The sequence below is a fragment of the Myiozetetes cayanensis genome, unplaced genomic scaffold, assembly GCF_022539395.1.
Source record: "Myiozetetes cayanensis isolate MyiCay16 unplaced genomic scaffold, myiCay2020 scf15, whole genome shotgun sequence".
Classification (NCBI taxonomy): Eukaryota; Metazoa; Chordata; class Aves; order Passeriformes; family Tyrannidae; genus Myiozetetes; species Myiozetetes cayanensis.
This window is the reverse complement of record NW_026087159.1, coordinates 16,290,025-16,410,467: the sequence shown is the minus strand read 5'-3', so window position 1 is coordinate 16,410,467 and position 120,443 is coordinate 16,290,025. Positions and strand designations below refer to the sequence as shown.

At 47.4% G+C, this 120,443-nt stretch overlaps 5 protein-coding genes across 12 annotated transcripts; 2 read left to right on the top strand and 3 right to left on the bottom strand.

Annotated features, from left to right (window-relative positions):
* Positions 1-29,378: 29,378 nt before the first annotated feature.
* On the bottom strand, positions 29,379-36,125 carry LOC126637308 (V-set and immunoglobulin domain-containing protein 4-like). Its single transcript, XM_050310474.1, has 7 exons — positions 35,823-36,125; positions 34,101-34,457; positions 33,176-33,457; positions 32,420-32,488; positions 31,747-31,854; positions 31,444-31,465; positions 29,379-30,638 (listed from the first exon to the last, which is right to left on the bottom strand). The coding sequence occupies exons 1-7, from the start codon at positions 35,875-35,877 to the stop codon at positions 30,455-30,457; spliced, it is 1,077 nt and encodes a 358-aa protein (XP_050166431.1). The 5' UTR covers positions 35,878-36,125; the 3' UTR covers positions 29,379-30,454.
* Positions 36,126-40,428: 4,303 nt separating this feature from the next.
* On the bottom strand, positions 40,429-50,003 carry LOC126637307 (V-set and immunoglobulin domain-containing protein 4-like). 3 transcript variants are annotated; one of them, XM_050310472.1, is made up of 9 exons: positions 49,915-50,003; positions 48,599-48,955; positions 47,718-47,999; positions 46,767-46,835; positions 46,026-46,103; positions 45,645-45,719; positions 44,814-44,927; positions 43,575-43,596; positions 40,429-42,451 (listed from the first exon to the last, which is right to left on the bottom strand). In XM_050310472.1, the coding sequence occupies exons 1-9, from the start codon at positions 49,967-49,969 to the stop codon at positions 42,259-42,261; spliced, it is 1,245 nt and encodes a 414-aa protein (XP_050166429.1). In that variant the 5' UTR covers positions 49,970-50,003; the 3' UTR covers positions 40,429-42,258. The 3 variants fall into 3 exon arrangements, with proteins under 3 accessions (XP_050166429.1, XP_050166428.1, XP_050166430.1); XM_050310471.1 differs by lacking the exon at positions 49,915-50,003 and having other exon boundaries at positions 48,599-49,057; XM_050310473.1 differs by lacking the exons at positions 40,429-42,451; positions 43,575-43,596; positions 49,915-50,003 and adding an exon at positions 44,098-44,245 and having other exon boundaries at positions 48,599-49,057.
* A 4,055-nt stretch (positions 50,004-54,058) lies between these two features.
* LOC126637356 (heat shock factor protein 3-like) lies at positions 54,059-69,767 on the bottom strand. Of its 2 annotated transcripts, XM_050310540.1 has the most exons (13): positions 69,606-69,767; positions 68,483-68,591; positions 66,714-66,841; positions 63,757-63,881; positions 62,820-62,895; positions 62,096-62,157; positions 61,569-61,650; positions 61,152-61,285; positions 60,096-60,341; positions 58,706-58,811; positions 58,096-58,161; positions 57,198-57,264; positions 54,059-56,501 (listed from the first exon to the last, which is right to left on the bottom strand). In XM_050310540.1, exons 1-13 carry the CDS (start codon positions 69,738-69,740, stop codon positions 56,170-56,172), a joined length of 1,668 nt encoding a protein of 555 aa, XP_050166497.1. In that variant the 5' UTR covers positions 69,741-69,767; the 3' UTR covers positions 54,059-56,169. The 2 variants fall into 2 exon arrangements, with proteins under 2 accessions (XP_050166497.1, XP_050166498.1); XM_050310541.1 differs by lacking the exons at positions 62,820-62,895; positions 63,757-63,881.
* Positions 69,768-70,504: 737 nt separating this feature from the next.
* HEPH (hephaestin) lies at positions 70,505-100,871 on the top strand. 5 transcript variants are annotated; one of them, XM_050310384.1, is made up of 21 exons: positions 70,505-70,625; positions 73,361-73,557; positions 75,635-75,879; positions 76,428-76,640; positions 77,191-77,370; positions 77,696-77,950; positions 78,502-78,670; positions 79,863-80,002; positions 80,850-80,981; positions 81,147-81,358; positions 82,737-82,887; positions 83,201-83,413; positions 83,744-83,954; positions 84,210-84,349; positions 85,149-85,280; positions 86,206-86,312; positions 87,059-87,284; positions 89,298-89,437; positions 89,810-89,972; positions 90,710-90,742; positions 91,484-100,868. In XM_050310384.1, exons 2-21 carry the CDS (start codon positions 73,397-73,399, stop codon positions 91,720-91,722), a joined length of 3,462 nt encoding a protein of 1,153 aa, XP_050166341.1. In that variant the 5' UTR covers positions 70,505-70,625; positions 73,361-73,396; the 3' UTR covers positions 91,723-100,868. The 5 variants fall into 5 exon arrangements, with proteins under 5 accessions (XP_050166341.1, XP_050166340.1, XP_050166345.1 ...); XM_050310383.1 differs by lacking the exon at positions 70,505-70,625 and adding an exon at positions 70,633-72,552 and having other exon boundaries at positions 91,484-100,867; XM_050310388.1 differs by lacking the exons at positions 70,505-70,625; positions 89,810-89,972; positions 90,710-90,742; positions 91,484-100,868 and adding exons at positions 70,633-72,552; positions 88,980-89,022.
* Positions 100,872-103,385: 2,514 nt separating this feature from the next.
* Positions 103,386-109,950, top strand: LOC126637525 (G-protein coupled receptor 83-like). Its single transcript, XM_050310871.1, has 4 exons — positions 103,386-104,266; positions 105,865-105,990; positions 106,149-106,282; positions 106,796-109,950. Exons 1-4 carry the CDS (start codon positions 103,889-103,891, stop codon positions 107,418-107,420), a joined length of 1,263 nt encoding a protein of 420 aa, XP_050166828.1. The 5' UTR covers positions 103,386-103,888; the 3' UTR covers positions 107,421-109,950.
* The last annotated feature ends 10,493 nt before the right edge of the window (positions 109,951-120,443 follow it).

The window sequence follows — 120,443 nt, the reverse complement described above, 5'->3', positions numbered from 1 at the left end:
GACAAAAGCAGACAATATAAAGACCTTTTAAAGCCACCTCTAGAATGGGGTTGTGCTCCTATTTGCAGTACAAACACACAGCATCTTGCTATGCTGTTCATCAAGCAAGCAGGATTACAAAAATACCTCACTCATGCTATTTGGCCAAGGTATTACTGCTTTTGGAATCTCATCTTTTGCATTTCCATGCACACTAGACCAGATAGTTCCAGTGGTGTCAAACCTTCATATAGTTGTAAGAGTAGCTGTAAATACCCACGCAAATATCCACAACCCCCAGAAATTGGTGAGATAGCTCCTTGGTCGACCCCTGTTCCTCTCTCTCAATAAAACTTTAATCACATAAGTTAACCCAGTGAGATTGGGCCATGATTTTAATTAATGTGATAATTCATTTTTGCCTTCCTTCTGTTTCATATTTAGAGTCTTACAGACTCAGAGGAGAAAGCCACTGGATTATCAGAGCTATATTTTGTAAACAGTTTTTCAGAGATGTGAGAGAGACTGTAAAGGGAAAGAGCTGAAGAATAGGTCTTTAGAACCTTAATAGTGATGGCATGAGGAAGGCTTTCTTCCTGTGCCTGTTCTTGTCATTCTCTATCTGGAAAGAGCTCAATACAAATCTGCTTTGAAAGGGCAGGAATGTCTATTTACATTGGGAAGGTTTTATCTCAGGTAGCATAAAAGATTAGAACTCAAGGCTTGACTCCCAGCTGCAAAGAGCACCTCCCCAGCATTCTGCTCTCACACACTGGGTCTCATTGAGGCAGGTGAAAGGCAGGACTTCCCTGGATGCTGGGAGACCTGTGACTTCCTTTTTTTCCTGAAAAAGGCCAGGTCTTTTGAAGATTCTGCTCTGTGAAGCTGACGAAGTTGAAGTCGTCTTCATTCAAACTACCCCAGCAGAAACACTGAAGTAGAAATGACTCATCCCACACAGTGGAGGAGAGTAAGCCTTGGTAAGTTCCATTACAAAACTCTAACAGAGGCCCCAGAGCACACTCAGGGAAAACTTTCAAGCACAATCTCCCTCCAGGTTCCACCCTCCTCCTGTCTCTCTGCGATGTAATATCATTGCAGCCAGAGATTTAGTGGCCTTGGATTAAGTCCTGCTTCCAGACCTGGTCCTGAGCTCTGTCTTTCAACTCTCCTTGATGGAGGCCGTTGAAAAAAGTACAGCCTTGGTATTTGTACTGAGGGGAAGATTGAACACTGGGAGCTCAAGTTTGTTTCTTTTCACTTTCCTTGAACTTGAAAATACTTACTGGGATTCTATTCCCAGTTTTGAAACAAAACAACCTCTCTTAAGAGAGACCAAGCATGGGAAATTTGAGGTCAAATACTCAATGGAAGCAAATTCAGGATGACAGTGGATGTTGCTATGTAACCTGACCTTGGTGGTGTCTAGTATCTGCTGTAACAGTAAACTGAAACAGCATCATTTCAAGGGAAAATACTCTGAATGTTGGCAGGTTCAGGGAGCCTTTTCAATGGGCACTATGTGCCAGAGCTTTTGAAAAATAGTTTAAACAGGTGATTAAAGCTGTACATTTTCTAAAATAGTTTAGCAAGGAGTTGCTGTTGTTGTTAGAGTAGGCTGGTACATTCTATCTCCTCAGAGGTGGACTGTTTAGCTCAGGGGATCCCATCAGATGCTGTTGGTGCCCAAGAGAGGTTGGAGTCAGAGGTGTGCACTACTCAGTCTGGACATTCAGGAGCTGGTGAAAACCTGTATGTGCTAAAAATGGTCTTTTGTTGCTCTGTGTCCTTCAAGGAGGGGGGGCAGGTGCAAGTCCCAAGCCCTGCATGCTGGCTGTGGGCCTGAAGCACCATTGGTGTGCATTGCAGTGGCTGGGAAGTTACCCACAATTTTATTCTGCAGTCCAAGCATGTCATAGAACTGCTCCCTCATCATTAATGAACATTAGAGCTCCTGCCTATGCCTGTATCAGCTTGTGATTGCTGGTTCTTAGTGACTGGCCATTTATGGGAAAATATGTGCTTTTGAGAGTGTGAGTTTTTGCCATGGCAGCAATCTGCCTACGCAGACAGAGCTGTTCTCGTCAGCTTCCAGCCTTGATCCTGAGTATGTGATTTAGCCTTTGGAAAAGCAGGTGATCAGTGCATCCTGTGTGTTTGGAGAAGAATGCACAACAGCTTGTGAAAAGGGTTCTGTGCATGTGTTGAGCACCAAGTATGTTGGGCAGGGAGAGCACTGAGGGCTTCATATGGGAGCAACCTGTGTGCTCCTGGCAGTCATTGCTGGGAGCAGTTCTGAGCAACAACCATCAAACAGCCATGGCTGCACAATGTTCATCCTGGAAAACTGGACCCCCATGAGCACCTTCCTCCCATTTTAAGTGGATTCATTATGCATTATGCACAACAAAGTTCAGATGGCTTACACAAAACTGATTTTAACTTGAAATAAGAGAAATAAAACCTTGGAATAGTCCCTCATCTGGAATACAGGACCTCCACAGGAGACAGTTGTATTGCACTGCACAGGTTACAACTGATGGGCTTGTCTACACTGAGCTCATTCATTTGTGAGCTGGGGCTTGGGGCACCTGAGCTGTCTGATAAATAGCAACGACAAGCTGACCTTGGCTGCAGACCCCATATTTCCCATGAGGAGCATATATGAGTTGATGTCAGACATATCATGTGTATTTGTGACTGTATGAGTGCAGCATGTGTTTTTGGATGGGTGTGTTTACAGATGTTTTTGGCCAGCTTAAAATATCCGTGGCAAGAGGCAGTTCTGTGGAATTCAACCAAGCCAAACACACCTCTGAGGTCATTACTGCCATGAGATCACCACCCAGGCACAGTGCTCAGGACCTTTGAAGGCTTGTTTTGTCTTTTTTTACCTTTTTCCCTCCTATTTGAAGCTGATCCAGGGCAATTACAATCCACCAAAGGAACAAACTGAAACCCTTTGCAAACCAGAGTCATAACAGCAGGGCATGGAAATCCCATGCAGGCTAAGACAAAGTATGTGTTGCTATGGTCTGATTTTTCAGAAAGACTGCAAACTCATGAAGCCAGTCTACATTTCAGATTACCATGATCTTCTGGAATTTTGAGGACAGCTTCACACTAAGGTCACTATTTCTATGTTACCACTTTCTGAAGGATATTTATGAACAAGCTTGATTTTTTCTCTATTTTGTCTTCAAATGGGTTAATTTTATTTATCAGTCTCTTTGACCTATGCCTACTGCTTTTCGGGAAGCTGTCTTGGAGTGAGGTCCAATCTCAAATGTCAGGGTATTACAGGTCAGCTGGATCTTGGTCTAACCCTTTTTTTTTTTTTTTTTTTTTTTTTAATCAGAAGAAAAAAAGCCTTGAACTGCAAAGTGTCAAACTTGTAGGGCACAATATGGTTGGAAGACTGCTGCAGTGAAGGAGGTGAAGGAGGAAGCTTTTGTTTTGCCTGTAGTATCACTGATGTGTGTGAATACATTTGGTAAGAAGAAGATGGCTCATTGATTCAAAAATCAGGAAAAACATTTCTGACGATGTTATTCTCTAATGACCCTCAAGTCCAGCACTACAGCAACTCTGAAGCCTCTCTGTGTGCCCAAGGGAGCTTTGAAAAGATGCAGTGTGTATTTGTTTGAAGGAATGGACAGCTCTTGCTGAAACGTGGCACCCTACCTAGACTCTAATACCACAAATATTCTGCTTCAGAAAAGGACATTGGCATAAAGTGTTAACAATGTAAAATAAGGGTGTAGTCGATGGGGTTGGAAAGGTGGTTGGAGCATCTGGAATGGGATGTTCTGTTTGACAGCATGGGGCAGGCACTGCATCCTTCTCCATGCCACCCACAGGCACTGTGCCTCACATCTCCTCTTTGCAATCCTCTCCCACATGGTCATACACAGTCTCTTTTGTTCCATTCCCACTCCTTTGACAACACCCACCCACGCACCCACCCTCTCTCAAACACTTTCTTCTGCTCTGGTTTTCATGCAGACGCCTGCCCTCCAGACCTTGTCTCGCACAACATCCCCTCCCTGGCACACAGACACCCTCCCTCTCCAGAGCATATGCAGAGCAGAGGCATTTCCTTTTATTGTCCATGCAGCCCCTGCAGCCCCACCCAGCTCCCGTCTATTCCCTGCAATAACACATTTGGAGTGGAAGTAGTCCTGCTGGGAGCAGGCACACAGACAAGGCAGGAGAGCCAAGTCTTCACCCAAAACTGCTCCTACTTGTAGACTACTGCTTCCTGCCTGTGATCCCAGAGGAAGAGGCACGCTTGGGCTTGGAAGATGTGGTGGCAAGATGCCCTTTGCTGCTCAAGGGTTGTGAAAATATTTGCAAAACCCCTCTCTGCTTTGCTCTGCCAGAACAAATCAAGCACAGCAGGTTCAACAAGGAGTATTCCAACACATGCTTTCCTGTGACATGCATCTTGTCTGAAAAAATGCATGAGAATGATGGGGATCAGAGTGACGTGGGAATGTCTTCATGGGTGGTAATGCTCTTGATCCTCTTGTTCAGGGTGATGGCAAAAGGGCTGGAGAGGACCAGTGGTGACCATTTGAGACTATCAACTTGTGTTTGGTCATAAGCAGAACAGTTCCAGAGTAATCAGAGAAATAACGCCAGCTTATGCAAGTCAAGGAACAGATCCCCAAAAAGTAAATATTAGGAGGGGTTTATGACAAAAGAAAATCCATGAGAAATAAGATCACAAGCAGGCCCATGTAGTCCATTTCTTCCTTAGAAAAGCAAATTTGGAGGCACAGAGCATTTCTGTACTGTGATAAGCTGCACCCTACAGGACCACATTGGACTAGAGGAGATTTCCAGCAGTGTCTCAGCTGTTTCCTCAGGACTTCACCATGAGGAGCTCCTGTGCCAGTCATAATCTGGGAACACTTTGGCTTTCCACCACTGTCCACTCATAAACCAAACACAAATTAGGGTCCACTATTTAAAACAGACCTCTTCAGCCCTCTTGCAGCAAATTTGCATTTTCCCTTACTCCTCCTCATCCCCCAGACCTGGATACTGCATTGCCAGTTAATTATTTTTGGGTTATATATTGAAAGAAACCCTATAAGCAAGGACTTTTGCCACAGCGACAGATGAGAGGCCAACATTTTTCCAGCCAAAACTAACAAATCTGATGAAAATTTGATGAAATTTTGTCAAGTTCTCAAATGTAAAACCTTCTAGTGCCTAGACCTCATTTCAGCTCATGGCTTTCCAGACAGTTCACAATACTTTCTTTCCCACTCTCTTATTTGTGGTGTTAATAAATGTGACCCTGAACAAGGAAAGTGTTAAGAAAAGTTGCTCTTGCAGCATTTCCAGCCATGGGAACAGCACGAAAATTTGAAGAGTTCTCAGCAGAACTTTTGACTGTCAAGCTTTTTTGCCCTGTTCTTCACACTCAATCTTTGTGAAAGTCTGGAGCTGACTGTGGAGTAGCTCCAACTTCACATAAGGGTCTCTCTGACCCTGGGACTCAACTCTTCAGAAGCCCCCTTAGGTCTATTGGTTTGTCCCTTGTCTTGCAGGACCTCTCAGCTTTGCTGAGCACTGTTCCACTTGGAATAAGTAATGGAACGCTTATTAAAGCAGGGACTCTTGTGTCCATTGTTTTATATCATCTTTACTATTAAAAATGTAGCTACAAAAGGTCACAAGAAAACTATTTCTAAGTGTGAAGACATGCAAGTCCACTGGCCTTGTCATCTCACTGGGTATAATTCAATTAAAATTCATTAAAAACACCATTTCCAGGTGAATTAGAGCCTTCTGTTTTGTGTTTTTATGGAATTATGTGTTTTTCATGCTCAAAATAAGCAAACTTACCTGTTTACAGCCTCTCCCATCTCACACAAAGATATATTTAGGTTTAATCATAAAGTACTTCACAATTCTTGGGTGAAAATTTCAAAGCACCAAGTACCACGCTGCTGCTGTTATCAGTTTGGTACCATAATAAGGAAGCTGTGATGTGCACATTGGAGATGGGACCCTTATCATAAGAATGAACTGGTGTCAATCTTTTCTTTTAGTGTGTTGGACTCCAGACTTCCCTTCTGCATCTGACATATGGGTTTTATTTTGTTCAATTGACTTTCTTCTTGCACAAATATCCTGGCTGAAGCACATGGAAAGGGAGGAAGGGAGACATTCCTCTCTGTATGTGTTTGAGTTTTTCTGTCTTTTTGCCATGTGAACCCAGGAGCACAGGGAGGTCCCTGCATATTCATAAGCTCTTTTTTCCCAGTTTCCAAGGCCAGATGGCACATTCTGATGTCTTGTGGCTCTTTTCTCTCTAGGCACTGAACTTGTTACAAACTGGGCTGAGGTGTCTTCACCATGGCACTGTGCAGCTAAGGAATGTCTTCCTGGTAACCACTGCGGTAATAGAGCAAGCTGCAGCACAAACAAAGACGGAAGAGATTCTGGCAAGGCGCTTTTTTGTACTAAGCTGTCACAGGATGCTTTCTCATCATCTGTGCACAAGATCTGGTAAATGCATCTTGGCTACCATCATGGCACAGCTGATGGATTCGCTGATTACGGCCAAGTTCACTGCACTGCATCTATATGCATGGGTGTCTTCCACTGGGCTTTGGGCTTGGGCCTTAGTGTCCTTGTTAACTAAACAAATTTTCAGATGATCCCACCTGGTCTTGGCATCACCTTTTTTATTAATCAGTTCATTACTGACTGGATTGTTGTAATACCACAGTGTTTATTTTACATAAGCACAAACCATGAGGTGGTCCCTCATAATCTCATGCAAGATAAAGGAGAGGAGTAGAAGAGGCAGAGTTCATTCAGTTCACAGACAAGCTTTTTCTCATTCTTTTTGAAAAAAATGCTGCAAACTGTATATGATCAAGAAGGTGAGTTTGTCTGTAGATATATATGTGGATTAGATTTCTGCTAATGTGAAGGAAGTAGAAGAAGGTATCCACTTGTCAGCACAAGGTCTTGTCTGAGATTGCAAAGTTATAAATACTTTTTTTTTTTTTTAAGAGGACAATAAGATCCATGATCCATGGGGTAGAAAATTATTTTTTCTCTTTCAGTCACAATATGCAATGTATTCTATTTTGTCAGACAAGGAAGGAACTAGGTTATATGCTTTTCTGAAATGAAAATGGCATTAAGATTTCCCTTTTCAAGCCAGGTCCACATCATGTTTTTAATACCTCTAGAAACTTAATTGCCTTAAAGTGACAAAACTCCAGAAAAGGTAGGCTGAAACTTTTCCAAAGCTCATAAAAAAATTAGCATATTTGGGTTTACAGCAAAAGCTTTGTTTTACTACAAAACAGAGCTAAGAATACATTTGAGGTCTCTAAGGAACAATGGACTAGATCCCCTTTACCTTTAAAAAAAGATGAACTGTGGGGAGTCTGTTAGATGTCTCTGCATGAATCAGTTCTCTGCTGCTTTCTTTCACCTGGATCTTATTGAAGTTTACCTAGAGTAAACTCTCACCATGGAGAGACAATATCCAATTAATAGTTTTTGGCCATGTTTTATGATATGCTACAATTATAAAGCATTTAATATCCTTGAGACGCCAGATCAGCTTTACTGCCCGAGTGCTTCAAGGCCAGAAACTCTCCGGCTGTTCTGCAGTGTACTGCTGGTGTGATGAAACTGGGGCATCTTTGGACGTGTGATTGGTTCCACAGCTGTTGCTGATGTAGCTCTGTCAGTCAGGGTCTGTATTTGTGCCCATCACATCTGGGTTGTCACAAAAAGTCCACGCACAGGAACTGAAAACCACTGGTTTCTCTGCTGGAAAGTGGGCACGTGCAGGTCTCCTTCCTCCTCATGCTGCTTCCTGGAAACACAGGGCTATGTGAAGTGACAAGGTACAGGAATTGCTGTCCACCCTTCACAGAGAAGGATGCCTGAGGCCCAGGGAGATGAAATGCTGGGGAGTGGGAGCAAAGGGAACTGGGACACACTCCTGGGGCAGCACTGCTCCCCCTGGGCTGCAGGGAGGGCACCCCAGGCACACATGTGCGTGTAGGTGCACATGCATGCACACACTGCCCTTCCTGCATGCACTGCTGGCCAGTGACTCTAACGCCCAGTCCTCCCTGAAAGAGCTTAGTTATCATCCACACAGGAGAGCACAGAGGAGGCATGGGAGTAAACACAGCAAAGCCAGGCTTTCAGCTTTCCACCTTTTAAAGGATGAAAACATAAGGGGAGGTGTCAGAAGCCAATTTGCTTTGGCAGAGAGCGGGGGAAAGAAACCCTGTGGCCTGGCTGGGGACCAGAGGACTTGTACCATCCACAGCCAGGGTGATGTTGTGCCCAGGAACAGAGCAAGATCTGTGGTGGGGCCAGCTCTGTGTGCTGGGGAGGGCTGAAGGTGCTGCCAGAGGGGCAAGGACACACCAGCTCCCTGTGTCACTGGAGGTCCGGTCCTGTGTCCTGACACCCTGCAGGGAGTTCTTTTCCTCCTGCTTCGGGATCTGTGTGTGCCAGACCCTGTGTTTGTGTGTGTGGTAGAAGGGGTTGAAGGAAAAAAAAAAGCCACCATTCAGCTAAATAACCTCCTTGGCATTAACCCTCACCTTCCTGGAATTTTCTGCCCAGCTGGACAAAGGAGCTCTCTGAGGAATGGGCAAAGGAAGATCTCTTTCCTCTGCGGAGGATCGCACACAGACCTCTTCTCAGGGAGCTCTTAGTTTATTTCTGCCTCTTGGTTTCACTCTGTTTATGATTTTCCACATTCTGGACAGTCCTGAAGGAGCCTGAACACCAAACTTGCCAACCTGGAGAAAACAGTCAAGGTTTTCATCTAAACTAGAAGTTAAAAGTGTATCTGTCTAGGTCCCTTAATCAGTAAAATATTAACATGGTGTTGAGAGTTCAGTCTCTGTCAAATACCTCCCCCTTCCCCAAACCTCTAGCAAAAATTCCAGCTCTGCTCACTGACTGTCTGTAGCTGCTTTTATTTTGGTGGGGTGATGGAAACTGGAATAGAAAACAAGACAGATCTTATTTTAAAAGACATGGAAATCCTGCTCTCATCTAATAAGCTGGAGGAGGCGTCTCCTGACCTGTAGTTCTTGTTTTTGAGTCCTACATATGGAAATTGTTACTCCGAGTAATTACTTCGTGACACTGGAATTCCTGGGCAGGGTATCACACCCATGTTAGTGCTTCCTCAGACACGCTGCACTGAGCTGCCTGTGCTGAGGACATCATCAGGGCAGGACCAGGCTGCTGTGTGTAGCCTGTGATTGCTATTCTGAGGAAATGTGCTATATGCAGGACAGTTAGTCACAGAGCTCTGAATTGGGTGGAGGAGTTTTATAAAACTGTCTCACCGTTAGAAGCATCACTGGGACTGGATCGGTCAAAGTGTGATTAAAGTGTTTCCCTCAACTGGCTCCTGCCTTGGACAGTCGCTTACCGGGGAGGTAAAAATCCCTTGTAGGAAAATGACAGGTGTTTAGAAACAGTCCCAATCTCCTTGTAACAACCTGCTAATTTGCCTGTGACCTCACTCCCTCTGTAAAAGAGTTCAGAAGTGTTCCAAGATTTTATCTTCTCCTTCTAACACCATTGTCCTGTGCTTCCAAAGGCGGAGTAGCTTAGAGAGCTCTCCAGGAAACCAGAAATCCCCCCATACTACCGTTTGCCATCATCCTTGCTTGAACATCGAGGCCTGTCACACTACGGGGAGATATAAACCTATCCCTGAGCCAGTCCTGGGGCACTGTGAGGCACAAGTTGTGCACGGTGGGGGTGAGGGTAGTGGGGCTCGTGAAGCCACGTCGCTGAGTGGGTGGTGAGATGGCCGTGTGACATCCTCCCTCATCACACTGGCATTTGGACAGAATAAGCTGCTCTTCTGCTCTGCGTATTCCCAAGGATTTTATCGGTTCATTATGGGACACTCTAAAGTTAATAGACATTACTTAAAACATCAACATTTTTGTTTTCTTACTTTTTTGCACCAAGGCCAAATCATTTCAGAAATGAAGCAAAATGAAACCACTCCAAACAGTTAAAAAGAAGCAAAACCTATTGTACGTTTTTGTTTGCTTTTGTTTTTGTTTTGGGTTTCGGTTTGTTTGTTTTGTTTTTTGTGGTTTTTTTTCAAATTAACATTTGGTAGCTTGAAATTAAACTATTAAAACATAAAGTGACTGTCTTGACTTCTCATGATTTTTGGTTTTTCGGGTTTTCAGGGCAAATAAATTGGATACAGGTAGCTTTGGTTGCTGGAAATATTGGGTGCACTTGGTCTGAACAAGTGTTCCTAGTTTGGTCAGGATTGCTGTTTCTTTCTGCCCATCTTCACCAGCCAACCGCTGTTTGCTGAAAAAGGAGGAAAACAGGAAAAAAGAGAAATAAACTCCAAGAACTTTGGTTTCCATTTGGCCTCAAGGATTTTGGCTGGAGATGTTCAGCACCTTGGCAAAGAGGGCTCCCATGGAATGCTTGGGAGGACTTGGCGAGGAGGGGACAGCAGAGCCCGGAAGCTCTGTCAGGAGTGATATTTGCCCAAGGGACAAGGTGATGAGTGTCTCTCTGAAACCCTCCATCCCTGAGTCAATGGACATCAGAGGAAAGACATGTGATGGAAGCAAGTGCATGGGTGTGGGGGCACTGGGGAAGGAGAAACTGCTGAGGAGAAGCAATTTTTATTCTGTTCTGTTGTTTAAAGCTCATCAATTGGTTCACCCTGGGCAGCCAAGACTGGGAAGGGACAGTATTGCCCAAGAAGTTGCTGGGGAACAGTGGAAGGAAACACTGATGGGAGAATGACATGAACAGGGGGTGGTGGTGAGAAGGTGTAAGTAGGACAGTGTCGGTGGAGTCAATGTGAGGAACTGCACAACACTGCTGGACCCATTTTTTACTTTTTGGTCTTGCTCTCGACAACCTCTAGGACTGTGAGGGCAGTGTTGGAAGGACCAAGATTTCCTGATGCCATGGGATGTCCCAGTTGGCAAAGCAGTGTATAAACTACATACCTTCAAGATCGCATCCCTCCAGCTTCCATTGATTTCCAGGTTATGGCTACATTGCTGAACAAAACATTCCCATCTTAAGAGCTTCAGCACTGGGCCGGTGCTTTTCTGTCCTGCCTAATTATTAGCTCACACCCTGGCACTATTTTAGCCTTTGCTAATAATACTCTCCAAAATGATGCCTGAGCATTGTTCAGACAGTATCATAAATCAGAAACCAATAGGCATCATGAGCAAGAATACAGTTTCATGCTATGCAAACACTGCTTGAAGGAACTGCAGCACGGGATGTGTTTTTTTTTCATGTGCTTCAAACTGAAAAAAAAAAAAAAAGACATGAAAAATTAAGTCATACTTTAGAACCACAAAGGTTCCACATGCTGGAGACAAGGGCTTTGTGGACACAACCATGCTATTTGGCCCCAAGGCTCAGGGATGGCCTGTTCTGTTCAGAGAACAGCAGAGCTGGGTGTTCCCCACAGGACCTGAGTTCGGTCCTGGAGAGCTGTGGGATGAGGAAGGGCTATGTCCAGCTCTGTGTAGGCAGCCCCATGCAACAGATAAGTCTGAGGCTGGATGGAGCTGCTGCCCTCCTCTCCTCTTTTCCAGCTGCTGGGCGGGATGGAGGCACATCACCTCCCACCCATTCATGCTGGGCAGCACCAGATGGACTGTGGCCAACTGTGGGCACCAGGCTGTCCAGCCGACTCTGCAACCCAGGTTCCTCAGGGCACTGCTCTGCTGTGCTACGGGCTGCAGGTTAGGTAGGAAGAAGCTTTTCTTTTGGAAGAAAAACCATCCTTTAAAGCCAGGAAAGAAAGAAAATGGGAAGCAGTCCCACTGTACCACTTCACCCTTTACTGGACCATCTCAGACTGTTGCTAATACATTTAAATTGGGCACACAGCTGAAATGCAGAAGGTTTTAGGAGTGTCTGTCTTTCAAGTTCTCCCTGCTAGAAAGAGTATTCATTGCAGTGGTCCCCAGGACCTCTCTTCTGCCAAACAGGCACCTTGCTAGCAGCAGCAACAGGTTGGGCTCTAGCCAGGGCTAGCAGGGCTGCCCACTCAGCCTGGCAGGAGCTTCCAGGGCTGCCATGATTCTGCTCCGTGCCTGGCCTCAGGGCTGAAGGACTCCAATCCCTTTCAGACATGCTGTCTTCCTCAGCCCCTGCATCTCTCTGCTGCACGGCATGAAAGAAGGGAGAGGAGAGCTGTGTGCCAGCACTGAGGCTGATGGCCAGGGCTGCTGAGCAGGTGCCCACCTGAAGTGGCAGGTCTGGGACAGGCACAGTCTAACCCGCCAAAATCTGTCAGCGTGTGGCAAGCTCAAGAGAGGCTAAAGCCAGGACTCTATCAGAAGTGAAATCCTCCCAATCTTTTTTATGTGATCTAAAAAACCAGGAGAAGATAAGCTTTCTTTCAAGCTATGGTCACACTGTACATGTGGAGAAATGTGTGTGTGTGTAAAGTGAGAAAAGGTTTAAAAGGCAAAGAACCCCAAACTGTCAGGTCACATGAAGTGAGAAATATTGTGAATCTTTCTCATGGGAACATGATGCAAAAGGCTAAGAACCAAGAGCTGAAAGAAAAAAGTATCTGAAATATGCATTTATTTTATTATTCCCATGTTTTTGCAAGTGAAAAATGTTACATATGGAAAGAAACTGAAGAAGCCTTTCACTTTATCAAATAAATGAAAGGAAATGTGAGCAGGACCATGCCCCACTCAGTACGCATATATACTTTTATTTATCTCCCAAAAACTGATTAAAGTGAAAAAACGTGTCCCTGAATAGAGAAACAAAATGTTTCAGTCCCTGAAAAAATGACATTGCAAACCACATTTTCATGGGCAAATTGCACTAGTAACAGCATGACTTGGGGGCTGCTCAAAGGGGATGAGCAACATCTGGGTAGCTGTAAGCAGCAAAGCTTGTGGGACCCCAGAATGGGAACCAGAGCCCCACACAGCTGCAGGGAGCTCCAGGTCTGCTGCAGGAGTGAGGCGCACTGGCACAGCCATGCAGCTACAGAGCAGGCACTGCCATTTTGTCTGCACTGGCCTTGGCTCTACCCACCAGCCACTCACAGGAACTCCAATTCCCACTGCACAGGTGCTCTTGATTCAGCTAAGGTGCCCTTGAAGAGTAATAATACCTCTTTTTTTGCCCCTGCTCCACTGGGATTTGCAGCTGCCATTGCTCTTCCCAGTTCAGTCAAACCCACCTCTCTGCACTTTTTATAGAGCCAAGCACTAGGGGCTGGTTCCCCTCTCTCAGGATGTGAGCTGCTCATGGGTCAGCTCAGTTCCTCATCTCATTTCGCATCCTCTGAGCCCTGGCATAGGCCCCTTTCCTGTGGGACATTCCAGTGGTGACTACTCACTCACACCATGACTGATGCCACATCTGCACGCCCAGTGCTGGCTGTGTAGCGTGGTCTGTCCCTCACCCGTTCCTTTTGTTCGTCCAGTTTCCCCCGTCTCAAGGCGTTAGTAGCACAAGACTCGTTATAGCACTCATCCCAACTGGAAACACCTGCAAAACCTGAGCGACTGCAACTGCTAGATAGCCAGGAGGAACTTTGTGAGGATCAGGCTGGAAGATGCAAAGTTATGCCGGTGGGGGAAAGCCTGTCACTGCAATCCTGCGCACACACATGAGGTAGCCTGTGCCCGGGCATCCGGCCCATGGTGGGCAGCTGCCAAGCTGTGTGCACACAGCCCCCGGGAATGCTGCGGTGACGGCCCCTGACCACATGCTGTGCTCAGGGAGCAGTGCTGGGACAAGGATGGAGGCACCAGGCAGCGAGGGGTGGGTTTGGGTGCTGACAAGAACCAGGTTCTTTCCATTTCTGACATTGTTAGGCCCTGCGAGGTTTTCTTTTCTTAACCGTGACCCGGCAGAACGCTGAGGCTGTCACAGCGATACCGAGTCAAAGCAGGGTTGGCACGACGGCAATTCCTTCGAAAATAAAAATTGGGACCCTGCCTGAAAGTCGTCCTTGTCTGCCTCTGACCAGCAGCCCTCTCCCTGGAGACGCCGCGAGCCCAGGACCGCAAAGAATGTTCCCACGCAGCTTCCGCGGCACCACCCGCCGCGCAACGCGGGGCTCAGCCGGCCGCCCGCCCCGGCGGGGCGGAGATCCCTCGGGGCTCAGCCGGCCGCCCGCCCCGGCGGGGCGGAGATCCCTCGGGGCTCAGCCGGCCGCCCGCCCCGGCGGGGCGGAGATCCCTCGGGGCTCAGCCGGCCGCCCGCCCCGGCGGGGCGGAGATCCCCCGGGGCACTGCCGGGGCCGGGCCGGAGGCGGGGCCGGGCCGGAGGCGGAGGCGGAGCCGGGGCCGGGCCGGGCGGGGAGCGGCGCGGCAGCGACACCCGGCGGCCGCGGGGGAGGGCGGGCAGCAGGGCCACTCCTCCCCTCCCTGCTTCCCGCTCCCGGCCCGGCCCGGCCCTGGGCGAGAGCCGAGCTGTGTCCGCCGGCTCGGCCCCGACAAGGGCGTCTGCGCGGCCCGGGGCGGCTCGTTGTCCCCTGCAGGCTTCAGAGCCCGCGTTGCTCTCCTTGGTGTGCTGGTGACTTGGGGAGCGCAACATTTCTCCCGCTCGTGTCTTTCTGTCCTTCCTTGCATCAGTCACTGTAAATTTGGCTTTGTATCCACTAAAATGTTGCAAATCCTTGGGCAAAACCCTAATATACAGGAGTGATACACAGTAGAACAGTTTTTAAAGGACGCTCATCTCTGGGCCCTGCAGAATTCCAGGGTGAGGCTGGAGCAGCAGTGTCCCTGCTGGAACACAGCACCTGTGCACAGCCTGACCACCGGGCTGGGGATTTACCTGCTTTGAGAAGTGACTCGGCCTCGTGTTACCCTGTCTGCTCCAGGTTTAAGATTCGACATTCACATTTGCTCAACCTTTGGCAGGAAGCCACAGGAAGGGCTGTGACTGTGCCAGCCCTCTGGATCAGCCCTGCAGGCAGATGGATGGCCTAACCGCTTGCCTGTGGTCATTTTGGCCTGCTCAGCAGGTAATTGGTGCTCTGACACTAACACCTTCCTTGGGCTGTGTGCTCTGATGGGCAGTTTCTTGTCTCTCTTGGTGCCAAGTGTAAATTCACCATCTGGGTAAGGCTGGGGTGCTACTTAAAATAGACTTTATACACCTTCTTGAATTTGTGCAATGATCCATAAGCTGCTTTGGAAAGAGACATTTGTTTATGCATTTGAACTCTTCAGTCTGAGGGTTTTCAATGCTCATTCACATCCTGGGATGAGATTAAGCCATCAGGGTCAATAAAATCTCTCCCCTTCCTTATTTTTCCATAGTCTGGCCTGAAGGAATTTCTGCTTCATACCTGACTGAGTAAAGGATGTCAAGCGATTCAGCTACTTTGGGAAGGGTTGGAGAAATCCCCAGTTTCTACATGCTGGTCTTTCAGCCTGCATTGCTGCTCTAGGCAGTGTCACGTGAGGCACTGCAGAGGGAAGAGGCATGCTGATGGAATTTCACTGGAGTGAAAATGTCTTAAGAGCTCCAATACAAGAGGAAAGATGTGCTGGAAATGGACACTGGGTATTGGAGAGATTCTGGTCTGTTTGGTGGGTCTGTCCCAGTCAGTTCACCTATAGTGTGGAGGCATAGGATTCAATGAATAGTCTCTTAATAGTCTAGAAGAAGAGAAAAGGCTGCCCAGGCTGTGAGGACTATGGTCTTCTTTCAAAGTACAGTTTTCCTCCTGGGAAGGGTGAGAAACCTTGCAGCAGCCAAGGCAATGCTTACAAAAAACAGGGCTCCCACTTTTGCAAACTTGCTGGCAATTGTACCAACCCACATAATTCTGTTTGGGCTTTTCTTGTGCTGCTGTGTAAGGGTCTGATGAAGCAGGTGATCCTGCTATGGTAGGTGTTTTTTGGGAACAATGTCTGTGAAGATCTTCTGAGTCCAAACAGGAGAGGTTTGTTGCAATGGTTACAGGGTGGCCCAGCATTGAGATGCCTCACAGACCAAGAGACAGAGGTGTGTTGTACAGCAAACCCTTTTGTTCTGTTACAATGGCCTTGGGGAAACACTTCATTGCCACAGAGGAGGGTGGCTGATGTAAATCCAACTGTCACTGTTGAGCAACAGAGCAGAAGAGCTGTGAGCCAGAACCCCCAGAACGCCGCGGTCATGTACTTCCCTTCAACAGTGACTCTGCAAGCAGAGGCAGTGGTGTTGAAATGCCCTCTGTGTGCTAAAAGGGGGGTGAGTGATAACTGCACATCTGCCTCCTCCGAGAATGCCGAAGCAAAGTGCCTGAGAGCAGCCAATGCTCAAGGCACCTCTCTGCACTGTGGCGGCTGCCTGTGGAGTGATAAACACACTGACTTGGTGTTTAGGTGTTCCTGGTAGTGTTGGTCCCATGTTGTTTATGCAGTTGTTCCTGAGGCTTAACCAAAGAGCAGAACATCTGCCCAGGGTCAGACAAGGGGCTGGCTGACCCAGCTCGCTGTCACTTGGGGATCACCGGCAGCAGATGCTGAGGGAAGAATGGAAGAACTGGGCAACTGGTATCTCTCTAGTGCAGTCCCAGTTTCCAGTTATCTGTGACTCAGGAGCCTTCAGAAGTGGCATCTCTGAACATGAAAAGCCTGATGTGGTTTTCTTCTCTGACTGCCAATTGCTTTTGACAGCGCTGGCCCCTTGGGCAATGGGAGGGCAGCACCACTGCAAAGATGCTTTTACTGCTGGATTCCCATGCAGTAGAGAGCTTGGCTCAGCACAGGGACTGAAGTCGCAGAGCCAGGAATGTGTGAGTTCCCCACAGGCCTTTGGCTGCTATGTCATGTAGTGATCAGCAGCACTTTGTACCCAGGATATTAATTTGGTAAGATTTCCAGAAAGTGACAGCAGAGAATCATGGCTAATACAGGGTTTCTGAAAGTAATATACAGAGAAAAGAAATGTAGCATGTTCAGTAAAAGACAGTGATGGGAATCACTAGCACTATTGCTCTCTGCCTTCATTGTCTGTGAAAAAGAATTGGCACAATCCTCTTTTTGACAACTTAAATGCTTGTTAATTTTTTTAACGTTAAAAAAAAAAAAAAAAAAAAAAAAGGTATCAATCCAGGTTTGGATTCTGTTCTCAGGGATAATGGGTGTGGATTAACTGCATTGATACCAGCAGTGAATAAAGCAACTCCATGGCTCCTGATTTCTTTAAGAGATAGAGTCTATCAATCTTTCACACCCCAAGTAAGATTTACATGCTTAGAGGTAACTCTTTGTCTAGCCATGTAACAAGATTACTGTAAGACAAAAGATAGTCCTTTACGGGAAAAAAATATGGGAAAATATGGCTTTATTTTTCAGTCATCTGCTGGAATTAAGGAGATAGGTGACTGCAATACAACCTTATTTTGAGGTAAAACTTCTAGGCAAGGTTACTTACTCAGCACCTGTGAACAGAGAACTGGTCTTGACTGAAAAGCGATGGCAGACTTGGGCGAAAAAGCAAGTCTGGTTTTCCTCCACTCATATAAAAATCTAGATGTACTCATGAAAATTAAAAAAGAAGAAATCTAATCTCCCTGAAGCTGCTTGACCTTTGGCTGGTGCTATTTTGCTGCTTCTTTAGGTATCAACACTACTACTGTTCCCTGTATGTTGTTATTAATAGTGAGTTCTGTACAGGATGTCTTTGGGGTCACTCAGTGACTGTGACAGTTAGTGGGGTTTTCTTATCTCTCACTGTCCATCTGAAAAACAGCTTTGAACCTCCTGGTTGGTGCCACTCTTTTTTTTTCTCTGTCTGTCTCTCTTCTTTTTTTTTAACCAGAGGTCTAAAATAAAAGTGACAAATGCATAATCAGCCATGAACAGAACAGCTCTGTTCACTGGAGCCCAGCTCTGACTGTTGCTGCTGTATCCACCTGAAAAGGGGGCAAGAAGGGAGGAGGGCACTGACAGCAAAAGCGGGAGGTCCATGTGATGTGTTGATTTGTATTTTCTTTTCTGAATGAGGTAAAGAATGGAAATGGGAACAAGATGTTCACACAACTCAAATCCCAAGTTGGCCAGTGAGGCAGGGTTCAGCTGAGTGCGTTTTGCTGACAGACCTGTCAAGTAGCAGACTAGTGGTGAAGTCTTGTGCCCAGACGCAGGCTGGCGGTGGGGATGAAATGTCTCCAACCTTGCTGGCTGAAGAGATTGCTGCCCAGTGTCCACCTGCAGGGGTAAAAGACCAGGGTGGTGGGAGGATCTCCCCACTGTATTCCTCCATCATGCATAGCTCGGCCTTCAAGGAATAGTTGTAATTTTTTCCTGCATTATTGCAGGTTGTTTTAGTGCCTAGAGCTAAGCTGTGGCTTCATCAGCCATCTTCTGGTGGGAAGGAACTGCGACAGTTCTCAACCCATCTTGCTCCTTGGAGAATCCAGCACCATGAGAGCTTCCAGAGGCACTGGGAAGCACTGCAGTGGCAGTTCAGGGCTGCTCCTGGTTTCCCCTTTCCTCCTCTTCTCACTCTGCTGTGGTCACTCATGTGAACGCCCTTCTTTGTATTGTTTTCCCCTGTGTGTATTTATGCTGGGCTCATACTGGACCCCTCAGCTTAGCCCAAGCAGTACCTGTAAAGCTGAGAAGTGTCAGAACTCAGTCACACCTGGATAAACTGCCAAGGGTAATGTTAGAGCTGACTGCTGGAGGGGTCGCTGCTGGCATTGTTAGAGCCCCGGTTGTTAATACCGTGCTGCAGGGCAAGACAGTGACTGCTGTTCAGACAGCTCAGGAGAAACTTTGGTTGCAATTGGCTCTCTGAGATTTAATCTGAAAGCTCTCCAAGGCCTCCAAGGATGGAGGAAAACAATTTGAACAGTTAGCCAGTGCAGGAATAAATAATAGTGTTCTTCATCTGGAAGGAGAAACTCCAGGAGAGTGGTTTGGTATTTTTTAATTTGATGTATGAATAATTTGTCTTTCCATCCCTCCATATGGTGGCTTCAAAACCGATGGCCTAGATTCTGGGTGCTACACGACAGCCAGACTGAATTGGCTGAACAAACTGAAATGGAAGATAGCCACTGATGACTGGAGTTGGGCCTGACTGGGTAGCATATTGCTTTAATTCCTTTGTCAAGGGGAGCACGTTGGCTTTGAATGTATTTGTGCAAGGAGTTGTCCCAAGGTGAAGTCTCCTGTGAAGGCATGCTGCCCAAGGGCCAGACTCTGTGATCACCTGGCCTTGGCTAAGCCAGTTTGGATCATAGAATCATAGAATGTTATGAGTTGGAAGGGACCTTAAAGATCACCTAGTCCCAAATCCTCCTGCCACGGGCAGGGACACCTTCCACTAGACCAGGTCGTTCAAGGCCTTATCCAATCTGGCCTTGAACACTGCCAGAGCTGGGGCATCCACAACCTCCCTGGGCAACTTGTTCCATTATCTCAGCACCCTCATAAAAGAATTTCTTCCTGATACCTAGCCTAAATTTCCTCTCTTTCTGTACCTATAACTCCTTGTCCTATCACTACAGTTCCTGGTGAAGAGTCCCTCTCCAGCTTCCCTGTATACCCTTGAGATATTGGAAGGTGCTATGAGGTCTCCATGCAACCTTATCTTCTCCAGGCTGAAGAGCCCCAACTTTCTCAGCCTGTCTTTGTAGGGGAGGTGCTCCAGTTCTCTTACCAACTTTGTAGCCCTGCTCTGGTCTTGCTCTAACAGTTCCATGCCCTTCTTTGTTCCACGTCTGTGCAGATTAATCTGCACAGAGCAGCAGTTTTTCTGTGTTCAGTACAAACCTGTTAATCCTTTGTGCCTTACTTCATGGGAAGTAATAAGTACAAGATTTTGAAACTACAGTATGAGAGAATTTGATGCATGTTAATCAAATGGACTATGTGACTCATTTTAGCCAGTATTTTCAAATTATTTTCCAAGAAAATTTCATGGTTTGGGAAACAGTACACAGAAGCCTCTGACACAGTATTTGATTGCAGTCTGTGACCCCTACAGCTTCTCTACCTCCCTTCTTCCTCTTACCAGAGCAAGTTACAGAGCTGTGTCCTGCAAGTGCTAAAAACACTTGCTTCATTAGGAAAAGTGGAGTGTGATTTCAAGGCTGTTGCACAGAGTGGGGCAATGTGGTGACATCTGCAAAGTGGAGAAAAAATCACCTTCACTGTGAAACATCCACCTTGGACATCACTATGGGCCCACAGGACTGGGCCACGGTTGGGTGTGGGCACAGTGGAGTGTCCTGGCTGGGGAGGACACTTGATCTCCCACTGCCCCAGCTGATGAGTCTCAGGTTTCTGGTGGCATGCTGGCTAGAAAGCCTTCATGGACTGAAGCTTTTGTGATGGAATACATAAAAAAATACAGACTACAAGAACAGACCTATTTCTTTCCTCCAATAAAAAACAAAGTAAAAAAAAGCAAAACCATCCAGACCTTTCTATTCCTCTTTTATTGTATATTTTAAAACATGGGCACATGAAAGAGGAACTGGATAATAATTGTATTCCTCATTATCTAACTCTCTCTCAGGCACCGGAGATGGGTTTGACTGTTAGCAGGATGGCTGATCTCACTGTGTCTGCATGCAGGCTTGGGAGCACCTTGTGAGTGCTCCGAGAGAGCTCAGTGGGCACAGTTACTTGGAGAAATAAGTAAATATTTTCCAGATTGGGTGTTTGGACAGAGCTGCAGGATCATAAAGTCTGTGGTTGCAGCCCTGGCATGCTGATAACGTAACTGAAAGTTGCTGGACTGGGGCAGGCCCCAGCTGTCAGCACTTGGGGTTCTCCATGAGTTTTGGCTGCAGAGCCAGACAGCAGTGGGGAGGTAAAGCTGGAAAGGAAGGGCAGCAGCTGAGTGTTGGGAGTGGAAAAACCAATCCTACAAGAAGTATTCACAAGTGCCTGTCACACTGCATGGCTAGCTGATGGCGATCATCTGATGGCTTAGGATAGTGCAGTGATATATTTTTAATGAGTCCTGGCCTTACAAAATATACTGTGTAACGTACTGGCCTAGAGAGATGAGAAATGTCTCTCTAAAATTCCTGTGTTTGCTTGACTCAGTTCGGCTCTTGCATGGCCAGCTGTGCTGCTGGCCTGGCACAGGCAGCTTGCTTGCCTCTGTTCCCAGAGCTGTGCTGGCCAGTTGGGCTCCCAGCCAGGCTGGATGGAAACAACGCTGAGATGCTGGGTGCTACTTGAGAATGCCTCATACTGTGGGCTGTCCAGGGGGAGACAGGAGGGAACAAACAGTGGGACTTGCTTTGGTTACAACTCTAAACTGAACACTGTGTTTACTTTTCTGTGCAGGCACTCTGGATGCCAAGCTACTCCAGAGACAGGGATGGGGACCTTGGCCAGTGGGTGTGTGGAAGAACTGGCAGGGGCACGGGACCAGTGATGCCTCCTTGGTCAGGGACTGGGAAATCAAAGCCTCTCTGTCCATGCACGTGCCACGGAACAGAGGCATGACCATTTGCACCTGTGACTTTAAAAGGGAGGTGAGCCTTGCAGGGAAGCTTTTGGAGCAAAAACTGTCTGCAATGGCTGGGGCATCATCCCATCCTTGCACACAGAGCCCTGCTTCCCTGCCCCTCAGACAGAAGAGTAAGAGATTCACTCCTCTGTGCACAGCATAGGCAAGAGCCTGTCTCCTGACAGAGCCCTTCTGGCCATTCCTGCTTTCCCATCCCTCCGCATGGCTCCTCAGCAGCTGGGGCAGCAGGGCCTGACCACTGTGGGATGGGTGGCCTGAGGTGGTCGGACTTGGGACAGCTGGTATGGCTCCTCACAGCTTCCCCAGTGACCTGCCCTGTGCTGTCACTGGCTGGGGTGGCTGCTGGCCCTCCGTGCCCGGCCCGCTGAGGCGTCGTGGCTGCACAGGGCAAAGGCTGAGGTGCTCGCCCTCCTGCAGCCATGTCCCACCCAGCTCCTCTGTGAGCCTCGTGCCCCACAGCAGGATGGAGAGGGCTGCTTTCACAACCTGGATGTGTTGTCACTCACATCCAGACATTTCCTGTTATCTAACCTCAGCCTTATCTTCCCCATTTGCAGCTTCCTCTTGAAGGAGGAGCAGCCCCTTCAAAACCGAGCTGTGTGCCTGGGCTGTGTCCCCACTGCGCTCCTGCACGACCCCCGGTGCCTGCCCACTGAGGGTCAGGATGGCCCACTATGGTAGGTGCCAGCTCCTTGTCCTGTCCACAGAAGGGGTGGCTGGGGACAGGGGAGGATCTGTCCTTCAGGGGTGACCTCCTGTTTCTCTGTCAGGAGGTCCCTAAGGACCATGGGTGTTGGGACACAGAAACCCGCGGGGTGTCCATTTTCCTGGCAATGCAGAAAGCTTCACTGCCACTCCATGCTACACCTTGAGCTTCAGGGGGTCTGAATCCCACTCAGGTTGGGCTGCCTCCCTTCATGGGAGGCATGCTGGGCATGCACCTACCTGAGCCAGAAGAGCTTTTTGGTGCCTCCTTTCAGGGATGCAGTGGTGTTTGACTGGGTGCACTTTGGGTAGGGTAGGCTCAGGGATGGAATGCCACTGGTCCCAGCCAGGGAGCACTGTGCTCTGGACTGCAATTCCTTGATGAGGATGAATTACTATTAGCAGTGATATGTAGCTCTACTGGGTACCAGGTTGCATGTGTGTGTGTTCCCCTCCCTCCATGCATGCTGCCTGTGAGCTGCTGGCAGTGGGAGATTTTGATCTAAATTAGTCATAGATGAGGCAGTGCACAAAGAACAGAGGAAGGTGTGGGATGGAGGTGGGTGTAACCAGGGAGAGATCCTGTTCCAGCCAGGTGCAAGCATGCTCTTTAGCTCCATTTCTCACTGTTCCAATGGCTCCAGTACAGCAGATGAATGTTTACCACACACCCCTCTTCCCCTCCTTGGGTGTCTGTGGCAGGAGCAGCCATGGGGGCAGAGTCCAGGGTGCTCAGGCGGGGGGCCACAGGGCTCAGGTGAGTGGAGGGGCTGTTGCAGCGTGTGCAGTTGGTGGCCCCTGGTAGTGGGGTTTATCAGGCCCTTCCTGGGGCCTTTGGTGTGAGTCGTGAAGTGCTGGTTGCAATGTTTCTGATTCCTGGCCTTGCAAGACATTCCCACAAAGGTCCCTAAAACCCAGAGGCCTTTCGCTGACGTGTTCGCTGGCTGTTGGAACAGCAACCCCTTGGGTGTGCAATGGGCTCTGTGCTCCCAATGCAGGGCAGCTGGGACCACAGCCAGTGTCTCTGCTCCTGACAGCAGCTGAGGCCTGGAGTCTGGATCTGTCCTTGGAAAGTCCCAAGCCTCATGAGCTTGTCTGCTTCTGGGGTGGGTCCAGCTCCTCCCAGAGGAGTGCCAAGCAGGGCTGGTCTGTTTCCCGGCCCTCCCGAGGGGACGGTTTGCTCCTGGACACTTCAGGAAAACTTCCGCAGAACTGGGGAGGGAGGTGGATAGCTCTGCAAATGGGAACCATCTGCCTCTGGAGACCACGCCGAGTGAGGGCACTTGCATGGTGTTGGCATTCCTTGTGGTGCAGGGCAGAGGGGAGGGAGCACTTGGCTGCTCTGGGATCTGGGTGCAGGGCTGTGCAATTGGGGATCAGTGGTGCTGGGGGAGCCACCAGTGATGCTCAGGGATCACTGGAGCCAGGGGAGCTCACCAGCGACTCCAAGGGATCAGTGGTGCCAGGGCAGCCACCAGCAGCAGGAGGGCTGGGGTAGTTGTCAAGGTACGAGTTATCAAAGTGCATGTTTATTTGTTAGAAGGGGGCATATTTCTCTGAGAGGAAAAGTGCTGAATTATGTTTTTCACTTTTTGGAGCAAATAGATGAGATTGACCTTACTGAGCCAAATATTCCAACATGTCTCTAGCAAAGCTCCCTGCAGTGTCTACTGCAGGGCTGGGGGCATAGGAAGTTCCTATATGGAGCAGGAGAGCACACAGTGGAAGCCTGCCATGAGCAAAGCACTGTTCGACTCTGTTACGATGAAGGCTTCCAGCTCCTAGGAGAAGCACATCCCGAGGTTTCAGCTGACATGGGATTCAGCAGATCCTGTTGCCCACAGATCCATGGGGATTCTTGCTTTCAATTCAGGCTGTGATTTGGGTTTCACCAAGTGGAAAATGGAGATGAGCTTGATTCCAGTTCAAATCCTGTATAATAAATGTACGCCTTGAAATGGCTGCAGCCTGCATGCTGGGCTCTGTTACTCAGCATGTGAAAACCACACAGCCACACTTTGATGCATGCTGTTACTAGGTTTAGCATTGAATCTATCCAATAATTTTACTTTTCATTTATTTTCATCACAAGTTGCAGAGCAGTCTGACAGCCCTGAGTGAAAATGTGAAGCCTGGAGGGGACTTTTTCTGACTTCGGTAAGGGACTGACTGAAGAATGGAGGAAGAAAAACTCTTTCTGTTTTCCCCTCAGAGTATACTGTAGATTGTTCAGGTTTATAACACTGAGCTTTTACTTAGAAATACCCACTTCAGCTTGAAACCAGAAGCTCTACAATGACAAATTCATTCAGATCAGATATGATCTCTACGGGTAGAGTAGCAAGTTCCATTCCCATCTGCTGATAGAATTATCTCCACTGTGTCCCCTGCCCTTATCTGTCCCTCATAGCAGCATTTCAAGTGGCTGCTTTTCCCTTCAGAAGGCCACAACTGGGGATTATTTTAAGCTGCAATTGCAGAAGCAGTGCTGTCTTCTTTTCTTCTTCCCCCTCCAAGGCCAGATCTGCCCCTATTAGACATCAGAACTGTAGCTGAGGCTAGTCAGGTCACTGATACCTGCTGAAGAGCCTGCTCAGTCTTTCTTGGGCGGCCTCCCCACACTTGGGTATGGCTGAGAGTCCTTTTGGGGATGACAGGGTCACTTGTACTCTGGTAGGCTGATTTTAAATCAGGTTATTAACACTGTTTTCTTATGTTCATGAAATGCACATCCTCCTTTTATCCGTTACAATATACTTTTATCTATCGTGGCTGAATTCCATTTGGAAGGAGGAGCCAGAACAAAGAACTGGTCACTATCTACATCCCACCCAGGGTGAAGGTGGAGACAGGGGGAATGCAAGAATTGCAAAGCCTGGGTAGTGACCCAGGTTAGAAACTGATTTTATCTTTAAAGCTGTAGCTGTTACCTTGCTCTTAAACCTTATTCCACTCTCTTCTGGGTTTGGAGAATATGCATTTGATGTTTCTGTTTTTTATTTTTTGCTTTCACCTGAAAAAAATCTTTACCTTTCCAGGTACGTTTCTGTGTGTGATCTTAGATGGTCATCTGTGTAAAATAGAATCAGAGAAGCTAGAGATAGAAATGGTTGATGAATTTCCCACTGTATGATGCTGTTAATATACTTAATCCAATTCTACTTTTGTGTCTTTAATGATCTACCTTCAGAAATATAATTATTAACATTTTAGTTTTTATTTTGATACTGAAAATAGTGTGACTATTCTCACAAACTGGTGCTGCCGGTCATGTGAAACTAAAATCTGGGGACTGGTAAGGAGGCTAAAAACATCTTGCTTAAACAGCTACATCTGGGCATGTCCATGAAGAGTATGAAGAACATAAACAGTGTTGTGCAGAAAGGGTGTGTGGCTTAGGAGCCAGGATGACTTTCTCTGAGAGAGTTGTATCAGAATTTAAAATCTGTTCTTAGATTGAAATTCTGAAGAGTCAACATCTGAGAAGGACAGAGCACAGTATATACCGTGCACTACTCTTGTGTATGTTTTTTATTTATTTTTCTTTAAGTGCATTTCTGCATTTCCTGCACACTCTTGTTAAAAGAACAAGGGAACAACAGCATCTATGGTCTTTGTTCAAGAGGGGGGTGTGTGTGGGATGTGATGTTCACCCTTAAAGGCTGGATTCTGCCAGTGTATAGGGGTGGAAAGCTCCACTTATTGCAGGAGAGGCTTCTTCTGTCTGCTGGAAATGAAGCAGAAGGGGCATAGTTAGTCAACAGAAGAGAAAGCTTCCCCTCACTCCCAAAGAAGTTTATTGTTTCCCTGTGTGGACCTTGGTTTTCTTTTAGCATCAAAATCCTTACAGTATTCTGCCAAATGGAGAAGTCCTCCAACAGAGTCAGCGATGAAACCCTCTGTGCATGCCCAGGGACAGATCTGTACCCCTTTTTCAGACCTTTGAATTAACGTAGTGGATATTTTCCTCAGCAGAAGGCAGTGTCTGCTGGTGTGGTTCTTTCTCACTAAAAGAAGAGTATAGGAGGGGGAAATATGAGAGGGTTAATGATGTTTTTTTGCTAACTGGAAAAAGCCTCTGAAGTTAACATCAGCTCTTCTTGTGCTTCTTTTCTTTCTCTGTGACCCCAGTTTGGCATCCAGTGAAGACACTGTGACCCCCTGGGAGCTGCAGTGTGGCACTGCGTGTATTTGACAAGCTGAGTCCGACACTCAGTGTGCAGAGTGTCAGTTTGTCAAATACCCCAAGTGAGGCATTGCTGAGCAACACGGTGCACGCCAAGGGTCCAGCCCCTCCCTCCTGCTCTGGCACGAGTCTTCCTCTCCAGGCTCTGCGCCTCTTCAGAAACCCACCGAGGTACTGAATGGCCTGTGCCACTGTTACAGAACACCTGACTGATCCTGTGCTGCCACGTTTCCCTTCAACCCGTTTTGGAAGTGTCTACCGGGGTATCCCTCCCAACAGTACATCTGAGCAGCAGTGCTGCTGGTGCAGCTCCTCTGCACTGTGAAGGCAAAGAATTGGGCCCAGGGTCCTTGTTCTTTGCATCCAAAGACAATGCTCTGCTTTTCTATACAGCATTAACTAGCCAGCTGCTAATTAATCATCCTGGTCAGTTAATCAGGATTCTGGCAACCATAATCACAACATCATGGGTAAGGGCAGTATTATCCATAATACAAAATCTTTTCTTTGCACATGTAGGAATCTTTTTTTCATTCAGAGTACAAACTAATGAGGCTGCTGATTAACTTATCTCTGGTCCATTAGCCAGTGAAAAATGCATGTTTGCTCAATCTGTTTTAAATTAGACCATGAAGTCCATTGCTTCTCCCGGCAGCCTTGCTGTTTGGAGAAGACTCTCTGTCTTTGGATGGTCATTCCTAGTCAGCCCTTGCAGCAGGGTTGCCTGTTTCTGCTATTTAATGAAAGTAATTCCCTCTAAATCTTCCTGCTTGAAGATGTCACAATTGGTAAGCATTTTTAATGACTGGCTTGTGGTATATCAGATCTGCAGCTTCAGATATGTCAGAGTGGGGGCAGCATCCAGCCCAGTTTGACAAATCAAACTCTCTGAAAGCCTTTGACATGGAAAACTCAGAAATGAATAAAAATTCCCTAGACCCTACTGACTTGTTTTAGCACAGTACCACCAGCAAAATGTGCAATATTTGAGAATACTAATAAACTTGAATACTAAGCTTTTTGGGCTTTTTGTTTCAACTATTTCTTAGTAAATATTTTGAAGAAGCTGGAGTTCATATGAAGCTGGGCCCCATGAATTTGTATCATTGCCTAAGCAAATTGTGTTTTGCTTTTTGAATAGCTTGTGCACTTCTGGACACAGTCCCACTCCTTATGACTGACACTCCCATGGTGTTTCTCCAGCACTTACTCTACTCATGACTCACAGGCATCACCCTGATCTTTATCACTGAGGTCAGCTTCAAAAGAGAACAAGGTCTATGATTTCAGGCTTGGCTTTGTGGATCCTTAACGTAGCAGACAACTCTGTCAGCCCCAACCCTGCCATCTCCCAGATCTCAAGGTTTCAACAGACCTAACCTCCTCTGCATCACAGGTGGCCAAGTGTTCATTTATGTCCTTCATTCTTGTTTTATGGTGCATTTCCAGTTTTTGCTTTCTGTAGAATTTGTCCCTCTGCTTTTTTGGTAACTCTCCCCTCCACCCCCTAGTTCCTTCTAGATGACTGGAGGGAGGGGTAAGAAAGTTAACCTTTTCCTCTCTTACAAGAACAAACACCAAATTAGAGTGGGACAAATTTCTCTGGGAATTCATGTCTCATGTCCCTGCTCTGAAGTAGGGGGCAAACCCAGCAGGTGTAAAAGCCTCCATGTGACGGGCACTGCAGTTGCTCTGAGGCAAGGGGAACTGTTGAGTCTCATGACACTGCGCTGGCCACTTAAGATAGTGTGTTCTTTGGAAGCAGTGTCGTTTCAGAGCAGAAGCTGAGGTTTTCCTTCTGTGCTGGAGCAGCGCTGGGACTCAGCAGATGAGTCACATCACTGGGTGAGTGACCAGTGCAAGGGAAGGAGAAGTTCTCCGATTTGATGGTGATGCAATATAGCAAAATCCTCTGTGACTTCCAGAAGAAAAATGCTCTGTTTCCAACAGGTTTTACTACCAAACATGCAAAAAATATAAATTAAAAAATAATCACACTCTTGCTGCACAGGGAAAAACAACCACCTCAGCACTGGAGACAGATTTTTGTGTTTCTGCTGTTCTGCTGCTTGTGACCAAAACCCTTTTGCTGCCCAAACTGGAGGCAGTGACAACATGGAGTACATGGGGGACTGCTCCAACTGGAGCATCTGCTCCCTTTTTCTTAACTCCTGTTGCGTTCTTCCTCTGCAGCTTCTCTCAGGTTTTGGGTCTTCTGAGGAAGGTGTCCAGACCTCCTCAGGGCAGATCAGTGCTGGGAGAATCACAAGTGGGAAAAACCATGTCAGTGAGTGAACCCGGAGCTCAGAGTTTATAACAGCAAGAAAATTTGCACAAAACACCAGGCTAATTGAAAGTTAATGAGGATGGCACTTGGTGGGTGGAGAGAGTGCTATATCATGTGTTTTGGGCCTGGATACACTGAGGTGAGCATGGGGAAGCTGGGAAGTTTCAGTTCCCTTTCCACACAGCGTTCACTTTGCACCACATGCTTCTGCCCTGCATGAGTGTGGCTGTAGCTTCCCATTCCCCTCGTTCCTCTGTTCCACACCACCCCTGAATCGCTGATGCCAGCAGTTTCTCCAGCGCAGGGTCTCCAGGACCTGCTTGTGGGGGTGTACATGAGGCCACAGCAAACACACCCTGCGAGGGGTGACTTACCTCAGCCCAGGGGCAAAGCATCCTCTAGAGACCCACATGCATTCCAAATGGTCCCCACACTGCTTACCCTCACTAAGGGCTCAGCTCTCCTCCTGTCCAGCTGCGGCAGGGGAGCTGGTGGGTCTGAGAGAGCAGCACCCACACGTGAGCAAAGGAACCAGTACATGGAGGGCGCCTGGTGCTGCTGTGGTCCAACAGGGACAGGCTGGCTCCTGCTTGCCTCATGGGAGTGCAGCAGCCTCACACAAACAAGCAGGAGGGTGTGCATGACCTGAGCTCAGCTGCTTCCCTGTGCTCCCCCTGCTGCATCCACTGATTTAATAAAAGCCAGTCACTCTTCTTATACATTTGCTTTGTTAAGGACAGGTGGCATCCCCCCTCCCTGACAAGCCTGGAGGACAGAAGGATGCTGGATGAAGGGACAGACAGGGAGGACAGACCTCTGCCAGCAGCATCTTAGTACAGGCAAGGTACAAATGATTAACAATGAAGAGGTAAACCAGGCTGCTAAGTGACAACGTAGTGTAGGGAATGTGCTGCAGCTAAAGGGAGGAGCAGCATTTTACAATCATAAGCACCCACAGCATCCCTGTAACATAGGTCAGCAGTAATAATCACACAGACTGACTTGTGTCCCACAGAGTAAATCAGTGTCAGCCTGTTAAATCTAGAGAGATCCCTTAATCATTATTCAAACGCTTCAGATTTCTATTTTGTTATGCCTCTGGCCCCCACACTGTAAAAACTAAATGCCACCATTTCGTTCAACATCAGTTCTGGTTTTCCAGGAGAAAACCAATGGTGGCAGTTTGGAGACTCATTCCCTCTCCCTCTGTGCACTGAGCTCCAGTCTGATAGCAAAATTCCTGGGACATTCCTGGGACATCAACTCCCCCTCTTTGGTCCCTTTATTATGCTCTAACAAAAAAAGACTCATGGACAAGCAGGACGGACAAACCAGTATTTCTGAACTACGAAAGCCAGAAGATGTCCATTTACAGCACAATCCCTGGTTCTTTGCAGCCTGGCATGTCCTAACAGGAACATGCACTGAAAAGTACCCCTTGCTGATGTTACTGGCTGCCAGCATTGCACCCAGCTACTCATGGATTTGCAGGCTAAAGACGTTCAAGTTCCAAGTCCCTCAGATCCTCTCTTCCTGACCTCAGTCCTTCAGGCTGCTCAGAAATTACTCACTCTGTAGAAGTGAGTAGACAAATGCTCAGCTGAGAGTTTCTGCTCCAGCAGGCAAGGCCTCGTTTCCCAAAGTCCAAGAAGATTATGCAGTTCCTCTGGGTTAAAGCAAGCAGTGAAACATTTATCAAAGTAGAAGACAAACAGAAGGAAGGGTTTCCTCCTGTTAAGTTCACTATCTGGTATCATGGCTGCTCATGCAGAAGAGCTAGTACTCTGCTAAATTCCCTCTGTTTCATATTCTGATTCCATTGCAGTCACAAGGTTCTCATACTCAGGACTCTTCCTGTCTTTCACGGTGAAAGTATCATTGGATGCTTCAGCATTACATGTCTCCTTGTGAAGACACTTAACAGGGACTTCCACCTCAGCCTCCAGCGCCGTGACACCTGCAGTGCTGTGGCTGGGACAGGACAGACACGAGTGAGTGGGACGACTAAAGCAGACAGCAGGCACTTCATCTACATGTTAGTCAGAGACAAGATCTACCACATAATATGCAGAACAGCAAAATTCATAGTACTCTAGAGAGGCCCTGTGAGGCTCTGAAAGACACTAGAAAGTGATGTTAAAAGAATTACATACACAAAAAGAAGCACTGAATAGTTAACCCTGGTACTACAAATTCTCATGGCATTATCATGTTATATTCTAAAGTTACTAGCAGACACTCTAGCCTTTGGAAAGTAATACCAAGAGTAACTGGGAAAAATGGCTATGGATGGCTAGGGTGTGCCTCTGAGTAGGAAAGCGGTATGAAGGGTTAGAAGGTTGAGATGAGGACAGGGCAGAAGGTTCATATAATCATAAGCAAATAGGAACTGCACAAAGTAATACTTGGGCAAGCACTGAGACATATTTCTTAGGGAGAAAGGCATGTACAGAGGAAACTTATCTCTAGGGAAGAGAGGAGAACTCTTGTCCTTTGCTTTGTTAAATAATAGTGGAAATTTCCTAAAGAGAACAGTTTTCCTATGGCATGAGATAAGCAGAGCAAAGGACCCAGAGTATCCTGTTTTTCTACCACGTTAAAGAGTCTGGCTATCTCCTGTGCTCAAGTGTTAATGCCCTCCTGCTGCTAACTAAACTGCTAAGATGTTCAGATCCTCCCTCCTCCCTGGGTTTTCACTGAGTCGAGAGGCTTTTCGGGAGCAGACACCAGTACAATGTCCTTAGTCTTAATGTGCCAGGTAGGCAATTACACTCACAAAGAAACTTCATAGAGAGGATCTGGAAAAAAAAAAAAAGGATCCAAGATGTGCATCGACTTGGCTTCCAGGTGTTCCCACATTCAGGAATAACTCTCCCACAGGCCTCTCTCTCCCTGTAAGGGACAAGCTGGGAGTGGGGGCAATGGGGCCGTCCTGACTACCCGCCCGTTCCCTCGGTCCGGGGCCGATCCCGCCTCCCGCCCATTCCCTCGGGCCGGGGCTGACCCCCACCGCCCGCCCCTTCGGTCCGGGGCCGATCCTCCCGCCGCCCGTGCCCCGGGTGTGTTTCCCGCTGCTCACCCTCCTTCCTGCGCCGCCTCCAGCGCAGCGCCATCGCCACCGCCCCGAGCGCGGCCAGCGCGGCCCCGCCCAGCGCCGGCCCGTAGAGCAGCGGGGCGGGGGCTCCACCTGCGGGGGAGAGCGCTGTGTCCGCGGCCGGGGGGACACGGGCCGAGCCCCCGCCGCAGCGCCGGGAGCTGGCAGTGCCCGGGCCTGCTTCGGACCGGCTTTAAACCCGAAAAAAACCTGCGGCGGCGCCAGAGGTGGGGCCCTGGCCATTTTGGGGTTCAGTCACTTCCTAGTGGAGTCACAGAATCCCAGGATGGTTTTGGTTGGAAGAGAACTTAAAGCCCACCTGGGTCCACCCCCAACCGTGGGCAGAACACCTTCCACTAGACCAGGTTGCTTCAAGTCCCGTCCAACCTGTCTTTGAATACTTCCAGGGATGGGGTGTCTCTGAATAGTAACACAAGCAAACTCCAGGCAGCAAACGCCCCTCAACACGCCTGTGGGTGGGAACCAGAATGGCATCTCCTGCCTGGACGGTGCCCGGGGTTTGGCATGGCAGGGGTTTGTTCCCTTCGGCTGGATCTGCCATAACCACAGCAGCCAGATTTTGAGCTGGTCTGGGATGGTGTTTGTCAGCCCACACTTGCCTTTGCAAATCTGTTTTCTGGCATGAGACTCCACTCACCTGTGTCTGGGACAGGCCCTTCCGGAGCAGTATCCATCCTGGAGACCAGTGTTGTCGGGAGCAGATCTGCTAATGGAGAATGGTGGATGCATCACAACCCCGTCAGGAGCTTACCTGGATATTGGGAGATCAGGGTCTGCTCTACCAGCACTAGACTCACCCGTCATCCTTCGTGTGTTCTGCCAACCAGCCTGGAGCAGCCTGTGGCACTTGGGTCCCTGCTCCCTAACCCTTGGTCCAGGGTTTCCTGGCAGTACTGGCTGACATGGTGCATCATGCCTGGCTACAGCACAGCCTGGGAGCCCTTTGGCTTTGTCCTGCTGGCACTCATCCAGATTTTCACAGGAATCTTTTGCTCCCTCTCTCCTGTGGTGACTTCCTGGCTGGCCTGAGAGGAGTTTGTTCCCCCACTGAATTGTTCCCCCACTCACTTGTTCCTCCTGACTCCTTGTCTAAATTTGCTGAACTGCAGTGGGCAGCATTACAGAGCCAGTGAGAACTTCAAAAAACCCACAGAGGAATCAAGAAGTGCTTGAAATACAAAACCTCTTTTGCATCAGGAAAGAGCAGTTCCTCAAAGAGGAGGAGGAAATCAAATACAGGAAATAAAGAAGGACACAAGCTGGAGCCAGCAACAAGGAGTAGTAAAGGTGCTTGACATTTCCTTCTTTCAGGGCAGGGAAGTAGGACGCTGTTCCTTTCCACTGCTTAAGGGCCCCAGAAGTTCTCTTCCGTGCTGTGGCTCTGGGCACTCACCTGTCACTGTCAGCTCCACAGCATCGCTCTGTTGGGCCACTCCGGCCCCAGCCCTGTTTGCTGCCTCACAGAAATACATCCCGCTGTCAGAGGGCTGCAGGTTGTCCCACACCAGCTCGGCCCCGCTGCTCTGGAGTGGGACTTTGCCGCCCGGGATGCTGCGGAACCAGCGGTAGCTGATGGGGGGGGACCCGCTGGCCTCGCATGTCAGGCTGGTGCTGGCTCCGGCCGGGACTGTCAGCCCCAACTCGCCAGCCCTGATGATGGGCTTGGTGGCTGCCACTGGAAGACAAAGCAGAGAGGCCCAGGTCACGCTGCCCTGGCTGTGGTGGGGATGGTCCCTCCACCACGGCAGTTCTTGCTCTGGCCGTCAGTGCCTTCTCAGGATGAAGTGATTCTCGCATCACCTCCCTGCATAGGCTGAGCTCAGGTCATCTGTTTCTTAAAACAGGTTACACTAGCTGTGCCGCTGTTGCTGCAGCCCTATCACAAAGTCCTGCTCTGTTGGGGGGCTATCCCCTTGCAGAAAGACAGTTATTTCTAGCACACACCAAGGACACTTGGGAAGGGGAGAAAGCGAACTTGGCTCATACATCACCCACTTGCTACAAGAACCAGAAAGACAGTGGCTGGCTATCTGCAGGGAACCCAAATCAGACTTGGGTGTTATTTCAGGCACCATGGGTTCAAGTGGCTCATCGGTTGATCCAGATTGGGCTGTACACGAACTGACCCCCTTACCCAGTCCATTTCTACAGCTCCATGAGTGGAGAAGTGCTAACTAACACATCAAAGAAGGCAGATGCCTCAACCCCCAGCCTGGATGGGGAAGACAGTTTGGTGTGAAAGATTATTCCCACCAACACTGCTTCTCCTATCAGGAATAACTGACTCCACAAGAGCAGGGGTTTGTTGTGGGATTTACCTTTGACAATTTTAACTATAGTGGTAACCTCCCTTGTTATCAAGGTGTTATTTGTAGACCTCCAGATGACTTTACAAGTGTAGTGTCCACTGTCAGGCATTTCAAGCTTCTCAATTATGAGTGAGACATTCCCTGGGCTGTGCTTTGGGATGCTGACTCGATCTCGGAAGTTAGACAGGAAGATGTGGTCACCAGAATCATCCCTCCGAAAGATGGTAGAGGTGCTAGAGTCCCGCTCCACACTCCAACTGAGTGCTTGCTCTGTGAAACCTTCTGAAGGCATGTAGGTACATGGTAAAGTGGTGGATCCCATCCATGTGCCCTTGACCTGGTGGACACCAGACAGATCCAGAAGGGCTGAAGGGAAAAACAGTGGAAGGGAAGAAATCAGAATGCAGCAGAAGAGGGGAACATCCTCAGGACAGATGGGACTCACCGGTGGTGCAAGCCAGTCTGCAGCTGTGTCTCAGATGTGCTGGACACAACAGCCACTAAGCTAGCCCACAGCGCCAAACACGGAGAAGTGAACGGCTGCCTTGACCTCATGGCTGTTTTTATTGTGTCTCTCTCTGGACACTTATCAGTTCTCAATTCCTTCTTGGTACAGAGGGGCTCCTTGCAGGCAGGAGCATTTAGGGATATTTGCTGCAGTACTGGGCCTGGAATGGGAATTAGGGATATTCCCTGCAGTACTGGGCCTGGAATGGGAATGGTGGACTGAAGCTAATCCTTTTGCTTTAGCCTTGGAAAACTTCCTGACTGGATCAGCACCCTGCCAAGTACTCAAGTAGGTACAGGAGAAGAGGGGGCAGATTTTCTCTGCTCATTCTTGCAATCTTTTCAGCTATCTGCCCATGGATCCCACAGCTCCTCTGGGAAGTGCCTCTTATAAGTAGCAAATCAAGTGAATTTCATTGGACTTGGCTCACTTCTCCCCGCACCCCTCATCCCTCTCACCTTTCACCTCCCCAAAAAGGCACTGGTTATGTTCACACAAGCAGTCACTTGTGAGGCAGACCCCAGAAATCTACAAAACTGTTTTTTTATGATGAAATGGGGAGTGTACTTCAACTCATTTTTCTAAATGTCAGGAGCAATCCTGTGCTTCTGTATACAACTTGTTAAAGCACCTTTCTCCTGTTTCCCAAAGCCTTCCTCTGCTGCTGCCGGTGTCATACATGCCCTGAGAGAGGTTATATTTAGTCATAAGCTTAGGAACTGAAGCCAAGGCTGCTTTCTAAGCTCTCCTGGTGCAACCAGGGAGTCAGCAGATAGGAGAGACAAAGGGGAATCTCATGTGCCTGCATCTGGTCTCACAATTACAGCTCTTCTTCTTCCCAGGGCCATGCAAGCATAATGATGGGAATGCGTTATTAAATTTTAGTAGAATGCATATTCCAGCTTCACCAGGGCTGTTTTGAAAGCAAGCACACCAGAGAGGGTCCTCTCCAAGAGTCCCAAACAATTGTGTTCTGGTCTTGACTTGGGGCAGGGAAGCTGACTTGCCCAATACTGGTCTGTTTGCTCCACTTTTAAAAGCACCTCGCTGTATCCAATACCAAAGGAAATCCTTGTGAATTCTCAGGTGCTATTGGTAATGCAATAAACTAAAGACTTTCCACACTTGCCAGTTTAAAAAAATTAAGACAATATAATTCAAAAACTTTCCCTACTCTCTTAATACTCTGATTTTTGTTCTTATCCATAGAAATATTTACTCACCATTGCAGCTGATGAAAGTCATCACAAACACCACTATTCGCCCAACTTCTCCCATTCTCTCAGAACTGCAGGTCTGTCTTCGTTTCCCTGAGACCCCCACCCTCCCGGGACCAGACTGCAAGTGAAGAGCACTTCCCTTTCTTCTGTCCTTTATCGTCTAGGATCCTCTTTCTGAAACATCACGAGTCCATTTCACTGCTGAGTTAGGTGATGGAAAAATGAAGGAGAAAAGCTGTATGGATCTCTCCAGTCCCATTCCCTGTCCCCATCCACTTCTCTTGAGGTAGCCCAGGTCACAGTTGGCTTTCTGGGCTGCAAGTGCCCATTGCCGGGTCATGTTGAACATCACAGACTACCTAAGCACACATACCTACTGCAATAGTCCAGTTCATGGGCAAAACTCATCATGTTTCATGCTCTGCAAGCTCACGTCATGTTTGCCGAGGGGGTGACTTTTGACTGACGGCCAAGGGACTTTAATCCAGGGGCCATTCTGTGTGTGCTCTGTAGAGTATGTTTAAAAGTACTCCAGGATTTGCCAATAGGTGTGATGCACAGGATTAATCTCGGCTTGCTAATTACTACCAAAAGGAGAAGGACTTACAGTTGATAAGAATCATGTATAAAAGCAAATCTACTGACCTAGTGAATTCTGTTATAGGTGTTTAATCAGTCATTAGAGCAACTTCTGGAATTTTATTCAATAGCCATGACTTACCATGAGGTTCTGACAACTGCACCAGGAGAACAGTGTCTTTGAGCAGGAGGTAAATGTGTCTAAAGGACAGAGAGACATTTTCTGCCAGAGCTGGGAAGGAAAGGTAAACGGGGTAGTTTTGCCACATCCTTGTCCCATCACAACAGATACCTGTTTGCTTGGGCTGAAGCATTTACCTTGCATCTGAGCTCAGCCCCATCTCTGGAAGTGCTGCTGTATGTCAGTGATGGCTTGTTCCCTCTCTGTTAGGGCAATGAGAGCTGGAGGTTATCTTCATTTTCCCAAACTCAGTAAGCTGATGAGAACTGTACGGATCTCATTTCAGTCCCAGGTGGAGGCATACCCACCCAGGGGGCACTTGCCCAGTGACTGGGGCTGAGCCCTGCTGATTGCTGCAGTGGAACTTGCCTGGGGTGAGCAGAGGCCACTTGGAGCAAAAAGCTGAATGTGGTGTGGCAAGACCTGGTGCAATAAATTCATCCAAAGCTCCAGGCTGAGAATCACCACCTGCTACCATCCAGCCAAGGAAGACAACAGAGGCAGCAGCACCTATTCTTGTAGAGCAAGTCTATGTAAGACATTGAAACTTGATTTTTGCTGACTTTTCCTGACACCTTTGCTGCAACTAGTGTGGCTTCTATCTGTCTGCCCATGCTGGTCCTGAGGAGCCTTTAGTGATGTTTGAGTCCTGCCTAAAAGCAAACAAGCAGACAAAAAAGTACTTGTTAAAATTAAAGCTATATCAGTCAAAGAGAGAATATGAATCCATTTTCATAGAGATGATTTAAAATGAACCTTTTCCACGTGCTGGTTGGGACAGAGAAACAGTCTTCTACACAAAAGACTTTAAAAGAAACTGGATTTTGGGGAACATGCCCTGGAACAAGTTGAAAACCCAAGCTAAAACTGCTGATAGGACTAATTTCTGAACCAGACATGCAAGACTTCCTGAGGCTGTAATTATGCAGGATAAAAAAAAAAAAAAGACTACTTAACTATACTAGAAATGAAGTATTGCAGTTCCTCAAATGTGATGAACATGACATCTTTCTCTCCCTGGACAGAGATGTAGCTGCTTGTCTTCCCCCTGAGTCACACAGTCAGCCCATTTCTTCCTTACAGGAGGGACTCCTTATAATTTTGAATCTGAACATATGAAGAAAAAGCCTTCAATGTCTCAGACATTATGGCCAGCTACCTGGTTTATTAAAATGCAGTATTTTCTTTCAGTGTGTCTGTTCTGGGTTGAACCTGCTGCTCTCTCGCACACAGTGCCACGGATAAGGCACCCTGTCCCCCAGGCATCCACCTTACTCCCAACACACAGGAGGACAGAACACTCTTCCAAGCATCATTTCTTCAAGTATCACAGTTCAGGCACTCTTTGTTTGTAATTTTTGCTACTTTGTCTCAGACTAATTAGAGGTGACACAGTAAGGTCCTTGTGTCTCCAAACTTGAGCACAGATGGGCTCTCAGACTCTGCTTGTAGGGACCAGCTCTGGTGAGCCTGCATCTTACTCTCAGGTTCTGACAAAGTCTGCCAGAAGCTAGAGGAGTTTGCTACCATTTTTCCAGTGATGAAATAAGATTCTTAGCATGTAAGGGGATGAAATTCAGTACCTGGCTTTGAGCAAATCACCAAAAGTAGGTAACTGATAGAGAAAGATCTGAAAGTGCTCTTTTTCAACCATATGTACTCAAAAAAAGAAGAAATTTTTACCTGAGGCATTCTTGTTTGGTCCAGCCATAGCCAAATCACAGATCTGACACAACAGACTGTGGTTTGCTAAGTACTTTTTAGACGTCCTACAGAGGCTGATTGTGTGAGCACCCCCAGCCATACACACCACAGCTCTCATACACACCAGGCAATTGGACATTCAGTCATGAAAACATACCCTTGTTCCACCTAAAGGAACAGAAATTAGTGTAAATGAGCATTTCCCCTCGAGGCCTGCATGACAGAAACATGATGTACGAATAATGGCCAGTCTTCGCGAGCGAAGATCCGGGGAAGGTCTTTACACCTTCCAGCCTGCGCATTGGATTTTTTAGGTGAGACACAGTGTGCGCGGAACTGAGCCCACCCTTTAATCCTAAGGTTCATCTGCCGGGGCCAAGCGAGCTTGGACGGTGGCAGTGAGGTCCTCAGGACGTAGATGGATTGTCTTTTTACAGGGTTAATGAGCTCCATCAGCCCAGGGAGTGTCCCTGACCGGGAATCGAACCCGGGCCTCGGCGGTGACAGCGCCGCGCCCTTAAACCACTAGACCATACTCCCTCTGAAAAAATTCCCTTCCCTTCCTAGAAATTGCCAGGTCAATGACATCAGTTCTGGGTTACCCATTAGCTTGGCCAAATCTTTGTAAACACCTCCTGACACCAGAAAGGGACCCATATATATGATGTCCTTTGAGTACTGATTTCCTACCTTGTGCCGCAGGTGGGCTGCATGCACTCAGCTGTCAGAGCAATACAGATGTGCCTGTACCTGCAGTTGCCACATGCACCAGCTGCTGGTGCTCTCTATAGTCTCATCACTATAGTGATGCTGGCTCCTTGCAGGCTGTCCAGCTCCTCCTGCTGGGGCTCCGTGGAGGCAGGTTGAGCTCTAGGTTTGGTAAACACAAGTGCTAGTCTGGGACGATCTGGTGTGACCTCAGCTCGTCCTCTGGCTGTTGAGGTGCTGCCCAGGGACACCCCATGCCAAATCAGGATCTGAACCTTGTCCAGCTGTCCCACAGTGCGTGCAGACACAAAACATGTAGAGATCATGTTTCATGGATTTCTTTTCAGTTTCATGAGCTTGCCCTACAACAGTTGTATTTAACATCATCAGCCCCTGGTGCTGGCTCTCCAGCCAGGATAACACTGCTGTTTATCCACATTGGTAGGGTTGCACTGCCCATGGCTTTGCAGTGCAGCTGGAATGGAGTGATTTTGTGGCAAGCTGTGGGACTCCTGACAGTCATCACCTATGGAGTGTCAGTGGTGAGAGTGCCCCCTGTGTGAAAATCACAGTGTGACCACCCTGTCCCTTGGGGGGAGCTCTTTGTCTCCGCACCTGTACCTTACCTCAGTGCTCCCTTCTCCTCAGGTTGGAGCTCTGGCCACGTCATGACACCTCAGACAAAGAATATTGCAGGTCATTTCAGGTGGCCACAGCAGTGAGGTTGAACTCAGATGGGTGTGCTGTGCTCTAGCACCAGCCACACACCCTTCCCACCTCCTCTGACCAAACACATGCACAAACACACTCACACCTATTTTAGAAACCTTTTTTAAAAGAAAGAGAACATTACTGCAGGGGTCCAAAGCCTACAGCTTCACCTCCAGTTAAAGGAAAACCAGACAATTTACCAAAGACTTTCAACACTGTTGATTTACCATTACATTAATGCTGGCCCAGGTGTGATTTTTTTGCTGTTTTCTGGAAAACCCTTTCACTGAAAATTCTGTACCTTGCAATACTATTGCAACAATTTTCTTCTCCTCACCTTCCTGCTGAGAAAGAGACTGCCAGTCTCCGTAGGCTTTTTACATCCTCCGTAACAGAACTCATTTGCTTTCACACTCCAAACATTCCATTTCATTAGCTCAGAACCGTAGACTGGACTTATCAGCAGCTCTCCCGTTCCTTGAACTGCAGCTGACTACAGGCTACAAACCGCAGATGATACAACATGGAGAACATAGCCCAAACTCCAGCAGATTCTTTGGAATTCCTCTGTAGAGGGACCTCACACTCCTGGGAGCATCATTCCTGGACATACACAGATGCTCACACACCCCTTGACCCCTTTCCCACCACCTTTATAGGCAAAACAAAGAGAAGTTTAACAAAATCTACAAACTTTGCAATCCTGAAATTTATTGATTTGCATTTGCTTCTCTACATCTGCAGTAAGCTGCAGATAACACGTTGGCAGTTTTCTCCATGACACCAACAGCACCTGCTGTGTGTTCCTCTTTCTCTGTTTGGAAATCGGGGTTTTCTAGCACTTGATTTTTAAGTACATTCTTAACAAAGAGAAATAAAACTTGTGGTGCAAGAAATGTAGGGAGAAAGTATAAGGCCACTGATAAGTGCCTGGAATGTGTTTGTGGCAGTGAGTGCATTTTTGTGAACTTTTATATCATTCATTTGTCTAATTTTCCATTGGACCACTGGCTCTCTCAGCCTGGAGCAAGCAGCACCGTGTTCCACACTTATTTCTGTGTTGCATACAAGAAGCACTTTTCCTTACCTTTTAAAAGTGCTACCAGACAGTTTGCACTAATTTCTGCATCCTTTTCAGAGAAGCCGTAACCAAACATCTCCTCACCTTCTCAGCACTGGTCACCATGAGCACACTTGGCTCATTTGTTCCTTTTTCTCTTTTTTCCAAGCTGACCAAGAGACTGCATTTGTGCAGCTGTGGTTTTGTGCCAATAATTATCCTTTATAATCTTTTTCAGTAACGTTTCTTGCTCTGATAAGCCACTCCAAGATGAAACCAATATGCATACATAAGGTGGCAGCATTCCATGGTGGTTTTTACAGTATTGCAAGCCTGGTTTTTGACTGGAATGCCTTTCCAGTTTTCAAACGATGCTTACAGAGACCTGCAGGTGCAGGTCCCAAGTGTGAGCAGCACATGTGGGACCCCACTCATCCTGTGCCTCTGCCACCAGTGTTCCCCTTACATCACTCCTTCTGTTTTACACATGTCCACATGACTTTTAATAGAATTTGAGATTGCCCTGTTCATTATAAAAAGGTTCTTCCAGAATTGCAGTACCCACATTATAGATTTACTCAGGGCAATAAAAATTATTCATAGCTTACCCTTCAGGCTCTTTAAGGTGGAAGAAAAGTGCTTCCTGAGTATCTACTGAGGAGCTGTGAGTGCTTGCTGGGGTTTAAAGATGAGCTGGTTGTGCAGAATTACACACAACAAAATATGTGAGGCATGTGTAAACAATCCGATCCCAAATTTACGGAGAAGTATCTAATTTCTTTCAAATAACAAACATGCATTTAAGGAGAGACCAGAGAAGGTGAGCTCAGGAAGAATGTGTTGGTTGCAGTATCAGAACTGCCCAGAGCTATGGCCAGTGTGTTTGTACCTCTGTGCTGTGGAGGGAGATCGAGGGCAGCACAGGAGCTGAGCAGGTGCGTTCCTACTTCTTGCACTGCTGCTCCTGGTGCGGCAGGTTCTTGGTTTTCTCCTAGCTTTAATCTGCATTTCAGTGTTTCTCTAAGGGCTCTCTCACATGAAAAGGACATTCTACCACCTGTGCAGCATCCGGTGGGCAGGAGGAGAACCATCAATTCCCAGGCCAGCTGCATCCTGCCCTGCTCACCCACAGGGATGGGGATGCTGAGCAGTCCTTGGTGCTGGTTCTGCCACCACCACATGAAGACTAGGAATGCTGGTCCTTTGGGCCATATAAAGCAGTAAGTTTAGCACAGTGCTCCCAGCCTCGGACTTGCATTCCAGGTCCTCGGACAGATGTGATGAAAGGGAACCAAGGAAAGCAAAATCAGAAGTTCTCTACAGCAGTCTGTAACTGAAGATCCTGAAGAGGTGTGCATTTTCACTGCAGGGATTGTGAAGGAAGAGCAACCACTGCTTGTCCAACCTATTTTTCAGAGGCAAAGGTAAAAGAAAGATAAATTTTGCCTGAGTGAAGGTGCTCTTCGGGACTGGTACCTGCAGAGCACTGCTGGTTCTTAGGAAGTGTCCCCTACTTCATACTCATATTCCTGGGGGTTTTCAACACAGTCAGATGCATTCTTATTTACTTCTTCAACACTTTTGTTTTCCATGGGCTCCATCACATAGTTGTTTTCAGTGAAGGAGATGGGTTCCTCATAGTGCCCTGTGTTTTCATGCCTTGAAGAAGCTGCTGCTCTTGAGTTATGGCTGAAATCAAAATGCAGTATGAAAGAAGAATAGCAATCAGAGTAGACAAAGCATCTCCCAGCCATCAGGATTTTGAGCAAGACTGACTCAAACCCAGGTAAACCTGAGCCATTGGATTATGGCAGTATTCTGAAGGACAGAATTTTGTCCTTTGCTTTCATGTGGCAGGAGAACTTTGATCATTGTAGCAGCACTGCTTCCAATCCAGAGAGAGTTTCCAGAAGGAGGCAGCAAAAGGTGTGTAAACAACGCAAGGGTTACCACTATTTCATGGAATGCCATAACCAGACAACTGCTCTTTGCAAGAAAAATATACGTGTATATATATATATAATTATAAAAAGTTTTGGAGGAATAGTAAATTGAGAACTGAAAGCAGCCCACATCCACTGTGTGGCTTATGATATCTAATATTTTTGAAATGAAGATAAATCCTCTGAGGAGAAATACCATCACAGCATTTGTTCAGTTGCTCAGGGTTCAGCTGTTACTTAAGTGCTACCTTAAACACTGCTGAGGAAGCCCAGCACCAGGGCAGATGCTGCTGGCACATCCCACTGTGGCACTCAAGTCATCAGCACTTTAATTTGTATCTAGGCAAGTGGTTCGCCTTGTGTGTTTTGACTGGATTATCAGGTTTTTCAGTATAGCTCTCAAAGGTACAAGTAGATCAGGATGTGAAACCTGAATTTAGAAATAGCCATAGCTTCCTGCCACAGATATGGTTAAGAAGAAGCAAGTTCAGCCAAGGATACTTTGGGGATAAATCAGGGCATAAGTATTGCACTAGGAGCCTCTGCTCTCTAGCTCCTGTTCTTTGCATTTGAAAAAACACTGGGAATTTATCCTTGGCAATCATCTTCAGTAGTCCTCGTTGGGCTGAGGAGTTAATAAATAGCTCTTGCTCACTTTTACAATTCTGATATTGCTAAGAAAAAGATCTTTCTTCCCACATTCTGTGTTGCTGTGGAAAGCCTGCAGGTCATCCTATGTGGGATGGAACCTCTTCACCCTAGCTGCTTAAGGGGCTTTTCATTCTGACAGCTAATAGCAGTGCTTTTTGTTTCTGCTTTGATACAGCCCCCAGGACTCATTAATGTGTCAGATAAAGAGTTATACTCACAATTTTACGTCATAGGCTTGAGCTGGAAAAGAATAATCGAATTTGTGTCAATAATTTGCATTCACATTCTTTAAAAAGAATTTCTACATTTATCTTCTTGATGTAAGAAAATGACCTCCTAAGGCAGAATAAAAATAACAACTTTGGAGATCATGTCAAGTGGATGATGACTCTAATTCTCAGGAATCAGTCCAAGAAAATGAAAACAACCCATATCCCAGCTGTCACACAACTGGGTCAAAGTAACTGGCCCAAGGTTAAAGGTGAAGTTGAGTTTAGAAACTAGAAGTTCCCAGTTACCCCCAGTTTCCCTGTTCACTAGAAGTTCAATAAAGGACAGTTTTGAAAGAGTTTTATTCTGATTCCTTAAAAAAAAAAAAAAAAAAAAAAGATAAAAATAAGAAAAAAGCAAAATGAATATTTGACAAGTATTAATTGGTAGAATGGAGTAATAGAAGCCATTAAAGAAACAAAGGGACAAGGAGAAAATTAAGTCTGTGGGATCTAAAACCACAAAGCCCTCGTGTGCTCTCTGCACACATCTGAACACAGCTCCTGAGGAGGGGGCTCCAAGAACATTTGGTTGGGGGCATTTCTGGTGTCAGTGCAGGAGAGACAGCCATTCAGTGAATGCATCCTGTGTGTGAGGGCCAGAGAGGAAACAAATTAATCTGGAATAGAGAGAATGAACAGTGACCTCTTTCCTGTGGATACCAACTAAGGAAACTATTGATGAGCAGCTGGTGCCAAAGGCATTTCCAAGCAGTAGGATGGGATGAACCCATTGCCAGAGATTTTAAAGGTTTGGAATGATGAGCTTGGCTGAGCAGGCAAGTCTGAGCTGTGGGATGTCTGTGAGGAACAGCGAGAAACAGTCATCCCAAGTCACTGTGGCAAAACAGCCGCACACTGCGGGTTGAGCCCTGGGGCAGGGACCGAGCTGCCCCAGAGCCAGTTAGGGATGGGGGAAGCCACTCAGGAGCACCAGGGCAACTGCTGCCCTGACCCCTGTGGCCAGTGCCTGGCAGACCCTCCTGAATGTGGGGACTTCTCTGCCTCTTTGGATCTTCCACCACCTATGTCAATCCATTCATGTTGTCATCCACTGTCTGTACAATGCAGATGCCACAGTTGCAGCTGGTGGCTGTGAGCACAGCCCTAGCCCCCCAAAAACCCTCAAAGGTAAAACCATGCTGGACATCCACAAAACATTCAGGTTTTCCAGAACATTCTACTCACCATCTTTGGGCTTTCTAATGCAAGTGATAAGAAAGATGACAAGGAAAACCACAGCACCGCACACCACAGCAATCAGGATGACCAGGTGCAGGGACAGACCGGTCCTCTGGAAATCTAAAGCAACACAACAGAGGACTTTCAGGCAGAGGAGCCCTTCTGAGTGACAGCAGCAGCAGCTACATGGCACTGAGCACGTCCCCGAGGACAGCAGCAGGCAGCCCTGCCTGGGCACACAGGGCTGTGTCCCCACGGCCCCTGCCTCTGGTGGCTCTGGGCGGGTGCTGGATGTAACCCAGCACTGTGTACACCTCGCCAAGGGACAATGGCTGTACACACAGTGTCCATCTCCTAACGCTGAGGCGACCAGTGGTGCAAGCAGGGCAGAACGATTGCACTGCACATTGTGAAATAAAGGGTCTCAGCTTTCCTTTCAAGGGTGCTGCTCATTTGTATCTGGGAAGTGTTTAAACCTGTCACAATGCTGAAAAGCTGGCCAAAGTGCAGGAGATCTGCTTGAGGTGCACACTGAGGCTTTTCTGCTATTCCAGCTTTGACACTCAAAGATAAAAACAGACCAGCTGCTCAGGAACACAGGAACAACTTTGTGTTCCCTACCTATGAGCATTTTTTTCTTTTAATTTCTCCATAAAAACCATTCAAAGTCTTTCAAAGAGTCAACATGAATCATCTAGATCCCTTGAGAACAGCTGTTAATACAATTTGCAGCCAGGCAAAAGGCAGAACACAAATTTTGATGCTGAAGCTGCTGACTGCAGAGCATCTGTTTTGGGTCCCTAATCTTCTTCTCAGCTTGGTTTTACTCTCGCTTACCCTGCGTTGTGTAATTCTTCTCTGGATATCTCACACCACTCTCAGAAGTCACTGCAGTCACTGTTATGGGCAGATCTGCAAAACAAGTGGGAGTTAAAGGCTAACAGTGCATTTCCAACCCTCATTTTAGCACCAGGAGTTCTGGGATTAGAGCTGTGGGATCAGAAGAGGATGCCTCCATCCCCTTCACAAGGCAGTGAAAATAGGCAAACTGCAGAAATGAGTACTATGGATATACTATATTATAGAGAGAGTAAATTTAGTATACGCTGAAGAGATACTATATACAGTGTATATATACTATATATACTACGTATACACAAACTACATACATACACACACTAGGTGTGTATCTGTATTTGTATGCCTGTACACACACACCTGTGGTAGTGGTGGAGTCCCATGGAGTCCAGGAGATTCCTGAGGTACCTCTGAACACCAGCTCTGTTTGGGTTTTTTCTGCAAAAACAGTCAACACCTGTCAGCATCTTCCCTCAGTGACCAACGCCGGTTCTACAGCTCCCATGTGATTGCTTGAACATCGTAAGTCCAAATGAAACATAACCCAAGCATAGAAAGAGTCCACAAGTAGACCTACTCCAGCCCAGGTCTGAATTCCCACATCGCACAAAAACAAACTGGAAATCACAAGCCCTCCTCAGAACTGCTGTGCTTGGTTAGGTAAATGCTATCAGTCAGGTCTGAAGCAGCTTTTGCATCCCTTGTGTCTGCCACTGGAGACACCAGCTCTGCCTACCCTCAGTGCTTCCGTTCAAGAAACAAGTAAAAAAAGCCCTTTAGAAAAGAACTGCACCCAAAATATCCGTATACTGTGCAAGTTAGGAAATGGCATTTCCAGCAGCACTAAGACAGGCAGTCTCTCCTACAGAGACCCAACCACCCTGCAAGCAAGCAAGCAAGCAGACCTCTTCAGACTGGAGACTGAAAGAAGGAAGATGTTCGACCTTCAGAAACATCAGGATTAAAAACTGAGGCATTTGGTCTAAAGACCGGTATTGTCAAGATTGTTTGCCAGCAATAAAACCCAATGCCAACTGTTGGTGCCACACCCCGCCCCAACACCCATTCCTTGCCATCGGCTGTCACCGCTCTCACCCTGACCTGTGATTAGGTGGTGTCTCCCTGGGGTTCCCACATCCTTCCACAAGGCCGCTGTTGTTGTGGGTAGATCTGCAAGGGGAGGGGGAAGGAGAGGCTTACACAGGGGTTTGACCATGATGGTGAAGCTGGTGTGGCACAGATCTCTCCACAGGTGGGACAGGAGCAGGAGGAACCAGCCCCATCCAGTGGGACAGGAGGGGGATGCTGTGCCAGCAGTGTCAGCTGGTGTGGCCAGCATTCATCCCTGTTCCCATGCTGTTTGCTCCAATGTGCAACTGCTGTGAAAACCACTGCGGTGTTTCAGCCAAAGCTTCGTCACCTGGGAGCTCAGCAGGCTTTGCCTCTTTCACAGGCCAGTGTGTGGTACTTGTGCTTGGCTGTGCCATCATGGGTTTCACAGCTCTGCTGGTCGACTTACCAGCCAAGGAGAGCTGTAAGTTTTCCATCACGCATCCATCGTGGAATTGTTTAGGTTGAAAAAGACCCCTGGGGTCACTGAGTCCACCCTATCATGCGCTGTTATGTGGAGCCTGGACACGTCAGAGCACGGCAGGTGTGAAGTGCAGCACGTCTGCTTGTCTATCAAAAGCCAATTTAGTTTGTTCCCCCACTGAATTACCACTCACTTGTTCTTCCTGACTCCTTGTCTAAATTTGCTGAACTGCAGTGGGCAGCATTACAGAGCCAGTGAGAACTTCAAAAAACCCACAGAGGAATCAAGAAGTGCTTGAAATACAAAACCTCTTTTGCATCAGGAAAGAGCAGTTCCTCAAAGAGGAGGAGGAAATCAAATACAGGAAATAAAGAAGGACACAAGCTGGAGCCAGCAACAAGGAGTAGTAAAGGTGCTTGACATTTCCTTCTTTCAGGGCAGGGAAGTAGGACGCTGTTCCTTTCCACTGCTTAAGGGCCCCAGAAGTTCTCTTCCGTGCTGTGGCTCTGGGCACTCACCTGTCACTGTCAGCTCCACAGCATCGCTCTGTTGGGCCACTCCGGCCCCAGCCCTGTTTGCTGCCTCACAGAAATACATCCCGCTGTCAGAGGGCTGCAGGTTGTCCCACACCAGCTCGGCCCCGCTGCTCTGGAGTGGGACTTTGCCGCCCGGGATGCTGCGGAACCAGCGGTAGCTGATGGGGGGGGACCCGCTGGCCTCGCATGTCAGGCTGGTGCTGGCTCCGGCCGGGACTGTCAGCCCCAACTCGCCAGCCCTGATGATGGGCTTGGTGGCTGCCACTGGAAGACAAAGCAGAGAGGCCCAGGTCACGCTGCCCTGGCTGTGGTGGGGATGGTCCCTCCACCACGGCAGTTCTTGCTCTGGCCGTCAGTGCCTTCTCAGGATGAAGTGATTCTCGCATCACCTCCCTGCATAGGCTGAGCTCAGCTATGCCTGCATAAGCTGTGCCACCCGTGGCACTACACACAGGGTCCTGTTCTGCTGGGCTGATGCTGTCTTTGTGCCTCTATAAACCACCTCTGCCTGGACAGAGGGAGGTCAGGCATGTACTGGTGAAATTTAATCAAAGAACAGGCATACAGTATCCCAGGGACTTCCTGGCCAGTGCATGCTCCTGAAAAAGACTGAACCATTGGATACAGGTAGACCCAGGGACAAACTGATAAGTGAGGAGCCACAGATCCTCCCCAAATTGCAGGCTGCTTTGTCTTGGGCAGAATTTCACTCCCTGACCTATTTACTGCTTCTTGCTGGAGCCTGACACTGCCCAGCAAAAAGCTTTTGCATGGAGGCATGTGGTCACTCTGCCTGCCTGCTCTACCCAATTCCCAAAAGCCTTCCCCTCCCACATAGCCTCCTTCTTGGGTTTACCCTTTACCTTTAACAACCTCCACTTTTGTCGTGATCTCCTTTGCTATCAGGCTGTTATTGCTGGCTCTCCAGGTGACCTGGCAAGTGTAGGTTCCCCTGTCAGTGACCTCCAGGTTCAGGATGACGAGAGACACATTCCCTGGGGTGTCCTTTGGGACACTGACCCTGGCCCTGTACTCAGACAGGAGCACATGGTCCTCAGAGCCATCCCTCCGAAAGATGGTGCCTGAACTCTGGTCATGTACCACAGACCAGGTGAGGGTTTGCTGCACAAGGTCTTCCACAGGCACGTAGGCACATGGCAGAGTGACAGATCCCTTCCATACAGCTTTGATCTCTCTGGGGCCACTCAGGTCCAAAAAAGCTGCAGAAAGAAAGTAGGAAAAAAAATAAACCACAAAGAAGGCAGGGTGAAGACAGCTCCCAAGTGGTAAAGCCGTGGCTGCCGAGAGCATTGGCAAGGAGAATCCACTTGATGAGAAACACAAGGGGTCAGTGTGTATGATGAGGGATGGTCTGCTCAGGGGTGGGTTAACCAAGAGCGTGGTATGAGGCAGAAGGACGGGTGGCAACTGATGGCCAGGGGCACTAACTCCTGCCGCATGTGCAGCTTGGCTCTCTTGCTCTCTCTGGTGCTTACCTGCCACCACTGACACTGGGCAGAGCACAGCACCAGAGGATTAGGCTTGAGGGAAGGAGTCTGTCTCAAGCTCAAGTTGCAGCTCCCTGGTCTCAGCCAGTGTCTGCTCCAGATATCACCCTTTGGGCTTCCAAGGAATAACAAAGCCCTGCATTTATGAACTCTCCTCTACTACCCATTTGTTTTTCTGGAAGACAGTGCTCTCTCAGCCTAAACTGAACATGAGCAACTTAAACCATGGGGGAAAGAAGTCTAAGACTCTTTAAATTTTCCTGTAAAAATGAAGACCACTGCCTTTGTCCCAGTACGTTCCTGTCACTCTGAGGGCTGAATCTAAGCATCCATAAACACTTCTTTACCCTTTTCTGCTGGTTTCCAAACCTCCCCTTTCCTGAGAACACAAGTGCTAGTTAGACCCTTCGTGTTGCATAAAATAACCACCACAACGTGTGTGGGATCTCTGCACTTTCAGTCCACTGGTTGCATTTCCATGGCCTCACGCACTGTTGCACTCTGCTGCCACTGGATGTGAAACACCTGAACCTTGAGCCAGCAGCATGCAAAGACTTAGCCTTTTTGCCATATTTGTCTTCCCAAAACAGAGCCATCCCTGCCAAGCATAAGCAGACACCCCAGTGCAGGGCAGAGGCTGCCCTGGGCAGGGGACCTGTGCCCAGACTCACCACTGCAGAGGAGAAGGGAACTCAGGAGCACGGCTGCTCGTAGCAACATTCCCATCCTTCCCGGGCTGCAGCTGCTCCCTTCTCCAGACAGATTGACCTGCACTCCCCAAGCTGGAGCAAATCAGGAGCACTTCCCTGCTCTTGTTCACTCTGTCACAAGCATCCAGGGCAACGGATGGTGTTTTTTCCTTCCTCTTTTTTTTGAAAACAAGTTTCTCAGTGCTCACTGTCAGAGGTGTGGGCAGAGAGCGGAAGCCCTAAGGGAGGGTCAGAAGAGGAAAGTTTAAAAACTACTTTTCCTCTATTTCATATTTCCTGCTGAGTACGCTTTACCTCCCCTTCTGTTTTTTAATGTTTTCGTTTCTTTTTATTCCTAAGCAACTATTTCTTCCTCTTTTCCTCCTTGCTTTGCTTTCTAGCGAATAAGCTTTAACAGGCATGTTACACACACGCAGCTCTGAGAGAGAGCTCATAAGGAGTTGCAAGGTCCTCACAATTCACTTTCTCACCAGCTTCTCTGGGCCACTCACCACTGTGTTTTAAGTTAAAATTCATGAAACAGCCTAAATCTTTACATTACCAGTGAGAAACAGATAATCATTGTAGGCCCCGTCCAACTGAAATATTCTATATCACTGTATCACATTTAAGAGAGGAGGATTTCAACTATACAAATCTAAACTCCAAAAATTCCCAAGAGCTGCAGAGACTTGGGCTGCCCATCCCACTCCATCTCACAGGTGGAGCTTCCCTTCTTACAGAGCAATTTAACTGCTTGGTTTAATTGATTAATTGCCTTCAGCCTCTGCAGTGCCCTCTGACTACTTGGGAAACAGGTGAACATGCAGATGCCCAAAGAGAAAAAAAGGAACTTGTCAATGCAGAAAATCTTTGAGACCGTAAAATTGTGGCTTCTCAACTGTAATGAGGTAATATTAATTAGAGGTTGTAGTTAATCTGTATGATTCAGTAATTGAGCCTGAATTACTCCTGTCTGGGAGAAGTGTCTGTTTTCTACTGAAATATTCTTTTGAGGAATTTTACTGTCTTTTGTTGTCTTCTACAGCCCTCAATTTTTCTTCTGCTCCAATAAAGAATCTCTTCTGCTTCATTGCATTCAGTTGAACTGAAATGAGCCTTTGCTGTTGTTACACCCAAATTCAACATCCTGTCCTCAAATACAAGTAATTGGACTAATTCAGCCAAATCCTAGTCCCTGGTCTGGACACAGCTCTCCTGTAGTGACAGTGGGATATGGTTTGGGTCTGCAGTGGCACGGAGTGGGTCCTGGAGCAATCCAGGCTGTGAATGTGATTGTACTGACTCCAAAGTGGTGGCAATGGGGGGAAAAAAATTCTTATTGTCTTAAATAGGGCTTAAAGGTGTCTCCACCTACATTGTCACTTGTAGGCAGCTTCACTCAGTTGTCATGTAATTTAACGTTAAACCCAGAAGATTTGGGTATAGAGCCCTGGGAACTCTGTTATTATCTTTCTCCTTTCCAGGTCTTTGCTTTTGTTACCACAGCTTCCATTTGCAGGTATTCTTATGTCAGAATAATTGAGAGTTCATTCTGCAAAACAGCGGGGCCTAAAAGCACAATGCATATAGAAGTTTGATTTACTTATGCTTTTGGCTACTTGTCAGTAGCATTGATGCAATTATTACAGTGTTACTAGTATGAGTTTGAATTTGGTTCTTTCAAGGTTCTTTGTTTCCCTGAAACAGATGATTTTACTGCATACAGTTTTCATGTCTTTAATTCTTAGAAAATCTTTATAACCTTGTGGTTATTTCTTACTCACTGCCTAGAGAATCATATAAATAATTTCTTACCGTCTATTTGCAGTTATACGTATCATTAAAGAGGACATCTGACCAGCTTAAGGTCTAAATGCTTCTGAAAATATCCTACTTGATAATGCTGGGGAAAAGACTCCACAGAGGTTCAGGAAATTTGGAGACCTGCTTTCATGTCCTCCTCCCCTGTGGTCCTGTATTCCCAGTCAGAAATTTCCCATGAGGCGCCACTGCAACCACTAGGATGGGAAGAAGCAGGAAAAGCTGCTATGGGCTGCAGTATTCATGTAGTTCTTGGTTCAAGGACCCCATGAAGGTCAAATCAATGAAACTCCTTCCCCAGCCAGCAGCCAAGCCCCACATAGCCACTCACTCACTCCCTCACCCCCTCACCACCAGGACTGGGGAGAGAATTGGAAGGGTAAAAGCTACAAAGCTCATGGGCTGATACAGAGACAGTTTAATAGAGAAAGCAAAAGTCATGCACCCAAGCAAAGAAAAACAAAGAATTGATCCGCTGCTTCCCATGGGCAGGCAGGTGTTCAGCCATCTCCAGGACACCAGAGCCCCATCACACGTAACGGTGACTTGGGAAGACAAACTTCATCACTCCAAACATCCCACCCTTCCTCCTTCTTCCTTCCCAGTTTTATATACTGAGCATGAAGTCATATGGCCTGGAATATCCCTTCAGTCAATTGGGGTTACCTGTCCCAGTTGTGTCTCCTCCCAAACTTTCATATATCCCCAGCCCCCTCCCAAGCATGGCATTAAAAAGGCAGAAAATGCCTTGGCTCTGTGTAAGCTCAGCAACAAAAACATATCTGCATTGTTAACTCTGTGTCCTGCACAAATCCAAACATAGCCCCACACCAGCCACTATGAAGACAATTAATTCTACCCCAGCCAAAACCAGCACAGTTCCCTCATGACTTAGTCCAAGACAATTTAGGCTTCTGCCCTCCTTCAACCAGCTGTGTCCCCTAGCAGGGTCTGGACCAACCAGGAAGCTGTAACTCAAACTGTGTGACTAAAAAAGAGATGTATATATTTATTTACATATCTACATTTACCTTTTTAGTTGAGGGACTGGGGCAGGACAAGTCTTGTCCTTTATATGATGAAGGATCAGACACCTGTACCCAAGGTGACTGTAGCAGCATCCTCTTGCTTCTGCTTTGGCATCTGTGATATCAAGATGCTGCTTTTCAGAACAACCATCTTGTTTTAGGAGAGGGCAAAATATTCTGAGAATGTCCAGAAGAGAAAATCAGGTTTTCTTGTATTCTGGACCACTTCATTAGCAAGCACACAAGAGGTATGAACTGATGGCAGGGCTACTATGGTCTGTGTGGGGAGAGCTGGGCTGGAACAATGTAAAAGTGGTGCTGAAGGAAGCATGAGAGGGGCACTTCACACTTCCTCACTCGGTGCTTGTCATACCTGGGGCAGTTCTGTGAATTACCAGCACATGGAAGACAAGGAAGAGCAATACTTCCTCCTCAGGCACAGGATGATAAAGCCAAGGAGCAAATGCAGCAGCCATGGGTGCTGATGCTGGAGGGGGAAGGAAGCTCCAACTACAGTGAGGCCCCTGTGGTCACGGGTAACAAAAGTGACACACCAGGCTGCAGTGGTGCAGTGTCCCCACCCAGTCTGGAACATCGGGGGCTGGTGACCTGCTGGCCCTCAGACACATGCTGGCAGCATGTGCGCTGGGCTGCAGGCACACTGGGCTGGGTTGCAGACGGACTCAGCAAAGGAGTCTGTCCATAGCTCCATGTGCCAACCCCACGGCCGTGTCCTCATCCTTATCCTGAAGTGGAACAGCATGTTTTATACAATCTTGGCAGTAGAAATGATGAACAGCTCTTTAACTGTAGGAAAATTCTACAAAGACTGTAAAAGCCCACCGCACCACTTACTCCTGGCAGGGTCTGCACAGGGTGCCACATCTGCCTGACACTACAGCTGATCTGGGCTGTTCCTTGTTTCCATCTGGTATCTCCAGTAAATGTTTTAATCCATACCTTATGGAGCTGAGGGCCTTTCCTACTGGAGTCTGTGGAGAACATGTGCACAGGTGTACTAAATCTTTCAGCACACACAGTATTTTGACCTTTCACATCACCCCCTTTGAAAAACCAGTCCCAGGCACCCTCCCTGTGCTCAGGAAAACAGGCACCAGCCTATCCTCAGCATCCCAGTTATTTCTGAACCAGCAGCAGCTACACTCTGAGAGATGAGCAAAAAGCTCTTGGTTCTAGAAAAAACAGTGAACAGGTTTGGGAAGTATTGCCACACAGAGAAAACATACACAAAGAATGTACAAAAAACACAGTAATGGTTTTGCAATTCTTGCATTTAATTACTTCAGCATGTGGGTTTTTCTTGCTGTTCAGCCTTCCCCTTTCCATTGCAATCTTTTGGAGGAAACTTGCATAAATAAACACTTTTCCCAGACCAGTACATAAACCAGACACACAGATGCACTTCCCCTCCCCCTCCAGTTTTCTTAAGCCTTGGTTTCTTAACTTCTTAGGAAAGAAAGTGTAGTAAGAACCCATGATGCACTCAGACCCAACACCTGACGGTGAGATGTGCTCAGGGCAGAGGACTCCATGAAGGAAGAACATGACACTAATCCTTTAGAGGAACTACCATGCAACCTATGCAGGAAGTCAGAGGTACAGAGCAGCCTCCCAAAGAACTCAGCTGTCTGCATGGTGCTGTCAAACAGCACACCAGAAAAGTCTGATTTTTACTGTTTCACTCTTGGCAAAATTGTGGCCTTTGGGGAAGAATTAACAAACCAAAGCAGACCCGGGACAGATGCGACTTGCTCAACACCCCCTGCTCCCTTCAGCTCACGAAAACTTGAGACTATTCAGCCCTTGGCCTCAAGTCAGTGAAAGACTGTGAAAGGCTTGAATAATACAAACTTGACAAAAGGCAATTCAAAAGATGGAAACATGAAGGGTCACGAGGTAAGAACAGGTACAAAAGCACCGGAATAAAATGACACTGAAAGCATTACACAGACACACACATTCAGGAGCAGGACCTTCCTCTGCAGCTCATAGATCTGACAGTGAAGCACAAAGCCAACAAAGTCAGGCTAGCACAGGTAACATGCATTATTATCTAGCAGGCTTCAGAATGTCTAATTACCTTGTATTCTTGAATATAAAAGAGCTCAAAACTTATTAGTTCATGGACTTCAGACAGAACAAAGCCTGTAGGTAGCCCGAATTCCCAAAACTGGAAAAAATAATTGTGCTGGTAGGAAATATCAGGTGATATTATCCAAGGGGGTTTCTACCTGCATCCATGCCTCTTGCAGCCCCAGCAGTTCTGTGTTGCTTCAGCACACAGCAGGTTTGTGTGGGCTTGTGAAACTGCGACACACTCAGTACCAGCACAGGGGAACTTGCTGCTCCAGCAACAGCGGGGCTGGGCTCCACAGTACAGCTGCTCACACAAGCTGGGAAAACAGTGCAGAAATAAATTCTGGGGAAAGACTTTTTGATGAAGCAGACACTACATTTTGTACTTTGCTGTCAAAGGACTCAGATGCATCTGGTTAATTTGGCTTTAAGATTCCACAGGCAGAAACCTCAGCATGAAATCCCCAGGGCTCCCCTTCTCATTTTAGGGGCAGCTGCTGGCCTTCCTAGACATGAATCAGTCCTACTGACCATCTCCAAGGACACGTGACTCGTGAGCTGGGGGCAGGTTACCCCAGAACTGCCATGCAATGTGCATGAGAAATCAGCTACGCAGGGGGCAAGCACTTCCTACCACAATTCCTACAATCTGGGGCAACGGATGTGTGCTAGCATGTTAAAAATAATACTCCACAGTTAAAATGTCATTTTCCATAGGAAAAATGTTCCCTATACCTAGGAGCAGATCTAGGAGTACGAAAGATATCTAAGCAGATGCAAACAGTTGTAGCCACAAACTACCAAAAAAGAAATCTCAAATTAAAACCAAAATTTAAACCCAACTTAATTCCAAACAGTAGACAAGCCACCTACTGAAGCAGGCTCTCCAAAGAGTAAACCCAGGTTTAAAATATTACACACCACATTACTATCCCGCTAATAAAAACAAACACCACCCCCCCAACAAAAAAACCCAGCCAAACTTTACAAACAGGATACAAACAGATTTCCTCTTGCAATAAGGATACTGGATAAAAAGTTATGGAATACACTGTGGTATGTTTACAGGGAGGTTGTTATTCCCTTCTGCCTTCACTCCACCAGCTCTTGTTCTGAGCTTGCGTTCAGTTCTCCCAGATGTGCTCCTTGCTTGGAGCAAGAGAACTTCCATTTGTCTGCGCAGAACAAGGTCCCCAGGACGCAGGTGAGGACAAAACTCACACTTCTTGCTGCGCCAGTCCTGTGGTGGCTGTTCCACAGCACTAAGCCAGTTACAAATATCCTGAGTTCAAGAAGTTTCTATCTCAGAGGCCTCATCTATGAAGTTAGCAACAGGACTAAGGAGCAGGAGTGGAAATAGTTTATACTCTCCATTCCCATCCTCTGGGAGGAGAGGTGGATCACCCATTCCCAGGGTGTCCAGAGACTCAGCCTGGCTTGCTGGAGCTGTGAGTGGCACGATGGTTCCACTGCCTGATGGAGACTCGAGAGCAGGTTTCTGTTCCAGGGGAGGCAGCAGAAAGTCTTTTGGATCCTCCATCTTTCCTGCAGCTTCACCTGAAGGTTGTTCTTCAAATAAGGAAAGCAGAGGGTTGGCCCTGTACTGGATCAGCTGCATATCTGAGGGAAAACAAACAGTTCAAAGTGTTTTACTAAGTGAAGGCTCTTATTCAAGGCAAGGAAATCTAGAGAGGCTGCTTCAAACTTGGTGCACTACAGGAAAGCCTCAAGATGGATTTGAAGAGCCCCTACACCCATGGCTGCCAGAGTGGAACCAAGGCCCCTGTGTTCGCAAACATCAGTTTGATCAGTGAAACACCCCAGTCTTAACAAAAATTTTAAACCCACACAAAGAAGGAGATAACCTGAAGCCCACTCCAAGCCCCTGATTCCCATGGCATGCAGTGGCAGCACTGCAATGGTAACCTAGCAGCACCGCCCCTGGGGAGGGTCACAGCACCGCCCCTGGGGAGGGGTCTCAGCACCACCCCTGGGGAGGGGGGGTCTCAGCACTGCCCTTGGAGGGGATGGTCACAGCCTGCGTAGGAGATACTGCCAGGAGGACATTTGCAGTTCTGCTCCCCGTTGTTTCTATGGGAAAAAGGAAACAGTCAACACCCCCACAGGGCACAGGATGGGCCTCTTGAGACTGAGGCACAGCTTCAAGATCAGTGAAACACCCCAGTCTTCATAAAAATTTTAAATCCAAAGACGGACAAAGATGGAGACAAACCATATTAAAGGCTACAAAAATTCCATTTCAGGTTTTGAAAGAATCTGGAGCTGTCATAGCGCTCAGTTTTTCTTCCTACCCACCTTTGCTTCCTGCTGTTTCCTTCTGACTCGCTCCCAGACCTTCAGTGCTCTCTGCCAAGTTTGCCATCTGAAACAAAGCAGACAAGAGAGTTATAACAGAATGTTTAACAACAACACAATCGAAGTCTTTACTGACTGGCTAACAGAATTAGAGGTGAAAGGAGGAGGGAAGAGAGATGGAGCAGCTGAGGAATGAGCCCACTGTCGCACACGAGGGCCTGCACACTGCTCTCAGAAGCAGGCACAGTGAAATACAGACAAACTTAACTTACTAAGTCAAAAAAGCATATGACTAGCAAATATTTGTTTTACCTTCTAAACCAGAAGCTTTATTATAATCTATCTTGTTGGGATAACAGTAAAACATGATTTAGTCATGCAATTAAATTATGCAGGCACCGCTTAAACAGATGCATTTTACATCAGTTGTACTATAAACTCTTCTGATGGGGAAGTCCTAGTTTAAATATTATTTCAGGACTACAACAAAAAAGTAACACTTGCAAGAGGTTTTTTTAATAGTATGAATCAATTTTAGGAATTGGACTAAGAGAAGGTTTGTGCTGAGCTTCTGTATGTCCTCTAAGGAAATACCATACAGCCACATTCAGAACAAATACGGTGTATTGCAGTACAATTTTCACTTAGTACTTTTCCTTCAGTCTTCAGACAGGCATTCCGAGTGTGTGACTACACTAAGAATGCAGAACTGGAAATTATCTTGAGATCCCCGTTAAATTCCTACATGCCAACCCTGATAACTGACACGCTGTGGTCAGCCACAAGGGATGAACTGGCAGCTTCAGGCTGTGCCCCAGCCCCACCCCCATGCTGCATCCCACAAGATTCAGCTCCCAGAATTTGCCTTTCCCACCACAGAAGCAAATGTTACTCTTACATTTTCCATACCAGGGGGAGTTTCCATTAAGCTCATATCCAGGGCTGGCAGCTCAGGATTAAATGTCTGAAAATAAAACCAGACCATATGTCAACTAATAAAGTTCTTGAAACAAAACTGCAGAGGCTCCTGAAGGGATGGTAGGAACAGCATGGTGCTGCTTCCACTGAAGCACAGGGATAGTGGCTCCTCCATGGGCCTCCAGCCAGTGCTTCAACTTGTGGCAGTAAACTGAGGTAACAGGAGAAGAAAAGGTCACCATATTTCCCAGTGATTCCAGGAATACAGCTGAGTTTCACTCCATATCATAAAGCATAATCAAACACACAGTCAGGATGTGATGATATGTGACTAAGGATTATGAAGGAGAAGCAAGGCCAATTTTTCTTTTCCCCCTTGAGTTATGTAGAACAGAAATCCTGCATGACCTGGGAAAGGCTCCCAATGTTACCTTGTATGCTGTGAATGCCTACGAATCATTCTATCTGTAACTATTTGCTTCTCAGGATGCCCCCCCTTATCCATTACAACATGGAATAAACCAGTAACATTTTATGATGCAACCTGAGCAGTATTTCTGAGAAACCATAAACAGTGAGAAGACACTCACATCGCTGAATGCTTCGGCACCGAAGTTGTACTGCTTCCCTGACAGCATTGCTTGGAGCTCTTCAAGGCTGGCATCAATGCAATTCAGAAAATCCTGAATTTCTTCTCTAAAAAAACAAAATGACATAGTACTGTAAGGCACAGTTGGCAAGCAGGGCCTTCTCTTCCCCCACGAACCAGGTAGCTCACAATCCAGAACAGCCCAACAGATGAAACCGCATTCCTGTATTGCCTTTCACTCCAGTTTTGAGGTACAGGTGCAAGGAAGACCACCTTAACAGCAAGCACAACAACAGCTAACAGGTGAAAAAGCAGTTTCTCCCTCCATATCTACTTCCTCCCTCATTTTAATATCTGGTGAATGTTCTCAGATCCCAGCCTGTACACCAGTATCTGTTTAAACTAAGGTCTGATGGTTTTCCCCTGAACAATAAATGACAAGCAAAAGGATGGAAATAATCTGGGCCTGAAGGAACTCTACCTACTTTGAAACATCAGTTTGTTGCCAAATTGGACATATTTCCAGGAACAGTGGGCAGGAATTGAAGGACAGTGAAGAAAGTAAAAAGATGGCTGCAGGCACAGCGTCTATACCAAGTGTCTCGCTGTGCCATGAGCTCCTCTGGTACTAAATTCTCAGCTGTGAGGAACGGGCAGCTCCCATGCCCAGGAGGGAAGGTACTGCAGGGCCTTCAGATCACATGAGTGATGGGACACCATCCCAGGCCTTCCTACCTGCCACTGACCACAGCAGGAGAGCTGTAGGAGCAAGAATTACAGCAGGTTCCTCAATGCAGCTCTCCTGTAGCCACAGTGGTGGCACTGGCAAAGCTCAGAGGCTGAAGCAGAGCTGGGAGCTGCTCACACAGCTCCTGTGAAGTGGGAACCCACAACCTGCATCCCTGATCCAGGGGTGTCTGATCTGACAGGGCAGCCGGGAACACCTCTGCACAAATGAGGTGCAGAGAAAGGAAAGAACAGTGAGCTGACACCCACTGGCCACTGGGACAATCCACATCCAGGTCCCAGGAACAAAATAGCCACGGCACATGCCTGATATCAGTGCCCTTCACCTGCTGCTTGGCAGCTCCTGGCAGTGCCAACAGTGGGTTGATGGGACAGACTGACCTCCACAGGCCCCAGGACAGACACACTAGCACTCAGGCACACTAGTTACCACAGAGGTGACAGGGGAAATTACCCTTCTTTTTCAGTGTGTGATGCCAACCCTTGGCTTTTTCAGGCCCTGCTAACAGAGGCACAGAGAGTTCTCTTTATCAATGACAATTCAAATGCCAATTCCCTACATTCTGCCAAACACACCCTCCAAAACTCTAAGAAGACTCCACAAGGTGGTGACAGTGTAACAGTTTTTAGAAACAAGTTAATACCTGTCCAGCAAAGGATCGTTTTGATTTCCGGAGTTGTTCTCATTCAAGATGGAGTCAATCACTGACACGGGGTCCTCTGGAGCATTTGGTTGTGCAGTATGGAGTTCCACAGCAGCGCTGCCTATTTCACTGGATTTGCTGACATCATTTACAGGAACTGGTGGGACAGGTTCTGCACAATTTAACTCACTTGGCTGTGACACTTGACAAAGAGGTAAGCCGGGATCCACAGCTGCCTGTGGCTCTCTAAAATGTAACCCCAACAGAAACAACACGCAGGAGAATTCATCAAATGCATTGCTATTCATTTCAGGTTTAGTATCCCGAATCTTAATAAGGTCAAGCCAGTCGGGAGTTCAAACAATGAAGTGGTTTTTAGAAAAAGCAGCAAAGTGTCTTCCTAAAGGCAGATGAAGAATTTCTTATTACAGCTTATACAGAGAGTACATATCAGGGCAAACACCCCATTTTCCCAGGCTAAAAGCAGCAGTGTAATACATGGAAATTAGGTAGGAGGGAAACTCCTAACAAAAAGACTCTTGAAAGAAAAGATTCCAAATTGGTCCATATTTCATTCTGGATGTTATAAACTAAATGGGTTTTCACTAGAATCTGCTGCCACACAGAGAATGCCTTCCCTAGGCTATGCTTAGGGAGAGACGTACAGAGACTGGAGATAAAACTACAGATCTTGATTTGTCTGTGAGTAACCTATATAAATTTTTGATTGTTTATTAGTCACCTCCATATGCATTCAGGCCCCTGTTCAGTCGAAAAGTCAAGTACGTGCTTATTTGTTGAACAGGCAGAAAAGCCTCAGCAAATTAAACCTGAAGTGCCCATCAGCCTGACAGGCCTCCAGGCACTCCTGAAGAGACACAAGCTCTGACCATGACCAACGCTACATGCTGTAAAAAGGAGAGCCTTCAACAGGCCTGTCATGCACAAACGATACGAACATTCAGAGAGGCTGTTTCCCAGAATCCATATAGAATCACCAACACTAACATACCTACCAGTTAACAACCCAAGCATAAGCATGTGCTTTGGACGTACCTGGCTCTGCCACTTGTGTGTGCCACAGCGAGGAGGCCATCAGTGGCATTTTCCAGGGTGTCAGTGATATCTCGGATGATGAGACCTGTGCCATTTCCATCCTCTTCATCTGCACTATGTTCAGAAAAAGCCATCTGCAGACACAGCACAGAATAAGTAAACCACAAGCTCTGACCTTTTCTTTTTTTATTTTGAAGCCCCATTCTTCCTGCAGCTTCTCTTTCCTGTTCAGATTTTATCTGCGAACAGTTGTACTGATTTGCATGATTTTACAGCCAGAGCAATGCTCTAAAGCTGCCCATTGCAAAAGGGAGATAATTTGACTACAAGATTAGTGTATTTGTAGCTACAAGGTAGACTGGTATCACCACGTATCATTCTGTTCAACCCACTGCCGCTTTCCCTGGAGACACTTACAGCTTGGCCGCTCTCCACAGGTATGCGGACGTACTGACGGCTGTACTTGGAGGGTGAAGCACCTGCAGCATCCGTGAGAGACCTGAGAAAAAGCACAGCTTTAGTACGTTGTCAGTTCCACAGGAAGGAGCTGCAACAGTGCCAAATACATGCAGTAATGGTAAGGACAATCATTCCTTCCCTCCTAAGAAGCCTGGCTCTTGGGAATGCGTGTCAGGAAGGGCACTGCAGGCAGTCTGCACTGCACAAACGCTGCGGTTTGGAAGAAGTCAGTCGCATGCGCATGTTTTCAGAGTTACCACTTCTGATAACTGTGCCCTTTGGAATTGAGCATATATAGAATATTCTCTCCCCACCTATTTTTTTTAGTGGTAAGGAGGAAAAGCTTTATTTTATGCTTGATTCAATTTCCATCAGCTTTCTCAAGTTTTAATATACAAGTAATAAAAATATCTTTCATACACTGGAAGTCAATTTATGCCTATAATTCACATCTGACACGGATCTGGGACCTAAGAAGTAATTACCTTTTTCTTTTGACCCCAACAATGTAATTTCCTCGCATCAAACTTAGTATAAATTGAAGAATCTAAAAAGGAAAAACAGGGGAAAAAAAACAAAACCAAGTGGTCAGCATAACAATCCTAACACTAAATTCTTAATTCAGATTTTACTATAAAATTACACACTTATGTGACTGAAATTAACAGGTAAATTAAAAATCCATTTGCAATTGTATCTTAAGAACCAAAACAAGAGTTACAAATTGCACAGAACTTATCCCAGTTGCACAGTTGGGGTTTTTTTAAATGCAACATAACGGCACAAGTCACTAGTGGATTCCAGACCAGAAACAGCTGAGGGATAAACCAGAGAAAATTTGTTCCAGTGCGCAAGCTCCTACAGTTTCCAGGTTCCATATTCACTTCACATGTGGTCTAAGTGTGTCCTGGTCCAAGATCTTTCACAGACTTGGTTCCATGTGCCTGCAATCTCGTGTTCTGGGTTCCTGTTACCATGCACTGCCTCCACACACTGACATCCTACTATGACTTTTCCTTAGTGCTTTGCTCGTGGTTCTTTACTGTGCTACTTCTGGGACACTCAGGAACTGTGAACATTTTCTTTATGCTGTATTAATACAGCCTGTTCAGCTCTGTGTCATTTGTCATTCTACATAAGCAAAGAATGCCATGAAATATCACAGAGGCAGGAATAAGGATGGTAGCACTGAAGATGCTGCAATGGTACCTTAGACAGCAGCTTCTGTTGTTGACTGTGCTTCTGCCTTAGAACTGCCACTTCTTTCCACAGGGCCTTATTTTCTCTGCAATGCAGAATAAATCAGAAGACAGAGGATGAACAGAGTTTACTTATATGCTCTAGTTTTACAGCTTTCAAACTTTCACAGTACCTTGCAGGACCAATGACAACATCCCTCTATGGATAACTAACTCTCAGGTGATCCAATCCACTAGCATGAACTCTGGGTTAATTTAACCCCATTTTCCATCAGGCAGGACCAAACACTCACTTAATAGGTGCACTGCCAGCATCCACCAACAGTGCACCCTCATCCTCTGCTGCTCCACCAATAATCTTGATCTGAGGTATTACTTCAAAGCCTCAAAGCTGTCGAACAAAGACTTTGTGTTACACTCAGCCTGTTTCCAAGCACTGACAGCCTCAGGACAGGCTCAAAGGTGGCGTTCAAGGTGGTGTTGGGTTTTTTTAAAAGAACAGAGGGAGTAAGGTATATCCTGAACTCTGGGTGACACCTGCTGGCATATCAATGACCTAAATGAATTACCAGTGCCTATATGAAGAGGATCTGTGGGAACAGAGATGAGGATGTCCAAAGTCCACTTCCAATTAGAAAGAAAACCAAACACTAATTGTCCCTCACTGCATCTAACCCTGTTTGTGTTCAGAAAAGAAAATGTTTTGATTGCCCTAAAAAACTGTTGGCAACCAAAGTGAAATCTCAGGACAGTCAACAAACTCCCAGTTTGTAACTGAATTATAAAAACAAACAAGATTCAGAATGTTGTGTGGAGTGGAATGGGCATTCTTAGGAAAAAATACAGCTTCATCTGTTTCTAGTCCAAATGAAACCCATATTTAGCCAAATTCCACCAGATATAAGCCACATTTAATGTATAAGCGCCTCCGAAACAGCTGAGTCTACCTCTTCATATTAGCCAGCCTGACATCCATGTTGTTCTGCTGCTCTCTCATCTCCTGCACCTCGGACAGGACTTTGTGCAAATCCTCCGTGCAGACCTTGAGATCCTCGGTTCTCACTGCAGACACCTAAAATAGGTACATATGCTTTACTACAAACAGTGCTTTGCGTACTCCCTGATGCAGGGAGAGTGTGGTCAGTCTGCAGAACAGGTACAGGCTCTGTTACAAGACCAGGTAACGCTGTAATTCTTACATGTTGCAAAACACCACAACAGCTATATGTGATAGTCCTTAGGGCAGTCTGCACTGTATGAAAAACACAAGATGTCCATGAAAAGATGAGATTAGCACTTTGTACCTGAAGCCAGTAGATTCATGACTGTAATTCATGATAAAAAACACTGACTGCAAGGGGCTTTCCCTGGGGGCTCTCTGCCCTCTAGTGTCACAGGCAAACACCAGCCAAAAGCAAAGCACAATTGATAGTGGAAGAAGAACAAGTTGATCATATTCCTTCTGGGTGTGAGTACATCTGCCAGTATAGGAGTAACAACTTTCCATAAAGTTCCTGAAGGATGAAGGTGTCTAGTTAGATGCATCCTACTTGATCTGAAAATTTGTCCCACACCAGCTGAATTGCAGATTGCCATACTGATGTTTCCTCTATTACCTCTCTGCTCAGTGACATTCCAAAGGTACGAAGACTTGTCTCCAGAAAGAAGAATCCAATCCGCTTTTCTGCCCACAGCAGAATCCGTGAATGTTGCCACTTCAAATGATGGTGGAAGAGCCACCAGAAAGCAAAAAGCTCACCACTTCCTTCCTGCACTTCTATATTAAACATTTTCCAGTTCCTTCAGCAACTCTCTCTGCAGTAGGAGCATTGTTAGCTATGATACAATTCAGTATTTTGAAAAAGGTCTAGTGCATCACAGCTCTGGTTTTGTGGGCATCATTTTAAACATCATTTTGCCAAATACTGACTATGATGGAACCAAAGAGTCACACCAGATATCCCTCCCAACCTACAGTATACTGGGAGTTTTCCTGCTATTCTACTAAATTCCAAGTGGGAGGTGAAAGCATCTGGGACTGGCCTGCTGAGGTGTGAGACAACTTCCACACAGGTTGGCTAACAGATTCCATCTTCCAAAGGGGAAGGGGATGGTCAGAAGCAGATCTATGGTGTTATAAACCAACATCCCACTCCTTCATGCTGGAACAGAACACAGCTGTTGTACAATCACTCCTCAGACATGACCAACTATTTTCTTAAGACAATCCTGTGATGCAAAGGATGGACTGAAGGGTCTGACAGTTCTCCTCCCTGCCTGCAGTTTAGAAGCTTCACTGTTCGTTGCAGGTAATAACTTATGCTAATGTACTCAGGGTGCATCCCACAGGGAATTCATGGCTGTCTGATTTCTTTTCAGTGCACCACCTCTCCATGGGGAAGACACCCGCACCTGAAAGATGCAGGCAGTGGGTGGGAATTTCAAATGCAGCCAGCCTCTAAAAAAGGGTCAAACTAAAACATTCTGCCCAAGTGCAAGGAACTGCTCTTCAGTCTTAAACTGGCTAATCAGGGTGGTGAGGCCCTGGAACAGGCCACCCAGAGAAGCTGTGGCTGCCCCATCCCTGGGAGTGTAACAAGTCAGGTGGGACAGGGCTTAGAGCAATGTGGCAAGTGGGAGGGGTCTCTGCCCACAGCAGGGAGGTAGAACAAGACCAGCTTTTAAGGTCCCTTCCAACTCAAACCATTCTGGGATTCTATGAAGACACACAGAGTGTCTGCACACCAGCAAAACTAACAGTGAAAGGGAGAAAGTAAAGCAAGTCCTGCATTCAAATCTGCATTCCTGACAGAGGCTTGAAATCCAGTTTATAGCCAATACTGGAATACGGTTCCATTCCAGGCAGTAGAAGAGCAAGAAAACTAATAACTGTTTTGCAAAAAAATCGCTAATATTTCCTGTGCAACAAAGAAGAAGTTTCACCAACCTATTCAATACTTTACATGGACGTCCTTGGCACTAAGAAGAGCTTTTGTCTTTTCATCTAGAACACTCCACCCAGTGCCCCACCCCGGGACACACAGTGCCACACCTGTCGTCACTGGCTGCCTGCCCCGACACGCGTGGTGCTGGGACACGCGCTGCTCACACGGGGGGAGCACTGGCCTGAGCCAGCACCGGGGAATCGATTCTGGTTCCGAACAGGGGCAGCTCAGCGAGGAATCGATCCAAACACAATTGCAGTTCTCCAGTCTACCCTGGGCTTTTATTACCCTGGGCAATGCAGCCACACCTGACGACAGTCTAAAGAAAAGATTCTGCTGTTCCAATGTCAACATGATGTATCATGATACTGTCTTCCTTAGGATATTATGGGCAGTAATGTGCCGAGAGAGGATGCATATCTGTGCAGAAACAGGTCAGACAAGGCCTGAATGTACAAAAGAAAACCAGAAAGTGCTCATAAAGATGTAGCTTAGTGGCAACATAGTTTTGGAGGAAAACTATAATTTATGCAAACTCACCCAAATGAAATGGTTACTGATGGCCTTGCTAATTTTCAGTGAGTGCCAAATGAAAATGTATTTCTTTTGCTTCTTTCACTTTGTGCCTCTCTCCAAGCTGGAGATGCTGACAGAACTGCCGACCATTATAAGCTGCAATCAGGGATATGAGCTCAGTGGAAAGGGCTCTTGTTTGATGGAGATGCAGAATGTGGTCCTATCCCAGTGCACTGCCAACAGCAGGGAGGGTTTTGTCTGAGCGCTGGCACAAGAAGGCCCAGCTAAGCACCAGCGTGGCATCGTGAGGGAGTTACTAAGGCTAGCATGAGAATTTACAACCTTGTTTCCCGTGGCATTTGCTGGCTCTGAAACACCCAATACATGCTCTTAATAAGCCACTTTTCATGACAAAGTGAAGTAAACATGTGCTTAGACTTTACCTTCCGCTTGATGTTTTCCAGTAAATGTGCCTTCCCCTGCTTGAAGAAAGGGTGCTGGAATTCAATGACTGAGCTCTTCTCTGCTGTAATGATACCATTCTCCAGAGCCATCACCTTCCTGAAACCATCTGTGGAAAGGAATCAACAAAGGCATTTCTCCCAGTGCAAAGCTGACTGTTACAACATACAGCTAAAGAAAACTCCAAGGCTACCAAAATATCCACAGCACTACAGTTACTGGGAGCAGAAACTGTGAAAAACAGCCAAAGCACCTTTTGCTGGTGCTCAATGATTTCACTGCTTTGATCTTCACAGCTAGAGAACATGTCCACAGTATCATGGAATGCCTTGGCAGTCTGCATGCACAGAGGTCACCGGGTGTCCATGGGCAAGACAGTCACATCCAAACCATCGCAGCAGTCAGTTAGAAATGAGGTACGTTAGGACATCTTACATAGAATCTTATCGCAGTGCAAGCAGAGGAATGGTACACCTTCCCCTTTCATCCTCGACAACTACGTATCAAAGCAAATGCTGTCATGCACCACCATGGTCTATAGAATAAAGCAAGCCAGAGAAGTTAGTTCCCTGCCTGTGCAAATACCTGCAGCAAAGCACCTTCTCCAAGTATGGAGAATTGTCTGCATGAAGTGAGACATTGCTAGCTCTATTTCCATCACTGCTTAAGCACCACAGGGTAGAGGCAGGACAGAGCTGAGAAACCAATCCATCTCTCTCCTCGCTTAAGTTTTTAACACAGTTAATGCATTCCAGCTTCACTGTTCCCCAACAGCGTTAGCGTTACGGAGCCAGGATAGGTCCACCAGGAAAGGACGCTGCCACTGCATTGCATGTCTTCATAGGAATATTTGCATTTTCACATTTACCCTGGCTAAAAAGGCAGTGACAATTGTCTCTTCGGATTACCTTTTGTCACTCAAGTAATGGGGTCACAGAAACAGCAGCACATGACACAAAGAGCTGCATCTACCCTCTGTCCAAAGACTAAACGGGTGTGCTTCCTCTCACATCTGACAAAATCTATACAGGCATCAGCTAGAGAGCCCAGGCAAACCTACTGGGCAAGGACAGAGAGCTCCTCCCTCTCACTCCCAATGAAATTCTAACTAAGGTAGCATCTCCTGTGCAGTTTGCCCCTCCACTGGGCCCAGAAACTTCTGCAGCTATTCCTGCTGGGTGATTCACCTGATTCACAGCATCCCTGATTCACCCTCTCACAGCATCCCTTTGCCTGGCTACGCTGCACACATGCTATACAGTGCTGCCACATGATGCTCACAAGCACAGAAAACATAACGAGAAACACAGTGCAGCTCAGCCCATCAGCAGGACTGATCTGGTTCCAACACAGCAATGCAAGCAAGAGCAGTGGCAGCCCCAAATCCAGGCAATTTTTTTCCCACTCTAGGTGTACGGGTGTACACACAGCCTTTGCTCCCCTGGGTACACATCTGTTTGCTGCTACATTAACAGCATCTGTAGCCCAGGGAACTCCACCCAAGCTTTAGGCACCAGCACATATTCTTACAGCTGCTGCTCAAAAGGACTCAAGAGTTGAAACACAAAAACCAAAGACTAAGCCAAGCTCTACCATCAGTGTTTACTTTTGCAAAGCAAACTCAAGACCAGAACCCGGGTTTTCAGGGATGAGACTTGCCAAGTCCACTTGCTTGTTTAAAGAAATCCGAAACGAAGCCAAGGAGCAGTGAACATGGTAGAGAGAACATGTAGCAACAGCTGATGCTTACACATGTTGAGCTGCCGTATGAAGCTGGAAATATTGTTGTGTTTGAAGTACTTGGGGAGCAGTTCCTTGGCAAACCTCTGCTCATCCAGAATGCAGAAATTCTCACCATTCTAGGAAATAAACAGGAGTAACAGTTAATGAACAAGCACATCTTTCCTAAGGTGTTACTTTTAAGGGAAGACCATAAACCAGCAGAGACAGTTCTGACAGCAGAGAAGAGCAAAACACTTTGCCAAGGGAACTGCCTGTGGGGATACTTCCGAGTACTTGGAATGGGACTAACAAGTTTTAAAACAAAGACACAGTTACATGGAACACTTCTATTGAATAGGGGATTTTCTTAAAGCCCTGATGCTCTGATCTTAATCCAAAGCAAAATTGTTCTAAAAACCTGCTCTCCTTGTCTACAGGAAACATAAGCTCAAACACAATGGAATCCACACCACTAGAGAGATTCCATCTCCCTTCATCAGTCTGACCAGCTCCTGACAAGATTCTTCCATTGTACGTGCTACGTCATCACTAAAAATAACGAAGTAACGTTGCCGAGTTACCGAAGTTCAGACAACACAACCCAGCGGTGACCAGGGGTAAGTGTGACACCAGCAGTTCCAGATTTATCATATGCTCAAGATAAAACTTCCTGGAAGCGGCCAGAGTTTTTTTGCATCACTTTTTATGCTATTCACAAAGAGAACAAAAACACTGTGTTTCTTTTTATCTTTTCCTTTGTAGAGGACAAGTGGCTAAAAACAATGGAGAAAATCCCTCAGACTTAAAAATTACAGGGGACAAAACCAAACACGGTGCTTGTCTGGGGTGTGTGCTCTATGTGTCCGTGCCCTGTGCCCGCGAGGCGCACGTGCCTCCGCTCCGCAAGGAAAACGAACAGTTAATGTCTCCTTTCCCCACCCGATGCTGGTGACCTGGAATTCGGGACCGGGGTGCGCGGGCAGCGCGGCGTCCCAGGCACAGCCCCGGGGCTGATCCACCGGGCTCGGGGCGCTCCGGGCAGCCCGGGACCCTCCTCCTCCCCCGCCACCCGGCCCGCAGGGCCCCGCAGCCCCACCACCCCGAGCCCTCCGCGCGGGCCTCCTCGGGCCGGGCCCGCGCGGCCGCCTCACCCTGCTCCAGCAGATGACGTCGTCGCTGTCCGCGTCCTCCAGCAGCGCCCAGAGCTTGGCGAGGAAGCCGGGGACGGGCGCGGGGCCGGGGCCGGGCGCGGCGGGGCCGCGGGGCAGCGCGGGCGCCTCCCGCATCCTGGGGCCGGGCCGGGCCGGGCCGGGTCGGGTCGGGTCGGACCGGGCCGCGCGGGGCCGCCGCGCGCACCGCGGGGCGGGGCCAGCGAGCGAGACGGCCGCTCATTGGCAGGAACCACCCGGCCCCGCCCCGCGGCCGCGAGCGTGTCTCTTGTTGTGCTCTCGGGGGAGCGCGCGGCCGCGTGACGTCACCGCGCGCCTTTAAAGGGGCCCCTCAGCCCACCCACACCCCTCCGTTCCCCCGGCCCGGCACCGCCCGCCGCCCACCGGGGCTCTCCAGGGTCCCTCGGGGCTCCCGGGCCCGGCGCCGCCCACCGGGGCTCTCCGGGGTCCCTCGGGGCTCCCGGGCCCGGCACCGCCCGCCGCCCACCGGGGCTCTCCAGGGTCCCTCAGGGCTCCGGGCCCGGCACCGCCCGCCGGGGCTCTCCGGGGTCCCTCGGGGCTCCCGGGCCCGGCACCGCCCGCCGCCCACCGGGGCTCTCCGGGGTCCCTCGGGGCTCCCGGGCCCGGCACCGCCCGCCGCCCGGCCGGGGCTCTCGGGGTCCTCAGGGCTCCGGCCCGGCGCCGCCCACCGGGGCTCTCCGGGGTCCCTCGGGGCTCCCGGGCCCGGCGCCGCCCGCCGCCCGGCCGGGGCTCTCCGGGGTCCCTCGGGGCTCCCCGCACCGGTGGGCGAGCCAGCCCTGGGCGGGGCGGGCAGGTGCGCGCGCGGCGGGGCGGAGCAGCCGGGCCTTCCCGGCGGGCGGTGCTGCGGGGCGGGGGCGGACCGGGGCGGGGCGGGCTCTGTCGGTCCGCAGAAGCGGTGCGCCTTTGTCCCGCCCGGGTTCGTCCTCGCCGGAGCTCCCGCGTCCCGCTCTGCAGCCCCGCCGAGCCGCGTCCCGCTCGCACGTAAGGGATGAGCCGCCCCGCACCTTCCTTCAGTGCTTTCCCCTCGCTCTCGGACTGGGGTTTCTCTGCAGTCAGGTGTTGGGGAACGGCCCCACAGCGCCCGCGCGGATCAGATGGGAGCTGCGTCCCACCAGCCCCACTGGAGTCTCATTTCCGTTCGTTCGCGATCCCTGTGCTGTTGGGGACCCGGCAAAGGGCACTCCTGGGGGAGTGGGGTGGGGGTGTTCTGCTGTGAAATGCAAAGTTTAGGGATGAATGGAATACAAAGTTTGGATTGGTTTTGGTTTTGTTTCTTTTTTTTCTTAAGACATATGTTATTATCAAACAAAACTTAAATATTTTTAAAAGAATCTAAGGTTTTGGACCACCTTCACCTTGCACTAGTCGAGCAAATGGTGATTAGTCACTGGGAGGGGAATGTGAGCACAGATTCGGTCTCACTTGTTGCATCTGCATTCAGGGATGTATTTTGTTGTACCCTGGAATTGCCTCAGAGGTGAGTGCAGTCTCATGGTTAAGCTCTAGCCAGAGCCCAGGTGCAATTCTTAAAGATTCAGTAGGGCTGTCTCAAAGACTTGCCCTTGACTATTTTCAGTGCCAGAGAACACCACAGAGCATTTAGAATGCCAGGACTTCTGGCTGTTTGATGGGTGCTGCGGTGCTACTGAGCGGAGCAGGGCCTCTGCCACACAGGAAGACTGGGCTGGTGCAGGGAGTTTGTCTCCACTGCCAGTTTTCACAACCAGCTTCGAGAGCTGCTGTTCACCCTTGTAAAGTCTGAGCTCTGCCCTTTCCTGGGATGTGGTACTGCCTGCATTGAGGTGGGAGGACTCGAAGACCAGCCTGCACTGGCTCCCTGGACTTGGTGGCTCCAAGGCCTTGAGGAGGCCACCCTGTGTACTTTGCCCTGCATTGACACGGAGGCCACATCTTGGGCTGAGTCAGGAGCATCCCGTGCCCTTCCCTCGGGTGTGTGCCGGCAGGGTGTCAGGTTCTGGGCTGAGGGCTGGCAACGCTTCCTGTTTCTTTCTGTGCTGCCTTTTGCTCGTCTGCCGTGTGAAACAGCACAGGTACAGCTTTCTGAAGCCCTTCCTTTGAATCCTCCTTACTAGCATAGAGTGGTTCAGAGCAAGTATTTCACCTCCCCATGATCAGTGATGGGTTCTGGGGCAGCAGTAGCAGGCAATAAGGATGGTGTGTGGCAGTGGGGCTGAGCCAGTGCTGCTCTAGTCTCCACACTGCCAGGGCCACGGGGAAAGGGCTGCTCTGTATCTGAGTTTCACAGGTGTGTGACCAGGAGTTTCTGAAAGGGAGTGGCTGGTGGAGCCCCTGGAGCAGAGCTATACTGTGTCAATGGATCAAAACCATCTCTGATTTAGAGATCCCTACAACCCCCTTCCAGGAAAGGTAGGAAAGAAGGTGTTTCCAAGTTGAGAGTTACTTTGTCTCAACTTCTCAATTTAACGACTATTTGGAATCAGCAATACTTGATCATCATTAGCTTCTGAGAACAGCACAGTATGTTTGGAAATCAGAAATGAAGCTTTGAAAGCTGTCTAGTCCATTGCCATGTGCTGTGGCTGAATACTGTCTGTTGGGTATCAGATGTGGTAAGAGGTTTCAAAGCTGCTATGTGCCATACTGGCTGAAAGCTTGCAGAATACCCAGCTTCCCTACAGATAAACCTGATACATTCATGTTGCTGTTACAAAGATGGGGAGAATAAGTAATGACAGTCTTTTTACGAAAAAGCCTTTGTTTGCTACGGTGTTACATCACCATTCCCTTCTGTATGAGATTAAGGAAAACTGAGTGCCTTGAGCTTTGTTGTTAGGTCATGTTTCTCATTCTCTTGCTTTCTGTTTCTCTCTGCTGAACATGCTCTGAGTTGCTGTTATGTGTCTGAAGAGCTGGACATCTGGTTTAGGTACAGTTTGTTTGCTTGTTACATCCAGCTTTGTTTACGGTATCACTGGATAACACCTTTCTTAAACATTTCATCTGTTCTAACCCTTTCTTATCCTTTGGTGTAATTCTACTGTCCCATATTGCATCAGCTTCTCCTTCATACAGGTGGCTTTTTGAACCTGTATTGACAGAACTGTATTTTGATGATTTCAGACAGTTCCCCCAACTTTTCCCCAACTCTCTTCAGAGTATTTCTGGTGCTTGATCACACCAAGTTTGATGTCAATTGGAAGTTTTATGAGTAAGCTACTTTGTGGTCATAATCATGGAGAAAATATTTAATGGAACAAAAAGCAAAAAGCCTTGTGCAGCCTGTTTGAGATATACTCCTGGGTTACAGAGAACTGCTCTGTAAGAGCTATCTTTAATGAAGTTAAAATTTAAAATTACTTCATAGTGACTAAACTGTACTTCCTCAGGTGACTTAGAATATAGAGATCTTGGTGAGAGCTTAAAATATACAGATATATACTCAGGACTGTTTCCCTGAGCTCTGTATGTGGACCTGTAAGATAATTTGGAACATCAGCAACGGTGAAAAGAGGGTTAATCAAACTATTATGAGAGCAGCACATTTGGTATTGGGGGCTCATTAGCAAGGCACGATCTCTATCCACCTTGTGCATTAATTCTGTTATGGAGTGATTTCCTTCTTGGATATTTGAAAAACAATCCCAATAGGACTTCTTCATACCCTCTCAAAATGTCCAGTACCTTCAACCTAGGTGATCATATTCTGTTTCATTGTCTTTATTTTTCCGAAACAGGTGAAACCTCCAAAAGCACTTTCCCTTCAGGCTGTGATGGGATTGGTCTGGTGGTTGCTGCTCTGTGTCCCCACGCTGTCACCCATATTTGCTGGGGGTGTCACGCGAGTCTATTACCTGGGAATCCATGAAGTGGACTGGAACTATGCTCCAACAGGGAGGAATGTGCTTGCTAACCAGAGCGTTGCTCATAACCGGTATGTCTGGCTCCAAGAGAATTTAATCTGGGACTGGCTTCAGATTGTCATTTGATGTGTAATTTTTGCAAGTATTTTGGAGCATCTGAGCAAGCAAGAGATGCACTGATAGATTCTGATCTTTATGAGCTTAATGTTTAACTAGTTTTATCACAGGAGCATAGAACCTGTGTCAGTGGGAAAAGGAATGGTCAGTTTGAAGCATCCAGAGCCCATACACTGGAGAGAAGTGCACGGAAAAAAACCAAAACCCAACAAAACAGAATACAGAACAGTTTCTTCTAAAATAACCCAGATTGTGCAATGCTCTGCCCTGAGGTTTCGTTTTGCTTAGTTCCAACTGGCGATCAGCTTGTGTATCCTGAGGCAGGAGGACTTTTTATCTTGAGGTAAATGACTTCAGAGTCAGCTTTTTGTTTCAATGGAATTTTGAGCCTTAGACTTAATGGAACTTCCTACATGAGATTTTAGGGACTGTTTGAAAAATATTTTTGTTTTTCTTGTAAAAGTAAATCTGGAAACTGCTATAATTACTTTGAGTCATTACAAAAACAGGTTTTGGTTTTTTCTTTGGCGGGTGTTTGGTTTTTTTCTTTAGTGGGTGTTTTTTGTGTATGTGGTTTGTTTTGTTGTTTAATAGCTTTCCAAAGAATTTTGAAGGCATTTGTGCTTTTTCCCCTGCCCTCATTTTCTGTGGCGAATAGCTGGTATTTCTTGACCTGCTCTCAGTCCTTTACCCCTCCATAATAACTAACACTTGGGTTTATCCTTCAGAGCCAGCACAGCAGGAAGAGGAGGGTTCACAGAAACATCAGAGTCTGTTAGTTTAGCTTGGAAAAGTCTCTGTTCTCTGGAGATGCTGTATAGATGTAAATTAGTTCACAGGAAACCCCCCAAAATTCAGGGTTAATAAAGATGTTATCACTTATTCCTGAAGTGATAGTGATTACAGTGGTTTTTGTTTGCTTTCTCTCATAACACATGAAGAGAAGGAAATGAAATTCAAGGCCACTGAACTTAAAAGGAATTTAAAAACTGTTCTGTCACTGCAAACAATTAGCTAATGGGACTTCTTTGTACAATGATTGCAGAAATGAAATTACTGGCAATTAGAAAAGGATGTGATGTCAATATGAACAACAGAGGTAGTAAAATCTTTGAAAAATTTTTTTGTTGGGAAGAAATGGACTGTGGGGAAAGATCAGATCTATAAAATGAATTGTGAATTAACTTAAACTCTTTGCAGATGATGGCTGCAGGGCTGACTTGGCAAAAGGCTGAGCTCTGGATTGCATAGCTACAGCCCTGCCCTGTACCTTTTTGAATGAAAAGTGCAGTGCTTAATATCTCAGTCTCAGCTGTTCATGCTTTGACTTGGGTGTTAGAGTTTGCCTCCCTTCCAGGGCTGTTCTACTGCTGTGGTGATTGATCCAAAGGGGGAAGTTGGGGGAGTGACCTCATCTCTCATTTAGGCTGGTTCCACTAATACTTGGACCATGATTCATCTCTTATCTATTAAGAATTAGCCATAAAGAGCAAATATGCTCATGAGTTGAACTTTAGTACCTGTATGAGGTTTTAACTCTGGAAGCTGGTTACATGCTGGGTACGTACCTGCCTGACTCATCTGTCATTCTGCAAGAAATTCAGAATCTGTTAAGTATAAAATAATGTTTCAGACTATCAATTTTAGCCAGAGAGCTCAGGAAACTTCTCCCCCTGCCTTGGGATTTAGCTGCAAATGCCCCAAAGGAATTGAAGTGCGTTTCTCAGAGCCCAGTGAAGGCTGAAGCAGGAATGAGAAAGGTCTTCCCTGCAACACCCACATGGGATTGTCGGGGAACCACTATCCTTCCCATTCCTTGTTCATAGGGCACAGTTCAGGGGTGCACTTCATGTCCATTGATGAAGAGGTGAGGTTGAAGTTGTGGCCTTGCAGGGGTGGCTTAGAGCATCTCAGGGTCCTCTAATGCCCGAGGTTTCAGCTGTACCTGGGAAAGTGGAGTGTCAACGTCACTGTACTGCGCTATCAACCAGCTGTTGGATATAACGATGCCTTTCCCTTTGAATTTAACAGCCAGGCCGCAGCATTCCTCCAGCCTGGAAAAGACAGGGTGGGAAGCACGTACAAGAAATCTGTCTATAAGCAATACATGGACTCCACGTACACCACTGAGATCCCCAAACCTGGCTGGCTGGGATTTCTTGGACCTGTCATCCGAGCAGAAGTGGGAGATACCATTAAAGTACACCTAAAAAATTTTGCTACTCGACCGTATACAATCCATCCTCATGGTGTTTTCTACGAAAAGGACTCTGAAGGTAAATGAGCCACAGCCATCACAGAGACAGATTTTACTCACTGGGAACTTAGGAGTATGTGTGAAGGAGAGCTGTCTGTAAAACCTCAGCTGGAAAGCAACTGCACTTGGTTGGTGTTGGGTTAGCAGGGTCAGAGGACTGGAAGTAGTTTCCTGACTTGTGCATTACAGTACATGGCCCAGGTTTCTTGGTTTTGGAAGAACCTCCAAAACACTGATTAACCCTAGAAATTGTAAAGAGGCTGACTGTGGGGGCACAGTGCAGAATTGAAGGCAAAGTAACGCTAGGTAGAATGGAAATAATCTTGCTGATTTTGTGTGACCCATTTACGGGGCAAATCGCCTTACAGTGGTCTGTGCCTCAGTGTCTCTTTGAGGGGGTAATGATTAAACACTATTTCAGCCTTGGGATGGTGAATCTCACTTTGAAATCTGCTACCCAAGTACATGCATACAGGTCTGTTGAGTGAGAGTGGCTCAGTAGAAGGTTACACGTGTGGGCATCTCGGCTCTTCTTGAATGGATGTTGTGATTGCTCAATTGTTCTAGGATCCCTGTATCCCGATATGTCCCCCCAGGATCAGAAGAAGGATGATGCTGTTTTCCCAGGAGGGAATTACACCTATACTTGGACTGTCCCTGAAGATCACAGCCCAACTGCTGATGACCCAAACTGCTTGACCTGGATCTACCACTCTCATATTGATGCACCAAGGGACATTGCGTCTGGATTGATTGGACCATTGCTTACATGTAAAAAAGGTAAAAAAACCATGAAAAAGCAGCTGAGGACTGCAGTTTCATAGTGTAAAGGTTTTGTGGTGACATGAATAAGGATAGGCTGTGAAAATACTCTGATGGGTGTCTCCTAGCTTCAGGGGAAAATCAGCTTTGTTAGAGAAGACAGTACTTGTGTTCTAGCAGCGTTCTGGTCACTGTGTTGTCTTTATCTATTACTGACAGGGCAGGTGAGCTTGATCCAAGAATGCTGCTTGAATCCATGTTAAATGCAGGACTCTTGTCCAAGATGTAGTTTGTGTCTTAAAAACATGGTGGCTGATTTCAGCAGGACTGAGAAGACTGAAGGTGTTGCAGCGGAGCCATGCGGTGGCAGAGCCGCTTGGAAGAGAGAACCGTATTGGCAGGAATATATTGGAAAAGGGTGAGCTCACTGCTCTGCGGTGAGCTGGGAGGATGGTGGGAAAGCATCTTTCTCCAGTTCATGTGACAAATGTGTCTCTGCTATTGCTATTTTAATCTCTTGCTTGATGTATGATTTTTCTGCATTCATTCCTCTCTCCTTTTCCCTCAGGAATACTGACAGGCAGCTCTCAAAGACGCCAGGATGTGGATGTTGATTTCTTTCTGATGTTCAGTGTGGTGGATGAGAACCTAAGCTGGTACCTGGATGAGAACATAGCATCATTTTGCAGAAATCCTGGCTCTGTAGACAAGGAAGATGAGGAATTCAAGGAGAGCAACAAAATGCATGGTCAGTGTCAGCTTTGTGAGGCCACTGACTCTGCCAAGACACTCAAGGGTGTCAGTGCTCTGGGATCACATGCTGAGCAAATAATGTCACAGGGTGGGGCAACAACTCCAGAAAAAGGAAGTGTTGTTTTGCTTTAATCTTTGACGAGTGAGCTTTTATACCCTTTGTTTTAGGAATGAGCTGGGGAGCTAGGCTCTCCAAAACAGAAGAGGAGGATGAGTTCTGGTTAGGTGCATCCTCCCATCATGTCTGTGCTGTAACCTGCTAGTAGGAGCTTTGAAGGCCCCTTTTCTGCTCTCTGATTCTGGCTTGCTTGGTTTTCCAGCTATTAATGGTTATGTGTTTGGCAACCTCCCTGAGCTGACGATGTGTGCTGGGGATGATGTTTCATGGCACCTCTTTGGGATGGGAAATGAAATTGATGTTCATACAGCCTACTTCCATGGAGCAACACTCAATATCCGAGGCCATAGGACAGATGTGGCCAGCCTCTTCCCAGCCACTTTTGTTACAGCAGATATGATCCCCAGTGACCCTGGGAGATGGCTGCTGAGCTGCCAGGTCAATGATCACGTACAAGGTAAGGCAGAAGGTAGAATATGACCTGGACTCTGCGTCTTCCATTTTTTCTGTCAGTGTGGTCGTGTGATATACAGTGTAGTCGGAAACAGTGCCTTGGGTATGAAAAACAACTCCAGATGAATGGGTGATTCCTTGTCTTGGATAAATTGGAGTGGGTTGATTATTAATGTGCAGGGCAGCCTTGGTGAGGGTGATTTGTACCAGAGTATGATGTTCCACTTTAGGTACAGCTGAAGCTGAGATGAGGCAGACAGTGTTTTGAGAGCTCTGCTCCCTATAAGGGGTGCTTGCATGGTAGAGCTGAGGACAGCAGAAGGCTCCAGTCACTCTCTATCTATACTTCATAGCATCCAATACCTAAGGTTGGAAGCTCTGCTCACTGACAAACTCCTTGCTGTGGGAACTACCTACTTGCCTTCTCCCATCCACGTGCCTTTTGGAACAGCAGAGGGAAGGTGTCCAGTTGGTGGTGGGAAGGTGAGACTGTGTCCATTGCCCACTGGACTGGCCGAGGGGGCTAAGTGTGCATGTCCTCCATGTCTTGGACAGCTGGAATGGCAGCACTGTATGAAGTCCGGCCCTGTTCTCGGCAAGCTCTGGCATCCACCCTGGAAGGGAGAGTTCGGAAGTACTACATAGCTGCCAAGGAAGTGCAGTGGGACTACGGACCCTCAGGGCGTGATCAGAGCAGTGGGAAGCAGCTGACTGAGGCAGGCAGGTAAGTGAGATGCTGGTGGGCTTGGGCAGTGTCTGGGGGCTCTGGCCTGTGTCAGGAAGGCTGTTCAGGAAAATGTGGAATTTTTTTCTTTTCATGCCTGCTATTCACATGAAGTACATTTCCTGAAGGCAGATCACTGTCTGGAAAGGAAGGCTGCTGTAGGCAGACGGCACTGAGCAGTACAGGTACCTCAGGCCTTCCCGTGGGAGTGCTGTGTGGCACAGCTGTACCCACAGGCAGCAGGAGTCCTAGCAGATGTGCAACATGAGCTGTCATGTTTGTCTCTGGGCTTCATTTTTGCTTACTGTGCCTGACCTAGGAACAGATCTTTGTATTTAAGGAATGGTTTAAAAAGCCCCTGATGGCATCTGACACAGGTGGCAGAGCTGGCCTGTGGATGGGCCTTAGGGTGGCCTTGTTGCAGGAAGCAATTTCTAGAAAATCAAATGCAGGGACCTGGGTGGCAGCCCTCTATTCTGTGACCAAGTGGCTGTGATAGCAGTTGGTGAGAGGTTTCCCCTTCGGGCTTTGGCTAATTGAAACAGAAATGCCTCTGCCTCCCCTCCCTTCCCTGGGAAGCTGCTGGAGAGGATATACCTCATTCAGACGGAGAAGGAGAAATGCAGAGCAGTTAATTATTTACCCGGTGCCATGCAGCAACTTTGCAGACCTTAGAACTGAAAGCTCTTTAGACCTGTGAACTGACATTGTAACTGTGCTGCCTCTCCTGCAAGGCTACGTCTGTGTTTGGCGAGGGTGGTGGCAGAGGAAATAAATCTTTTTACAGCTGTTTATTTTAGCTATGATTGTGACTGTCCCCTGGGCTGTCCATGACCTCTGAAGAGCTTGGTGTTCTTGCACTGCCTTCCCACTGAGTCCTTTACGCATCTTGTGTAGAGGTGCTGATTACACCTGTGCTACCGAACCTGGCAGGTTCAGCTGGGAGAGGGCTGTCTGCCACAGGTGCTCTCTGAACATGCAAGTGGACAGGTCTGTAGGGGCAAAAAAGCTTTGAAGAGTCGAAGCTGTGCTGGTTCCAAACTAAAGGTGCTGTCCTTTTCTGAAATGCTGCTTGATTTGGAGATGCTGCTGGCCTTGCCAGAGGGAGGTGGAGGGGGAGCAGAGGAACATGACTGATTTTTTTTTTTTCTTTTTGCTATGAGATAACCTGACATTTGCTTTTTGCATTTAGCCCTGCTGAGCAGTATTTCAAGCGTAACCTCTACCGTATTGGGGGTGTCTACTGGAAGGCAAAGTATGTAGAGTACACTGATGAGAGCTTCCGTGAGGAAAAGCAGCAATCAGAAGAAGAGAAACACCTTGGAATACTCGGTGAGAATCATCCAGGAACACAAATCCTCTGTCAGTATTGGTGAGAAGGATGCTGATGCTGGGATTGCCAGTTAGCTGTACCTGCCCTCTTATTTTGAGGGGCACAGAGGTGCTTCACAACAGTCACATCAGAGCGAGTTGGACAGGCACAAGTGGGAGGTGATACTTCAGAGCTGATTCTTAAGGTATCTGAGGGACACAATGTAGTATTTGTGACTAAAGCTAAACAGATCACAGCAGTAATTCCTGGTTAACATGTTTTTGACTGAGTCCCTTCAAGGCCTGCTGCAAACCCCATGTTCTCACAGAGACCTCTCCTGAATGGTGCTCTCTGTCATAGCTAAGTGTGCACACAGAGGCAGCCTGGCTCCTCAGCCCCTTCTGTGGCCTTGGGATGCTCTGTGGACCCAGGCAGGTCAGGGGCTGTTGGGGACAGGCATGGTAAAGATTTGGTGTTCCTGGCTGGCTGGCTGGGGCAGGGGCTCACAGACTGTGGTCACCTTGGAGCATCCCACATCTCTGAGGCACGTGTGTTGGGAGGCTGAGGGAGCCTTGTGTAGTGGGAGAGAGACATGGACCTTTCCCGAAGGCATTCCCACACATCTGGCTGTTCTGTTACTCCCCGTGTGAAGGCCTGACACCTCTGAGTTCTCTCACAGACCCAGAGTGCTTTCAGATGATCCTTACCAGTCCCTGCTCCCTCTGAGCTCCCTTCAGCAGCCAGGGCACCCGCCACCTTTCCTTGTTAACCCCTGCAGCCTGGGGGAAGGTGCCCTGGCTGCTTTGTTTTGCCTGGTGGCCTGGGGAGGTGCTCTGTTGATGATCTGTTCTCTCTGCTATTCTCTAGGTCCAGTGATCAAAGCTGAAGTTGGAGACACCATCCTGGTGACGTTTTTTAACAAAGCTTCCTGGCCTTTCAGCATCCAGCCACACGGAGTGTCCTATGGAAAGGCGTGGGAAGGGATGTGGTACCATGACGGTTGGTGGATCCCTTTTCTTGAGTACACCCACTTCACCCTTAAGAGGTGCTGGGTGTTTTGGTGACGTGAACAAAGTAAAGCCTGCTATGAATGTATCTGGTGAGAAGGTGTAACTGAGGTTTTGCAGGGACCTCAGGAATAATCCTGTAATCCCTGTTTTAAAGGCCTGTCTCAGAATGGGATGTCTGTGCCTCCACTGCACAACTTCACATACCGCTGGACTGTGCCGAGGCACGTGGGGCCCACGTCCAGTGACCCTCCCTGCCTCACCTGGATGTACAGCTCAGCTGTGAACCCTATCAAAGACCCCAGCTCGGGCTTAGTGGGGCCTCTGCTCATCTGCCAGCCAGGCACTTTGGATAACAACAACAAACAGGTAAAGAGGTTTACCTGCCCTGCTCTTACCAGATTCTTTGCCTTCATGTAGAGAAAGAAAGTGTCAGCAAAACACTACAGAGCATAATGAAAACAAATATGCAGTAGTGTGAGTCCAGGAGAGTCAAATCAAAGCCATGAGTCAGGTTAACACTGGGACAGCTGGTGCCCAGGTCTAGCCTGGGAAAGGCCAGTAGTGTTATGGGCTTCCAAGGGATGTTTGTTTTCAAGCAGAGCTGACCCCAAAAATCATATGAAAATCCATGTCAGTCTTTATGCTTTTGATGAAGGAGAGGTGATATCTGAAGGGCAAACAGAGCTTCCTCTTGGAATTTCACTCAGGGATAATCTATTACTGGAAATCATTCTGGGGAAGACAGTAAATTGATATCTGGGGGAGGTGCCAGACAGATGGCAAGAGATAGCCTTGTTGTGAAAGAAGCAGGTGGTAGATAAACCAGCACTGCTGTCCTGTGGCACTGGGGAGTGGGGAGGGGTCTGAGGACAGCTGCCCCCAGGGCCTCCCTGGGGAAGTTCACATTCAGTGGTGGCACCATGTGACTAAATTAGGAGTGCAGAAGAGGTCAGCACACTACCCAGGGTGGAATGTGGATCTGCTGGGCAGGGAGATTGGGAATATGCACAGCCCATGTGGGCAGGTATTGGAAGGGTGTAAGCAAAACAGGGATGGACCCGTTTGTAAAGGTAGGACAGAGAAAAATCACCTGGCATGGCATTTCTGGCTCCACAATCTTAGGCAACTCTTTAATGAATGCTTAATTGTGGAAGGTGCATGGCCACTCCCCTGCACCTGTGTGCTGCAGTCTGGGAATTGCTCACCTTCTTGGCAGGCCAGCTGCCTTGGTACTGCTGGGAACAGTGACAATAGAGGAAGAGTCTGGACATCACCAGGATGTTCTTTTAGTGAGGAAACACCATATTTTGCAGTGCATTTTGTAGGAGAATTAACACTTGCAAGGATTTAGGGTAATTAAAAAAAGCCCTAATTCCAGCCTGTGGTAGGAGGCAGGAGGGGTGGGGTGTGTTCATCGGCCGGCCTTGTGTCTGGGCTCTGGTCTCAGGCCTGGTTTGCACTGACACCTAAATATATGGGTGAGGGGGGAAGCGGGCAATGACTTCATGCCCTTGGCTGAGTTTTGATCAGTTTATTCATATGAGGTATCATGGAAAATGCAAAAGTGGTGCTTTTTGTGAAATAAAAGAGGAACGTTCAACATGAATAAAGGGACAGAGTCCTGGCCCTCAGTGAGCCAGGTTTAAAGGTAAAGGGGAACACAAGAGCCTGGCAAAACAGATTTAACTCTAAGGGTAGTTAATTTGTGTGTTTTAAAAATTAACAGCCATCATTGTAATTATAGAAAGGGATCGACAGAGAATTTTACCTTCTCTTCAGTGTGTTTGATGAGAACCTCAGCTGGTATTTAAATGCCAACATAAAGTACTACTTGAGAATGGAAGAGACATCTGTAAAGAAGGATGATGGCTTCAAGGAATCCAACAGGATGCATGGTATGGTTGGATGCTGCTCTGTGGCATTGCAAGGAATGAACTTGCAAAGCATGGCGTGGTGCTCACCTAAAGGCTGAACTGGGGGCTGGAGGGGCTGTGTGGTGTTGGCCTGGAATGAAACCAGCCTGGAGGCAGCAGGTGGGATGTGGACAAGCAGCACAGCTGCTTGGGGAAGCATGTTTTGAGTGTATTCAGGGGTGAATTGCAAATAAACTACCCTTTCTTCCCGTGCCAGACCTGTTCCGTGTATGCACAAAATTAATCTCCTGGCTGATGCCTGCCTTCAGAGAGTTAATTGCTTTCTCCTTTGCAGCCATCAATGGACTTATGTTTGGTAACTTGCCTGGGCTGGATGTGTGTGATGGAGACAAAGTGTCCTGGCACCTCCTGGGCTTGGGCAGCGAAGCAGATGTACATGGAGCTGTGTTTGAGGGAAACACCCTGCAGATGAACGGCATGCGGAGAGATTCAGCCAATCTGTTCCCCCACACATTTGCTACTGCCTTCATGCAACCAGATAACAGTGGTGAGTGCCCACACAGCTGCCTGGGCAGATGGAAGAGTCTCCCATTATGGTATTTGCTCCTGTGGCAGATTCTCTAGCAGAGTGTGAACTCTTATAGGGTGAGCTGTGCTTCATGTGATTATTGTGTAACAAAGCTTCCTGAGACAATTTTTGTGTAGAACTTTGTTGTGCCGTTTCTTCAATGACTCCTTTTAACCTTGGCCTGTGGCAACCAAGCTGCCCAAACACCACACAGATATACTCAGCGCATACTGACACTGGCTGGCAAAGCAGCTGTTTCCTGGAGTCTTTAAAATCAACTGATTTCTTTGCTCGTCCTGCCTCCCTCAGGGACTTTTGAGATCTACTGCCAGACGAGCAATCACTACCAGTCTGGGATGAGGGAACAGTATGTTGTTTCCAAGTGTGGAAAGAGGGACCCTGCTCCTTCCCATCGGTACACGGGAGTGCGGACGTATTACATCGCGGCCGAGGAGGTGGTGTGGGACTACGTGCCTGACCGGAGCTGGGAGAGGGAACGGCACAACCACTCTGCAGAGAGGTAGAGCCCACCTTCTGGGGAAACCTGTGGCAGTATCCCAGTAGACCCTGATGGAGCCTGTTGGGTGTCTTGGCCAACTTGTGACCTGTGCTGGTGGTGCTGCTGATGTAGCGCAGCCCTCCAAGTCATTGCGCTTTCCATTGCAGCCAAAGCTGGCTCTGGGAAATCCCTTCAGCTTGTGGACCCCCTGCCACAGCTTAGTTGCTTACTCCCTGTGAGGTTTTTTGTATTCAGCACTTGTTCTGCATTTCTCAGCTATGCCGACGTGTTTCTGAGCAACGAGAACGGACTGCTCGGCTCCAGGTACAAGAAAGCAGTTTACAGGGAGTACACGGATGGCACTTTCCAGACCCCCAAAGCCAGGATAAATGGTGACGAACACCTAGGGATTCTGGGTAAGGATGTGTGTAGAGGGTACACCTTCTGCTCACACAGCAATGGTACTGGGGCTCTAGGGCCGCAGTGGCTTAGGGCAGTAACGTGAGGGCCCACTGAGTATCTAGGCATCTGCTGTGTATGCAAGTGAGGAGAAATTGGGACTGTTTCCTACCCATGTCTGACAGCTTTGCAGACAAAAGTTAGAAGAGTCCTAAGCACAGCTTGTAGGAAAGCCTGGGCTCTTCTGCCTACCTTTGCACCAGCATTCTGTCATGGCTCAGGCAAAGCTGCATTTCTCTGACTGGGGAACAGAGTGGAGGAGCAGTGACTAACTGAAGTCTGTGTAGACCCAGTTCTGTTTTTTCTGTGTTACAAACCTGTGCAAGGCTGTAAGTGGTGGCAGGGCAGCCAGGCTGAGGCAGCAGTTGCCACTGAAAATAGGCTGCAAATCAAGCAGTGTCTGACTTGTGACATTGTCAGGCCAAGTTGAATATTACCACATTTTTTGAAATAGACAGCAAGGGATGATCAACATTTTGTGACATTTAGCACAACAGTATTCAGAAATCAAGCCTTAGTTGTGCTGGGCCCAGTTAAGATGTGTAACCACCTTCATTGCCCTCACTGTGAAAGTCAGTCCAGTTTCCTAAGACTTGGCTTGGGACTGACATCCAATTCTCTTTTTGGGAGGTAGGGAAACATCATAAATATTATAAGGGTATATCTCCAGGGAGATGTTGAGAGAGAGGTGGGAGTATCCCAGGAGATGTGCTGGTGGATTTTGCTGGTCTCAGCGTACATTCTTCCTGTCTCAAGGTCCTTTTCTGTGGGCGGAAGTGGGCGAGATTCTCAACGTGGTGTTCAAGAACAACGCCTCGCGGCCCTACTCTGTGCACGCACACGGGGTGCTGGAGCGGCACACAGGGCAGCCGCAAGTGGCAAACCCCGGTAGGTCCCTGTCTCCAGTTTTTCTCTGTGGGCTGGCACTGCTGATTTTAGCCCAGAGCCTGACTGGCTTCCTTAAGCAGCCTCAGATGTCCTGATTTTCTTATGATAGAGAATTGGAACTGAACAGTAACTGGTCTTTCAGGTCCAGCATGGTTTTGGTGATACCATTTGTGTGGGAATGACAGCCTTGGGAGTTCACATTTTGCTCAGACTTCTAGGACAGGTGTATGACAGAGTTCTATGTGCAGTTTTATTCCCCCACACTGAGTGTGGTCTGTCTGGGGGAAGGGGAGGGTGATGGCAGGTAACAACTTAGCCAGTCCTTAGTAGCCATGGCATGGTGGAAGCCTGCTCTTCTTTGGCAGATGTATGAGCACAATAGTATGAAATAGGAGAAATGCACAATTGCTTACCAGGATCAGACTGAAATTGCCACTTTGTTTCGTGATACAGATGCCAGTGGGTGTAATTTTTGATCCCCTCCAACTTGCCCAGGCTGTTCAAGCCCCAGCCAGGCTGTCAGCTGGGGCATGTCTTTCTGAAATGGATTGCTAATGTGCAAAAGAGTTATTTTAAAAACCAGTTTGAACAAGCATCATAAATACACTTCAAAAAGAGGAAAGATCACCTCAAGCCCCATCTGAGTGAAGAGAGGTGGAATTTCCATTCAGGTCCAGTCTCAAAGGCAGCAGATAAACTTGAGTTGTGCTGGTATCAGACAGTGTGTGCATCCCATGACCCCTCTGTCTTGCTGTGAGAGGGGAGCTTGTACTCTGCTTTCAGTGTTTGGGGAAGGAAGATGAAATTTCTGAAAAACGGAATTGAATTTGGACTATGGAGGCAGGATTTTCTTTTTCTATCTTACTTTGCTGTTGCTGGGTAAGTGGGTGTGTTAGAAGGTGTGATGTGCTGCTCTGTCCCTCAGGTGACATTGTTACATACCGGTGGGAAGTTCCTGAGAGATCTGGTCCAGGGCCAAATGATTCAGCCTGCGTTCCTTGGATCTACTACTCCACGGTGGACACAGTAAAGGTAAAATAGAATTAAGAGCCAGAAAAGCCCAATTAGACCAATTTTTTACCCCATCTAGAAAACAATGTGAGTTGGGTACAGTTTAGGGATTGGTGCAGCCAAGAGGTGGAACCACTTGGTGATACATCGAGTGTCCTCCTGGGAGACGAAATCTTCCAAATTTCTCCTGATGTTTGTCCTTATTTTTTCCTAACAAACCTTCATAAACAAATTCCACTGTCTCCTTGCCACTAACCTTCCTTCAGTTATTTGCAGGATATTAGAATATCTCCCTGTCAGTCATGGTTTCTATTGGTGAGAGCCCTAGGGCTGATCTAGAAAGGCAAAATTGTCCAGACTGAGGTCTTATGGATAAAGCAGGAAGATTTGATTGTTGTTAGAATTGATTGTCACAGTACTGATTTCACAGGAGAAAAAACCTGGAGGATCCTGCAATAAACCATCACATTCAACCCAGAAATAATGGCCTTTTTATCTCAAATTGCAGATGTTTTTGCAATCACAGAGCGGAGAATATCTTGATACCATTCATATTTATGACTTTCAGATTTACATTTGTAAGAGCATCTATGGTTCCTGTGCTTTGGTGGCTGATGCTCTCCGACAAGGCTACTTGCACGGCAGCACCAGGTTTTTTTAAGTGGGGTGATGCAGGAACAGAAAATGATTGTTGAAAGGCAAAGAACTGTGTACAAAAGAGGGTGAGAAGGTCCTTGCCTCAGAGATTTCTCCTTCCTTCTGATTAGGATATGTACAGTGGGCTGATCGGGCCCCTGAAGGTCTGCCGGAGAGGGGCCCTGCAGTCCGATGGGACCAGGAAGGATGTAAAGAGGGAGTTTGCTCTGCTGTTCCTGGTTTTTGATGAAAATCAGTCCTGGTACTTGGAGGAGAATGTGAAACGTTACAGTAAGGGAAATCATGAGGAAATCAGCCTGATGGATGAGAAATTTGTGGAAAGCAACAAAATGCACGGTAATGCCGGTCGGTGTTAACTCTGTAACCTCTCTAAATAGTCAGGCCACCCCAAAACCTAGGAGCCTGACTGTGATGGTTAGGACTTGGCTCCCTGCCAAATGCCCAAACCCTCAGCAGCAATTCCCCCCCTTTCTTCCCCCAGGGCAAAGAACTATGCAAAATTGAAGAACTCGAAATCAAGCTAGTTATATAACAATATATATTTTATGTATATTACAGTTATATACAGTTAAGATGCTATGTACACCGCAAAAGGAATCCAAACACCCCCTGAAGGGATAGGGAAAGGGGAAAAAGGGACAAAAGGGAACAAAAAGGGACACCGAGAACTAGTAAAATAACTAGTAAAACAAATCTCACCACGTCCCTTAGAAAAGCAGGATTGGCAGACACAGCCAGCACTCTGCTATCCTCCACATGGCAGGTCAGTGGATGCTGCAGGCCTCAGCCTTAGATAAGCGAGCCCAACGCAAGGACCCACTGTTCCCGAACCTCACCGGAAGAGAAGCGAGCGAAGGCCTCTCCTCCCTTCTTATTTATACTCTGATTTACGTAAAAATCTGCCCCTTCCTTGGTTACAAACTGGTCACCAGGGAAGGCCTAGATTAAAACCACCACACTGACTCTCGGTGAATGCCCTCATCTTTTTCCCTCATCAGTGGCACAAACAGAATTAAACTGTCTGTTCTCAATATAACAGCACATCTACAGCCCAAATCTTTGATCTGCAGTGAGGGCTGATGATTGTGGCTGTCTCTGTCAGGAGGAATACAACATCCAAGGCCAGAGAGGTTAATCTGTGATGTGTCTGAGTGACTCAGGAAAGGAAATAAAATCAAACATGAAATTAACTTGTCAGACTAATTTAATTCTGTTTGTCTCAGGGACCATCAGAATGTTAGTTTTCAAATTAATTTTCTGAGCTATGTGGCTGCAATACATGGCTCAGTTGTGTTAGCTAATTATCAAAAAGCTATTTCTACCGTGGCAGGATGAACATATTTTTCTAAATTAGCATGTTATTTATGTTAGTTAGGTTTTTTTCCGTATTGTATCTGGATCTATCTAAAATATTCTCAGCAAAACAAGTCCTTTAGCAACTGCGGAGATAAGAATAGTGAGGAGTTGCATTATGTGTGCTGGCGTTACTACTGGTTTTGTATGGCTGAGATAAATACTCTCCAAATACACGTGTCCCTGAAGGTGTAATTTTAACCCAGTATTACAGCTAGCAGAACCAGTAGGCTGAAGTTGGATGCTTATTTGAGGCTACACAAAGTGTCTGTGGGAGATCTGGGAGTAAAACCCTGGTGCTCTGCCCTTAGTTCCCATCTCTTTCCATCTTATTCCCTCTGTTGTCATCTGAGCATGAAAATGAAAGTCTGTGTGTGCCATGGCAGTCAGCTAACTCACTGTGTGGATCCCTTTCCTGCATGCACAGTCACAGCAGGATTCCTTCCAGCTGTGCTACTTGAGAGATAAAGTCCCGCCATGCAGGGATTTTACAAGTGGTTGGAATGTGACATGTGTGGCCAGGCTGAGGCACAGCACCACAGGGCTGCCTGCTGGCAGGACTTACCCCTTGAAGATGTTCACCAAGGAAAGTCCTCAGACATTTATGTGTATGTAGGTATATACATGTTTCTCCATCACTGGGCTAAGGAGGCTGTTTTTATGCATCTTGACTTCTAGAGGAAACCACTTCTGCTGGCTGACTGCAGGTTTACAGAAAGAGGTAGTTTTTGAGATTTATTTGAGCTGAGCTACAGCATGGCCTTGGGTGTGAGTCACTTTTCCTGGCTGTAAGCAGAGTGGAGAAGTAGCTGATCTGGGGAGAGATTGCCAAACTGTTGGGGGACTGTCATGTGGGGGAAACTAACTGCTGATGCACTGGTTGCTTTATGAGCTTTGTGGCCTGTAAATTGCCCTGCATGTTCTTCCTCTGAGGTGGTGCAGCACCTTTACCATTTCACTAACAGCCTTTTCCCCTCTGTGTTATTTACTGCACAGCAATCAATGGCAGGCTCTATGCCAACTTGCCTGGGCTGACCATGTACCAGGGAGAGCGGGTGAACTGGTACCTGCTGGGGATGGGTCAGGAGATTGATGTCCACACAGTCCATTTTCATGCTGAGACCTTCATATACAAGGTAAGAGTATCTGCTGACAGTAAAGCTGATATCAGCACTTTTGCTTGACTCTGGACTTGAATTTTTTTAAGGACTCCACAGCAGTTTCACCCAGCTAGGAAGGGGATGTGGTTTTACACATCTCAGTCTGACTCCCTGAACCTCTGCGATGTGCTGAGATGCCCAGCTTAATCCTTGCTAGGATTAGGCATTACCAGATTGTGTTTGCTTCCCCAGTTGCAACCCTGGAGCTGCTCTTTGAAAGCTTTTCTTTTTTTTTTTTTTTTTTTTTGAGCTTTAAAAAGCTGAGTTGGTCCTTAGTGACACTGGCAGAGTTTTCCTCCTGAGAAGATGCAGAGAGCACTGCAGCTAATGGCCTCTTTTCTCTGACAGAATGGCAAAAGCTATAGAGCAGATGTTGTAGATCTGTTCCCTGGGACCTTTGAAACGGTGGAGATGCTGGTTGGGAACCCTGGGACATGGCTGCTTCACTGTCATGTGTCTGACCATATCCATGCTGGGATGGAGATCCTCTTCACCGTCCTGCCTAGAGCAGGTAGGGAGCTTTCACTGTAACTGTAAAACATCCAGCAGCACTTTCTGCTACCACTGCAAAATTCTGCGTGTTTGCATCACACGTACAATGCCCTTACATTCCATAAGCAGCCAGGTAATGGAGCAGTTAATTACCTAAGTACGGTTAATTTAAGATGTTCCCTTTGGATATGTTAATACCTGGAGCTGGAGTTAATAACAAATTGTTTTCTGGATTTTACATTGCCTACGTCGTTACTGTGGCTTTGATTTTAGCTTGTATCAGAGATGCAATGTTCAGCCCTCAGCCAGTAATTTTTCTTAGAGCTGGAAGGTGCTCAGAGGTGAGTGATACTCAGTACTGGGTTTGACTGTGATGGAGTCCACACGGTGATGTGATTTTAGATTTGTTACCAATCTAAAGAGCTGTGAAGGCCCCAGTGGTTTGGCTATGGGTGACCAGTGCCTAGCCAGTGTTTCTGGCATAAAGCCAGGCCTTCTCTGTTTCTTCCTCAGCACTTTTCTTTCAAAAGCGGGGAAGGGTTGGGTTGTGTTGTGGAACGGGGGCTGCCTCTGAAGCAGGCGATACAAAAATGTTCTTGTCTTACGTGGAGAGGGAAAACACTGACAGGAGAAATGAAAACTTGCAAACCCTGGAAACCATGCTGCCTCTGAATCCAGTCCTCTCCAGATGTGCCCTGTTCTGAGCTCTGCCTGCTCAGCCCAACACCTTCTCACTCTCCTTTTGTTTCCTTTCAGAGTCAGAGCTGGAAGTTGTGAGCGTTACTGCAGGTACGGTGTGGATAGCACTGACAAACCCTGTCTGTGCAAGGGGGAGAGGGCAGATCCCTGAGCAGCACAGAGCTTTGTATCATGCAAGGAGGGGCAGGAACACACACAGCACCCACAGCCTCTCCTCTGCCAACCTGGCAGCACCTCAGCCCAAGGCCTGGCTGCGATGGATAGCAGGGAGAGCTCCAGACTGCTTTGTTTATCTGCCTGCCAAGTGTCTGTGTCCTGGGATAGAATTAAGGAAGTTGGGCTGGTTAGGCTTCTTTGTTTGTGTTAGGTGGAAAAGTTTGGAGACCTTGTACCCTGTTGTGCCTGCTATGTGTGGATTCAGCTTCAGAGGAGAGTGTGAGTTTAGGAACTGGCAGAGACTCAGAGGGTGCTGAAGGAGGGTGCCCGAGATGAGTTGTCCACCTGTCTTGGACTGTCAATGACTCTATGGTTTAGGGAAGTTTCACCATCACCACTACAAGCTGAAGGGATAGACTCAGCATGAAACAAGCACATTTGCCTTCTGCTCTGATATTCCCCTAAGAAAAGAGCCCAAGCTGGTGCCTGGGGTTTTTTGGGTGTTGTAAAGGACAGATGTGAGAAGACATTTGATTGAGGAGCACCAGCAGAAGATACAATCCCTTTGAAATTTTCTGTGGTAAAAGTCTGAGTAGTTTAGGGTGGTGGTTTATTTTCCTGATTTTTCATCTTTCTTCCAAACTCATTGATAATACCTTATTGTTTGTCTCTCAGGGTTGCCATGTGAGGATGAGTTCCAGAAGGTCATGCTTTTTGGATCTAAGGTGGCCCAAGGGCAGATAGAGGCCACAGTCATCGCTCTGGCTGTTGTGGGGGTCCTGCTGCTTCTGGTCGCCAGCATCCTCCTGGGAGCAGTCATCCATCTCGAGAGGCAAAAGAGGTTACGACGCAATCGGAGATCCATCCTGGATGATGGATTCAAACTCATGTCTCAAAAGAATTCAGGGCTCTAAAAGCCATGTACAAACTTTGGATCCTTGTCCACAGAAAAGATTTTGGGGCATCATTTCAATTGTGCACTGTACTTCTAGAAGCTGCGGAGGGGAAGCTGGAACCCTGACTTCTTCATATATCCTTCTCAGCCCTCTGTAAAGAAAATGTCTGTCCGTGAGAGATCCAAGAGATTTGAACTGACTGAAGACAAGTAATGAGTGAAAAAGGTCCTTCTTAAATACTCCTCTTCCCTCGAGAAAGAAGGGAGACGTTTTCTTCTCTCCAGAACAACTCCACTTGGTTTTTCCTTGCAGACTAGCTCAGGCCCCATTCCAGTCTTGCTCCATTGCCAAAACTGAGTTGGGAATTGTCTCCCAAAAAACTGTGAGCCATTAAAGTAATTAATGTCAAGGGGGAGGGAGATAATATTTTCAGTTTTGTGAATCAATTAAGAATACAGAAGAGAAATTGTTAACTTACAGTTGGATTGCTGTTTTTTGATGAGCAAGTAGGCCGACACAAATTCAGGGTAGTGCATGTCACAGTGAGTGCCCCATCAAGGACCATGACAAGAGCTGTGCCTCACTGTCAGCCTTGCTGTGACATGTCCTTCAGCCTCCCTGCAAGCCCCAGGCTGCCTTTGGATTGGGGTCAGGCACCTCCTACTCCCTGTTCTCTCTGCCACAGCTGCCTGCCAGGGGCCAGAGTGGGTGGTGGGACTAACCTCTGTGGCCCACCCCATGGGCTGTGGTAGTCATTCTCCAGTGGCAGCCATCCCCACGTATGTCACTGTCACCTCACCCTGTGGGCCAGGTACCAAGCAGTTCCCTATGAAATACCTGTCTTTGGCTCACCCCCAGGAATTCCCATTATCAAAATGGATGCAGGTTAGTGCTTACATATTTCTGTGCCTGGTTTTAAAGTGGAAAGAGCATAAAAAATCTATTCTGATCGGCTTTCACAGGCAATTAAAGCAGCTAAATGGCTGTAATGACAAGGGACTGCTGGTGGCTTTAGGTATAACAGCACCGTTTTCTTCAGAACAATAGTTATCACATATTTAATCATGTTCAATTCATATTGGGCCCCTGCATATTTCCAGCTGCTTTTTCCTTTGGCAGTGAGAACAAAGCTCATTAATTTCCTTTCATTACACTTCATTAAGCCTGGTGAGGGGCTGAATGGCTGTTGAACATCCATATTCAGAGCATTCTTTGCTCAGATTCAGGCCTGGTTTAGCTGCTGCTACAAAACAGAGCCCATCAGTCCATGGGGAATTTAGAAGCTATGGCATCAGAAATAAGAACCAAGAAGGAAGCCTTTCTTTTTATTTTTTTCACCATGAGCTTGTTAAAAATAGATCAAAAAGGTTTGGGGCCTGCACTGAGACAGAAGAGTGAGTGTAAATGTATTCCCTTGCTTCAGGGCAGCAGAATGGGGGAGTTGCCCTTCCTGAAGCCCATGCCCAGCCTGGGGTTTGGGTGCTGTCTCCAGGCAGGGTGGTAGCACAGGGCCAGGAGCTGCTGCTGCTGAGGACCACTCAGGCTGCACATGGGACATGTGTGAGTCACTGACTATTCTGGGATGTGAGAAGAGCAGGACTGGACATGTGATTATCATACAGCTATCATGAAATTAGCATTCATGGTGTTAAAAATCAAAGTCTGTCCTGGAAATCAATTTGTTTGTTAATTTGCTCCTATTTTGGGGAAAGTAAATCTGTTGCTCGGCAGGTGCTTTATAAATCTGGTATCCTTTGGTGTTCTTGAGAGACAGGCCTGATTTTACATCCTTTAGCTGTGGGAAGGATGGGTGAGATGAAACAGTCACCTATCCCTGAAGACCTCCAGGGAAAGAATAAAGGAGGAGTTCAGTCTGTTGGGAGCAAAAGAGAGCAGGTCTGGTCAAAGATCCTGCTGCGTAAGGAATAGACCAATGTGTGCCATGTGGTAGGCTCAGGAGAGAGAAATTCTCTCTTATTCATTTTCATCAAGTATAACAAAGAAATTATGTCTCTTTGTACAGAAGGATGTTGATACGGGAAGTTTTGCAGTCTGTCACTGTAAGGAGCTGACAGAAAACCCTGCCTGTAGGGCCTTGTCTAGTGGTAAGGGTGCGGCGCTGTCACCGCCGAGACCCGGGTTCGATTCCCGGTCAGGGCCACTCCCGGGCAGGTGGGGTTCGTTAGCCCTTAAAGGCAATCCACCTACGTCCTAAGGACCTCACTGCCACTGTCCAAGCTCGCTTGGCCCCGGCAGATGAACCTTAGAATTAAAGGGTGGGCTCAGTTCCGCGCACACTGTGTCTCACCTAAAAAATCCAATGCGCAGGCTGGAAGGTGTAAAGACCTTCCCCGGATCTTCGCTCGCGAAGACTGGCTATTATTAGGGCCTTCCTATCTGACCCTTATTTTTCATATTTAGGTGTTATTTTCTTCAAATGAAAGCTTTCCTTTTAGAAGCAATCAAAGAGCAGCCATCTTCTTTGGGTCAGGCTGACGTGCTTTGTGAGAAGCAAACAAGCAGAAAGCAAAGCTGAGGATGACAGTGAGCCTGGTGTGTCCCTCCTGCTGCTGGAGGCTGCCCTGGAACAGCAGTGGCCCTGTGTGGGAAGGAGGTCAGGTCACTGGTGAGAAAATTCTACTTCCCTTGTCATTGCCAAATACAGGAAGGTCCTAAACCAAACATAACATGCGGGAGAGGCCACTGGTGTGGGCCCTTTTGTAGTTCAGTCTCCTCAGTTTTGGTGTTTCCCCCCAGTCCTCTCGCAGATCTCTGGGTCATCGTGGCTGGGAGGCAGTGTGGTGAGTGATGTACAGCCAGATTTCAGTGGGCTTATCGAAACCAAGCCTCTTAAACAAGGCTGAGCATGAGGATTGTGATTAGTCCAGTTTACAGACTCTCAGTTTGTTAAACAACAAAAAAACCCAAAGTACGAGAGCATTTGAGTGTTGCATTTGACATTGTGATGTCAAACCTCTATGAAGACAGAAGTGATTTGTTCTGTTTCTGCTGAGCGAGCTCCTCACTGGCTCCTGGGTGTGTCACGGTGATATTGGCTGTGGCAAATGTGATCAGCTGAGTGTGGAGCACAGCATGGAGAGGCAGAATGTGAGAACTGACTGAGGGAAAGTCTGAGGGGTTTTGGAAGGAAGCAAGCTCCCAAAGGAGCCTTAGTCAGGAATGAGAATTGCAGTTTGTGTGCATGGCTGCTGCCCTGGTAGCATCAACCTCTTCTTTTAATTTGGGGTTTGAGGCTGATTGTCCCAGCCCAGTGCTGTGGGTTTCAGGCCCGGGTTAGCCCTCACTGATGCTCCTCACCAGCACCTAAGGCATGTTTTCATTGCTGTCAGAGCACTTAGCACAGACATCAGCACACCTTCCACGCCCTGTGTGTCAGCTCTGGGAACGTGGTGGCACAGAAAACAGGGAAAAAATTGTATTGTCCAAGATGCTGATTAGTAACAGATGGAGCAAGGTGGTGGCTAGAGATTTTCAGGGTTGCTTTTGCCTTCACTTGGCCTGCTTTTCTGTGGCAAAAACAACAAACAAAAAATCCAAACCAAATGGTTATACAGAAATAGTTTCTTTGATTTTTGTTTTACACACTTGCATATCATTTCAGTGCTCTTGAAAATTTGTCCAGCTGCTTATACCTACTAGTGCTTTGCCCTCCAGCAGTTCACCATGGGTTCCAGAAGTCCCTGCCCAGCACAGGTCAAGGCAGCACCATGGATAAGGGGAGAGAAAGGCATCCTTTGTGCAGGGCTGCTTGTTTTGCTTCAAGTTGACTCACACAAATGTTCCAATGACTCAAAAAGAGCTGATATTTGGTTATGGAGACATTCTGTGCTAGGTCTGAGGTTTAGCAATTTAGGTGCTGTTGTTGATAATAAAACCTTTGCACTAATAGCCACTTCCACTCATGGCTCTCAAGGTTTTGAGCATTATCCTGTTAAGTTGGCTGCTGAAGGGGTTTGTAAAACTGCCAAGCACAAAACCCTCTGCCCAGTCTGGGAGAAGTTTGGATGTAATCCAGGGCCTCTTTGCATCAGATTGACTATTAAATTAAAATTTTGCAATACCTTCTGGAGGTGAGATTTGTGTGCAAATCAGGTACACCCCGGTGTCCAGATGCATAAAACCTTTTTTGGCCAGTGTTATAGGTGCTGTTGTTTTGAGGGTATGAAAGGAGACAGCCTGTTCCCAAACAGCTTATTATTTTTGATCTTTCACAGGGCTAAATTCTGGGAAATTTTCAGAAAACACAAAACCTAAGAATGCCATCAATTTTAAAGGGATCAGGACTAGAGCTAAAGACAGGAATAGCAGTGTTCACCTCTAAGCTACTTTTGTAAAATTAGGTGCATTTCTCTGTGTTTTGGCTCAGTCCTTGGTCAGCGCCTTTGGAAGTGCTGGGATATTGTTTAGACTTGGGCTTCCAAATAGCTTTCAACTCAGCTGAGCTGGAGGAAAGCAGTATAAGACAGCAAGTACCTGAATCAAGTACCTGAATCGCCCTCCCCCAGGGGATCCTGCTCCCAGTCACCATGTCCTGGGTGCCCACATCAGCGGAGTGGGGAAAGTGATGCTCTCCCCCCACACACGTCCCATGGGTGCCCAGAGAAGCAGAGCAGGGCTGCTCCGGGTAGAGCCTTGTTCTTCCTAAACCCACCCAACTGTGCCAGGGCTGCCCCTTTTGCTGGCAGCCGTGTAATCACAGCTGTTTCTGGTCTAAACATTGCAGAGTTCCAGGTGCTCATTTTACAGAGAGCAATACTTAATTGGCAATTTCATGAAAGAAGCCTTGCTTGATAGCAAGCAGCTCCTCGAGCGCCCTGGCTGCAGGAAACCCTTTCAGAATAAATCACGTGATTCCTGTTTGTTTGGAAGAAAATTCTTCTATTTTCCATGAGCATGGAGAGGCTTGGAGCCTGAGAGCATCCCCGGAATTTGAGTAGCCTGTGACTGTGGCCAACTCTGCCCTTGTTTCTCCCGTGTTCCCCAGGGTACTGACTCTGGAGTGTAGTCAAACAAATAACTGAAAAGTGAATGGGGAGAAACATTTCTAACTTAGATGATTTGACTCCTCAAATTGCATCTTTCCCCCAGTTGATTTCTGGACAGCTTCAATTACAGCTGTGATCTGTTAATGACCAGAGGAGACATAAGCCCTCAGAGAAGCTGTCTGTGTGGTTAATGCCTGAGTCTGTCCAGCCTGAGGAGAAGGTCCTTAATTTAAGAAATGAGAAGCAGAAAAGAAAAAAATGTAGGAATTTGTAGTCTGTGTTGGAAACCTCTCACGTAGGAAACCTCCCATAGAATTTTGTATTTCTTTTCAAATTTTGACTGTTAGAAAACAGATAAGTCTCAAACTTTATTTCTTTCTCTTCCGTAGTTCTTTCAAGCATTTTTTCCAAGCTGAGAGCCTTATAAATTCCCAGACACAATTGTAGTCTTTGGAGGAAACTAGTTATGATGATGACTGCAGGCCTAGTGTTTCTTCATTGAGATTCATCACTATTAAAGAAATTGAAGACATTACCTTAAAAAAAAATGTGTTCTGGAGGCATGTGAGGTCTCATCAGTCTGCGTCATCAAGCAAAGCCTTTAGGATTAGAAGTTTGACTCAGGCAGTTTTTTCTTTCTGGATCACATGCTTCCCTGCACCAAGGGACTCCTGTTCTCAGTGATTCAGTCCTTTGGAATGGCTTTATCTGTCTTTTAGAACATTTTTCCCTTTATTGTTACAGTTGTTGCTTCCAGGATAGTGAATTGTTCAGCACTTACTAATGGGTCTGGCTGAATTGTGTTCCTTCAGTTTAACAGGGAACATGACAGGGATATTTTTCTTGTCCCTTGCTTATTTTAGCTGGGTGAGGTACAAGGCAGCCTCTTTGGGGGTTTTGACATTTCCCCCCCTTTCCCCCCACTCATTCTTGTTGATCATGTTGCAGAGAAATAAAGAAACATAAAGGCTCCCTCATTATCCTTTCACTGCCAAGTAACTTTTCTGGGATGCTTGTGTGATGGGGAGAAAACCCAGGGATTTGGGGGGTTTTTTCTCTGCTGGGGAGAAGACCAAATCATCCAAGAATGTGAATGTGGCATCTGGCATCTAAAGGAAATAGTAAATGTAAATGTTTTTTTCTCTTGCAAACCAGGAATTGTAATGAGTGCAGCTGGGGCTGTGGCAATGCTATAAGGAGAGAAAACAAAGCAGTGGCTAATTCTGCTTTTCCTGGAGCAGTTGGATAAAGGGCAGTTGAAAAGAGAGAAGGGACTGAATGCAAGAAATGTTTTTCATACTAGGAATGCAAACTAATACAAGCTGGAATAGTCATCAGTGTTTCCAAAACCTAGCCCCTGAAACACTGAAACATTTGAAGAAATGAAAAATTAAAAACAAAATCCCAGAATGAGTAAGAGGCACTGAAAGAGATTGAATACTTTAAAGGCAAGAGAATCCCAGTGGGAGATGCCTGGGCTGGCAGGGCTGTGGAGGGCACTGTGGAATAGGTGAGAGGTGATCTCTTGGGGTGAGCTGCTCCCAGAGCTGACCTCCCCACACCTGAGACAAGGCCAGTTTCTGCTTCTCACTGTCAATCTACTACCACTCTCTTCCCTGAAGGACATTCCCTCTGCACAGGGCCGTGTCACTCAGAGGCATTTGCCTCCTCCACCTCTGTACCAAGACCCCAAACTCAGTAACTGAAGTCTGAGTTGAGAGACTGAAACTGGAAATGTTGTTATTTTAGAGAAATATTTGCTTCTGAAGGAAAGCAATTTTTTTTAAATTATATTTTTAATTGAATGGGGTAAAATTGATTGTCCATAGCTAAAACATCAGATTGTTTTTGATTATGTTTATGTCCTGGTTTTCATTCAGATTTTCAGTGAAAAAACAGCATTTTTAGAACACAAATGCATTGTGCAGAACCCCACCTATTCTCCAATCACTCTCTGAAAAAGAAAGCTGTTTTTAACAGGCAGGTTTCATAACTGTGTTCAGGGCTGATGGCAAATCTCTCTTCAGTAGTGTTTCCTTTCAAATCATATTTTATCTTCTGTATCACTTCTTCAAGGACCAGGGCTCATAATTCCTCTTTGAACATTTGTAGCTGCTAGTAAAGGCCGACTGGGTTTTTTTTTGGCTGTTTTTCAGAAACTTCAAAGCAGTTTTTAGTCTACTCCATCCTCCCACAGCAGTTCCCTTCAAACTAAGGAAAAAAGACATGACAGAAGCTTCCACAGCAACTCCCCTCTCTCTACCAGTGTGACCTGGCTGCTGAACAGCCTGTCTGGCTTTTCCTTCTGGTATTGAATCATCTGGAAAACAAAAAAACCCCAACACGTTGCCTGAACCTGGCAGTGCTTGAATCCATCTCCTGATGAACCATGGCTGGTAGCTGCCATGTCACCACCTCTGTACATCCTGTCTCTGCTGTACCCATTGAGCCTCCTTTGCCAGGAGCCAATCTTCTGGATTAGCACATGTCAAATTCCATGTCCTGAACTGATAGAGAGTCCCTTGGTTTTACTTTACAGCCATTTATGGTCATAGGGAATAACATGAAATTTTAGAATGTAACTTTGTCCTTTCTCGCTGTTGGGAACGATGTGTCTCTACCTGCCTCGAGCACTTTGCTGTGAGTGACCTGCGTGTGCTAAGCTGGTCTCCACTGTGTGTCTGGCACATGGAATTACAAATAATTGCAGGTCCATTCGAGAAGTCATGGCAAACCTGTCAGGTACGTTGTACAGAGCTTCATAAAGGCAATGGCCTGACTCTTCCTCTGGCTCTGGGGCGTTCTCCCTTGCCAGATGAGGGACGCTCAGCTAACCCAGGCTGCTCTCTAGGAGAGGACATGATCCATAACAATACAGCATTTAGACCCAAGGTCATGCAGCTTCTCCCCCATGTTCCAGTTCACTGTGAATAATTTATGTCAGGCTTCACTGCAGAAAGGCTGGTCCATCGTATTCAGTCATTTCCAGCTCCTAACTCAACCATCAATGCCCTGGTATCCCACGTGTCTTCCATTGTCTGTCCCTTCCCTCTGTCTGCAGCTTGAGAATCCAATTACACTGCTTTCAGGAAAGCTCTGAGAATAAAAGCTCAAATACTCTTTCAAGGGGATGTAATTCAGTATCTGGCAGAGACAGTCTGTGCCCAGCACCTTCCTCCTATATTTTTTCCCCACAAAGAGGGATTTTATCTCTGTGAAAAAAACAAAAGCCATTGAGACTGGTAAATTTACCACATCAAGAGTGGTAAATTTTATGGCTTTGCCTAAAGGTCTGCCCTCAGTAGATGAAAACCTTTTGTAAAAACTGGGTTATATCTGCAGTGACTCTCACATATTGTGAGAGGAGTGTGAGAGGAAGCGCAGGGTTAGTAATGTGAGTGGGATGGAAGGACATGCAGGTGACCCTCGTGCTGCTGAATGGACCTCTCCCTCCACGGGAGCCAAACCTTGGCACACCTGCACAAAAAGGCATCACTTATAGTTGTGGTTTTGAATGTAGCACCTGTTTGAATTACAGAACTGCTTTTTTTAATGCATGGCTGGGGTATTCACTCCATTATCACCAAATCTGTTTTATTTATTAAGTCTTATTATCAGGTCCATGAAATGTCCTGCAAAACACCTGTGCCTATTCATCCCACCTTTTCTGAGTCAAAAAAGCAGGACTAGACATTGCAAATGAAGAGGAATACAGTGTCCTCAGTGCAGTCAAGCAAATATGAAAAGAGAGTTTCAGGATCATGGTTTCTGAGTATTGTTCAAACTCTTATTTCCAACACACTATTTGAGTAAAATAAAATCCCAGGGTTTGGCCTACAGCTCTTGTTTCTTTTATTTATCAAACCTGTATTTAAAACAGGAAAGTGTAAACTATGAATCTCTTGAGGGAAGAGGAATCTTTCAAGAAGCTGCCTGGTACAACAGGTGCATTGAATGAATTTTTCCTCATTTGGACTTGGCAATTTCAGCTGTTGAATTTTCTCCCTCTGGACAAGGTTCAGGCACTGAAACTTTCTGTCTGCTCCAGCTGCGTTCAGCTCTGAATGGCAGAGCAGAGACATTTTCTTTATCAAGCCAGAGATCTCCTTATGGCACCAGCAGACCTTGGTTTGGGCTTTGCCATGCTTCCCCCTGTCCACGACACAGCTCCGGCCAGGAGCACAGGGGATTCTCTTGGAGGCCGAGCACTTTCTCAGTGAGTGCTCTGGGGACCAACTCTGCATGTGCTGAGCCAGAAAAAGACACAGTGGGAGTAGCACTTTAGCAGCTCTCACCTTTCCCAATTATGTGGGAAGCCTGTGCTCAGCACCAGGAGTGAAGCTCCTGGAATGGAGATTATGACAAGAAGCCAGAAAAAAAATAGGACATTTGGAGTGCGATGGGAACTTCTACAATGGAAAAAGTTTTAACACAGTGGCCTTGTATTTACAGGATTTCTCTTGTGACCTCTTGTGAGATCTTTACATACCTCATAAATGTGAAATATCATAGAATATGTCAAGTTGGAAGCTACCCACAAGGATCACTGAGTCCAACTCTCAGCCCTGCACAGGACAAACCCAATAATCCCACCCTGTGCCTGAGAGTATCATCCAAATGCTTCTTGAGCTCTGTCAGCCTTGGGGCTGTGCCCACTGCCCTGGGCAGCCTGTTCAGTGCCAACCACCCTCTGGGGGAAGAACCTTTCCCTGAGATCCACCCTGAGCCTGCCCTGACACAGCTCCAGACATTCCCTGGGGGCTGTCCCTGGTCCCCCCAGAGCAGAGCTCAGTCCTGCCCCTCCTCTGCCCCTGCCCAGGAAGGTGTAACTGCAGTGAGGTCTCCCCTCAGTCTCCTCTGCTCCAGCTGAACACACCAAGTGCCCTCAGTGTCCTCACAGGGCTTCTCCTCAGGGTCCTTCATCATTCTCATTGCCCTCCCTTGGACATTCCAATGGCTCAATCTCTCCCTTCCATTGTGTCCCCCCAGACTGCCCCAATACTGCAGCTGAGGCCACCCCAGGGCAGAGCAGAGCAGGACAATCCCCTCCCTGGCCTGGCTGGCGATGCTGGGCCTGATGCCCCCAGGACAAGGTTGGCCCTCCTGGCTGCCAGGGCACTGCTGACTCAGGGCCAACTGACCACTGACAAGGACCCCCAGGGCCCTTTCCCAGCACTGCTTTCCAACCTCTCGTTCCCACTCTGTTGGTACATCCGGGATTGCCCCATCCCAGGGGCAGAATCTGCCCCTTTTTAAACTTCCTATGGTTGGTGATTCTCAGCCCTCTGATCTGTCCGGGTCTCTCTGCAGGGCCTCCCTGCCCTCAAGGGAGTCAACAGCTCCTCTGAGTTTTGTGTCATCTGCAGCCTTGCTCAGTGTCCTTTCCAGTCTGTGTCCAAATCATTGATGGAGATGTTAGAGAGTACAGGGCCCACGATGGAGCCCTGTGGATCCCCACTAGTGACAGCTTACAGTCTGATGTCACCCCAATCAGTGTCACCCTCTCTCCCCTACCCGAGAGCCAGTTGCTCACCCCCCACATGATGTGTTTATCCAGCTGTGGGATGGACAGTTTGTCCAGGAGGATCCTGGGAGAGACAGGATCGAAAGTTTTACTGAAATCCAAAAAGATCACATCAACTGGCTTCCCTTGGTCAACCAGGTGGGTCACCTTGTCATAGAAGGAAATCTGATTTGATATAAGAATCTGCAGGGACATGTGGGGGCAATTTTATTCAGCTTTCAAGCTCAGTACTCTAGTAATGAAAGCATTTTCTGAATGTCCTCATGGGAGCAGGCAAGGACAACATCTGAATGTGTGCACCCACTGAACCCATGGTAACAGCCTGGGGAAAACGGCTGCATTGCTATTATGATTTGCCTCATCATTAAATTCAGTCCAATAATGGAGATGAATCATATCTTTAGAAGTAATTTCTTTAAAATTAGCTTAAATTCAGGTGCAAAAGTGACCTTGACCCTGGATGCTTTTACATGTTCTACAATGACTGTGACTGCTGAATTATCTCTGTCAGGCAGGAAAAAGTCACTGCAGGGAAGTACAGGAAAGATACCATAAAGCTGCCAAGCCCAGGGACTTGTCCCCAACAGCCCTTTGGCCTGAACTGTGGCAATGACCTATGAAAATGCTTGAAAACTGGTGTTTTATTGTTTCCAATAATCTGAAATTTTATAGTACAGCTCTAATTTCTCTGGCCCTCATCCACACTAGTCTGTTGATGAGATAACATTAGATCACACTAAATCTGTTCAGAAGATGGATCTGCATCTCAACTGACATTTCAGCAATTTTGAAAGAGCACCAAAAAGGAAAATCTTTGTATGTTCTTTGTCTGCTAAAAGATCTGGGATGGAGAGAAAGAGCGATACTGTGAAATAGTAAAGATTCTTCACCCCATGTAGCTGTTGTGCTGGGTGCCCAGAAAGGAGAGAGCAGACAGGAGGGATCATGGCACATCTGCTCTCTGTCTGTGTTTTGCTGCTCTGTAGATCTGCACGTCAGACTCTGCTGTTGCCCACATGTGGGTTGTGATACACCTCAGGATAAACTGGGAAGAGATCTGCCATTGGCTCCTTCCCACACGGTGTGTCATCTGGCAGCTGTGTATATCACAGGGAACACAGCGACCACTCGGCTGCTGAGCAAAGCTGCTTCACTGGGTAGTCAGAGATACTTGGAGTGGGGAAAGCAATGGAAAAGGCAGCCCTTGCTTTTTTGATTCTGACAAGCTCTGAAAACTCTTGGGAAACAGAAACCTGATGGGTAAAGGACTGTGTGGAGAACCAATAAAGCTGATTTCCAAGGATAAGTGGCAGATAGAAGAACAGTGCTCAAAAAGAAATATTCAGTAGGATTTCTTCATTGGTGCAGAGGGAAAGTGTTTGGGGATCTCTGATATTTCAGCCTCCGAATCAGCTTTCGTGTGGGAGACGTGTGGTATTAAAAAAGGACAGCAGAAGGAGAGCTCCTGGGGCGAATCTGACGTGTCCTCAGCACAGGAAGAAGGACCCAATTATCAACTCTTTTCTCTGGTTTGCAACCATGGGGCAGATTTTCAAAAGGCAAGTGTTCCCTCCTGCATCCACTGGCTTTAGCAGCTGAGCTGGCAGAAGGTGCAGAGGAGTGTGACGAGTGCTGGGGCCCTGCTGCCCCAGCCATGAGCCGGCACACCTGGTTCCCCCTGCAGTATATCCCCAAGCCCTTCTGGAGGGTGGAGAACGACAGCACAACCAACTTCTTCTCTGCACTGTATGGCTTCCCTAACCAGTCCTTCTTGCACAATGACTTGGACCTGGAGGACCTGGGGGACTTTGACAGTGGGGCCAAGTATGAGGGCGAGTCCCAGAGCCGGATGGTGAAGGCACTGCTGATCATCGCCTACTCCGTGATCATCTGCATCTCGCTCTTCGGCAACATCCTGGTGTGCCACGTGGTGATCAAGAACAAGAGGATGCACTCTGCCACCAGCCTCTTCATCGTCAACCTCGCTATTGCCGATGTGATGATCACCATTCTGAACACCCCCTTCACACTGGTGAGCCCCAGCCGGCCGTGTCTGCTGGTGTCTGTGTGTGCCTGTCAGCTGTGTGCAGGAGGATTGAAGGGGCCAGGACTGGGCTGGTATCCAGTTTCTTTTGCCCCTTCCCCCTTTTGCCTCCCAGAGAGGCTGCAGTTGTGCTCCCCCTCCCCAACACCCCCTTAGCAAGTGGAGATGGGGGCTCATGCTCCCACCTCACGTTCCGTAGCAGGGGTCACTTTGCTGCAGGCCACCCCGCTCTGTCCAGGCAGGGCACAGATGTGGGAGATCTGTTGATGGGGAATGAAGTGAAGACTAGTTTGATATGATTAAAATCCAATTAATGGCCTGTTTCCTACGGAAACCATGCGAACATGGTCAGTCCCTGTGCAATATCTTAGGGAAGTATTTGGGCTGCACTGAGCTGGGTCAGCCAGCACTCCCTCAGCACTACAGACAGTGCTTCCTGGGCTGATTGTCCTTTCTTTATTTTCAGTGACTAAAAAATACACAATATAAAAGAACATTAAAGAATAGGTGGGAAGAAGTAAAGATTCATTTCTTGTCCCGCTATTACAGACCATAAACATCATGTAAGCAGGGCTCTGCAGCTGGATTTGACCTAGAACTCTGATTCAAAAGCATCCAAATAGTCCTAAATTCCCCTGCTTCATCCCTGCTCAGCGCTATCCAGAGTGTTCTTCATCCTTCCAAAAGCAGGTCCCAAATGAGATATTCGAATTCACGCTGATCCCGTTTCTTTGGTGGGATTTCCCTACCTTGCTCTGATGGGACTTGCGCTCTGTAATCTGTTCAGGGAGAGGCTGATGCCCTCTTGTGTGTGCACCAACAGCCACACACTATGCACGACTAATTAAATATCCATCAGCTCTCTCAGGAATGAGCTTTAGATCAGCTCCAGAGAACCAGCGCACTGCTCCAGTGCAGGGACAGTCAGTGCTGTGAGAATCATCCCTACAGGGAAATTAATTAGATTAATTGAAAACAGTCTTGACTAATTTTCTGTGTGGACAGATACTTTGTAGTAAATGTGCTTTACTTCAAATTAGCTTAATCTGCTGAAGGATGACTCACATTAATTTGTAATTAATATTGTGCAGTCAGGAATAACAAGGGAGTGAAGCAATTTGGCACAATTGTCTCTGCAGCAAAGTCATTATCAGTAACACCTCTCTAGGAACAGGATTTCTCTTGCTAATTTTGAAGCCCATGCAGCTCTCAGCATCCATGTGTTCAGAGGTATAAATGTTTTCGAGGAAGCACCCGGTGTGCCCTACAGAGCGTCTTTGAGGAGCAGAGCTAAGGTTTCTTTACATGTTCCTGAAGGGCCATGGTACATGGACATGTACACATGCACACACAAACACATACACAGAGCGCTGCTCAAGCCATTTGTTTGCACAGTGCAGTAGATCTCACCACTGTTTCAAAGCCCATTGCACAGTCATTGTTTCTGCAGGAAAAACTGAGGATAAAGCACCTACAAAGCCTTGGGAAGCTGTATTAAAACATTTCTTCTGTACCATGTGCTTGGGAAGTCAGTTTGCTGCTCTTCAGGTACTGGTCCTGGTAATGCAATATTGTCTGTTCTTCAGGTGCGGTTTGTGAGCAGCACCTGGGTTTTTGGAAAGCTGATGTGTCACATCAGCCGGTTTGTTCAGTACTGCTCTGTCCATGTCTCTGTGCTGACCCTTGCTGCCATTGCTCTGGACCGGCACCAGGTACGTTGTATTCATCACCCCTGTGTTTCATAGAAAATAAGGCACTAAATACATAGTTGCTTCCCCCTCAAATCTCAGTACCTGGAAAGCTGCACTGCAGTGTGAGGCTCAGAGTAACACAGATGCTGTAAATCCTCAGAAGTGGTTGTTCTCTGCAGGTGATCATGCACCCTCTCAAGCCACGCATGTCCATGGTGAAAGGAGCGATTTGCATCATCATCATCTGGGTTATGGCCAGCTGCTTCTCGCTGCCTCACGCCATTTATCAGACCCTGACAAGGTTTTATATTGGGTAAGATATTTACATGGTGTTTTTTCTTATATGACATTTGCAGCTGAATCAAAGCCCCACAGATGCCAAGGCCACACTTCTTCATCCATGTTACTAGAAAGGGTGGTGAAACAGAGAAGTTGTTCTTCCCTTTGCCTGAGCACTGTGTCTCTCATGGAGGGACAATGACAGCTGATGGAATTGCTTCCAGGCTGGTTGATTAGCTGTTTTGGACTCAGAGATTCAAGCCTACAATTTGGGGCAGGCACAGAGGAGAGGGACTACTTGTCAGTAAAGGACACAGATGTCACTATGGATGATTTCTTTCTTTTCCCAGGGGTGTGTTTAAGATACCTTCACTAGGGTCTAAGGTCAAACCTAGAGAAAAATTTTCCATTGAAAGTGACACCTACTCATGATACCAAATGAGTTCTGCTATGTGTACCTGAACTGAAACTTGTCTGAATGTCTGAGGTGTTTGTCCTCAGGTGTGTGCAGCTGGAATTGAGATTTCTTTCTCTCTTTGATCTTCAGAAACAGAACCATCCGAATGGTCTGCCTCCCCAGTTTTCCTCCTCCTGCTGACCTTTTCTGGAAGTATTTGGACTTGACTACGTTTGTTCTCTTGTACGTCCTGCCCTTGCTTGTGATCTCCATCACATACACCATGGTGGCCAAGAAGCTCTGGCTGAGGAATGCCATAGGGGACCTCACCATGGAGCAATACTATGCTCATCAACGAAAGAAGAAGATGACACTGAAGATGCTGATGGTGGTGGTGGTTGTGTTTGCTGTGTGCTGGTTCCCCCTGAACTGCTACGTGGTGCTGATCTCCTGCAGGGCCATCCACAGCAACAACGCTCTGTACTTTGCTTTTCACTGGTTTGCCATGAGCAGCACCTGTTACAACCCCTTCATCTACTGCTGGCTGAACGAGACCTTCCGCACGGAGCTCAGGGCGCTGCTGTGCGTGTGCCAGCGCAGGGCCACAGCCCAGGGCCACGCTCTGCAGTCCATCTCCCCCACCTTCCAGCATGCCTGGGCTGAGAACTGCCGGTACAAAAGAGGCAGTGCCTGTCAGAAGGCACAGATGCCCTCTCAGAGGAACTCTGCAAAGACAGACATATCCAGTGTGCAGCCAACTGTGGTAGAAAGCTGAACCCCTCACCTGACAGCTGGGCAGCAACATGTTGTGACTGCAGAATCACAGGTGAAATGGAGCTGGAAATTTCTGTGGAGACCATCTAGTCAACCCCCTGCTCAAGGCACAGGAACTTCAACCTTTGACTGGGTCATTCAGGACCTCATCCTGTCAGGCGTCAAAATTCTCCAGGGATCAACTGCCCACATGTGAGCTCCAGAATGAAGGGTGTTGAATAAATTTTTTTTTTGAACAGTCAGAAAAAATTAAGAGAATTTTTAACAGCACACAAAGCCTTTCATGACCTAAGCAAACATGGGGAAGCCACAGTAGTTATATACACCCCAGCTGTGCCCACTGTGGTTTGGCTGTTTGGGCTTTAACTTCATTATTTGACATTTCTTAACATAAAATCTAATTTTTTTCACTTTTAATAATACTTTATTTTTTATCAGTCCTCAGGAACTGCATCCTTAGTGGCTTCCCTGCCAACCTGGCAGCCCTTCCCTGTTGGGTCAGTCTGTCTGTCTCTCCTGGAGTTATCCCATGGGCAGCAACGGCAACCCCTCAGCAGCTGTGGAACCTAGGATCTGTCTTTGTCTGAGATGGAACCAGTGTTGTGCTGGAACAGAGCTGCAGGTTTTCAACCCAAAAGGCAGGAAACAGGAGAAATTGGTGCTGGATAAGAGAGCTCCTTTATAAACCTTCACGTACTCCCCACTCAGTAAAACTGAGCATCTCTCAGTGCCACAGCAGTTGCCTCAAGCACTGACCCCTGTGTTCCACTGCTGTGGTGGAGATGGAGAGCTGCCAGCAGCACTGGTCCTGGTCAGAGTGGTGCCCACTGAACTGAAGGGATAGCTGGAATCCCTGGGGATGTGGGTGCCTGCAGGTGCTGCTCTGGGGGCTCTGCAGAGCCAGCTCCTGTGTTTCAGAGCAGGGTTTGGGTCACAGGGGAGAGATATTCAGTGGGAGCATGTGGCCAACTTCAACCTGTGGCTGTGAAAATCCACCAAAGTTGTGTTTTTCTCTTTCTCAGAAAGAATAACAAGTTTCTTTGTGTTCATTCAGTCCTGGCTTGGCCTTTATGATGGCAAAGGATTGAGCTTCAAAAGACAGTGAAAAGGAAATGAGCTTCATCCTTCCTATGCAAAATAATCCAAACCACATATCTACAGCTGGGCATTTCCATCCAGACTGGCATTGTGCCACAGCTGCAGACTTGGGTGAAAGGCTGCTTAAATTTGGAAATCAAGATGCTTTGATGTGTAGAAAAATATGTGACCTGAGAATGTATTTGCATTTCAAAAGAAACTGGGAAGCTGAGGAAAGAGTAAGAGCAACACGAATTTTGCTTCTTCCAAAGCTAATTGTGGGAAGGGAGAGGACAACAGCAGCTGGGACAGGGACAAGGACCTGGTCTATCTTGTGACACTGCAAACCCCAGTGGCACTGCCAACACTAAGGCTTCAGGTCAGGGCTCCCATCTTAGGCACAGTGATCGCTCGTCCTCTGCATCTGCAGGAATTAGTCTGCAGGGGATGTGCCTAGGTGGGAGGAAATGGAATTAGTAAAGTCTCTTCAGGGAACAAGCACTCAAGGCTCAAGTGTCAGCTGGGATTCACTTGCAGGAAATGTGTTTTACAAACTTTTCCCTGTGGGCTTCACTGTGTGAGCCTTCACTTTGGTTCTGCTGGAGTGGAGTCCTTCCTGGAGCTGTCACTACAGAGGCAGCACTGGAGCCTTTCATTTTGCATTACAAGTAAATTATAGTATAAACCATATATTACTACTAAGTTGGGTTTTTTACTGTCTGGAAAACTGGGAATTCATGCCATTGCAAATGGCATTTCCCTAATTGTTACGATCTGGAAGTTTTTATAAACAAGATGTCTCTTGTTAAGAAACTAAACCAATCACAAACCCAAAGAAACATTGTTATGGTAACTTAGTGAAACTTCTTCTCATTCCAATGTTTTCCTCTTTACATTGGAAAAAAATCAATGAGATTAAATAAAGCAGTTTACATGTATATCCCAACATGCCCCCAGAGAACCGCCAAACTCATTACTCTGGGCTAAATAAATCAAGCAGAGTCTGCTCTTGCCACTCATCCTTCAGCAGGACAGCATACTGGATCAGTGTTCCTGTGGAAGGGCGGATGGTGCAGCCAAGCTCAAACCCACAGGCTGCCTCAGTGACCACAGCAGTGGGCATGCATTCCTTGCCTGGCCCAGGTTCTCCAAGAGACAGTTTGTTCCTGGATGGAAAATTGACGTTGTTTCCTCACAGCACATCCCCTGCTGAATCCTTATACTGCAGCACTTTCCTCAGTACCAGTCTGCAGTCTGGCAACATAAAACATTGTTTCTTTGAGATGGTTGTTTTTGTAAAAGTCTGGCAAACTTCACCCCCATCACACGCAACCTCTCTCTGAATGCTCTTGCTTTAATACGAGCTCTGTCAAAATTTCTGTATGGCTGTAATACAACAAGATTTGATCCACCAGTGTTTTTTGGGAGCAGATAACAGTCAATAAAATACTGGTTCAGGGTCCTCTCTCTCCTGTGGCTTTTGTGTAACTTCTGAGTTTTGACAAGGAGATGCTATTCCCTCTTATGAGGGGATTAGCAAGAAAGCTGCTCCTTTCTTACTGTTTCTGACAGTCTCGAATCCACAACCAAAACTTCTGTCTCCATGTGTTTTGACATCTTTCAGCATCAAAAGCCCTTTGCACAAAGCAGCACTGTGATTACCCAGGCGGGGAGTCAGCCATGGATGTGCCCTGACTGCAAAGGCTGTTCCACTCCCAAGCGCTTCCCCGCAGCTTGTGCAGTCAGTGGCTGGTTCTGGTAGCACACTTTGCCTGGTGCCTCATTCCACTAAGAGCATGGGCTTCTCTGAGGTCTCCTTGAATTTAATACTTATTCTTCAATAAACATTGCAATAAGCAGAAGCGCAGCCCGATTGATTCCTTGTGCATTTCTCCCTGGTGCTCCTGCTGGGATCCTCAGCTATACCGTCTCACTTCCCCTCACTGGGGACCTCCTGCTCTCCCTCACCTGCTCTCAAGCAGGAACAATGCACTGCTGAGGCTGCTACAGCTCTGCCACACTTGAAAACTGGTTATCAAAGTCATATTTGTTTGGAAGGGGCTGCTCAGTAACAATTATGACAATTATGTGCACTGTGATTGTGCAGGACTCGGGCTCATTGGGCAAACCTGCAAGCAGGACAGCAAGGGCTTAGACAGGTAACCTGTCTGCTACCTAATAGAAGCTGCCACATCAATTCCAGCTCCACACCTACCGAAAAGCAGCAATATGAGAAACAGAGCCTGCAGCTACATTAAAATAATACTTTAGTGTTCAAAGTGTCAAAATCAGGAAAATATTTTATTGTCCTCTCTGAAGAGCTATTTCTTACCTCTCCTTTTGAAGAAACTTTCCAAGCAGAATAATGAACTTGCAGCTGTGAATCATTTAACCAGCCCTTATCAGCTCTGTGCAGCTCCAGAGAGGTCACAGACTCCCTTCCTGAGAGGGGTCTGGCATATGTCAGTATTTTAAATCACCAAATACAGTGACTTTAATACAGGTACCAAAGGTGAAACACCACATCATCCCAGCTGAGGCCTTTGTTTGTGGCAAGAAGACACTGGTGGGTTTGCTCATAGGGCACTCTGCACCCCAACACACAGCGATGAACACACCAGAGGGACCACCTGAACTGAAACCCAGTTTGGGATCGTTGCTATTGCCGAAGAGCCCAGTGCTTGTTGTGCAGGAGATAAGCTTGCCAGTGGGGTAGCTATTAGTGAATTGTGTAACTATTAAGCTGGTAAAACCAATTTATTTTGTTTACCACTTTCCTGCTACTGTGGACTTTGGCCTTATTTAAAATTTTTGATCCCTGACTCAGGTACAGGAATTGCTTCTTCTTGATGACTTTTCCTTACAAGAAAGGTGTTAACTTGAGCAGTGGCATCATCGGCACAGAGACTGGTCTGTGTGTTGAGGAAAAATGGGCCTGGTGTCCTGCACACCAAAATGAGAAGTTATTCTGTTTTTCATAGAACAACAAACTCTCATGTGTGACATGGGCGCTGACTCTTAAATTGTCCTGGATTCATTTTAATTTTTAATATTCCTCTGACAAGCTGTGGACAAGAGTAAATGGGGTTTGTGTTGATATTCACCTCACACGTAAAGTTCCCACCAGCCACTGAAACCCCTTGGGCTGTGTGTGGGCAAGGGTCTGGGCCTGGGCAGGCACCACAAAAAGATGGGAGAGAGGCTTCAGTCACAGGGACACTGCAGGGGCAGCAGGATGGAGCTGCTAGCAACTCATAGGAGGGCCAAGGACCCGGAGGGGCACATGACATGGGCTGGGTGCCATCCCATCTTTCACCCACTGTAAATCCAAAGGCCAGGAAGAGCAGAGTTTATTTTTCAGATGGAATGCATCACACTGAGATCCTGGCATCATTGAAGGTTTTGTGATTCTTTACAAGCAGCACTGCCAACACAACTTGTTTACTTCATTTATATACCTGTGCTGGCTTGGCTGTTTCACCCCTACCTGTCCATGAAATGCAGGGATTAATGGTTTATTTATTCCTGGTTGTTTGCTTTGCTTTGTATCAGAATGTTTCAGTCAGGTATGGAACTGACTTCTCATATGAGAAAGTGCCCTGATCTCTGCCCACTCAAACACCCCTGACCCACTTGCTGTAACTGGGACATAATTCTGTGGGGTTTGCCCTGCAGATCCCAGCTCACTCGGTTCCTGGTGTTCCCAAGGAAGTCTTCAGTTAAATAAGCATGAAAATACGCAAGACTTATCACCACAGAGCTGAGGTGCCAATAACTAATGACTGGGGCTGATGGAGGGTCAGTGGTAAGCGCCAAAACAGTGCAGTTAATGGGAGAAAGTGACACGAGGGAGGGCACGGGGGGAGCAGGGAGGACACGGGGGGAGCAGGGGGGCACGGGGGAGCAGGGAGGGCACGGGGGAGCAGGGGGCACGGGGGAGCAGGGAGGGCACGGGGGAGCAGGGGGGCACAGGGGGAGCAGAGAGGGCACGGGGGAGCAGGGAGGGCACGGGGGAGCAGGGGGGCACGGGGGAGCAGGAGGGGCACGGGGGGAGCAGGGAGGGCACGGGGGAGCAGGGAGGGCACGGGGGAGCAGGCTCGGCCCCAGGGAGCAGGGAGGGCACAGGGGGAGCAGGAGGGCACGGGGGAGCAGGAGGGCACGGGGGAGCAGGGGGGCACTGGGGGAGCAGGAGGGCACGGGGGAGCAGGGAGGGCACGGGGGGAGCAGGGAGGGCACGGGGGGAGCAGGGAGGGCACGGCGGAGCGGGCTCGGTCCCGGGAGCCGCCGGCGGGAGCCGCCAGGGGGCGCTGTGGCACCGATGTGAGCTCGGTCCCCGCAGCAGGAACGGGATGGGACAAGTGAGGAGCGTGTCCCTGTGCCCACCTGTCCCTGTGCCCACCTGTCCCTGTGCCCACCTGTCCCTGGAGGTTCACCTGCAATTCCAGAGGCCCCAGGTGCCGACAAACCCGGCACCATCATCGCTCGGGATGTGCCACAGTGACACTGCTCGTGCTGATGCAAATGCTGGAGCTTTAGAGCTGTGCCAGTGCCTTGGCAGGGACCCCTCGAGCCTCTAACACAGCAACAGCTGAGGAGTTCGATGTCTCAGCTGACAGAACACAGCAAATAAACGAGATAAGACAGCCTGAGCTTGAACTCTGTCACTGCCCTGAGCCCTGGGCTCCTGCAAAGGGTAGCAGTTGTGTCCCCAACACCTTCCTGACAGACCCGAGCCACCAGCCTGCCAGGGGAGGCGGGGGGGCTGTGCCAGGGCTGTGGGGGGATTGTGGCAGGGCTGTGGTAGTCACAGCGACAGAAACATCAATAGAAGGTGGAACTGTCTGGGCCCAGGCTGGCCTCCAATTTAGCACAGACCCCCCCACTGAAAGCACTTCCAGAGAGAGGCCGTGGGCAGAGGAGATGTGACTCACAGCACACACTGGGATGGAGACCCCTGAGCAAATGAACAAATCAAGCACTTGTGAATGAGCCCAGCTGAGTGCCATTGCCACATTCCTGTTGAGGCTCAGGACATTTCAGGATCCACTCCAAAATTCTTCTTTATTCATGTGTCTAAAAATAGGTCTTGATGACTGGATTGCCATGGTCAACCAGAGCAGAGTAGCCAAAATACCTCTAAACACTGAAATCTTTGGACTCCAAAAAAGACCAGGGAGGTGACAGATTTCCAGTGAAGCTGAACCAAATGTTGGGGGTGTCAGTTTTTGTCCTCTGACATAACATCTCTCCTTTCCAGCTGATGATTTATGAGTAATAATGTTGTACTTATTATACATGAAGGCCTACGACTGGAAAACCCTTGCCCTGGGGAAGTTAAAACAAACAGATGAATCCCAGAGATATTTTCCCTGTCATTAATATGTCTCCCAGAATTTCATCACTGCTCTGAAGACTGGTTTGAACAACATGTCATCTTTTTTCTCCATTTCTTCCCATGAGTCAGCATCCTGTCTTTTGTCCACTTTTCTTGTGAATATCCTGAGGTGACAGAATCAGACTATCAATAAATCACTATAAATCATTACTTGTTTCCATGGCTTTTAGGGAAGGAATAAAACTTTTCCTTGGCTGTGTAACTGAGTTCATAGAGCCAGCTGTACCACAGCCAAGCAGAGGGCAGAGAAGGTTTCCTGGAGATGCCCCTGAGCCCCATGCAGGGGGTCAGCCTGGTGGGGTCTGGCACCTGAGGATTCAGCCAGACCAGCAGGTGACTGGGTGTCACCCAGTCTGAGGGACTTCAGCACAGTCCTGTAAAACATCACACACTGGGTACCCTTGGCTGTGAACTAAAGGTTATTGGCTGCATTATGGCCTACAGCATGTTACCCTATTCCACGTGCCTCCAGGGTATGTTTGGAGTCTTTAGGCTTGGGATCAGGTCTGGTTGCCTTTGGGCAGAGTTCTTCCTTCTGGTGACATGGCACAGGTGGGAGTTCCACCATCACACTTTTTATGAAATGTTACAAAGCTTCGAGAAAGCATGTTGTAAATGTGTTGCCCACGTTCTCATTGGGCATTTCTTCTTTTATCCCCTTTATTATTTTAGATAGAAATATCAATCAGAGGTGTTATTAAAACCGCTTTGACAATGCCATCACCTCGAGCTGGAGGGATGTCCCTGACAGCTACTTGATCACAAAGCTGCCAGCTCTGCCTTCAGGACTTGTGCAATTTACAACATTTGCAGTCACTCGGGAAGGTCATCACAAAGTTAAAAGATGATAAACTCAGCAAAATACCAGCCAAAAGAGATTACTCACAGCCACTTATGCAGGCTGCACTCCTTGTGTTTGGAGAGATGCTGGAGGCTTAGAGGCAAAGCCATTGCTTTGCAGGAAGGAACAATACCCAAATCCCAGAATTGTTCCTCTTCTCCAGTCTCCAACACACTCCCAGTTAAAGTGGGCTCCTGGTGGAAGGCCACCCTGAAAATTTTTGTCCTATGTTGGATGAAACTGATGTGAGCAGACTGCGTGTTGCCTAAAGGTATCAAAACCTCCCTATGGATCAGTGGGCTGGAGCATGACCCCAGCCCTGCAGCAAGGGCTGAGGAAGACTCCCTGCTGCAAAATACAGGATGATTTCCTGAGTAATATGCATGCATTTAGGGTATAAAATGCTGGCAGCTGATGGGGGTGTCATAGGAGATTGTAGGTGCTGCTGAGCAATGTGAGAGAAGGAGTCAAAGCCCATTGAAGCTCATGACCCTGCCGGGTGTGAGGGTGGTGATTCAGGTGCTGGCTGTGTGTCCCTGCACAGCTTCAGCTCATTGCCTCAGCACCCAGGTTTTATTACCAGGATCCTGCTCCTTACAGCTCCTCTGACCCCAGTTCCTCAGCACGCTGCTTGCCTCCCGCCACCCCCAGCGCAGCCGGATCCATCCCTCCCAGAGACAGATGAGCTCATTGCCACAGGGTGGCTCATTGTTTGGGGTTTTTCTCCTCTGCCTCCTCCCCAGTTTCCTGAGTTGCTCTCCTGCCCTGCAGCACAGACAATGATGAACTTGCCTTATGAAACTTTAGTGAACAGACATTAAGCTGGATTCCTCTGTGTCTTGTTGTCACGGTATGTACCAAGAGGTGCTTTGGGAAACATCCTTGATTTAGAGAGAGCTGGGAACTGCAAAGTATAAGTCCAGATACAATTAGGTAAGGAACTTCATGGACCATTTGCCTTCCCCCATGTCCCGAAGAACTGGTCTCAGCCTGGGAGACTCACCCTGGAATTAGGGATGTGATTTGTTGTCGTGCTGACAGCTGAGGAGATCTGTCCCCATTCCAGGGCTTGCTGCTGGGGCTGTAAGGTGATGTGATAATTTTGCTTCAATTGTGGTTCCTCTTTTGAGCAGAAACCCCACTCCATCCTGCCTTAGAGTGTCTGTTCTCTCCTGGAAGTTATTTTGAGCCTGTGTTTTAGCCTTTACTGTTTGGGTCCTGGCTGTCCCCTCAGTCACCCTTGTGCTGAAACACAATTTGCTTTAATTTAAAACACAAATTTGCTTTTGGGCAGCAGCGGCCAAAGCCAGGTACCCATCACATGCAATCTGTGAGTTGTTCAACTTAGGAAATTCCTCTGATGTGCTCCTGTCCCTGGTAATTAGGGGGTGTGTATATGTCATCTCATTTTTCTTGGTGATCAGGGATTTTTAGATGAATTAAATTACCTCATTCTTTCCTGTGATAACAAATATCTGTCTGTCTGTTAAAACACTTTCTGTCCTCATTTCCTTGGCAATTTCCACCCCGGACTGCTAGACACCTCAAAAGTCTGGCATTCAAAATGCAGAAGGCTTTAATTTTTGTCCCCTGTATGAAAAACAATTTTTGTATAAAGTTGAAAAGAAAGGAAAGTTAGGCCTTAGTAGGTGTGCTTAAAGAAAGCAAAAGTCACTTCAAATCTGAAATTAAAACTTTCCTCTCTTTTTTCTGAAAACAGGCAGTTTTCTTCAGCAGCTGTTTCTGATATTTCTAGAAATATTAAGTGAAAAACAGAAACTTCTGCCTCCAGGTAAAGAAAGATTCTAACTATAATATTCTTGTGAATTCTTTACTTGCCTTAAACCCAAGCAAATGCACAATAGAAAAGAACACCCAAAGGTGCAGGTTGAAAAGGAGAACCTTTAACCCGTGCCCTTTAGCAGACTGCTACTTTAGCATTGTCTGCTGGAGATGAAGATCATGATCTGTAACCACCTCATGGAGTGAGAGAAGGGATCCCAGGGGTTCTACTGTTCCTCTGCTGGAGGCTTTTGACCAGTTTCCCAGAATCTCTAGAACACAAGGAAAGAGATGAAAGGGATAAAGGAAGAGAGTCCCTGACACCAATATGACAGCTATCAGTTACATAAGGCTTCCAAGATGCTTTATGGAAAGGACCACCATCACCTTTTGCTGGTGAGCCAGCCAGAAAAGGGAGTTGCCAATTGCCATGGGAAAATCAAAATGTTTTAGCTTAAAATATAAGCTTGCATTATCAATCTGAAATTGGAAAAAACAGATGAAAAATATTTTCTGACAGCAACTTAAAAAAATAAAATTTCCTCTTTTACAATATTTTCCTACTGCAGACAACTATCTGCTTGAAATGTTTTTATATGGACATCTCCTGCTGCTGTTGGCACAGGGCTGGCTGGTGTGTTTCTGTCACTGGGACTGGACATCAAAGCAGGGGCACAAAAACAAGTCAATATTTTCTCTCTTGTCCCTGCTCTGACTGCCCGTGCTCAGGCTGTTGCCCCAGGCTTTGTGTTTGGACCCACCTGCAGGCTCACGTCACCAGCCCCGCTGATCTTGGTTTCAGGGTTTCCTCATGATGCTGGTGAGCTCTGCTGAAAGACTTTCCCTGTGCCTGGGACAGTCCGTGTTCCTGCTCAGTGCAGCTCTGCCCTGGGAGCCGCTTCCCCTGGGGTCGCCTGTGCACCCTGGGCAGTGCTGGCCCCATCCTCCTCCCACGCTCTGGACAGTGTGAGTGGTGTTGGATACACTTCAGTGAGGCTTTCGTGGTTTTGAGACATTCAAGCTTGGTTTTAATGCCTTTGCTAATGAGCCTGCCAACGAGTAACAGTGTGAGTCTCTTCTTATTTCCTCAGGGAGCTCTTGGTAACACAGTGTAAGCCACAGGAAACTCTGGAATGTGAAATATAGAAACAATGGGAAGAAAGAATTGTAAAACCAATGGTGGGGTTTTGCTAGGCTTGGAAGTTCACGAGAGGGTCCCAGTGGCCTTTTAATACTTAATTTTATTATTTACTACCTGATTCTATGTTCTATGATTTTAGATCCATTTGGAACAAATTGCAGTCAGCTCTGATCAGGGCTTTAAAATACCCTCTGAAACTTTTCTTGGCCCTGTGGGATCAGGGAAGAGGATTCACCTTCCCATGAGTGTCAGTGGGTGTCAGAGGCTTCATTTTGACCAGGGCAGCCAGAGTAATTCCCTGAGGAACCAGGCCTTAAGCCCTTCTCAGGGAGGGATGCTGCAGCACTATCTCCACATGAGGTTTGTAACTAAAATCAGTGGTGGGACATGAGCCAAGTGAGGATTTACTCTCTTTTGTCAATGTATTTCATGGATTTACTGTCTCTTGTCAATGTATTCACTGATTTACCGATCATAAAATTCTGGTATGAAGTTAATGGTTTGAAGCAAGAACAAGTGGTGCCAGGGGCAATGTGGTCCATGGGGTCCTCAAACTTCTGAGCTGATGGGCCAGTCTGCAAGACCAGCACTGGCTGGACTCTCAAGTCCTCAAACGACCAACCTCCTTCCTCGTCCCAGTCTAGGAAGAGGTCTTGCTAGAGGAGAATGGGTTCAAGAACTTTGGAGAGGCTCCTAGGAAGGCAGAAAAAGGGTTTTCCAGAAGGATGGATTTCACCTGGAGTTCAGAGTTTAAAGCTCTGTTCCAAACAGGGCATATGCCCTGTTTCCAAACAGGTAAAGCATATGTTTTACCTCATCTGAGCAGAGCCAGAGTTTGGGTGGCACAAAGCCTGTGAGGAATAAATAGAAATGATGCCCTGAGCACACCATCAGCTACAAGCCATCAGCATTTGCATTCCTCTGTGGCTCCATCACTGCAGGACAGAGCATCTGGGAAGTGTCTGTCTTGGAGCAGCCTCATGCCTGCCTGACACCTCATGGGCCCTTTAAACTGGGCTGAGTCCCTACCTCTCTGTGCTCAGATAAAGTGTGAAGCACCATCAGCCTCCAATTTCTCAGTGCCAGGGAGCCTGGTTCCCGCTTCTTCACTCTTGGAAATGTTTGTATGTATGTTTCTCTGTGTGTGTACAGAAATACACAAGCTTCACCTGAAGCACAACCCTCTTCCCAGATAATGTGAAGCGCAGACCTTTGCTATCTTCACAAAAACTAGTGGAATTAGTTCACAAAAAATTTGATCTGAGATCTTTGGAGGCTGTATCACGTCTTGGCTGCTGTTGCAAGTACCACCCTTCCAGGGGGCCTTGCAATCAAACTAAATATTCACTGAAGTGATGCTTCTGGGGCTTTTTCCTGCTCAGTTATACCCAGGCTCTTCTCTGATATCACTAACTTTACTCCAGGGATAATCACAGATTCTCTCAATTTCTAGAAACTGAGAGAGAAAATCCAAGCTATGTCAAGGAACTTGTTCCTCAGCAGCTTCATCTACTGTTATGATCTGTTAAACTGATGTTCCTCCTGGTTAAATCACAGCTGGCAGAGAACAGCGGAGGCACAGCCTGGGGCTGAGTGTTGGGCACTGGCAGGATGGCAGAGGTCCTTGGCCATAAACACAACTCCTCAGGATCTGGGAGGGTGTGTGGCAGCTAGGGAAATCTGTCAGATGAGGTGACTGCAGCCTGTTCAGTCCAGGCTCTGAACCGCTCATGTCTTGGCACAGGAGCTTTCCCACTCTTTTTCTTGAGGCAGGCATAGGTTTAGCTCTTTTCTAATATTTTTAGGTCTGGGAGTCTTGCAAGCATTTGTGTGCTGCTTCCCATCTATCCCATTCCTTGAGGTGTCTTTTCCATAATGGCACCTACTTCCCCATGTCTTTGGTATGATGAAATCTTCTCTGCCTTCTTCTCCAGCTCATTCTCCCTCCTTCTTTTCTGGTGATGCTGATTCTGGGCATAAAGCCATTGGGGAGGAGGGTGCAATGTTCCTGTGTGGTGATTAATGGGCAGTGTTCTTGGAGCAAAGAAGTGAGCTGACTCTTTAAAATAACATTCATCAAAGGAAAGAGCTTGCTGGTTGCTAATTTATGAGCGAGACTCAGTACCCTCCCTCTGTGGGCTGATAATCCGGAACTGACTCACTGACTAAAATTGTTTAAACCATCGTATTTCTGAAGTGTTGCATTTCAGACCAGGGCTTAAAGGGCCAGGAGTCCTTGGGCATGTGTCACCATCCATCTTGAGGGAACATTACAGCCATAGGAGCAATGTGAAAAAGCTCTAGCTATCGAAATTACCTCTCCAGTTGCTCCCAATAACCCCAGTTTCTCTGTTTTCCAGTAAAAGTCAAGTGTTTTGAAAAGAGGCAATCTTCTTAGGAAGCTGGTAATAGGATAGGACACAGAAAAGAGATTCTCCCACCAGTATGCTTGAGGGACTTGGTCAGACAGAGTCTCACAGGGGGTGCCAGACACAGAACTGGAATGATCCTCACAGCTATGCATGTCTTGAAACTGCGTAATTAAATCCTTGCCCGTCAAGGGGAAGCCCTCCTTCCCAGTGGGAAAAGCTCCTCCTGAGCTGGAGGGGCTTTGGCCAGGGTACCTCCCTGCTCAGAGAACACCCTCGCCTGCAGCAGACACTCCCATGGAAAGACTGTTTGAAGCACAGGCCTCTCTCTGAAAGCCATTCTACTTCATCAGTGCGTGGAAATTAAAAATCATCTAAACCAAGAATTAGTTTCCCTGCAGTCCAGTAAGAATTGCTCA

Coding starts and splice junctions, on each gene's coding strand:
- LOC126637308 (XM_050310474.1), bottom strand. CDS start 35,877: ATGGGAGAAGTTGGGCGAATAGTGGTGTTTGTGATGACTTTCATCAGC. Junction 34,458..35,822: donor GACTTTCATCAGCTGCAATG/GTGAGTAAATAT, acceptor TTTTCCCTTCAG/CCCTTCTGGATCTGTCTGGT. Junction 33,458..34,100: donor TATAGTTAAAATTGTCAAAG/GTAAATCCCACA, acceptor TTTGTCTTCCAG/TGGCAGCCACCAAGCCCATC.
- LOC126637307 (XM_050310471.1), bottom strand. CDS start 49,046: ATGCTCTCGGCAGCCACGGCTTTACCACTTGGGAGCTGTCTTCACCCT. Junction 45,720..46,025: donor GGACTCCACCACTACCACAG/GTGTGTGTGTAC, acceptor CTTGTTTTGCAG/ATCTGCCCATAACAGTGACT. Junction 42,452..43,574: donor CAAGCCTATGACGTAAAATT/GTGAGTATAACT, acceptor TTTTGATTTCAG/CCATAACTCAAGAGCAGCAG.
- LOC126637356 (XM_050310540.1), bottom strand. CDS start 69,740: ATGCGGGAGGCGCCCGCGCTGCCCCGCGGCCCCGCCGCGCCCGGCCCC. Junction 68,592..69,605: donor ACGTCATCTGCTGGAGCAGG/GTGAGGCGGCCG, acceptor TTTATTTCCTAG/AATGGTGAGAATTTCTGCAT. Junction 61,651..62,095: donor GTTGGGGTCAAAAGAAAAAG/GTAATTACTTCT, acceptor GCTTTTTCTCAG/GTCTCTCACGGATGCTGCAG.
- HEPH (XM_050310384.1), top strand. CDS start 73,397: ATGGGATTGGTCTGGTGGTTGCTGCTCTGTGTCCCCACGCTGTCACCC. Junction 87,285..89,297: donor GGAAAGCAACAAAATGCACG/GTAATGCCGGTC, acceptor TTTACTGCACAG/CAATCAATGGCAGGCTCTAT. Junction 90,743..91,483: donor AGTTGTGAGCGTTACTGCAG/GTACGGTGTGGA, acceptor TTTGTCTCTCAG/GGTTGCCATGTGAGGATGAG.
- LOC126637525 (XM_050310871.1), top strand. CDS start 103,889: ATGAGCCGGCACACCTGGTTCCCCCTGCAGTATATCCCCAAGCCCTTC. Junction 104,267..105,864: donor TGAACACCCCCTTCACACTG/GTGAGCCCCAGC, acceptor TCTGTTCTTCAG/GTGCGGTTTGTGAGCAGCAC. Junction 105,991..106,148: donor TTGCTCTGGACCGGCACCAG/GTACGTTGTATT, acceptor TGTTCTCTGCAG/GTGATCATGCACCCTCTCAA.